General features: G+C 44.8%; 1 protein-coding gene across 1 annotated transcript; it reads right to left on the bottom strand.

Annotated features, from left to right (window-relative positions):
- Positions 1-50,267: 50,267 nt before the first annotated feature.
- On the bottom strand, positions 50,268-105,852 carry LOC140482728 (histamine H2 receptor-like). Its single transcript, XM_072580291.1, has 4 exons — positions 105,786-105,852; positions 104,826-105,113; positions 54,137-54,313; positions 50,268-51,634 (listed from the first exon to the last, which is right to left on the bottom strand). The coding sequence occupies exons 2-4, from the start codon at positions 105,095-105,097 to the stop codon at positions 50,953-50,955; spliced, it is 1,131 nt and encodes a 376-aa protein (XP_072436392.1). The 5' UTR covers positions 105,098-105,113; positions 105,786-105,852; the 3' UTR covers positions 50,268-50,952.
- Positions 105,853-144,179: the final 38,327 nt, after the last annotated feature.

Below are 144,179 nucleotides of genomic sequence, written 5' to 3' on the forward strand. Positions count from 1 at the left end.
AAATGTTCTCCCACCACAAGATCTGACACTATCTACAACTCTGCCTACCTTGGTGTCATCCGCAAATTTACTGACCCATCCTTCTACGCCCACCTCACAATCATTTATAAAAATGACAAACAGCAGTTTCCCCAAAACAGATCCTTGCTCTGTGTTGGCACACCACTGGCAACTGAGCTCCAGGATGAACATTTCCCATCAACTACCACCTTCTGTCTTCTTTCAGCTAGCCAATTTCTGATCCAATTCACGAAATCACCTTCAATCATGAAACTCTGTGTTTTGTGCAATAGCCTACCGTGTGGAACCTTATCAAACGCCTTACTGAAATCCATACATACCACATCAACCCCTTTACCTTCATCCACCTGTTTTGTCACCTTCTCGAAGAACTCAGTAAGGTAGTTATGCACGACCTACTCTTCACAAAACCGTGTTGACTATCTCCAATCAAATTATTCCTTTCCAGTTGATTATAAATCCTGTCTCTCATAATCTTTTCCAACACCTTACCCACAACCGAAGTAAGGCCTGTAATTACCAGGGTTGTCCCCACTCCCCTTCTTAATCAAGGGAACAACATTTGCTATCCTACAGTCCTCTGGCACTACTCCTGTCGACAATGATGACATAAAGATCAAAGCCAAAGACTCTGCAATTTCCTCCTTGGCTTCACAGAGAATCCGAGGATAAATTCCATCTGGCCCAAGGGTCTTATCTATTTTCAGACTTTCCAAAGTTGCTAAAACCTCATCTTTGTTAACCACAATCCCATCTAATCTAGTAGCCGGTATCTCCATTTTCTCACTAACATTACCCTTTTCCAATGTGAATATTGAGAAAAAGTATTCATTAAGCACTTCCCCTATATCCTCAGATTCCACACCCAACTTTCCAGTACTATCTTTGATTGGCCATAATCTTACTCTAGTCATTCTTTTATTCCAGGTATACCTATAGAAGGCCTTAGGGGTTTCCTTGATCCTATCCACCAACAGCTTCTCATGTTCCTTCCCCCTCCTCACTTCCCCCCCCCCCCCCCCACCCCCACCCCCAGCTCTTCTTCGCCAGAAAAGATCTAAAGAGAGGGCTAACTTATAGCTTTCAACCTTCACACTGAGCCTTCACACCTCATCCTCACATAAGCCTTCTTCTTCCTCTTAACAAGACCTTCAACTTCTTTAGTAAACCATGGCTCCCTCTCTCGACAACTACTTCCCTGCCTGACAGGTATATACTTATCAAGGACCTGCAGTAGCTGTTCCTTGAATAAGCTCCACATTTCAAGTGTGTCCATCCCCTGCAGCTTCCTACATACTGTGTCAGAAAACCCTCCTACACACATTGAACAAAAACTGACCCATCTAAACTACTTGAACTATGGTATTCCCAGTCAATGTTGGGAAAGTTAAAGTTCCCCCGTAACAACTACCCTGTTACTCTCGCTCCAATTGAGAATCAACTTTGCTATCCTTTCCTCTACATCACTGGAACAATTCGGAGGCCTATAGAAAACTCCCAACAGAGTGACCTCTCCTGTTTCTAACCTCAGCCCAAACTACCTCAGTGGATGAGTCCTCACGTGTTATCTTAGCTGCTGTAATACTACCCTTGATTAACAATACCATACCGCCCCACTCCTTTTTACCATCTTCTCTGTTCTTACTGAAACATCGAATTCACAGAATCTGCAACAACCGTTCCTGTCTCTCAGAACTGATGGCAGCTCAGAAAATGTTGGTTTACGTGCAGAAGACAGGGTGGTGGAGGGGGTAAGGACTAAACAATAGGTAGGGATAGAGCCCAAAGAGAGAGACGAACATTTGGACAGACAAAGGAGTGGTTAATGATCTGGCTGGGAGGGTGAATAGCTGTTAATTGAGACTGTTAGCGGCTAACAAGAGGTAGTGTGCAATGGCAGATTATGTGATAACAACTCGTGAGAATCCTTGAAGGTAGATAGGGGATACAGGAGTTCATTAAATAAGGAAATCAGGAGGGTGAAAAGAGGGCATGAGATAGCTTTTGCTGAGGTAATTAGGGTGAATCCAAAGAAATATTAAGGAAAAAAAAAAGAATATTTCTCCTGTGTGTGTACCGTGGAGAAAGACAATGAAGACTTGGGACCTTGGGGAACTTAGTGGTGATATGATTTGGAGATGCCTGTTGGACTGGGAAGTACAAAGTTAAAAATTACACAACATCAGGTTATAGTCCAACAGGTTGAATTGGAAGCACTATCTTTCGAAGCGCTGCTCCTTCATCAGGTAGTTGTGGAGTAAAAGATCATAAGATACAGAATTTATAGCAAAAGTTTACAGTGTGATGTAACTTAAATGGTATATTGAAAAAGACCTGGATTGTTTGTGAAGTCTCTCACCTTTTAGAATGAACATGGTGGTTTCAATTCTTTCATATGTAAATCTCAGATGAAGGAGCGGTGCTCTGAAAGCGAGTGTTTTCAAATAAACCTGTTGGACTATAGCCTGGTGTTGTGTGATTTTTAATTTCGTGGTGATTATGAAAGTTAATTTGGCAATTATGTAGCTGACTTAGTGTTGTAATGATTTGGCGATGCCGGTGTTGGACTGGGGTGTACAAAGTTAAAAATCACACAACACCAGGTTATAATCCAACAAGTTTAATTGGAAGCACTAGTTTTTGGAGCGTTGCTCCTTCATCAGGTGGTTGTGGAATATAAGATTGTAAGACACAGAATTTATAGCAAATGTTTACAGTGTGATGTAACTGAAATAATATATTGAAAAGGACCTGGATTGTTTGTTAAGTCTCTCATCTATTAGAATGACCATGCTAGTTTCAGTTCATTTATATGAAAATGGAAAAACGTTTTTAAAACTTAGTGTTATAATGCATGCATAGGATCATATTACAGGGCTCCAGTAACAGATGAAGGTAGTGTACAGTGATAGACAAGTTAAATCATTGATAGATGAGCTAATACTGAAGGCGATAGTGTTATAATGTGATAGGTTAAGTGTAATATAGTGAACCAGTGAGGCGGAAGATGACTAGGTTAGGAAGACAAAGCAAGCCAGTATGATTGAGTATGCTAATGCTATCAGATAAGCGCGGGATACCAAGTCTGTATAAACTGCAGAGGAAGAAAAGTCTTGTGGGCAGACAGGGAAGACATTTTCTTGCTGTCACAGCTTTGATTTAGCAAGATTAAAGTTTATTTTTGTGAAGGATTTTCTGCGTCTCCTGGTAATGTTTTACAGAATTTGAGCAATTCTTCCATAACATGATAGTCCATATCACAGCAGAGGAGGTGTTGGACCTATTAGATTGTATGAAGGTGACTAAGTCTCCTGGTCTTGACCAAATATGTCCAAGAACTCTGCAAGAAGAAATTGAGAGGGCCCTGTCTGATATATTTGCATCATCATTAGCGACAGTTGAGGTCCAGGAAGACTGGAGGGTAGCGAATGTTGTGCCCTTATTCAAGAAGGGCTGCAAATAAAAACCTGAGAACTGTTGACCAGTAAGCTTAACATCTGTGGTAGGTAAGCTACTGCTACTTGAGAAGATTCTGAGGAATGAGATATTTATGCATTTGGAAAGACAGGAATAATCACCTTGGCTTTGTGAGTGGGAGATCATGCCTCACAAGTTTGTTAGAGTTCTTTGATGAAGTGATCAGGAAGCTTGATGATGGCAGGGCAGTAGACGTAATCCATATGGATTTCAGTAAGGCCTTTGATAAGGTTCCACATAGTAGGCTGCTCTGAAAGGTTAGATCTCATGGAATCTAGGGGGACCTGGCAAATTAAATACACAATTGACTTGAAGGTAGGAAGCATACGGTAATAGTGGAAGGATGCTTGTCGAACTGGAGGCTTGTGACTAGTGGTGTGCCTCAGGGATTGGTGCTGGGCCCATTGCTGTTTGTTATCTATATCAATGATGTGGATGAGAATGTACAAGGCATGATTAGTAAATTTGCAGATAGGGGGTATTATAGACAGTGAGGAAGGTTATCAGAAATTGCAGCAGGGCCTTAAACAGCTGGGGAAGTGGGCCGAGAAATGGCAAATGGAGTTTAATACAGATAAGTGTGAGGTCTTGCATTTTGGAAAGTCAAATTAAGGTAAGAGTTTCATGGTGAAAGGTTGAGCCTTACAGAGCTTGGTGAAACAGAGGGATCTTGGAGTTCAGGTTCACATTTTCTGAAAGTGGAGTCACAGGTAGACAGGGCAGTGAAGAAGGCTTTTGGCATGCTGGCGTTCGTCAGTTAGGGTATTGAGTACAGAAGTTGGGAAGTTATGTTGTAATTATACAGGACGTTGGTGAGGGTGCACTTGGAGTATTGTGTTCAGTTTTGGTCACCTTGCTATAGGAAGGATGTAATTAAACTGGAAAGAGTACAGAAAAAAATTACAAGGATGCTGCCAGGACTCACGGGACTGAGTTGGACAAGCTAGGATTTTTTCGTTAGAGCATAGGAGACTGAGGGACGATCTTATGCAAGTGGATAAGATTATGAGAGGCATGGATAGAGTGAATACATTTAATCTTTTTTTTAAGGTTGGTGAATTGAGGACTAGAGGGCATCAGTTTAAGGTGAGAGGGGATAGAATAAATGGGAACCTGAGTGACAACTTTTTTATGCAGAGGGGGTATGCATATGTAATGAGCTGCCAGCAGAAGTAGTTGAGGTGGGTACATTTACACCATTAAAAGGCATTTGGATAAATACATGGATAGGAAAGGATTAGAAGGAAATGGGCCAAGTGCAGGGAAATGGGGTTAGCATGGATGGACATTTTGGTTGGCATGGACCAGTTTGGTCCAAAGCGCCTGCTTCTGTGCTGTAAGACTCTATGACTCCAAAAGGCCTGGTGTGTGGGGGCTAGGACATGGGGAATTCAGACCCTAAAATTGAACTTGATATTGAGTCCAGAGGGCTGCAGTGTCCTCAAGTGGAAAATGAGGTGTTATTCTTCCAGCTTGCACTAAGCTTTGCTGGAATACTGCAGCAAGCCTGAGACGGAAATGTAGGCCAGGGAAAAGGATGGTGTATTAATGTGGCGGCAACTGGAAGTTCAGGATCTTTTTTGCAGACAGAACTTGGATGTTCTTCAGGGACCATTCTCTCCTGGACACATTGGTCCATTCATCCTTCACTCCTAACACCCCACCACAGCCTCATGGCACCTTCCTCTACAACCACTGAAGTTGTAATACCTGTCCATTTACTTCCTCTCTCCTCAGTATTCAAGGACCCAAACAGGTGGAGCAGCACTTTACCTGCACCTCACACAATCTAGTTTACTGCATTCACTGTTCATAATGTGGTCTCCTCTACATTGGGAAATGAAACATAGACTGTAGCTTCGCAGAACATCTACCTCCTGCCTGCAAACAAAGACCCTGAGCTTCCAGTTGCTGGCCACTTTAACACGCTATCCTTTTCCCTGGCCAACATCTCTGTCTCACGTTTGCTGCAGCGTTCCAGCAGAGCTCAGCGTAAGTTAGAGGAAAAACACACCTTATTTTCCGCTTGGGGACTCTGCTGTCCTCCAGACTCAATATGAGTTTGATAATTTTAGGGCCTGAACTCCCCCATATCCGAGACCCCCCACACATACACCAGGCCTTAGATTAGATTACTTACAGTGTGCAATCAGGCCCTTCGGCCCAACAAGGCCACACCGACCCGCCGAAGCACACCCAACCAGACCCATTCCCTATGTTTATATGGGGAGAACGTGCAAACTCCACACAGTCAGTTGCCTGAATTGAACCTGGGTCTCTGGTGCTGTGAAGCAGTAGTGCTACCTGCTGTGCCACCATGTTGCCGCCTTGTTATCACATTGTCTGCCATTGCACACTATCTATTATTAGCCCTGAACAGTCTCCATTAACAGCTATTCACTCTCCCAGCCAGATCATTATCCACTCTTTTATTTGTCCAACTGTTCTCTCTCTTTGGGCTCTATCCCCACCGATCATTTACTCCTTTTCCCCCTCCCCCCACCCTATCTACTGCATATAAACTGACATTTTCCTCACTACTATTAGTTCTGAAGAAGGGTCACCGGACCCAAAGCATTAACTTTGATTTCTCTTCACAGATGCTGCCAGATCTGCTGAGCTTTTCCAACAACTTCTGTTTTTGTTTCCGGGAAGCATTTTACCTGCATTTACCTTGTCTATGGTCTTAAGTAAATTGTAGGTTCCGATCAGATCAGCTGTCATTTTTCAAAACTCTAGGGCTACAGGCCCAGTTTGCCCAACCTCACTTCACAGTCCAGTCATCCCAAGGACAAGAGACTATATTTGTATTATAGAGTTAGTATTAAATTTATACTCAACAGGTTGCCATTTAAACTCCTGTTCCCAGTGCATTAACTACATATAACGAAAACAAAAGCAAAGTAGTCCAGCTGCTGGAGATCTGAAATCGAAACAAAGTTCTGAATAAACTCAGCAGGTCTGATGGCATTGAACATTGGAACGTGAGTGCTAAGAGCAAGAGTAGACAGTTCAGCCCCTCAAGATTGTCTACCATTCAAAAGATCTCATGTTGGCCTCAATTCCACTTTCCTGTCCACTCTTCATAACCTGTTGATCCATTACTAATTAAAAATCCATCCATCTTTTCCTTAATTGCTCAATGTCCTGGCATCCATCACCTGCTAGGGTATTGAATTCCACATCAGTGAAGAGAGAAGATGAATTAGTGCATCAAGTCCAAAATGATTCTTCTTCAGAGCTGAAGGGTGTTGGAAAATGATGGTTTTTATGTTGTTGACAAGGGTGGATGAAGCGAAAGTGAGGACTGCTGGTGCTGGAGATCAGAGTCATTTTTCTTCATCAGGAATGAGCTCTCATTCCTGATGAAGAGCTCCTGCCCAAAACGTTGATTTTCCTGCTCCTCGGATGCTGTCTGACTTGCTGTGCTTTTCCAGCACCACTGTAAGGATGGATGAGGACCAAGTGAATCAGAAGGTGATCAGAGCAAAAGATAAAGTAAGTGTTCTTGGTGGTAAAGGAATGATTGAGATGTAAAGTAGGTAGGGAATGCTACTAGTCAATAGCAGAAAATAGGTCAGCCTTTCTGAAAAGCAGTCCATTTAATGAGCCATGAGGATGTGTTGGCGTTGTAATCATGATGGAGGATTCTTCATGTTCAAAAGTTGTTGAACTCAATGTTGAGTTCTGAAGGCTGTAAAGTACCTAAGTTGAAAATGAGGTGGTGTTCATCTAGCTTGCATGAAGCTTCTTTGGAGCACTGCACCTATGGAACAAAATAGTATATTGAAATAGCAACCAACTGGAAGGTCAGGATCACTTCTATGGGCAGAGAGTTCCATGAAGTGATTTCATTGTCTGTGTTTGCTCACCCCACTGTACAGCATACTATAGCAGTGAATAGACTAGATTGAAAAAAACTAACAGTTAAGGTCTGCCTCACTTGGAAATTTTGTCTGGACCTTAGACATTGAGGAGGGAGGTAGTGAGAGGGCAAATGTTCTCCCTTCTGTGATTGCATGAGCATGTGAGAGGGCTAGAGTATCACAAGCAGAATAGTACATACTTTGTGCTGATTAGGGAGCGGAAGATGTATGTGCTGGTGGCATCTTACTGGGGTAGTATTGGTGGAAGATGACCCTTTGAATGCAGAGACTGATGGGGTGAAAGTGAGGACAAGGGGATCCCTAGATCAACGAGAGGAGAAGGAGTAGGGCAGAAATGCAAGAACTGGATCAGACACAGCTGAAGGTCCTGTCAATCATAGTGGTGGAGAGTCCTCAGTTGAGGGAAAAAGGAGGATATAGAGTCATACAGCATAGGAACAGGACCTCCAGCCCACCATGTCCTTGCCAACCAATAAACATCAAACTACACTAACCCCATTTAGAGGCATTTGGTCCACAGCTTACCGTGCTCTGGCTCAACTAGATGCCTCTTAATTGTTGTGAGATTTCCTTCCTCCACCACCCTCTCAGGCAGCACCTACCATATTTCTACCAATTTCTCGGTCAAATCATGTCCCTCTGAAAGAGGGGTGACCAGAACTGCACACAGTATTAAACCTGTGGTGTAACCAAACACAGACGAGATAATCACTTTATGGAACCCTCTGCCCATAGACGTGATACTGACCTTCCAGTTACTTGCCATTTCAATATACTATTTTGTTCCAGAGCTAACATTTCTGTCTTAGGCATATGCAGTGCTCCAAAGAAGTTTACCTTCCTTACTCCTGTGTTCTATGTTCCAGCTTATGAAGGCAAGCATTCTGCATGACGTCTTCAGCACCTGCTCAAACTGTGACACCTTTAGACATCTATAGACTTGTACACAAAGGTCATTTTGTTCCTCAGTACTCCCTGAGGACCGATCATACATTTTCAATATCCAAAATACATCACCTTGCACCTATTGGGATTAAATTGCATCTGCCATTGCTCTGCCCGGTTTACCAGCTGATCATTATCAGATTATAGCCTGAGACCATCCCCCTATCAACAACATCATCAATGTTTGTGTCATCTGTAAACTTGTTAATTATACCTTCTATACTCGCATCCAAGTCATGCACGGTGGCTCAGTGGTTAACACTGCTGCCTCATAGCACCAGGGTCCTGGTTTTGATTCCAGCTTTGGGTAGTTGTCTGTGTGACGTTTGCACACTTTCTCAGTGTCTGCATGGGTTTCCTCTGGGTGCTCCGGTTTCCCCCAGCAGTCCAAAGGTGTGCAGGTTAGGTGGATTTGCCATGGAGAAATACATGGAAAAGGTTTCTTTTTTATTCAGTCACAGGGTGTGGGTGCCATTGGTTGGGCCAGCATTTAATACCCATCACCAGTTGCTGAGAGTCAACCAAATTGCTGTCGATCTGGAGCCATAAGTAGGCCAGACTAGGTAAAGATGGCAGTTTCTTTCCCTAAAGGACATTGGTGAGCTGGTGGGTTTTTCTTTAACAGTTGACAATGGTTTCATGGTCATCATCAAACTTTTAATTCCAGTTTTTTAATTAATTGAACTCAAATTCCACCATCTACCATTCTGGAATTCAAACTGGGTTCCTGTAACATTACCAGGGTCAAGTGGTAATACCACTAGGCCATTGTCTCTCCCTTGTCTGGGTGGGATGCTTTTTGGAGGGTTGGGAGCTCAATGAGCTGGATGGCCTTCTTCCACGCTGGAGGAATTCTATGATTCTATTACCAGAAATAACGAACAGTAAGGGTCTGAACACCAAACCCTGCAGTACACCGCTGGTCACAGGCTTCAGTAGTTTTAGGCACAAACATGATACCTGCAAACCAGCTTGTTAAGGGTTAATTGGAACACGACAAGAAGCAGTTAAAGGAAAATACATGAAAAACAAGCTTAGTGGAAAGCAGGGAGAAAGTGAGGACTGCAGATCAGAGTCAAAAAGTGTGGAGCTGGAAAAGCACAGCCGGTCAGGCAGCCTCTGAGGAGCAGGAGAGTCGATGTTTCGAGCAGAAGCTCTTTATCAGGAAGGTGGTGGGTGGAGCCCAAGGCGGCTGAGAGATAAATGGGTGGGGGGGTGGGGTTGAGGAAGACAGCCTATTTTGGCTGGCAGCGACCTTGCTTTGTGTTGGGAACAGGTTGGTGTGGAGTGACACCTGGATTTGTTTGTGATGACCAAGCTTTGAGGAATATTTGAGACACTCAGAGATGGCAAAACATCAAATAACATCACATTCAGAATAGCTTTAACATTGGGGCATTTTCCAGCTCAGGTATCCGGGGCCGGGGACCTTTCCCCAACGAACTGGGGCTCACGGGACTGGGGACCTTTCCCCATCGGACTGAGGACCTTTCCCCATTTGACTGGGGCTCACGGAGTTGGGGACCTTGCCCCATCGGATTGGGGCACACGGAGTTGGGGACGTTTCCCCATCGGACTGGGGATCACGGATTCAGGGACCTCTCCACATTGGACTGGGGACCTCTCCCCATCGGATTGGGGTTCATGGGACCGGGGACCTTTCCGCAATGGATTGGGGCTCACGGAGTCGGGGACCTCTCCCCATTGGACTGGGGCTCACAGGACCGGGGACCTTTCCCCATTGGACTGGGGATCACGGGACTGGGGACCTTTCCCCTCGGCTTGGGGTTCACGGAGTCGGGGATCTTTACCCATCGAATTAGGGTTCACGGAGACGGGGACCTTTCCCCATCAGATTGGGGCTCATGGGACCGGGGACCTTTCCCCATTGGATTGGGGCTCACGGAGTCTGGGATCTCTCCCCATCAGATTGGGGCTCACGGAGTCGGGGACCTTTCCCCATTGGAGTGGGGCTCACGGGCTGGGGACCTTTCCCTATTGGACCGGGGATCACAGGGCAGGGGACCTTTCCCCATCAGACTGGGGATCACAGAGCAAGGGACCTTTCCCCATCGGATTGGGGCTCACGGGGCTGGGGACCTTTCCCTATTGGACCGGGATCACAGGGCAGGGGACCTTTCCCCATCAGACTGGGGATCACAGAGCAAGGGACCTTTCCCCATCGGATTGGGGCTCACGGAGTTGGGGACCTTTCCCCATCGGACTGGGGCTCACGGAGCCGGGGACGTTTCCCCATCGGATTAGGGCTCATGGGACCGGGGACCTCTCCCCAACGGATTGGGGCTCACGGTGTCGGGGACCTCTCCCCATCGCACTGGGGACCACGGGACGGGGGACCTCTCCCCATCGGATTGGCACTCATGGGACTGAGGATCTCTCCCCATCGGATTGGGGCTCACGGAGTCGGGGACCTTTCCCCATCGGAGTGGGGCTCACGGGGCTGGGGGCCTTTCCCTATCAGACCAGGGCTCACGCAGTTGAGAACCTCTCCCCATCGGATTAGGGCTCACGGAATCGGGGATGATTCCCCATCGGATTGGGGCTCACGGAGCCGGGGACCTTTCCCCATCAGATTGGGGCTCACGGAGTCGGGGATGATTCCCCATCGGATTGGGGCTCACGGAGCCGGGGACCTTTCCCCATCGGATTGGGGCTCACGGAGTCAGGGACCTATCCCCATCGGATTGGAGCTCACGGGACCGGGGACATTTCCACATCGGGTTGGGGCTCACGGAGTCGGGGACCTCTCCCCATCAGACTGTGCACCACGGGACTGGGGACCTCTCCCCATCTGATTGGGGCTCATTGGAACAGGGACTTTTCTGCATCAGATTGGGGCTCACGGTGTCGGAGACCTCTCCCAATCGGATTGGGGCTCACGGGACCAGAGAACTTTCCCCATCGGATTAGGGATCACGGAGTCAGGGACCTTTCCCCATCGGACTGGGGCTCACAGGGCTGGGGACCTTTCCCCATCGGACTGGGGATCATGGAGTCGGGGACCTTTTCCCATTGGATTGGGGCACACGGAGTCGGGGACCTTTCCCCATCGGATTGGGGCACTCGGGGTCGGGGATGTTTCCCCATCGGGTTGGGGCTCACGGAGTCGGGGACCTCTCCCCATCAGATTGGGGCTCACGGAGTCGGGGACCTCTCCCCATCAGATTGGGGCTCACGGAGTCGGGGACCTTTCCCCATCGGACTGGGACTCAAGGGACCGGGAGCCTTTCTCCTATCAGACTGGGGCTCACGGGGCCAAGGACCTTTCCCCATTGGATTGGGGCTCACGGGACCGTGAGACTTTCCTCATCGGATTGGGCATCACGGAGTCAGGGACCTTTCCCCATCGGATAGGGGCTCACGGAGTCGGGGACCTATCCCCATTGGACTAGGTCATGGGACCCGGGACCTTTCCCATCGGACTTGGGCTCATGGAGTCGGGGACCTCTCCCCATCGGATTGGGGCTCAAGGAGTCAGGGACATTTCCCCATCAGACCAGCGACCACAGGACCGGGGACCTTTCCCCATCGGACTGGGGATCATGGGGCTGAGGACCTTTCCCCATTGGACTGGGGCTCGCGGACCTTTCCCTAACGGACCGGGGCTCACGCAGTCAAGAACCTTTCCCCATCGGATTGGGGCTCACGGGGCCGGGGATCTTTCCCCATCGAACTGGGGACCATGGAGTCGGGGACCTTTCCCCATCAGATTGGGGCTCACGGGGCCGGGGATCTTTCCCCATCGAACTGGTGACCATGGAGTCGGGGACCTTTCCCCATCAGATTGGGGCTCACGGAGTCAGGGACCTTTCCCCATCGAACTGGGGACCATGGAGTCGGGGACCTTTCCCCATCAGATTGGGGCTCACGGAGTCAGGGACCTTTCCCCATCAAAATGGGGACCATGGAGTCGGGGACCTTTCCCCATCAGATTGGGGCTCACGGAGTCAGGGACCTTTCCCCATCGTACTGGGGCTCACGGGGCAAGGGCCCTTTTCCCATCGGATTGGGGCTCACAGGACCGGGGAACATTCCCCATCGGACTCGGGATCACAGGACTGGGGACCTTTCCCCATCGTACTGTGGACCACAGAGTCGGGGACCTTTCCCCATCGGATTGGGGATCATGGAATCAGGGACCTTTCCCTGTTGGACTGGGGCTCACGCGGCCAGGGACCTTTCCCCATTGGATTGGGGCTCACGGGGCCAGGGACCTTTCCCTGTTGGACTGGGGCTCACGGGGCCAGGGACCTTTCCCTGTTGGACTGGGGCTCACGGGGTCGGGGATCTTTCCCTATCGGACTGGGTCTCAAGGGACAGGGACCTTTCCCTATCGGACTGGGGCTCGTGGGGTGGTCCCTCTGGTCACAATATCTTATTGAAATCTGTAAGATTGATAGGATGCTTGACATTATAGATGATCAGAAGATTTTTGCTATTGATGAAGAGTTCAGTACTAGAGTCATAGAGCTGTCCATTGTGGAAAAAGATGCTTCGGTCCAACTTGTCCATGTCGACCAGAGATTCAAAATTAATCTAGTCCCCTTTGCCAGCATTTGCCCCATATCTCTCTAAACACTTCCTATTTATATACCCATTCAGATGCCTTTTAAACGTTGCAATTGTACCAGCCTCCACCACTTCGTCTGGCAGCTCATTCTATACACGTACCACCCTCTGTGTGAAAAAGTTGCCCCTTAGGTCCCCTTTGTATTTTTACCTTTTCATCTTAAACCTATACCCTCGACAGTAGGGGACATAAATTCAGAATTAAGAGGTCTCACATTTAAGACAGCGATGAGGATCAATTTCTTCTGTCACAGAGGGTTGTGAACATGTGGAATTCTTTGCCACAGAGGGATATAGAAGTTGGGTTATTAAGTAAATGGATATTTTGAAATGTGTTTCTGGGATGTGGGCATTGCTGGCTCAGCCACACATCACTGTAGGTCTAGTTTAGGACAGCAGCTTCCTTCCCTAAAGAGCACAAGTGAAGTCAGATGAGTTTTATTCCCTAACAATCAGCATCATGAACATATTTTACTTACTTACTTCTAGATGTTTATTGATTCCATGTGCCCCCCCCCCCCCCCCCCGCCTCTGTCATGACACAATTTGATTCCTGGTCCTTAAAACATTACCTGGATTAATAAAAACCAAAAGAACTGCGAATGGTGTAAATCAGGAACAAAAAAAAGAACATGCTGGAAAATTTGGGCAGGTCTGGCTGCACCTGTGGAGAGAAATCAGTGTTAATGTTTAGGGTCCAGTGACCCTTCCTCAGTTTTGTCCCTGGATTAATAGTCTGACATTTAATGCCACCAGGCCTCACCTCTCATCTTCAAGGCTGAGACAGACAGATTTTAAATTTGGAAGGGAATCAAGGGTAATAGGTAAAAGGCAGGAAAGTGGAGTTGAAGATAGCCAGATCCGTCATGATCTCATTGCGTGACAGAGCACCCTCAGTGGAGTTAATGGCCTATTTATTCTCCTGTGTCAAGTAGATCAAGTGAAGGTGCGAGAGGGATGGAAATTGAAAACCCTAGTCAGGTCACCTCCCACAACCCTTTCTCCAGCTCACCAATGTCACCATCAGTGATGCTTCTTTTTCTTGTCTGAAAAGTTAATCGAGTTTGCTTTCAATCTCCCATACATCACCCCATGTTTATGATTTACAATTGTTCCTGCTTCAACAAAGACTCCATTTTAACATTCTCATCCTTAACTTCAAATCTCTCCTTAGCCTTGCCCCTCTGTTTTTCTTTAATTTCCTCCAGCTCTACAACACTCCAAGATCTCTGTCCTCTCCAATTTTGGTCACTTACCTAGCCCCGATTTCCGAACCTCCACCTTTAGTAACTGTGCTTTAAGCTGTAACTGCCCTGAAGTCCAGAATTCCCTCTTTCAACTTCTTTCCTACTCAGTCTCTCTCTATTTGATTTGTTCCTTCAACTGAACTATTTGATTAAGTTTCTAGTCAGTTGTCTTCCTGTCTCACTTGTGTGGCTCATTGTCAAAATGTGCTTGATGAATTGGCTGTGAGGAAACTTAGGTTTGTTTCTGTGTTAAGGACATGGTGTCAATGCAAGTTGTTGTTGATTCTCTGTACTTAAATGAGGCCAGGGGTTGAAGCAAGTTGCCAAGGAAAAACCTAAGTCCAGTGACTGCATTTTGTAAAGTAAAAGTCCCTAGAGTCCCATAGAGCTGCTGTCGTTAGAGAGAGTAACTGGTTAACTTAAGGATTACCATACCGCAGGCAAGGGTGAGATTGTGATGGTGGAGCCTTCTTACCTCAGCCAATCCAGGAATTAAACCTACACCATTAACATTACAAATCAGCCATCCAGCCAACCTAACTAATGATGGCTGCACTTTGTACTGGTTCCGTGCCTGCCTGATTCTCACTCAGGTTAAAATAGACCCAGTAACTGAAGTCATCCTGACCATAACTCTTGAAAACTAACAAGCCCATTTTCTGCAGCATAATTCGTATGCTTCTCTTGCAAACTATTAGTGTGTGTAATACGGAGCTGCAAGGTTCTGTCACCTTCAGGGCTCAGGGAAATTGACATAGCATGTCCATGCCTTGTGTGCTGCAATTACAATTTTCAGCTTGCAAGATGAGATCTATTTTCTCTCCGGTATTCACAGGAATTATAAACCGTCTTATTAAGTGAGGTTCCATCCTAATACTTTTATTTTTCATTTGTCAATCATTATAAGGTCGGCCACAGATTTTTGCATTGAACATACAAACAAGGAATAAGGTGAGACCGCTCAGTCCTTCAATGCCTGCTCTGCCATACAATTAAATAACAGCTAATCTGATTTTAACTTCAACTGCACATTCTTGCATGCCCCTGATCATTTTCTACCTCCTTTGTCATCAAGAATTTACCAACCTTTGCATTTAAAATATTTAAAGATTCAGCATCCGCTGCCTTTCGAAGCAGGAGATTCCAAAGACTCTCAAACCTCTGCAGGGAGAAAGAAAGTTTCCTCATCTCTGTTTAGAGATGCCCATTATTTTTAAACTATGACCTCTTGTTCTAGATTCAAGTCCACCTGGTCAAGCCCCCCTTGGATCTTGGAGATTTCACTGGAGTTACCTCTGACTCTCTTGAACTCTTGAGAATTAGAACTGATTAAAAGCAACAAAGGAAGACAATCCTTTTTTAGAATCTGCTCTTAGTTTTGGGTAATTGCATGAAAAGCCCATCTGGCAAGCTGGTTTATTTTTGACTGCGTTCTCTAAAGAACTCCAAAGTGTTCAATTATTTTATTTTTGCATCACTTCACATAATTGAGCTTTACGTTTTTTTGTGTCCAAATTTTTAATTTGTGAAATTTTACAAGCTGTTTCTCTCAACTATTTTTTGTTCCTTCAAGGGATGTGGGCATCCTAATTGCTTTGGACTTAGTGACTTCCTACTGAGTTTCGGAGGGCAGTTCAGAGTCAAATGCATACGTCCACAGTCACATATGAAGGCCAGACTAAGGAATTGCCTACATGCTTAGGGAAACATCTACCACACAAACTATCAAAGAATTCCCAGCACCACAGGCTTGGAAATCTAGGGGATTGGCTGGACAAGCCTTGCTGAATTCTGAATTATTCTAACATGCTAACAATCCAAGGTTTTTTTTCTTTCTTTCTCTCTATTTCCAAAATCTCATCTCAGATAAAGAGCTAAACTTCACTGATACAAGAAATACCCCTGATTTACTTTGTTCCCCAATGTTACTACATGTCCCTCTTCAGGCCTGGAGTTAATGGGAATATATTTCTGACCATTTCCTTATCATTTTTACCCACTGACTGTTTCTAACTCTTAAAAACTGAAGTTGTTACTGTATGATTTGGGTAACCAAAGAAATCATAGTCCTAAATGTTTACTGTTTCTCCCTCCTCAGATGCTGCCAGAGCCACTGAGTTTCTCCAACCTTTGCTTTTATGCCACTAAATATTTTATTCTATTTGTCAGTTCTGTTAGAGGGTCACAGGAACATTAGGGGACGTGTTGCCCGAAAGGTCTTATTGGTAGACTGTTAATCCAAAGACCCAGGTAACATTCTGGGGACCTGGGTTCAAATCCTGCCACAGCAAATGGTGGAGTTTGAATTCAAAAATCTGGCACACACGGATAAGGATGTGGTCAAAGGCATGCATTTCTGAGGAACTTTGGGAGGTAAGCAAAAATAATTGGGGTGAACAGGAGATGAGGGTTCAGTGATTTAATGATATGTCATTGGTGGAGACATGGAAGGATTTATTTATTGTCACATGTATTTTGTTACAAAATACAGTGAAAAATGTTGTGTAATGTTCCCAATCTCCGGCACCAATTTAGAACACAGAAAAATAAACCAAAATATAGAATATTAAGGCAGAAAAATAAAGAGATAAAGAAAACGTGTTTATCTTTACAGTCTGTCTTGTTATGGGCCATGGGCCTGGTGGCCATACATGACATCTCTTCACTGTGCCACTGCTGCTGCTGGGATCAAAGTTGCCACTCGGTACCATTTGGCTTCCACTGATTCCCTCGCCACAATGAGTCCTCACTGGACCCTACCAACGCAGATGCCACTGATGTTCCCAGGTACCCCATCGGCTCAAACTTGATTCCACTGCTACCATGAGTCTGCTTCAGGCTCATCTCGCTGATGTAGCTGTTGCCAGTGCCACCGGGCCTCGGAGTGACCCCAAACTTGCCTCCACGGCTGCCTCCATGAAGGAGTAAGTTACAAGAGCCCCTTCTGCAGTTCTGAGTGTAAGGAGATGGGACAAAACAATGAAGAAAATTAAGCAAGAAGTTCAATGTGTTGAGTAATGGAAAGTCATTGTTACTTGTTGAGTGTAAAAGTGATGACACTAAATTCAGGTGACAGGGTTTGGAATGGTTTTTTATTTGTACACTTGAGGAAATAATCGTCATTCAATATTGAGGTAAACAATCCATTCAAACTGAGGTGGCGTAAATGGTTGTGTAACCAAGAGGAATGGATCTCTGCGGTCAGAAGTTCAATCTGGGGATATCGGTATGACTTGGATGGCCAGAGTCACAATTTGCGGTGCTCCTCATGATCCACTTGTTGAGAGGACAGCCACGTATTCCCTCGTTTGTCCTCAAACAGTTGAGGATGATCTTGATTTTTCCTGGAAGCTTGAAACCTGAGACTTGACCACTTGGTCACCAGATTGTGGTTGGTGATGTTTATATATGAGGCATTGCATTTTAGTAAAACAAAGGCAAAACTTACATGATTAAAAGCAGGGCTTTGAATAGTGTTGTAGAAAAGAGAGAGCTAGGGATTCAGCTACATAATTCTTTAAAATTTGCATCACATGTAGACAGGGTGATTAAGAAGGCATTTGGCACACTTGCGTTCATTGTTCTGACCTTTGAGTACAGGAGTTGGGACATTGTGTTGAGATTGTACAGGACAAGGGTGAGACCTCTCTGGAATACCGTGTTCAGTTCTGGTCACTCTGTTAAAGGAAGGATATTCTTGTAGAGGGAGGAAGAGAACTTCTTCAGGGCATCCTTGGAAGAGGTTTCGCAATAAAGTTAAAATCAACTAGGAATTCCTGATGAAGGGCTTTTGCCCGAAACATCGATTTTCCTGTTCCTCAGATGCTGCCTGACCTGCTGTGCTTTTCCAGCACCACCCTCTCGATTCTAATCTCCAGCATCTGCAGTACTCACTTTCGCCTATAGGAAGAATATTATTAAGCCAGAGATGATTCAGAAGAGATTTACCAGGTTGCTGGGAATGGATGGTTTGACTTATAAGGAGAGGCTGGATAGGCTGGGACTTTTTGTCTGGAGTGTAGGAGTTGAGAGGTGACCTTATCAAGGTTTATAAATTCATGAGGGGATAGATAAGGTGAATGGCAGGTGACTTCCCTAGAGTGACGAGGGGACACATTTTTAAGGTGAGAGGATTAGGCTTTAAAAAAGACATGAGGGGCAATATTTTTACACAGAGAGTAGTTTGTGATTGGAGTGAACTTCTGGAGGAAGTGGTGGATGCGGATACAGTTGCAACATTTAAAATACATTTAGATAAGTATGTTAATAAGAAGTGTGTGAAGGGATATGGGTAAGAGAGGATAGTTTAGTTTGAGATTATTTTCAACATGGACTTGTTCGACCAAAGATCTGTTTCTATGCCGTATGATTCTATGACTCTATAACTTAAGTCAACCGAGAGGTGAACCGAGAGCCAAGAGTTGGGGCTAGTGTCAGTCTGTGTGGTGTGGAGTGAGTGAGACTAAGTTTTCAGATGAGTTTATTTGAGACAATATCTGTGACAATTGAAATGTTTTGTTGACCATCGGCAGTGAAGCTCTTTGAGGTGGATGTTTCTCGTGTGATCATGGAGGTTCAATGCATGCTAGCACTGAAAGCCACCTTGAGCTAGGTCAGGAACAATATTTCAGAAATAATCCTAAAGCTTTTCTGGAGTTGGAAGTTCCAGAGCTGAAAGTTTTCGTTAGTATAGTGTAGAGTTCGGGATGACCTTACAGACTTCATACCAGAAGGTAACACTGGGAGGCACTGAGACAGATGCCGAACTTGAATTGGAGATATATAACTACTTTAATTCATCAAAGACTGAGAGGGAGGCCTTTCCATTCCTTTTTCTGGTGTATTAAATCACCTAAGGATGGTGTAAGGAGGAAAATGGATCTCTAAAGCTGCATCTTTCTCTCCTCTCTCCACAATTTTCTTCATACCTCTAAAATCCAAAAAAAGCAGCCACACAAGTGGAGGAATTTGTGGTATTCTTCTCTGTGGCAATTAGGAATGGCCAAGAAATTCTTGCACTCCATTAACAAAAAACAATGTTAAAAATAGTTGAACTGCTCTGGAAGGCTCAATTGCAGTTTGTAGCCTGTTATGCTTTCCTAGCCACAAATTCCACTGTGGCCATTGCAGCTGCAAACATTGATGGTCTGCTTCAGTGGCAAGGCCCTGGATTCAACCAGTTTGGGTCAGCGGCGGCTTCAGCAATGAGGTAGTTTCTGCCTGGCATCCTGCTGCCGGGATTCCTTGAGGTAGCTTCTGCAACGATTTCTGGCCCAGAATTGGCAACGAAGTGGACACTTGGGTCAGCTTCAGGATTCTGTGGAGTCTTCTGGCCCAGTATTCCAGCAGCCAGCATCTATGGCCTGTTCCGGCGATGACTTCTTCACCAGCTTTCTGCACTATGTTTTCCCGAACCCAGGAGCCACAAATTAAACTAAGATAGAATTTGTCTTAATAACGATTTGTTTTCTTCTCTATATCAATGTTATTAATGTAAGAGCCATGAAATGGCAACTTAAACACTTTTCGCTATTTCTTTTTGTAAAAAAATGCAAGTGATAGTAAATTACTGTTCTGTTCTATTCACTTTGTCGCCAGGTATTAATTTCAAATTCCATGGTCTCCAGAACGTATAATAAGGGCAATGTGTTTAAAATGCTGAAGGCAAATCAATTATGTTCTGACTGCAATCTAAGGAGACAGCCTGTATTATTATTAATAAACCTGACTCATTGTGTTTATAACCTCAATGTTATTAACCTGCCAGTCAGAGAGACCATGCGATGATAATGCATTTTATACTCGTAATGAAGAGCTTAGCAAATGTCCATTATTGGTAAAACCTTTTGAGATGTTTTGAGAGCGAGGATGATCCAGATTCGAATGCTTCTGATATTATTTCATCAACCAAAGAAGTGGGCATGAGTTTTCCTTGCCCATGTTTAACCTGCCAGCATGAGACTTCTTGCGGTTCTGAGTTAATGTTGAGGACTCCCAGGACAGTGCTCTCCTGACCATTTGGCACTGTGTTACTGCCTATAAATGGTGATTGAGTTGTCGGGACAGTGCAATTTACAATTCCACAATGTATTATGACAGACTGTTGCCTGACTAGCCTTGGGACAGTTCCTAGTTTTGGCACAGGCCTCACATATTAGTAAGGAGGCTTTGCAGGGTCAACAGAGCTGTTTTCAATTGTCATTTTCAGTGCCTTGGTCAGTGCCTGGTGGTCCGTTCAGTTTTGTTCCTTTCCTCAGACTTCATAGAGATTTGACACAACTGAATAGTTTTCCAGACATTTCAGAAGGGATTTTAAGATTCAATCACATTGCTGTGGGTCTGGAGTCACATATAGGTCAGATCAGGTAAGGATGGCAGGTTTCCTTCTATAAAGTAAATTAATGAACCAGATGGTCTTTTATTGCAGTCAGCAATGATTTTGTGGTCACCATTGGATTAGTTTTTCATTCTATATTTACTTTTGAATTAATGCTTGCGATGGGATTTGAACCATATTCCCAGAGTCGAAGAGTGAGGTGCTGGAAAAGCATAGCCAGTCAGGCAGAATCCGAGGAGCAGGAGAATCAACTGTTCAAGAATGAGCTGTTCATCAGGAATGAGGGGGTGGCCCAAGGAGGCTGAGATGAATGGGAGGGGGTGGGACAGGGGGGAAGGGAGCTGAGAATGAAATTGGTAGATGAAGTTGGGGGTGAAGGTGATAGGCGGATAGGTGGGAAGGAAGATGGATAGGTTGGACAGATCAAGAGGGTGGTGTTGAGTTAGAACATAGAACATTACAGCGCAGTACAGGCCCTTCGGCCCTAGATGTTGCCCCAACCTGTGGAACCCATCCAATCTGCATTATTCCATTCTCATCCATATGCCTATCCAATGACCATTTAAATGCCCTTAAAATTGTTGAATCCACTGCTGTGGCAGCAGTGCGTTCCACGACCTACTACTCTCTGAGTAAAGAAACTACCTCTGACATCTGTCTTATATCTATCACCCCTCAATTTAAAACCTGAGGAAAAAGGCACTCACTGTCCACCCTATCTAACCCTCTGATTATTTTATATGTCTCAATTAGGTCTCCTCTCAACCTTCTTTCCAACGAAAATGGCCTCAAGTCCCTTAGCCTTTCCTCGTAAGACCTTCCCTCCATACCAGGCAACATCTGATGAAATCTTCTCTGAACCCTTGCCAAAGCTTCCACATCCCTCCTATAATGTGGTGAGCAGTACTGTATGCAATACTCCAAATATGGCCGCACCAGAGTTTTATACAGCAGCAGCATGATCTCATTGTTCTGAAACTCAGTCCCTCTACCAATAAAAGATAACACACTATATACCTTCTTAACAACCCTATCAACCTGGTGGCAACTTTCAAGGATCTATGTACCTGGACACCGAGATCTCTCTGCTCATCGACACCCCCAAGAATTTTACCATCAGCCCAGTACTCTACATTCCTGTTATTCCTTCCAAAGTGAATAACCTCACATTTTTCCGCATTAAACTCCATTTGCCATCTCTTGGCCCAGCTCTGCATCTTATCTATGTTTCTATGTACATTGCTCATCTAAACTACCAAGAATCTTACCATTCGCCCAGTACTCTGCATTCCTGTTACTCCTTCCAAAGTGAATCACCTCGCATTTTTCCACATTAAACTCCATTTGCCCCCTCTCAGCCCAGCTCTACAGCTTATCTATGTCTCTCTGTAACTTACAACATTCTACGTCACTATCCACAACTCTACCAACCTTAGAGTCATTCGCAAATTTACTAACCCATCCTTCTATGCCCTAATCAGGTCATTTATATAAATGACAAACAACAGTTACTCCAAAACAGATCCTTGTGGTACACCACTCGTAAATGAACTCCAGGATGTATATTTCCCATCAACCACTATTCTTTGTCTTCTTGCAGCTAGCCAATTTCTGATCCAAACTGCTAAATCACCCTCAATCCCATGCCTCTGTATTTTGTGTAATAGCCTACCATTGGGAACCTTATCAAACACCCTCCTGAAATCCACGCACATCACATAAACCACTTTACTCTCATCCACCTGTTTGGTCACTTTCTCAAAGAACTCAATAAGGTTTGTGAGGCATGACCTACCCTGCACAAATCATGTTGACTATCCCTAATCAATTTATTCCCCTTTAGATAATTATAAATTCTATCTCCCTATAACCCTTTCCAACACATTACCCACAACTGAAGTAAGGCTCACTGGTTTATAATTTCCAGGATTGTCTCTACTTCCCTTGAGTAAGGGAGCAACATTTGCTATCTTCCAGTTTTCTGGCACTACTCCTGTAGACAATGACAGCATAAAGATCAAAGCCAAAGGCTCGGTAATCTCCTCCCTGGATTCCCAGAGAATTCTTGGAAAAATCCCATCTGGCAGGGGACTTAGCTATTTTTACACTTTCCAGAGTTGCTAACACCTTCTCGTTATGCACCTCAATCTTGTCTAGTCTAGTAGCCTGTATGTCAGTATTCTCCCCTACCACATTGTCTTTTAATAGAGGGAATACTGATGAAAAGCTCTTCCCTATCTCCTCTGACTCCATACACAACTTCCCACTACTATCCTTGATTGACCCTAATATATTCTAGTCATTATTTTATTCCTAATATACCTATAGAAAGCCTTAGGGTTTTTCTTGATCCTATCCTCCAATGACTTCCTGGCTCTTCTAAGCCCTCTCTTTCGATCTTTCCTGGCTAACTTGTAACTCTCAAGAGCCCTAGCTGAGCCATTACGTCTCATCCTAACATAAGCTGTCTTCTTCCTCTTGAAGAGAGACTCAGCTTCTTTAGTAAACCACAACTCCCTCGCTCGACAACTTCCTCCCTGTCTGACAGGTACATATTTATCAAGGATCCGCAGTAGCTGTTCCTTGAATAAGCTCCACATTTCAATTGTGCCCATCCCCTGCAGTTTCCTTCCCCACTTTATGCATCCTAAATTAATTACTTACAGTGTGGAAACAGGCCCTTTGGCCCAACTAGTCCACACCGACCCGCCGAAGCGGAACCCACCCATACCCCTACATTTACCCCTTACCTAACACTACGGGCAATTTAGCATGGCCAATTCACCTGACCTGCACATCTTTGGACTGTGGGAGGAAACCGGAGCACCCGGAGGAAACCCGCGCAGACACGGGGAGAACGTGCAAACTCCACACAGTCAGTCGCCTGAGGCGGGAATTGAACTCGGGTCTCTGGCGCTGTGAGGCAGCAGTGCTAATCACTGTGCCACCGTGCCGCCCAAATCTTGCCTAATTGCATCGTAATTGCCTTTCCCCCAGCTATAACTCTTACTCTACAGTGTACCTATTTCTTTCCATCGCTAAAGTAAACATAACCGAATTGTGGTCATTATCACCAAAGTGCTCACCTACCTCCAATTCTAACACCTGGCTGGGTTCATTACCCAGTACCAAATCTAATGTGGTCTCGCCCCTTGTTGGTCTAACTATATACTGTGTCAGGAAACCCTCCAGCGCACATTGGACAAAAACTGACCCATCTAAAGTACTTGAACTATAGTATTCCCAATCAATATTTGGAAAATTAAAGTCCCCCATAAATAACTACCCTGTCACTCTCGCTCCTTTCAAGGATCATCTTTGCTATCCTATCCTCTACATCTCTGGAACTGTTCGGACGCCTATAGAAAACTCCCAACAGGGTAACCTCTCCTTTCCTGTTTCTAATTTCAGCTCATACTACCTCAGTGGATGAGTCCTCAAACGTCCTTTCTGCAACTGTAATACTGTCCTTGACGAATAATGCCACACCTCCCCCTTTTTAACCATCTTCCCTGCACTTACTGAAACATCTAAACCCTGGAACCTGCAACAACTATTCCTGTCCCTGCTGTACCCATGTCTCTGAAATGGCCACAACCTCAAAATCTTAGGAACCGACCCATGCTGCAAATTCACCCACCTTATTCTGGATGCTCCTGGCATTGAAGTAGACACACTTCAAACCAACTTCTTGCCTGCTGGTGCCTTCTTGCAATCTTCAAGTCTTAGTTCTGACTTCACTACTCTCATCCTCCGTAAACTCTATTTCGGTTCCCATCCCCCTGCTGAATTAGTTTAAACGCACCAAAAGAGCATTAGCAAATTGGTGGTCCTGATGTGGTCTCCTCTACACTGGGGAGACAGGATGCCGACTTGTGGAACACTTCAGAGAACATCTCCAGGACACATACACACACGAAACAACCTCACCACCCTGTGGCTGAACACTTTAACTCCCCCCTCCCACTCTGTCAAGGACATACAGGTCCTGGGCCTTCTCCACCGCCAGACCCTCACCAACCAATGCCTGGAGGAAGAACGCCTCATCTTCTGCATCGGGACCCTCCAACCTCATGGCATCAATGTGGCTTTCACCAGTTTCCTCATTTCCCCACCCACCCCCCCACCTTATCCCAGATCCAAACTTCCAACTCAGCACCACCCTCTTGACCAGTCCTACCTGCCCACCTTCCTTCACACCTATCCACTCCACCATCCTCTCTGACCTATCACCATCACCCCCAACTTCATCCACCCCCAACATCATCCAACTTCTCAGTCACCTGTCCCCCTGCCCCACTGCCCCCCCCACCCCTCCCCCATTTATCTCTCAGCCCCTTTGGGCCAGACCCTCATTCCTAATGACGGGTTTATGCTCAAAACATTGATTCTCCTGCTCCTCGGATGCTGCCTGACCTGCTGTGCTTTTCCAGCACCACACTCCTCGACTCTGATCTCCAGCATGTCCAGTGTTCACTTCCTCCCATATTCCCAGAATGTCAGCCTGGGCCTCTGGATTGTCAATTCAATGCTATTAAGGCTGTGTCACTGCCTCTGAAATTAGGAGGCTACTGCTGGTCTTGTTGTTGCCGGGTTTGGACTTAGAACCCCTACATAGAACGTAGAACATGACAGCGCAGTACAGACTCTTTGGTTCTCGATGTTGGGCCTACCTGTGAAACCAATCTGAAGCCCATCTAACCGACACTATTCCATTTTGATCCCTATATCTATTCAATGACCATTTAAATGCCCTTAAAGTTGGCAAGTCTACTATTGTTGCAGGCAGGCTGTTCCCTTTGATTAAAAAAAATACCTCTGACATCTATCCTATATCTATCACCCCTCAAAGTAAAGCTACGTCCCCTCGTGCTAGCCATGACCATCTGAGGAAAAAGGCTCTCACTGTCCACCCTATCTAACCCTCTGATTATCTTATACGTCACAATTAAGTCACCTCTCAACCTTCTTCTCTCTAACGAAAGCAGCCTCAGTGCCCTCAGCCTTTCCTCATAAGATCTTCCTTCCATACCAGGCAACACCCTTGTAAATCTCCTCTGAACCCTTGCCAAAGCTTTCACATCTTTCCTATAATGTGGTGACCAGAACTGTACACAATACTCCAAGAGCAGCCGCACCAGAGTTTTGTTCAGCCGCACATGACCTCATGGCTCCAAAACTCAATCCGTCTACCAATGAAAGCTAACACACCGTATGCCTCCTTAACAACTCTATCAACCTGGGTGGCAACTTTCAGGGATCTATGTACCTGGGCATCGAGCTCTCTCTGCTCATCTACACTACCAAGAATCTTACCCCAGTATTCTTTATTGCTGTTGCTCCTTCCAAAGTGAATCACTTTGCACTTTTCTGCATTAAACCCCTTTTGTCACCTCTCAGCCCAGCTCTGCAGCTTACCTCTGTAACCTACAACTTCCTTCGGCACTATTCATAACTACCGACCTTAGTGTCATCCGCAAATTTACTAACCCATCCAGGTCATTTGTAAAAATGAGAAACAGCAATGGACCCAAAATAGATCCTTACGGTACACCACTAGTAACTGAACTCCAGGATGAATATTTCCCATCAATTACAACCCTCTGTCTTCTTTCAGCTACCCAACTTCTGATCCAATTTGCTAAATCACCCTCAATCCCATGTTTCTGTACAGAGGAACCCCGATTATCCAAATATCAATTATCCGAATATCGTATTATCCGAAGGTGATCTCAAGGTCCCGATAGAAACATTACATCAAAGAACTGTTTTAACCCTGATCGTGTCTTTTTATTAATGATTAAATGATGAAAAATTATTAAAAATGAACTCGGCTCACTGAAATGCCGCCGAGAACAGTCCCGGACAGTCCAGGCACCGTCTCTAAATGGGTAAAAACAAGGACTGCAGATGCTAGAAATCAGAGTCTGGATTAGAGTGGTGCTGGAAAAGCACAGCAGGTCAGGCAGCATCCGAGGAGCAGGAAAATCGACGTTTCGGGCAAAAGCCCTTCATCAGGAATAGAGGCAGGGTGCCTGCAGAGTGGAGAGATAAATGAGAGGAGGGTGGGGGTTGGGAGAAAGTAGCATAGAGTACAATAGGTGAATGGGGGTGGGGATGGAGGTGATAGGTCAGAGAGGAGGGTGTGGGAAGGTAGCAAAGAGTACAATGGGTGAATGGGGGTGGGGATGAAAGTGATAGGTCAGAGAGGAGGGTGGAGTGGAGAGGTGGGATGGAAGATAGGCAGGTAGGACAGGTCATGAGGGTGGTGCTGTGGTAGCGAGTTGTTTCAGGACATGGTTGAAGAGCTTCAGAGCAGAGGAGATGACCTGGGGGTTGCAGTGAGAGAGAGACTCACTGAGATTCTTGTACAGAGAGGAGGAAAGCTTCTTCAATGCAGGCATCCTTGCAAGAGGATTTGCAGTAGGATTAAAATCAACGAAGTAAAAACAAGGACTGCAGATGCTGGAAACCAGAGTTAGATTAAAGTGGTGCTGGAAAAGCACAGCAAGTCAGGCAGCATCCAACATTTCAGGTAAAAGCCATTGGCAGCCTCTTGTGTGGCACCTTATCAAAGGATTTCTGGTGTATCCTAAACTCCCTTCCCCAGATAATCTCTTCAACATTGTCCTATACAGGGCAGAGGTGGAACCTATCAAAAAGTTGTCCGTGTGTATGCATGGTATTTGGAGATTTATGCCACAAAGGCAGCAGCAGTCTTACTGTTGGTGTACAGTTCAGCTGCCCTGGAGGGGGTGCAGGGTTGGGGTGTGGGCAGACGGGGTTTGGCATGGGGTGGGGGCAGGCAGGGGTGGGAGCGGACGGGGGTGCGGCATCTTTCATGCGGTGTGCTGCTGCCTCGTCTCCTGAACGGGGAGCAGACATCACAGAAAACTCCAAGCCCCAGAAGAAATCAATTAAACAAATAATCAATTATCCGAGCAAAATAGTGCCCGCCCATCTCGTTTGGAAAATCGAGGTTCCTCTGTATTTTGTGCAATAGACTATAGTGGGGAACCATATCAGACACCTTACGGAAATCTATATAGACCACATCAAACGCTTTACCCTCATCCGCCTGGATGTTCACCTCATAGAGTCAAAAAGTCAGAGAGATGTGCAGCATGGAAACAGACCCTTCGGTCTAACCCGTCCATGCCGACCAGGTATCCCAACCCAATCTAGTCCACCTGTTTCAGCACCCGGCCCATATCCCTCCAAACCCTTCCTATTCATATACCCATCCAAATGCCTTTTAAATGTTGCACTTGTACCAGCCTCCACCACATCCTCTGGCAGCTCATTCCATATACATACCACCCTCTGCGTGAAAAAGTTGTCCTTCAGGTCTCTTTTATATCTTTCCCCTCTCACCCAAAACCTATGCCCTCTAGTTCTGGACTCCCTGACCCCAGGGAAAAGACTTTGCCTATTTACCCTATCCACTAACAAAAAAATGATAAAAAGTAGAGGACCGAGCACCGATCCTTGTGGCACTCCACTGGTCACAGGCCTCCAGTCTGAAAAACAACCCTCCACCATCACCCTCTGTCTTCTACCTTTGAGCAAGTTCTGGGTCCAAATGGCTAGTTCTCCCTGTATTCCATGAGATCTGACCTTGCTAATCAGTCTCCCATGGGGAATCTTGTCGAACGCCTTACTGAAGTCCATATAGATCACCTCTACCGCTCTGCCCTCATCAATCCTCTTTGCTAGTTCTTCAAAAAACTCAATCAAGTTTGTGAGACATGATTTCCCACGCACAAAGCCATGTTGACTATCCCTAATCAATCCTTGCCTTTCCAAATACAAGTACATCCTGTCCCTCAGGATTCCCTCCAACAACTTGCCCACCACCGATGTCAGGCTCACTAGTCTATAGTTCCCTGGCTTGTCCATACAGCCCTTCTTAAACAGTGGCACAATGTTTGCCAACCTCCAGTCTTCCGGCACCTCACCTGTGACTATTGATGATACAAATATCTCAGCAAGAGGCCCAGCAATCACTTCTCTAGCTTCCCACAGAGTTCTCAGGTACACCTGATCAGGTCCTGGGGATTTAACCACCTTTACCTGTTTCAAAATATCCAGCACTTCCTCCTCTGTAATATGGACATTTTGCAAGATGTCACCATCTATTTCCCTAGAGTCTATATCTTCCATATCCTTTTCCACAGTAAATGCTGATGCAAAATACTCATTTAGTATCTCCCCCATTTTCTGCGGCTCCACACAAAGGCCACCTTGCTGATCTTTGAGGGGCTCTATTCTCTCCCTAGTTACCATTTTGTCCTTAATAAATTTGTAACAACCCTTTGGATTCTCCTTAATTCTATTTGCCAAAGCTATCTCATATCCCCGTTTTGCCCTCCTGATTTCCCTCTTAAGTATACTCCTACTTCCTTTATACTCTTCTAAGGATTCACTCGATCTATCCTGTCTATACCTGACATATGCTTCCTTCTTTTTCTTAACCAAACCCTCAATTTTTTTAGTCTTCCAGCATTCCCTATACCTACCAGTCTTCCCTTTCACCCTGACAGAAATATACTTTTTCTGGATTCTCGTTATCTCATTTCTGAAGGCTTCCCATTTTCAAAGAACTCAGTAAGGTTTGTAACACATGACCTACCCTTCATAAAACCGAGTTGACTATCCGTAACCAACTTATTCCATTCTAGATGATAATAAATCCTAACTCTTATAACCCTTTCGAACACTTTACCCATAACCGAAGTAAGGCTCACTGGTGTATAATTACCAGGGTTGTCTCTACTCCCCTTCTTGAACAAGGGGACAACATTTGCTGTCTTTCAGTCTTCTGGCACTATTCCTGTAGACAATGATGACATTAAGATCAAAGCAAAGGCTCGGAAATGTCCTCCCTGGCTTCCCAGAGAATCCTAGGATGAATCCTATCTGGCCCAGGAGATTTATCTATTTTCACACTTTCCAGAATGGCTAACACCTTCTCCTTGTGCACCTCAATCCCATCTATTTTAGTAGCCTCTATCTTAGTATACTGCTTGGCAATGTTATCTTTTTCCAATGTGATTACTGACTCCATGCACAACTTCCCACTTATCCTTGATTGGCCCTATTCTTACTCTACTCATTCTTTTATTCCTGATATACCTATAGAAAGCCTTAGGGCTTTCCTTGATCCTATCTGCCAATTATTTCTCATGCCCCCTCCTGGCTCTTTAGGTCTTTCCTGGCTAACTTGTAACTCTCAAGTGCTTTAAATGAGCCTTCATGTCTCATCCTAACATAAGCCTTCTTCTTCCTCTTGACAAGATTCAACTTCTTTAGTAAACCCCACGGCTCCCTTGCTCAACAACTTCCTCCCTGCCTGACTAGTACATACTTATCAAGGGCACACAGTAGCTGTTCATTGAATAAGCTCCACATTTGAGTTGTGCCCTATTTAGAGATTGGTGTCCAGAAACCCATGAAGATATCCTGCCTGATTATAATGTTTCTCTCTTTAATATTCCCAGGCCAGTGATCCCTTTCATCTACCCTGAAGCTTGTCATTGACCATGACAGGTGGAATCAACTCGGTAAGAACGCCTCATCTTCCGCCTCGGAACACTTCAACCCCAGGGCATCAATGTGGACTTCAACAGTTTCCTCATTTCCCCTTCCTCCACCTCACCCTAGTTCTAAACTTCCAGCTCAGTAACTGTCCCCATGACTTGTCCGGACTTGTCCTACCTGCCTATCTCCTTTTCCACCTATCCACTCCACCCTCTCCTCCTTGACCTATCACCTTCATCCCCTCCCCCACTCACCCATTATACTCTATGCTACTCTCTCCCCACCCCCACCCTCCTCTAGCTTATCTCTCCACGCTTCAGGCTCACTGCCTTTATTCCTGATGAAGGGCTTTTGCCCGAAACGTCGATTTCGAAGCTACTTGGATGCTGCCTGAACTGCTGTGCTCTTCCAGCACCACTAATCCATGACAGACGGAAGCTGTACCATTAACATTAATAAGAAAACATTCAGCTCTCAGGGAGATTGCTGCACTGGAGAAATTACAGAAATGTTTAAAAGAACTGAGTAGTTTATACTTGTTAGGATTGATAAAACAAGGCAGGCATAGAACATAGAACATAGAACAATACAGCACAGAACAGGCCCTTCGGCCCACGATGTTGTGCCGAACTTCTAACCTAGATTAAGCACCCATCCATGTACCTATCCAAATGCCGCTTAAAGGTCGCCAATGATTCTGACTCTACCACTCCCACGGGCAGCGCATTCCATGCCCCCACCACCCTCTGGGTAAAGAACCCACCCCTGACATCTCCCCTATACCTTCCACCCTTCACCTTAAATTTATGTCCCCTTGTAACACTCTGTTGTACCCGGGGAAAAAGTTTCTGACTGTCTACTCTATCTATTCCTCTGATCATCTTATAAACCTCTATCAAGTCACCCCTCATCCTTCGCCGTTTCAACGAGAAAAGGCCGAGAACTCTCAACCTATCCTCGTACGACCTGCTCTCCATTCCAGGCAACATCCTGGTAAATCTTCTCTGCACCCTCTCCAAAGCTTCCACATCTTTCCTAAAGTAAGGCGACCAGAACTGCACACAGTACTCCAACTGTGGCCTAACCAAAGTCCTGTACAGCTGCAACATCACTTCACGACTCTTGAATTCAATCCCTCTGCTAATGAACGATAATACTCCATAGGCCTTCTTACAAACTCTATCCACCTGAGTGGCAACCTTCAAAGATCTATGTACATAGACCCCAAGATCCCTTTGTTCCTCCCCCTGACTAAGAACCCTACCATTAACCCTGTATTCCGCATTCTTATTTGTTCTTCCAAAATGGACAACCTCACACTTGGCAGGGTTGAACTCCATCTGCCACTCCTCAGCCCAGCTCTGCATCATATCTAAGTCCCTCTGCAGCCGACAACAGCCCTCCTCACTGTCCACAACTCCACCTATCTTCGTATCATCTGCAAATTTACTGACCCACCCTTCGACTCATCTAAGTCATTAATAAAAATTACAAACAGCAGAGGACAGAGAACTGAACCCTGCGGAACTCCACTTGTAACTGGGCTCCAGGCTGAATATTTACCATCTACCACCACTCTCTGCCTTCGACCGGTTAGCCAGTTTTCTATCCAATTGGCCAAATTTCCCTCTATCCCATGCCTCCTGACTTTCCGCATAAGCCTACCATGGGGAACCTTATCAAATGCCTTACTAAAATCCATGTACACTACATCCACTGCTCTACCCTCATCCACATGCTTGGTCACCTCCTCGAAGAATTCAATAAGACTTGTAAGGCAAGACCTACCCTTCACAAATCCGTGCTGGCTGTCCCTAATGAAGCAGTGTCTTTCCAGATACTCGTAAATCCTATCCCTCAGTACCCTTTCCATTATTTTGCCTACCACAGAAGTAAGACTAACTGGCCTGTAATTCCCGGGGTTATCCCTATTCCCTTTTTTGAACAGGGGCACAACATTCGCTACTCTCCAGTCCCCTGGTACCACCCCTGTTGCCAGTGAAGACGAGAAGATCATTGCCAACGGTACTGCAATTTCCTCTCTTGCTTCCCATATAATCCTAGGATATATCCCATCAGGCCCGGGGGACTTGTCTATCCTCAAGTTGTTCAAAATGTCCAACACATCTTCCTTCCTAACAGGTATCTCTTCTAGCTTAACAGTCCGTTTCACACTCTCCTCTTCAACAATACGGTCCCTCTTGTTCGTAAATACTGAAGAGAAGTACTTGTTCAAGACCTCTCCTATCTCTTCCGACTCAATACACAGTCTCCCACTACTGTCCTTGATCGGACCTACCCTCGTTCTCGTCATTCTCAGGTTTCTCACATACGCATAAAATGCCTTGGGGTTATCCTTGATCCTATCCGCCAAGGATTTTTCATGCCCTCTCTTAGCTCTCCTAATCCCTTTCTTCAGGTCGCTTCTGGCTATCCTGTATCCCTCCACTGCTCTGTCTGAACCCTGTTTCCTCAACCTTATGTAAGCCTCCTTCTTCCTCCTTACTAGACATTCAACCTCCCTCGTCAACCAAGGCTCCCTCACACGACCATTTCTTTCCTGCCTGATAGGTACATACATATCATGGACACGTTGTATCTGCTCTTTGAAAAAGTTCCACATTTCCACCACATCCTTCCCTGACAGCCTATGCTCCCAACGTATGCTCCTCAAATCCTGTCTTACAGCATCGTAATTTCCCTTCCCCCAATTGTAAAATCTACCTTGTTGTGCGCACCTATCTCTCTCCATAACCAAGGTGAAAGTCACAGAATTGTGGTCACCATCACCAAAATGTTCACCCACTAACAAGCCCGCCACTTGTCCCGGTTCATTACCGAGTACCAAATCCAATATGGCCTCCCCTCTGGTTGGACAATCTACATACTGAGTTAGAAAAGCTTCCTGGACACACTGCACAAACACCGCCCCATCCAATCTACTTGATCTAAAGAGCTTCCAATCAATATTTGGGAAGTTGAAGTCGCCCATGACTACGACCCTGTGGCTTCTGCACCTTTCCAAAATCTGTTTCCCAATCTGTTTCTCCACATCTCTGCTGCTATTGGGGGGCCTATAGTAAACACCCAACAAGGTGACTGCACCTTTCCTATTTCTGACTTCAGCCCATACTACCTCCAGAGGCAGATCCCCCTCAAACTTCCTTTCTGCAGCCGTTATACCATTTCTAATTAGCAATGCCATCCCCCCTCCTTTTTTACCACCCTCCCTAATCTTACTGAAACATCTGTAACCAGGAACCTCCAATAGCCATTCCTGTCCCTCATCTATCCATGTTTCCGTGATGGCCACAACATCGTAGTCCCAGGTACCGATCCACACCTTAAGTTCACCCACCTTATTTCTGATACTCCTTGCGTTGAAGTATACGCACTTGAGCCCATCTCTGTGTCCGCAAGTAGTCCCTGTCTGTGCTACCTTCTCCACAGCCTCCCTACAGTCTTGGGCATCCTGACACACAGCTAGCTTACTTGCTGGACTACAAGTCCGGATCCCATCCCCCTGCCAAATTAGTTTAAACCCCCCCGAAGAGTGCTAGCAAACCTACCCCCCAGGATATTGGTGCCCTTCTGGTTCAGGTGCAACCCGTCCTGTTTGTACAGGTCCCACCTTCCCCAGAATGCAGTCCAATTGTCCAAATATCTGAAGCCCTCCCTCCAACACCATCCTTGCAGCCACGTGTTCAACTGCACTCTCTCCCTATTCTTTCCCTCACTGTCACGTGGCACCGGCAACAACCCAGAGATGACGACTCTGTCTGTCCTAGCTTTTAGCTTCCAGCCTAACTCCTTGAGCTCTTGAATGACCTCCCCACCCCTCTTCCTACCTATGTCGTTGGTGCCAATGTGTACCATGACTTCTGGCTGCACACCCTCCCCCTTAAGGATTCTGAAGACACGGTCCGAGACGTCTTGGACCCTAGCACCCGGGAGGCAACAAACCATCCGAGAGTCTCGCCCATGTCCACAGAACCGCCTGTCCGTCCCTCTAACTAGAGAGTCCCCTATAACTAGTGCTCTCCTCCTCTCCCCCTTTCCCTTCTGAATCTCAGAGCCACAGACCCCTTCACTGCAGCTTACACCTGCAAGGCTGTCCCCCCCAACAGTTTCCAAAGCTGTATACTTGTTTTTTAGGGGAACGACCACAGGGGAACCCTGCACTGCCTGTTTCTTCCCCTTCCCACCTCTAACTGTTACCCAGCTACCTCTGTTCTCCGGCATAACTATGTCCCTGTAGCTTCTATCAATCACCCTCTCAGCCTCTCGAATAATCCTCAGTTCATCCAGCTCCAGTTCCAGTTCCCTAACTCGTTCGGTGAGGATCAGGATCTGACTGCACTTCGTCGGCAGGAGTATCGGTGGTCACCCCTACCTCAAACATCCTGCAGGAGGAACATTCCACCGCCTGCGCTGCCATGACTGTACACTTTGTCCCAAAAACAAGAACACTGAGTCAATAACACTGAGTCACTTACCTGTGGACTTTAAAGTTAGGTTAGAGGAGGAGGGTGGGAGGGAGGCCCTACGAAAGTAGGACCTGGGGTCTAGAACACACCCACTCAAATACTAATCACTTACCTTCCCGCCCAGCTATGCGCTCCAACCTCACTTCCGCTGTCTGCTACAGGTAAGTAATTTGAAACAAACTGTCTTACCTTAGCTGTCGTCTCCCGGGTTCGCTTTTACTCGGCCGCTGCTCCCACTCAAATGACCGTTGGTGATTAAAGGGTGAGTATTTATACTCACTGTTCTCCTTCCCGGCTGCCCCTCTGTTTGCTGTCACTTCCTCTGCTGCTCCCGCTCTTTTTGTGAAGAGAGAGGAAAAAAAAACACCGCTGCCCGCTACAGGTAAGTAATTTTGAAACAAACTGTCTTACCTTAGCTGTAGTCTCCCGGGTTCGCTTTTACTCGGCCGCTGCTCCCACTCAAAGAGAAGACTGAGGAGAGGCCTGATAGAGGTCTTTAAGGTGTTAAAAGTTCACATAAAGTAAATATTGGGAAGTAAATATTGGGAAGGTTCTTCCACTTGTGTTGGGAAGATTAAAACTAAGCACTGTAAATATGAGATAGTCACTTGTATATCCAGCAGAGAATGCAGCCAAGACACCATTAAACAGAAAGTATTCAGATCCGAAACTGGGGCCTTAACTCTGAGCAAATCAAGGTTGAATAGGTGAAGGCAGATTGGGAAACTTATATTGAGTTAGACAAAAAATGGCAAACATTTAATACAAATAATTTTCAATGTACATATGCTTCCTTTAGGAATAAAACGCAATACTAAAAGTGGCCAAGGCGAATTTGAGAAGGTAAAGATAATGTTAGACTAGATAATATTTGACTAATTACTAAAATTAGATCACATGGGAATTAGGCAGAGCTTACAATTGGATACAAAATTGCCTTGATGTTAGGAGACAGAGGATGATGATGAAGAGTTGTTTCTTGGAGTGGAGGCTTATGACTAGCAGGGTACCGCAGGGATCGGTGCTCGGTCCACTTTAGTTTGTCATTTATGGGAAGGATTTGAATGAAAGATTTGGAGGCATGTTTAGTAAATTTGAGGATGTTATCAAAATTGATGGTATAGTAGAGAAGCAAAGAAGGTTATCTAAGATTTCAAAGGTATCTTGATAGTTCGGCCAATGAGCTGAGGAGCGACAGATGAAGTTTAATTTGGATAAATGTGAGATATTGCATTTTGTTAGAACAAACAAGGGCAGGACTTCTACAGTTAATGGATGGCCCTGGGTAGTGTTGTCAAACAGACACACCTAGAGGGGTTCAAGTACATAGTTTTTTAAAGTACAGCCACATTCAGACAGGGTGGCTAAGAAGATATTTAACAAGCTTGCTTTCATTGCTCAGACCATTGTGTATTGGAGTTGGTATTTCATGTTGAAGTTGTACAGGATGTTGTTGAGACCACTTTTGGAGCACTGTGTACAATTCTGGTTGCCCTGATATAGGAAGGATATGATTAAATTGGAAGGGGTTCAGAAAAGATTTACCAGGATGTTGTCAACTGGAGGGTTTGAATTATAAGAAGAGGGTAGATAGACTGGGACCTTTTTCACTGGAGTGGCGGAGGTTGAGGAGTAAGGTTTATAACATCATGACGAGCATAGATAAGGTGAATAGCAAAGGTCTTTTCCCTAGGGTGGGGGCAGTTCAAAACTAAGGGAAATATATGTAGGTGACAGGAGAAACATTTTAAAAAGGACCCAAGTGGCAACTTTTTCACACAGAGGATGGTTCATATTTGGAATGAACTGCTAGAGGAAATGGTGGGTGCAGTTACAACGTTTAAAAGATGTTGGGATGGTTTATGAATAGGAAAGGTTAAGAGGCATATGGGCCAAATGCAGGCAAGTGGGACTGGTTTAGTTTTGGAAACATGGTCAGCATGGATGACTTGGACCGAAGGGTCTGTTTCTGTGCTGTATGACTCTTGGAAGAGAAATACAGTGTTGCCAAAAAAGAATTATAAGTCTGAACACTGGGAAGATTTTAGGGTTTAAAAATTAAATCGATAAACTGAGAAAAACTAGGGTATGAGAGTAAGTTGACAAGAGATGTAAAAGCAGCTGATAAAATCTTCAATGAGTTTCGAAAGATCAGTGAGACTGATCATTGATCCCCTCCTGGTAGAGAATGGATAAACGATAATGGGGACTAACGAAATAGCAGAGGGCTAAAGGGCTAGATCTTATGAGGGGGAGTGAGAAAACATGCAGTCCCCAGCCTGAAAATCGGTCCCCCATGAGCCGACTTTTAAAAAGCCTGTCTTTCTGTCGAGAGCAGGGGATTGTACCTTTACTTGATGTAGTTACTGAGCGTGAACAAAAGGCCATGATAACTTCAGGTCACAAGGAACTGCATCACATGACAGGAAGAATGTGAGTGCACTGGAAGGAATTTAGCCAATGAGAGCATGTAAAAGGATCTGGGTTATAATGGCATGAAATCCCACAGAACTAGAGCACAGGCTTGCAGACATGAACATGAACCAAAGGATATGGGATTGAGGATTGAGTTGCGATTGACAATTCTAAAATATGTCTCAACATCTGAAAATGTACAGAAGTATCGGATGACGACAAGCACAAAGTTGATGATATCAGTAAGTGCAGCAGAGAAAGCAGACTTAGACTTCACAGAAGAGGTGAAAGCCTTGTGTCAGAAGTCACAAAACATTTATTGGCTACAGAAAGATGATGAAGAAATCTGTAAGATGTGATGAGATGAAGAGCGTATGAAATTAAAAAAAATACTGTCTAGAGGGCTGGCCAGACTATAAACCTAGTTATGTACATTCCTGAAGAAGGGCTTATGCCTGAAACGTCGATTCTCCTGCTCCTTGGATGCTGCCTGACCTGCTGCGCTTTTCCAGCAACACATTTATCAGCTATAAACCTAGTAATGTCATATTCCAACAATATTTCAAGCATCCTGTACTTCTTAGTATTGTCAATGACTTGCTAAGAACAAATATCAAGAGAATTTAAACTTGAAATTCATCTGTGTTATGGACTGGCCCAGGCCCCCTTAAAATATTTTAAGGAAGCAGCCTAGACCCTAACCTTTTCTTATTTTAAAGATAGATGTGAAACGCTGTGTTCCAGACGTGATGTGACTGGTCAAACTACTCGATGTTAAGCAAAACACAATTTATTTAAACCTGTAGTTAAAATACAAACAAAAGAAAGAGGAGTTTAGAATAACTTAACTATGGGAAATCTTAACTGAATAACAACTTATTACTAATTAATTGTTCCAATATAGTAACATCCCATAACCACACTCCTTGGCAAAAAGGTAAATTCAGACACAGATTCTTACTTACAATTCTCCAATCCAGGTGGAAACAACATCAAGAGAGATTTCAGAGAATATAGCAGCTAGGAATCATTTTACTGAAGCTCCAACCCTCCTGGACCCAAACAGCTTCTGACTGCTACAGCTAAAAAAAGACTAGAAAGCCTGATCTGTGAGAACTGCCCTTGCCCACCCCCTTCCATTGTTACAACCATTTTTTTTTTAAAACCCAAAGGCCTCCTAAGTTATTGACTTAAGTTGTCACAAGTAGCCACTTCGGCATCTCTACCTTTACAACCTCACTTCAAAAAAACAGGACAATATAACTTTTATAAAGTGACAGCATCATCAGATCAGCATTCGTCAAGGTCTTGTAGGCATCACAAAATGCTGTGTAAGAGCATAACCGTCAGTGTGATAGCCAGGGTTTACAAGCCCTATACCAATTGTTACATTTTGTTTGTGGTGACCAGTCATTTTTTATGGCAAGACTGACATTTAATTCCTTGCTGAGTGGCTTTCTAGATTATGTCCAACCAGTCCACACCAACCCTCTGAAGAGTAACCTACCCAGACCCATTTCCCTCTGACTAATGCACTTCGCACTATGGGCAATTTAGCTTGGCCAATTCACTTGACCTGCACATCTTTGGACTGTGGGAGGAAACCGGAGCACACAGAGGAAACCCCCGCAGACACAGGGAGAATGTACAAACTCCACACAGACAGTTGCCTGAGGCTGAAATCGAAACTGGGACCCTGGTATTGTGAGGCAACAGTGCTAACCACTAAGCCACTGTGCCGCCCCCCATGTTCTGTGTCAGTTAAGAGTCAACCTTTGTTTAGGAGAAATGAAATGAATATTGAACTTTCAGGGAGTCCATCTGTGCTAAAATAAATGTTTTGCTTACTTTCTCTATCAGTGTAACTCTGTTTTGTGCAGCATTAGTTCGGTGATGTTTCAAGCCATTACTGCAGTTAACGTTTCACTGGACTCATCTAGTACTGTGGGATGCTTAATGTCACAAAATGAATCAATCTCCAGTGAATTCTTATGTATACTGAGTTGCCAATAATTGATCCAATGAAGGGAGGGATGAAAATTATTTGAAGTCGAGTAGTTTGTAATTTGTGCTTATCCTGAAAAACTGACCAAGTACTCTGAACAATTGCCAATGATAATATCCTACTTTAGAACAGAGAACATAGAACAGTCCAGAGTCGAAGAGTGTGGTGCTGGAAAAACACAGCCAGTCAGGCAGTATCTGAGGAGCAGGAACATAGAACATTACAGCACAGTACAGGCCCTTCGGCCCTCGTTGTTGTGCCGACCTTTTATCCAACACTAAGGTCAAATACTTTACTTGATACTCAGATCCAATCTCAAAATATTTAAGGTATAATTGATGATATCTGGGCAATAGTCATTGTATCTTAAGTCGCAAAATAGTTAAGCAAGGAGTATGGTCAGTGTGAGTGAGATTTTGACTAAATGGACAGAGGGCAAGCAAGTTTTTCTGGGATTTTGGTTCAAAATGGGAATTTAAATCGTCAAGCTTTTGCTTACTGATACCATGAGTGCCTTTGATTGATTGACATTTGCATGAGGTTGTAAGATATGCTTTCACAATTTGAAAAAAAAAGTTTATTTCCTTATGTTACAAATTTCAGAAGTATTTCAAAAACTTACCAGTCTTACCAATGGCTCTTTTGTTCTGTCCATTGTGTATACTGTTAGAGTAGGTATGGAGGATACATGGAGCATGAGAATAATGGAAGGGGTTGGGGGTATGGAGCAGACATAAAGGGTTAGAGAACAGGCGTGGGTTGCTTAGAGATGGCATAAGGAGACTTAGTGGGTTTAATGTTAATGTCACGGGACTAAGAATCCAGAGGACAAGACTCTGGGACATGCAATCAAATTCCACCAGGACAACGATTTGAATTCAAATTGTGTTAATAAAATCTTGAGTTGGAAGCTAGTTTAAAGTAATAATGACTGTGACAGTTATCATTAATTGTAATAAAACTCCATTTGGCTCACTGATCCTTGTTAGGCAAGAAAATCTGCTATTGTTACCTTGTCTGGCCTACATGTGACTCCAGACCACAGCAATATGTTGACTCTTAAACACACATACCAACAGATTCAAGAACAGCTTCTCCCCTGCTGTTATTAGAGTAATGAATGAATCTTCGCTGTACCTAGAGTTTTCACTGTACCTAGGCACATGATAATAAAAAATCAAATCATATCTTAACTGCCCTCTGAAATAATCACGCAAGGCACTGATTCAAGGGTAATTAGCAAATTCTCCCAATCCCTGATGAAAATCTGGCCTCTACAATAGTTTTAAGTGGGGAACTTGCGTTTAGTTGTTTTGGAATACAAAGATGATAGTTGAAAGTTTGGAAGATGTGAGTTGCAAACTGGAGGTAAGAGAACCTGCTGGAATGTCTCAATTAGAGAGGAGGGGACCGAATCTGGGCCAGATTAAGGTGCTTCTCAGAAGATGGAGCTAAAGTAACACACACTGCATTGACACACTCAAATCTTACCCCCTGTAGGATGAATAAAAGGGTCTGTACAGAAATGTACAGTTTAAATGTTGTTATTTGCTCTTGGAGCATAGGTTTCGCTGGCTGAGCCAGCATTTATTGCCCATCCCTAGTTACCTTGAGAAGGTGATCGTGAGCTGCCTTCTTGAACCACTGCAGTCCATTTGTTGTGGGTTGACCCACAATGCCCGGAGGGAGGGAATTTCAGGATTTTGACCCAGCAACAGTGAAGGAACAATGATATATTTCCTTGCCAGGACAGTGAGCTACTTGGAGGGGACCTTTCAGGTGGTGGTGTTCCCATGTATCTACTTCCCTTGTCCTTCCAGATGACAGAAGTTGTGGGTTTGGAAGGTGCTGTCTGAGGACTTTTGGTGAATTATTGCAGAGGATCTTGTAGACAGTACACACTGTTGCTACTGAATACTCCCCACTTGTGACCTTACGATGAAGGGAACAAAGGAAGGGGAGTAGGTCTTTCAGACTATCCCACCATTCAGTGTAACCCTGGCTGACCTGTATCTCAACCCTTATTTCCTTGTCTTCTTTTACTATCGAAATAAATTGTAGAGGAAAACAAAATAAGTTAAATACTCCCTGCTAGGAAAGTGTAACAAAAAGATCAAACTCTGAATGGAAATTTGTAAATGAAGAAACTTATCAAAATTAAATGAATATATCCTTTTCAGGGGTAATGTGTGATGCCAACCTATCACAGGAGGGTTCACTGCCTTAATTCTATACCCACTGGTGCCCTTAGCTGACAAAAATTCATTTATCTCCATTTGATAATACATTTTCAGCTGAATTATAGAAAGTACATTCACGTGGTGGGAAAGTGGCTGCAGTTTCTCTGCATTCAGTGTGCGTATAATAGTCTGCTATCCGTCCTGTTCATTAGATAATCTGAAGGAAAATTTCATTTGAATGAACTAATTACTGAAGTATAAATGAAAGATGTTTTATAGCTTAATTTCCTGACAATGTAAAAGCCTTTAATTTTTAATCAACATTAATGATCCTACATGGCAAAACAATTCATTACAACAGACCAAAGGATGGGTGTTGTGAAGCAAAGCAAAGGGTACATTTTAGGATCTGTGTTTTTTTTACCCTCCTTATGTTTGCTTACAGCATGTTGGCGGAGTGTATTCAAACATTTATCAATGCACAGTCCCATGAGAATATGAAAAATTTACACCTTATTTCTTTCATTATCAGTTACTTCAATGTGTTTTTTTTTAACTCAGGCAGAGGGTGAGAACAGTTTGAAGCAAATTAATGAGTGTTATTACAGCATAGGATGGCCAAGATATTTCAGTGGATATCTCTAGTTTCTTTTCAAGCCATTTAATCACTCATATAGTTATAATCATCCGACTTCGACTCCATGAACACATACTGTTAACAGGAGTAGACTATTTAGCCCCTCAAGCAAATAAAAACAAAGTCAAGAGATGAAATGAGGAGAAATATTTTTACTTTGTTATGATTTGAAATGCAGTAAAAAGACGCCGGCAGAAGATTCAATAGTAACTAAAAGGAAATGGATATATACTTTGAAAGTTTTCAGAAAAGATTTACAAGGATGTTGCTATAGGGAGAGGTTGAACAGGCTGGAGCTGGTTTTCCTGGAGCGTCGGAGGCTGAAGGGTGACCTTATAGAGGTTTACAAAATCATGAGGGGCATGGCTAGGATAAATAGACAAGGTCTCTTCCCTGGGGTGGGCGAGTCCAAAACTAGAGGGCATAGGTTTAGGGTGAGGGGGGCAAGATATAAAAGAGACCTGAGGGATAACTTTTTCATGCAGAGGGTGTATGGAATGAGCTGCCAGAGGAAGTGGTGGAGGCTGATACAATTGCAACATTTAACAGGCATCTGGATAGGTATATGAATAGAAAGGGTTTGGAGGGATATGGGCCGGTGCTGGCAGGTGGGACTAAATTGGGTTGGGATATCTGGTCGGCATGGACAGGTTGGACTGAAGGGTCTGTTTCTGTGCTGTACATCTCTATGACTCTATGACTTCAAAATGGGATTAATTTTACCAAACAGTGTGACGAAGGAAGAGCAGAAGAATGAGACGAATTGGCTTGATCTTTCACAAAGCCAGCACAGGCAGTGTGGGCAGAATGGCCTCTTTCAAATCTGATTCTCTTTGTGGGGGGTGGGGGAGATGTATAGACAACAGATTCATCTGACAATTCGTAGTCAATTGATTTTTCAACAGAGTCTGAGCAATGTGATCCTTATTATCCTGTTCTTTTTCATGTTGTCTGAAGAGCCAGCACTTAGATGGTTCATGCTGGGTGGCTACTTTACCCTGTCAGTCTTTGCACATCACAAACAGTATCTGATTTGAAACAAACTGAACTCCATGGCAACACAAGCATAGTCAGTCACTTTGTGTTTTTTGGTTAGGCGACAAAATACAGAATCCAGTCATGATGCATTTGAACCACCTCCTCTTTTCCAACTACATTAACCCCATCACACTTGCACTTCTCTATTCAGTTCTGAAGAGCCATACTGGGCTCAAAATGTGTGTTTCTCTCTCTCCACATGCTGCCAGGCCTGCTGTATTTGTTCAGAACTTTCTGCTTTCATTCCAGACAATTAAAACATTAAGGTAAAAACAATGACTGCAGATGCTGAAAACCAAATACTGGATTAGTGGTGCTGGAAGAGCACAGCAGTTCAGGCAGCATCCAACGAGCAGCGAAATCAACATTTCGGGCAAAAGCCCGAAACGTCGATTTCGCTGCTCGTTGGATGCTGCCTGAACTGCTGTGCTCTTCCAGCACCACTAATCCAGTAATTAAAACATTAGACTAAGTGGGATCACATTAAATTTATAGCACAAGGAAGAGTCCATTTACTCAACCACTCTATTTATGCTTTTCATCAGCCTCCTTCCAGTCTACTTCATCTCAACCCATCTCATCCCTCATGTGCTTATCTAGATTCCCTTTAAACACATCTTTACATGTAGGTTGTCAGAGTCATTCTTGTGGTACTATTCCTAAAAGTCAATTTCACGCCTGAATCTAATCCGTAATTGGATCAGTAATCACATCTTGGCTAGCTCTTTTACTCAGATCGCAACAGCAGTTCATCATAATTTTCTGAAGGAAACCATATAGATTTACTTCGAACACTGCATTTATAATAAGCTGAATAAATGGTCTGAGATTAAAGGTTTTTTTTAATCTCGACTCTAAAATGAAGTGAGCCAAGTATCGTGAGCATTTTACTTGGCATTTGGTACATGTGATAATGCCCATCTTTGTTCTACCAGCATCTGATACACAGCAATGGGATGAGTTGTCATTCAGTTTTGTCTGATTGCACCCCTTGGTATGATTTGTTATATTAAAGATGCTATAAAAACACAAATTGCTGTTTTGTCTAGTGTTGGATAAGTACATGAATCAGAAAGGTTTGGAGGGATATGGGCCAGGAGCAGGCTGGTGGGACGAGTTTGGGATTGGGATTATGTTTGGCATGGACTGGTTGAAGTGAAAGGTCTACTTCCGTACTGTATGATTGAATGACTTTATGCTCACTCATGGAGAAATATTGGTCAGGAATGGCAGCTATTCCATAACTCCAATTATCACACCTCTTCTTTGGCATTTAGTTCTTTCCTCCCATACTGAGACATCTGTTAGGATGGTGCTTGGCCAGTTTACATATATCTGGATTTTACAGAAAGAACACACCTGGACAACCTTAGTCACAACAGTGACGAACCAGCTTTCTTTCAGGAAGGCAAGGATTTTGAGTTTAAATGTTGCTTGTGTCAAGTGATGGCTGGAAGTGAGATCATTAGCATTGTAGTCTCAATATGACCAGGTGAATCTCTGACCTTTGCTTTCATAAGAAAACAACTACAGCATTTATCATTCTGCTCAATCACTCCCTCCACTCGTTTTCCTTCTACTCACTCTGCCCAACCTGCTCATTCTCCTTGACATGGCTCCCACTTTCATTCCTTTAAATCTTGTGAACAATTGTGGGACAGCACACCTTAGAAAGTACATATTGCCCATGAAACAGATTTTCTAGTTTCTGTGGAATCTTTGACTCTCAGTCATTGGTCAGCTTGGAGTCGGGAGAGGTACTTCATGAATGAGGCAGGGAAGCCTCGGCCTTCCCACCTTCACCAAGACTAATTTCAAGCTTCCTGCCCATTGACAAGTGAAGTCATCAATTGAAGTCCACTGAAGGCCCACATTGTGTTGCTGCTGGAATTAACCCTGGTGTGGGCACGGTGGAGAATAGATCCTACCATCAAAACCAATCAGTGCCCAAATGAGGGGCTGGGTAGTGAACTGCCACTGGAAGCCACCACCCCTTCCTCATGCTTCCAAGCTCCCATGCCTCCTTTGACTCTCTGTGACCCCCAATCTGGGAATCTGTCCACTCCATATTCTCTACTGCAGGGAGTACTCTCCCAGCAGCAGCCATGGGTTCCTCTGTGGAACTGCTGAATGTAAGAATCAGGTCTGATTGGGAGGGTATGAGTGTAACTTCCTCTGGGGATCTTAATTCCAGGGGAAGGCCCACAAATAGTCTCGTCGTGGCATGTGGTTCTGTTCACCAAGGCTGGAAGAGGCAGTGAGTGGGTGCTTCACTGGCCTATCAACTGAATCCAAGACTTGAAGATGCCCGAAGAAGGTTCTGCCCATGGACTCCAATGACTAAAATACAAGGAGAGACTGCATAATCTCAGTTTGAATTCTCAAATGTAAATTGGGTAATTTTGTTAAAGTTATAAAGATATTATGGGGAGTAGATAGAAAATGTTTTTTTCTATTGAGCTCTAGGGAGCATAATATAACAATTAGAATCTCATTTCAGAAATGACATTTGGAAATTTTTCTTCCTTCAAAGGTTGATATAAGTTTGGAACTCATTTCCAAAATTGGCAATAACTGCTCAATCAATTGTTCATTTTAAATCTAAGATTAATAGATTTTTATTAACCATAAGTATTAAGGGATATGAGGGAAGGATGGGTATATGAAGTTACGTCAGTGTTTGGTCTCAACCTCATTGAATGGCAGAACAGACTCATAGAGTCATAGACACCAACAGCATAGACTGGATTAGTGGTGCTGGAAGAGCACAGCAGTTCAGGCAGCATCCAACGAGCAGCTCATTGGATGCTGCCTGAACTGCTGTGCTCTTCCAGCACCACTAATCCAGTATTTGGTTTTCAGCATCTGCAGTCATTGTTTTTACCTACAACATAGAGACATGCCCTTTGGCCCAAACTGGTCTATGCCGACCAAAATGTCCATCCACTCTAACACCATTTCCCTGCACTTGGCCCATATCCTTCTGAACCTTTCCTATCCATGTATTTGTCCAAATGCCTTTTAAATGTTGTTAATGTACCCACCTCAACCACTTTGAGAGTGGCATGGTGGCTCAGTAGTTAACACTGCTGCCTCACAGCACGAGGGACCCTGGTTCGATTCCCGCCTCGGGCAATTGTCTATGTGGAGTTTGCACATTCTCCCCGTGTCTGCGTGGATTTGCTCCGGGTGCTCCGGTTTCCTCCCACAATCTGAAGATGTGCTGGTCAGGTGAATTGGCCATGCTAAATTGCCCCAGTGTTAGGTGCATTAGTCAGGGGTAAATATAGGGGAATGGATCTGGGTGGGTTACTCTTTGGAGGGTTGGTGTGAACTTGTTGGGCCGAAGGGCCTGTTTCTGTGCTATAGGGAACCTAAATCCAATCTAATCACTTTCGTTGGCAGCTTACTCCATATATGTACCACCCTCTATGTAAAATCGTGGCCCCTCAGATTCCCTTTTATTCTTTCCCCTAAAACCATAAACTGATGCCCTCTCATCCTTGATTCCCCAACCCTGAGAAAAAGATTGAGTGCATTCACTCTATCCATGCCTCTCATGATCTTATATACCTCTATAGCACAATATAGCGCAGAACAGGCCCTTTGGGGCGATCAAAACTGTACACAATATTCCAAGTGCGGCCACACTAGCGTTTTGTATAGTTGTAGCATGACATTATAGCTCTGGAACACAATTCCTCTACCAATAAAACCGTATGCCTTCTTAACAGCACTATCAACCTGGGTGGCAACTTTCAGGGATCTGTATACATGGACTCCAAGACTCCTCTGCACATCCACACTACCAAGAATTGACCCAGTATTCTGTCTCCCTGTTATTCTTCCCAAAATGAATCACCTCACATTTATCTGCATTGAACTCCATTTGCCACCTCTCAGTCCAATTCTGCAGTTTATCCAAGTCCCCCTGCAACCTGTAACATTCTTCCACACTGTCCACTACTCCACTGACCTTAGTGTCATCTGCAAATTTACTAATCCACTCACCAATGCCTGCATCTAAGTCATTTATAAAAATGATAAACAGCAGTGTTCCCAAAACATACCCTTGTGGCACACCACTAGTAACCAGACTCCAGGCTGAATATTTTCCATCAACCAACACTTGCTCCCTTCTTACAGAAAGCCAGTTTCTAATCCAAACTGCTAAATCACCCTCAATCCCATGCCTCTGCATTTTCTCCAACAGCCTACCATGTGGAACCTTATCAAAGGCTACTCTGAAGTCCATGTACACCACATCAACTGCCCTACCTTCATCTACATGCTTGGTCACCTTCTCAAAAAACTCAATGAGGTTTGTGAGACATGACCTGTCCTTGACGAAACCATCTTGACTATCTGAAATCAAATTGTTACTTGCTAGATGATTATAAATCCTATCTCTTATAATTCTTTCCAAACCTTTTCCTACAATAATCGTAAGGCTTACTGGTCTATAATTACCTGAATCATCTCTACTGCCCTTCTTGAACAAGGGCACAACATTTGCAATCCTCCAGTCATCTGGTACTAAATCTGTAGACAATGACGACTCAAAGATCGAGGCTAAAGGCTCCAACACCTCCGCCCTAGCTTCCCGGAGAATCCCATCCAGCCCAGGGGATTTGTCTACTTTCACTCCTTCTAGAATTTATAACACCTCTTCCTTACTAACCTCCATCCTTTCTAGTCTAATATCCCATTTCTCATTCTTCGCCTCTACAATATTCTCCTTTTCCTGAGTAAAAACAGATGAGAAATATTTGTTTAGCACCTCTCCGATCTCCACAGGGTCCACACACAGCTTCCCACTGAAGTCTTTGACTGGCCCTATTCCTCACCTAGTTGTCCTTTTATTCCTCACATAGTTCTGAACCAGATTGGGTGTCAGTCACATGTACTCCACCAGATGTACATTTAACTGGCTATCTGATGAAATGACTAGGACACAATACCAGACTGGTTCATTGGAAATTAATCATCATGGGATTAACCCTTGACCTTAAAGCATAAGTAACCTAAATTAATAACAGATACAAACTGACAGAAACGAACCTCCAACGGAGTGATCATAAAAGGTAATGTAATTATTATTATTTGTGCAAAATATATTTATTTAATCTGACAGATTAACATACAGTTAAACCAGAAACATCACTTTTACACTGCAACAAAACAAGAATTTCACTGCTACTTTCATAAACATGAGGGAGGGAGTTGCATGGTGCAGAGGTCTCAACAGGGAACACGTACAGTGACCAAGAAAACAGATTCGGAACAACAAAAACTGTCTACTTGAGGCATTAGCGATGCTCTAGCCATTTAAATAAAGGAAGATAAAGGATTACTGGCACAAAGGATACCTTGTCATCTGTCTAGCCCTGGGTGGGGAGGGAATGAGGAATAAGTGCTTGGAAGAAATGGGTCTGATATCTGCATCTATCCCTCAGACTGCAGTGATAGAGAGGGACAGGTGTTGAATGAAGTTTAGACTCTCAGGACTCTTCTGTTGTGCTGCTATAGGTCTCTCATAGGGAGGTAGACCGACCATAAATGTGATTGTCTTTATACCAAGACTGTCCCAGCTAAAGTTTATATAAACTGAGCCTGTTACGCTAATCTAGGTGAATATAGAAGGGAAAATCTCTATTAAAAGTCACATTTTGATGTATTCAGTGTAGATAAATGAAACCTTTGTACACATCAACATCTTGAAGGCAGATGACACAATCTACTGCTATGGTTTGCCTTTTAATTGGGTAAAGATTTCCAACCCACTTGCTGTATTTGTTGGCAATCAAACAAGATCTGCACTGGCTAGTGATTCAACATGATCCTTTTCTATCTGTTCTATATGGCTTAGTTCTACACTAAACTTACCTGTTACCACAATAAGACAGCACGCTACGGCATTCTTATGTCAACCTGAAAATTAAACCCTACAGCAAGCACCACTCTGATGAGGGAAGATGAGCAAACTTTCTAGGTTTACTGAGAAGAATGGTGATCAAGCAGACAAAACTACCTGGGAACACGTTAGGCAGATAACATCAGCAGATTCAACAGAGAATTGGATGGACAGTTGCCCATGGAAAGAATTGCAGAATGTGAGAAATAGAGCAAAGTGGAAGTGGGCAGAGGGACATGGGACTTCCCAGTCTATCTTCTTTTGTACAATCTCCCTCTGGTTATTTGACTCCCATTATCAGGTAACTCTTGTCAGACAATAATGCATAACAGCACGAGGAGCTAACACAAGGTTATTTTCACATCATGTTGCCAAGCTGCTTAGAGTCTTATGTGAATTGTACTTTAGTCCATGGAATCACTATTCTAATAAGAGAGTGTATAACATTTAACACACCATCACATGTAATATCCAGAAGTCATAATATTTGATTTTACAACAGACTGTACATAATTATATTCAGAATGTTTTTCTACCCTCCACGCCCACATCCCACTAAGATATCTTTATTGGAGGAGCCTAGGTTCATGGTGTTGGACACCACAAGACTCAACAAAGCAGCAGAGAATACGAATGAAATCAGTGACAGCAATTTGGGGTTTCAGGAATAATAGCCTGCAGAAAGATGGAAAGGCTTAGGAAGCAGAGAACCCACACTTCTGAGGATCTAGGAGAATAATGTGGAGCAAGAAGCACACCAAATAATTGCATTACAACACAATGAGAAAGGAAGTAGATAGTGTAGACATTTGGAACTTACAAGGAACAAGGGAGAAATGCCAAGGAGTAAAATGGTCACAGTAATATCAATCAAATAGTGGAAAACAGGATATGGTGTAGTCGGACTGATGGTACAGCTTTTGGAGTTCATATATTTGCAGTTGGAGACGGAAGCTGAAAAGTTGCTCTTGGACCCAGTTCCTGTGCTGGGTCAGCTGTTCGATTCCCTGCAAATGTAAATGTTCTGAGTACTGGATTTAAGGTAATCTTCCACTTTTACGCTATTAGTCCCAATGTAAAAGCTCTTGGAACTGATACAGCTGCTTTAAATGAAGAGTAACTGGATTTCCAATAGCCTATTTTATTCAGAATTATTTCTGAATAACCTCTCTGTCACTAATAGTATCACTTGCAGATGTGTGGAATCTCAATTATTTTCAATATGAAAAGAAATTAAACAAAATTAATTTTTAAAGATTGTTTTGGTGTTGAAATTTATGATTAGATTAGATTACTTACAGTGTGGAAACAGGCCCTTCAGCCCAACACCGACCCGCCAAAGCACAACCCACCCACACATTTACCCCTTTGCCTAACACTATAGGCAATTCACCTAACCTGCACATTTTTGGACTGTGGGAGGAAACCCACACAGACACGGGGAGAATGTGCAAACTCCACACAGTCAGTCACCTGAAGTGGGAATTGAACCCAGGTCTCATGGTGCTGTGAGGCAGCAGTGCTAACCACTGTGCCACCGTGCCACCCAAAAAGCTGCTAGGTTTTTGAAATATACATTTGGTAGGAGAGTAGTCTGAATTGGGTTGTGAGATTCCTTACCTCATCCCACACATTAAGCTCACCCAGCAGCCTTTCCCATTCCAGGCAGTAACTGCATCCACAGTGCTGGGCCTACTTCTCCTGCTCTCTGTTACTGCCTGGTAACTTCCTCACCTGCATCAGGTAACACCCTGCAAGGGTGGTGATTGGCTCTTATCTTAGACATTCCCCAAGCTATTGGCAGGGGAGTGATGAACACTCTGGATGTGACCTCTACTGTGGACTTCCCACCACACTGATTTTTCAGCTTCTACTTTAATCCATTGTGTTGAGCCCAATCTCTATTTTGCCATCTATAACATTATTAAACATGAAAAATATTCTGTGGTTTTTATTTCCTGTTTTGCTGTCTATGAGAATTCTTCAATGCGATCGGCTGCTTGGTCTCCTTGAAGACATTGCTGCTGCTGAATGCTGGAGATCCTCTTGAGCTGAAGGCAGGATGATAGCAAAAGGTGAAACTGACGGCCACAGAGATCCTATGGACAAAGTTCTTCGAAGCTAATGGCAAATGACAGGCCATGTTATGTATAGTGCAGAAACAAAAAATTTGGTCTAACTGGTTCAGGTCAGTGTTTACACATCACAGGAGCCTTCTCCACCTGACCTCACCTATTGCTTGGATTTGCTTTTGTTTCCATTGGGAATGTTGGTCACCTTAGTATTGTACTCAGCATCCTGGGCTGTCTTAGAGAAGGTTACAATGGATACCATGTCCTCACCAATGTCCACCTGTGTCCTCCAGCGCCGGCAGATGAGCAGCTTCTTCAGTGCCCGCTGGAAGTCACGGTTGAGGAAGGCATAAAGCATGGGGTTGATGGTGGAATTGCAGTAGCCCAACCATGTTATGACTTTAAAGACATGGGTGATAACATCGCTGGTCGACTCGGCACCATGGACTGCTAGCCAGACATTAAAGACAAAGTAAGGGAGCCAGCACATGACAAAAACCGAAATGATGATGCTCATTGTCCGCGTGGCTTTGTTTTCCAGCTGTAGGTTATTTGGCCGCTTGCTATTGGGGTGGTAGTGGAGGTCCAGAGTCTGTGCCATAATCCGGCTGGATTTCAGGCGGGATGCCCGGTAGATGAAGAAGTACATGCTGCACATGATCAGGAAGGGGATGTAGAATGCCAAGGCAGATGCCACGATAGCGAACGCCCAGTTGGTCACAAAGACGCATTCTGTCCCTGCATCAAAATTGACGCCTGGTATCTCGTTCCATCCTTGCATCACGGGTAGAAACGATATTAATGAAGAGTAGACCCAAATTGTCACTGCCATTATGATGCATCTGCAAAAATGATAAAACATTTCTCTTAGCAGCAGGAATATGCTATTAAACTTGACAAGGCAGCTGGACATCACTGAGGCACTTGGGAAAGTTTGAGCATTGGGCAGTGGGAGAAATGGTAGAAGGGCATGGGCAGGATCGCGAGAATGCTCTTTTCTGTAGTTACCCACTGTTTGACCTGAAGAGGATTGCAGAGTTTTTCTTTTCTAATAAATCAACATTTAAGCAGAAAGGTCTGTTGATAGTGTGGGAAGGTTTCAGAAAATTCAGTTGTTTTCAATCCTGCCACCAGCTGCCCACATCCCTCAATCTAATCCTCATTCAGAGGCATCTAATTATTAGATTTCCTAAAGTGTGGAAACAGGCCCTTTGGCCCAACAAGTCCACACTGACCCTCCGAAGAGTAACCCACCCAGACCCATTTCCCTCTGACTAATGCACCTAATACTATGGGCAATTTAGAATGGCCAATTCATCTTTGGACCGTGGGAGGAAAACCAGAGCACCCGGAGGAAACCCACGCACTCACGGGGAGAATGTGCAAACTCCACACAGACGGTCACCCCAGGCTGGGAATTGAACCTGGGTCCCTGGTGCTGTGAGGCAGCAGTGCTAACCACTGAGCCACCATATCTTCTGAATCCCTCAGATTCAAATCCAGGATTGTAAGGAAAATGCAGACAAGTGGATTTGAGGTTGATCAGATTAGCTATGATCTCAATGAATGGCAGAACAGACTGATTGGGCTGAATGGCCTTCCTATGCCCCTCCCTCATAAATGCTTTCATAACTCCCCTTCTGTCTAAGGAAAAGCTCTAGTTCTTTACTTACTTTTAATATTTACACATCCCAGCATTTAAACCTGGCCTGTATTAAATTAGTAAGATGGCTGTCTGTGTTTGTACCCATGAATTTAAAAAACCAGGTCGAATCTTTGAGTCATTACATGCAGCTAAGCATCACAACAACTACTGATATTTAGATAACAGCTTTACTTAAATTCCTCATAAGGAGGGATGTAGTTGTATTGGAGCTGTATTGTTCAGGGTAGGTTCACAAAATTGATTCCAGAGATGTATGGTTTGTTTTACGAAGATAGATTGAGCGGTTTAGGCCTATCCTCTGTGGAGTGTAGACGAATAAGAGATCTTATTTAAAGGTAGAAGATTCTTAGGAGACTTAACAGGATAGAGACAGAAAGGTTGTTTCCCCTTGTGAGACAGTCCAAGACAAGAGGATATAATCTCGGAATAAAGGTCGCACATATAATCAAAGACGAAGAGCAATTTCTTTACTCGGGAAGTACTGAATCTATGGAATTCTTTACCACAGAAGGCTGGTATGTGTGGGCCATGAAGTACATTCAGGGCTGAGAAAGACAGAGTTTTAGTCAATAAGGGAATCAAAGGTTATAGGGAAAAGGCAGGAAAGTGAAGTTGAGGATCGTGATCTCATTGAACAGCACAGCAGACTCAATGGCCTGGATGGCCTACTTCTGCTCCCATGTCTTATGGTCTTTTGATTTTGATTTGATTGTGACTTGTTGTCACATGAACTGAGACACAGTGACACATTGCAGCCATATTTGCCTCCTGAGGCCTGAGCCTGCTCTCTGTGCAGCATGACACTTAGCAAAGGGATCAGTGGATGAACTTCAGTAATTGAGGAGAATTGGCTGTTGAGAATTTACACACATAACTCGCGGCTAAGATTCTGTTGTCTTTTTGACAAAATCTTTTGTTCCCCTCCTGATTACCCTTCACCCTAACAGCTATGCTTGTCAGTTCAGGGATGAGGCCAAAAGCATAGATTTTGTAAGGGATGTGATCAGAAAGGGACGAAGCGATTTAGGATTTATCCCGGGCTTCCCTGCACAAGGATGCTGAGCCTGTCGACGGCAACAACAACATCAAAGAGTTGTGATGAATTTGCATCTTTGAAATTGTAAAACAACCCCAAGTGATTCACAGGAGGGTTATCAAATCGAATTTGCCACCAGACCATACAAAGGGATAGCAGGACCTCTGACCACAAGTGTAGCCAAAGAATTACATTCTAAAGAGCATCCTAAATGAGCAGAGACGGGGAGGCAGAAGTCTCAGAAGCAAATTCTGGACCTTAAGGATCTAAAATCTGCCAGATCTCAATACGTTCAGTGATTTCGACTCTCTTTCTACAACCCTGGGAGCGAGGACCGTCTCACTCCACCCCTGCTTCATATTTACAAAAACAGCAACTGCTCCATATTGATGCCAATAGTTAAAAGTAACTGCAATTTCTACATCCTCTTTGACAGAGCAGTGTCTAACAAAGGCACCAGGTCTTTGACAATACACATCAAAACCACGATATTCTACAAGTAATTGGAAGGCACCATCAGCACTTATGAAACATGATGATTACTATCATTACAGAGAAAGGATTTGAATGATCAAAAATACCAAATGCACCGATAATTTTCTCACTGAAAGCCTGAGCAGGGAGTGAAAGAGTTTCACTGACCTTTTGCGGGACATCCTCTTCGGGTAGTGGTAAGGAGTGACGACTGAGCAGTACCGGTCCAAGCTGATGAAACACAGAGTGACGATGGACGCCGTGCAGAACATGACATCGAAGGAGATCCAGACTTTGCAGAACTGTCTACCAAACATCCACACTCCAGTTACTTCATAAATAATACTGGAAAAGGAGGGACACATAGGTTTGACAGTGATACAGTGTGGCACTTGAGTACAAGTATCTAAAAGAACTCTGCCTCCATAATATTTCATTTTGATTTTTCTTGACTGAACTACATTTAAAATAGTAAAAGTCTGAAAATGGCTCTTTTTTTCCTGATGGGATTGAATAAAGTAGATGCAGTCGAAGTGTTTGTATCAAAATCCAAAACTAAGGGCAATAAATGGAAGAGTCACTAATAAATGGAATAAGGAATTTGGAAGATATTTCTTTAATCAGCAATGTTTGAAATGTGGAATTTTCAGATATAGGGAGTCATTTAAGCATTCAAAGGTCCATTTAAAGGGAAATAAGATAAGCAAATGTGCAAAGGATGAGAAGGGGATTTTGATATATTTAGGCAGAGCGTGAGGACGCTTGTACAGTATATGAATGCTGCTTTAGACCAGTTGGGCAGACTGGCTTGCTTCTCTGATTAATGCAATTCCACTGAGAAATGCAAACTGATTCCATAAATTACAGAATTATCACAGGATTGCATGTACCATTGTTCTATTTCAGCCACTAATATGTTTGGTCCTTGTTCGGACAGGTTATGACACACCTCATGGGCAGGAGGACTTGAACCTAGAACTCCTAGCCCAAAGGTAGGGGCACTAGCACTGCACTATAAGACCTTTCTTATATGTTCTGTATAGCTGATTAGATTTGCACTCGATTGTGTGATAAATGATGGAAACTGATAGAGCCATAGAATCCCTACTGTGTGGAAACAGGTCCTTCGGCCCAACAAGACCACTTCAATGCTCTGAAGAGTAACCCAACCATTCCCCCTACCCCATATTTACCCCTGACTAATGCAAGAGAAAGTGAGGACTGCAGATGCTGGAGATCAGAGTCAAGAGTGTGGTGCTAGAAAAGCACAGCAGGTCAGGCAGCATCCGAGGAGCAGGAAAATCGACGTTTCGGGCATAAGCCCTTCATCAGGAATTCCTGATGAAGGGCTTATGCCTGAAATGTCGATTCTCCTGCTCATCGGATGCTGCCTGACTTGCTGTGCTTTTCCAGCACCACACTCTTGACCCTGACTAATGCAACTAACCTACACATTCCTGAACACAGCCAATTCACCTAACCTGCACATCTTTGGATTGATGGAGGAAACCGGAGCACCTGGAGGAAACCTGTGCAGACACGGGGAGAATGTGCAAACTTCACACATCGCCCGAGGCTGGAATCGAATCCGAGTCCCTAATGCTGTGAGGCAGCAGTGCTAACCACTAAGTCACCGTGCCGCCCTAATGGGGTTCTAAATGGGAGATTATCAGATGGGGACATTGGCACCAGTTTCTGTGCTCTTATACATTTGTTGAGGTTCTTTCACTGGCTATGACACCAAAGCAAAATCATTCAGTCCTGTGATCCTTACTGCCTATTCTATGCCTGTCAATCAAGCTTCTTTTCCAATAGTTAATTGGATCCAAATCAGATGCCTTCACTACCTGATGGACAGTCAGGTTCAGAGGTTGGCACAACTGTCTGGAGGATATCCTGAAAGGTACCCCAGCTCCCCTGTCATGTTGGAAGTTTTGGATGCTTATTAATGCTCAGTTTGGGCCCATCATCACCTTCATGTTCAACCTGGAGGCCTGACGGTGCCTCAGAGAGAAGACATCGGGCTTCAAACGAACTTAAGGTCAGTGACCTGAAGTGTTTGTTAACCCCACTCCTCTCTCAGCAGGTGGTGTCTGCCACCAGCTCATGCATCACCCAAAACTCTTGACACTCTTTGAGCCTCTGTCTCCAAACCTCTACCATTCCCTCAGTTCAGCTCTACCTATGTGCATCTTTGTTGCAGTAACCCTCAGATGTGCTGTCAAAACCTGGAATCTACCTCCAGCAATTAGGAAGAAAACAGCAGGAAGGACGGTATTGGAACTGCAGGAACCCCAGAGAGGATGGTGTGTGTGTGTGTGTGAGATCTTGGCTCCTGACGTGCATTGACACACCATTGTTCCAGAAAATCTATTAAATATCATATCGTTTTCAAGAATCCATGTCACCTATTGAATTCAAAACACATGCAATTTTTCTACTTCTCCCACTATTAAGCTTTCAGAATGGCTCATTTGTAGCCTCAGTGACGATTTTCTGTCCCTTGCAAGAATCGTTGAAAATATATACATAATATGAGCGAGAAATGCCCAACTGATATACAGAAACAAATAAACGATGGAAATCCCCAATAGAGCAGCCACAATCTGCAGAGAGAAACAGAGTTAACGTTTTAGGTCAAGGTGACCGTTGGTTATGAATTGGCACTTTTTGCTTTTATTTCACACTTCCACACATCTGTTGTCTTTTTCCATTGATAGACAGAATGGAAGTCACTCTATTATCTGAGACTTTCCTGGCAGGTCTTTGAGGGAGCTGATGGAATTTGTTTTTATGCATGGACTAAAGATTCTGCTGAAACGGCTGATTATTCTGCCCAACTGGTCTAGATCAGCATTTATGTATCACACAACCCTTTTCTGCTTTATCTAAGTGCATCAACCTAACCTTCTATTCCTTCTCATTTGCTTATCTCGCTTTCCTTCCAGTGCACCAAAGCTTCAATGACTCTCTGTGTCAGCATCATTTGGATAAACACCTCCCCACCCCAATCTCAAGGCAAGTTCCAGTGTTCTGGATTTAAATTCCCAACCCATTTGCATCTTTAGCTTTTAGCTTTGTCCAAGTGTATGGATACGTTAAACAAATAGTAGACTGGAGGCATTCCACCTCTGGCCCAGAAGTGTGTCAGGAAGATTTGATCTGCCAGGTATTTATTAGAATCTATCAACACATTTCACTGCTCACCCACGCTGTTCACAACTTAATGCTTGCATTATTCAAACACCAGCCATGATGTGAAGAATGTACATTTGTAGAGGATGCTGAAAGAACAAGACAGCAATACAGAATTTTAATTTTTTTAATAATCTGTTCCCAGAATACAGGTGGCAATAGCTTGCCTGTTGTTATTCACCATCCCTAGCTACCCTGACAACCAACTAGTTTGCTTGGCAACTTCAGAGGTTGCTTCAAATCCACAGACAAGGACAAACATAAAAATATGTAGAAAACATGAGCAGGAGTAAGCGATTTGGTGCTTTGAACCTCTTCTACTAATCTGTTAACATGGCTGAGCATCCAACTGAAAGCAATTAGCACAGCTGCCTCACAGCGCCAGGGATTTGTTTCCAGCCTCGGGCAACTGTCCTGAGGAGTTTGTATATTCTCCCCGTGCCTGCGTGGGTTTCCTCCACGTGCTCCAGTTTCCTCCCACAGTCCAAAGATGTTCTATGTGCAGGTCAGGTAGATTGGCCATGCTAAATTGTCCTATAGTGTCCAGGGATACGCAGGCTAAGTGGATTAGCCGTGGGAAATGTGAGGTCATAGAGCTTTGCAGCACAGAAATCGATGCTTTGGTCCAGGCCAGCCAGGTCTCCCAAACTAAACTAGTCCCACTTGGCTGCATTTGGCCCATATCCTTCCTAACCTTTCCTTTTCATGAACCGGTCTACATGACATTTAAATTAGATTACTTTCAGCGTGGAAACAGGCCCTTCGGGCCAACAAGTCCACACCGCCCCGCCGAAGCGCAAACCACCCATACCCCTACATCTACCCCTTACCTAACACTACGGGCAATTTAGCATGGCCAATTCACCTGACCTGCACATCTTTGGAGTGTGGGAGGAAACCGGAGCACCCGGAGGAAACCCACGCAGACACGGGGAGAATGTGCAAACTCCACACAGTCAGTCGCCTGAGGTGGGAATTGAACCCAGGCGTCTGGCGCTGTGAGGCAGCAGTGCTAACCACTGTGCCACCGTGCCGCCACAGTGTTGTAACTGTAACTGCATCTGCCACCTTCACACACGAACCATCCTCCAGATAAAAGCATCGTCCCTCAGGTCCCTTTTAAATCTTTATCTTCACACCTTAAAAAAAACATACCCTCTAGTTTTGAACTCTCCTTGCCTGGGGAAAACATCTTTGCTATTCTCCTTATCTATGCTGCTCATGATTTTATAAACCTCTATACGGTCACCTCTCAACCTCCCAGGCTCCGGTGGAAAAAAGTCCCAGCTTATCCAGCCTCTCCCTGTAACTCAAACCCTTCAGCCCCAGTAACGTCCTTGTTAATATTTTCTGCATCCTCTTCAATTTAATAATATTCTTCCTACACTACTCCGAAGGGTGGAGAGGGGTGGGTCTGGATGGGGTGGGTTGGTGCAGACTTGATGAGCGAAATGGCCTCTATCTGTTCCTGCTTTCTCCCTTTGGGGAGGATTGTATGATTCTGTTCCTGTTTTCTCCCTATATCGTTTATCCATCCTTCTTGTAAACGTTCAATGTTTTGGCCTCAACCACTTCCTGCTGGAGAGAACTCCAGAGTATTGGATGGGAGGTCCTTGATCCACAACAGGAATGAGTCAATTTTAATGGTTCTTAAATTTTCTTACAAAGATGCCAGACCACAAATGTACCAATTTATTGAGTTCAGTTCCCTCGTGGGACTCATGAGCTGGGACCCCAACTGTTTATGATATATATTACAAATATGCTACACGTATGCCTCGGTACACGTGACAATAAATTCAGTTCAATTCAATTTGATATATATTAGTGAACTGGAGGAAGGAATGAATTTGCAGACAACAGTAAATTAGGTGGAAATGCAAGAAGGAGGTGAACAATTTACAGTGAGATATTGATGGGTTAAGTAAATGTGCATAAAGTTGGCAAATGGAGTTTAATGTGGAAAAATGTGAAAAGTTGGAAGGCAGTACAAAAGAACAAAATATTATTTAAATGGTGAAAAACTGCAGAAAACTATAGGAGAAAGGGACTTGGAGGGGCTTCTGCACGAAACACAGAAAGCTAGCATTCAGGCGCAGCAGGTAACCAGGAAGGCTAATGGAATGTTGGCCCTTATTTCAAGGGAGTTGGAGTGTAAGAGTAGGGACGTCTTACTGCAACTCTACAAGGTGCTGGTGAGACACATCAGGAGTATTGTGTGTAGTTGTGGGCGAAGTTCAGAGAAGATTCACTGTGCTGATCCCCCTGTTTGGAGGGACTGTCTTATGAACAAAGGCTAAACAGATTGGGACCCTACTCACCAGAAGTTAGAAGAATGAGAGATTATCTAATTGAAACAGATAGGATACTTAAGGGTTATGACAGGGCTAATGCTGAGAGGATGTTTCCGTTCGTGGGAGAGTCCATGACCAGAGGGCACTGTCTCAGAATAAAGGGCTGCCAATTTAAGACTGAGATGAGGAGGAATTTCTTCCCTCAAAGGGTTGTGAGTCTTTGACTTCCTTGCCACAGAAAGCTGGGGGTGGAGGGGGAGGCAGAGTCTTTTTATGTATATGTGTATGTATATATAAGGGGAGTTAAGGGTTAAGGGGAAAGGGCAAAAACTTAAACATAAGGAATTTTGGAGTAGCCATGATCATACTGAATGGCGGAATAGGCTCGATGGATCGAGCAGCCTACTCCCGTTCCCATTTTCTATGATCTTGTGGACAGAATTACTCCCTGATGCCCATTGCTACAGGGCAGCTGCTTGGTTTACCAAGTGCGGGAGTGTGCAGGAATTACTGCACCATGAGGAAGGGTCAGTGGTCAGTAGGACCTCTTTTGCATGGCTAGATAAGTGCAGAGAAAACCCAAGCAAATGCAGATTGCTGGCCTCACAGTTAGTAAGGTGAGTTTGTCAGCATTGTAAGTGCACTGAACTCAGCGCATCATTGTGTTCACACCTCAGAATCACTCCGACTGCAATACAGAGATAATTTGTGCCCCTTGTTCCATTTGCTGGCAAAACTGCTCTTAGCACAAACCAATTTCCGAACACTTCACATTCTATCCGTGCAGTAGAATGCTCGAAACCAGCTGACATAGCTGAGAGGCTCTTCAGGGATGGTTCAATTAGTTGCAAAATGCTCTCGGCATGAATTTCCAAAAGACATAAGACAGGATCACAAGTACATTAGCTCCACTTTTAAAGGTCTGTTTGATTTGTGACCATGCTGAATAAAGTACGTTCATTTCATAACTGAATTTATTGATTGCAACACTTCAAAATTCCACACGATACACTGGATACTGCCAACAAAATCCTCAGAGCTAAATCTAGAAAACATAAATGGGTTTAAGTTAATCCAGGAGATGATTGAGTTTCTGATATTTATTTCTGATCCTAAGTCTCCCTAAAATGGTGGTACTGTCCCTAATTCTTCAGCTGCTGAAGTCTACATGGAAAAAGTACATACCGTGAACCCATTTTTATGGAGTCACTTTTATCATTTTAAGTATATTCAGATGTATAATGTTAGTTTTAAGAAGGATTTCCACAACTTTACCTATGATGGATGTCAAACTCATTGAACTGCCATTATTATTTCACTAACATTCCAAGAATGACATCTGCTTGAATTTCTCTGCAACATTGAATATTTTATGAATGGTCTATGTTATTATTCCTGCAATTTTTCCCTCTTGCCCTTTCTTAATGCTCAGGGCCATCTTTCAGGGCTCTGAGATTTCGTCACTCTGAATCTTCACCATTGTTTGGCCACCATGCTAATGGTCACATGAGTAGTGCCATAACTTGTAAGAGGGCTTTCAAGAAGGTTCAGAGGTTTACCAGGAGATTTTGAAGGATGGAAGATTTCGGATGTTAAGGGGAGTTGGAAAAATTAGAATCCTGACAAAATAGACTCCTCTCTTGCGTAGGCACTGGGTGGTTAGCCTTATCTATAGGGGATTTTAGGCATCTCTGCCTATTAGAGAGAGAGAATGATTTGGACCCCTGATCTTGACAACCCCACACAGTCATTTGACACGTCTAAGCCTCTGGACTGAGATTGGATACAGCCCTCGACATACTGTTATCCTGTTGTGCTGGATTCCTATTGGAACAGGGAACAGAAATCTGTTTACCCTCTTGATTGATCACTGCTGATAACCATGACATGCTTTTTGCGCACACCAAGGAGTAGAGTAAGACAGAACTGTCAATCTTTAAGTACTTGAGAGTGTGACGCTAGAAAAGCACAGCAGGCCAGGCAGCATCCGAGGAGCAAGAAAATCAACATTACGGGCAAGAGCTCTTCATTCCTGATGCCTCCTGACCTACTGTGGTTTTGCAGCGCCACACTCTTGACTCTGATCTCCAGCATCTGCAGTCCTTACTTTCTCCTTACCTTTAAGTACTGACTGAGGCGGTAAAGCACAAATGAAGGAAGGCAGAGATGCTGTGAGCATTCAAGTAGATGCAAGGTAAGTAACAAGCAAGTGAGATTTCCTGAGATGCACCATGGTCCAATCCATGAGGTGCTTGTCCCTAAACACAGTACAAATAAAAGCAGCCCATCTATTCCAAAGTGGAGAACTGTATTGTAAGTGAATTAGATATGTGCCCGAATGGTGCAGTGAGGCTGGTACATGTCCGATGCCAACATTTGGATGGGATTGTATGCAATCTCAGCCCTTGGAGTGTACCCTGCAATGTTGTGGCTCCCCAAAATGGAGAGCTGGAGGAGCAAGTGGTGAACTGGAGCCACCAGATACCTGCACTGACATTCATGTTGGAAATTGTCTCTGTCTTGTTTGAATCTGTGCATGGGTGAAAGGAAATATTAATGAGGCAAGATTAGATAATAATGGCATGCAAATACCCATTCACCACAAACTAGCAAGATTGTCATTTCACCATTCCAAACTTGGTCGCAGACTCCTTTTTTTGATTGCCAAGAATCTCATTTTTCTGATTTTGCCATATTTTTCCAATTGGCTTGCCATTACCCTTGTTTATTCAGGCACTGAATCATTCCCCCTCTGTCTTATATTAGTCCTTGTATTCTCACATACTAAAACTACGGAATTTTTCAGGTTTGCACATAGCCCTTGTTCACAGTTACTTCAAAATTCACACATGTTCTGCCTGTACCAGACAATTCTATTGCATAGCAACCCAACATTTACCTTGTTTACTGGCTGCTCTTCTCTGACCGATAATATTTGTTAATGTTCCTTTATACTCCTATATTTCAGCTTGCAGTTTAATGTGACTTAACTATCATTCACGCTGAGGTTTTTAATTTGTTCACATTATGGTCAAAGCCAACATCTCATCCTCATTCCTAAATGTTCCTGAGATGATGGTGCACAGCCATTGCAGTCGGTATGCTGTGGATACATTCATAGCATTGACAGATTACATTATTCAGAATTCCAGCTTTCACATTGTGTTACTTTTGCACTAAAGTTCATGTTGTGAAGGATGTTTAAATTAGGTTTATCTCTTCAAATTTCATCTGTATTTTATTTTTCTCTTAGTGTAATTAAAAACACCTTGTTGTTAATCCTCACCCACTTTGCCACTTATGTTTTCTAATGACTTGAGGCTGATAAGTCAAAGGAAGGGCCTAAGTGCACTTTGTAAGTTCAAGAGGTTAAATTCGGAAAGCTAAAATCTGGGGAAACAGTTTCAGCCACGTTTTTCTGTCCTAAACACCTCACCCTGTTATCTCCTCACTCACCTTTGCGCAATCACATGACAGCATTTTCTTGCTTATCAACTTTATCTTCTGCCCTGTCACTTTATGTTATTAATTACCCCCAAAACATATTCACCTGAATTTTCCAACAACCTGACAATCATTATCCCAGTAATAATTGGAGGTGGGATTGATGCTCCTGCAGAATCCCCGTCACAACACAATCTGAAGGATTTTCCCAAGAATTCAAACTGCCTCCTGATTGCCTCCTCCTCTATGTATGCAGCCTCCAATTAATTTGTAGAAATGGATGGTTCTGATGAAACTAAGCAAATAGTTACTCAGAAAAAATGAGATTATTGAATATATAGTCTCGCTAGTCTTATTCAGTTTCTATGTAACTTGCTGGCTTTCCCTCAGTTTATTGTTTCCCTTATTATTTTTTGTTCATTTTTGTTCGTTTTTAAGTCTTGCAGAGTCCTAATTTATCACTAAACTTTGATACTATTTTTGTGAGTTTAGCGCAATTGTTTCCATCCTTAGTTTCCTATTCTCAAAACTTAAATGCTGAATTCTACCATGTTATGGTCACTGCTCCCTAAAGGATCTTGTATTCTGAGATCATTTATTAAACCTGCCTAATTACATGATTGCTAGATCCAAATAACCTGCGGTTGGATCCACAGCATCCTATTTCAGGGAACTGTCCCCCAGACACACGATGAATCCTTCCTCATGGCTATCTTTGCCAATTTGAATTTTCCAGTCAATATTGACATTAAAGTCAAACTGGAGATCCAAACACAAACTGAAGACCTTATTTTCTCTTTGAAAACAACCAGCTGCTTTGTTGAGAAAGCAAATATCAACCAAACCCTCTAACCAATGGACTCCTTGAGATGCCTTAACTTTCTTGAGTCATCCCTTCACTCTGGGTATTTTGTAGTCAACCTGTTGTAATAATAAAGATTTGGAGATGCTAGTTTTGGACTAGGGTGGACAATGTCAGAAGTCACATGACAGCAGGTTATAGTCAGGTGATGAAGGAGCAGTGCCCTGAAAGCTTGTGATTTAAAATAAACCTATTGGACTCTAACCTGGAATAGTAAAGATGTTATTGCACACCTTGGAAGCAGTTGGGACTTTAACCAGACCTCTTGGCACAGAGGTAGGGATAATACCTCTGCATCAGAAGGATCTCTAAACTCCTGCACTCTATTGTACTTAGGCGCTCTATTTCTTGGAGTTAAGTACTTATACTTGTTCCACATGAAGAGCCTACCTCACTCAATAACAACAGGTTCCAGTTTCAGCCAGTTCTTAATGAGGCTGCTCTCTCAATGCAGCTCTTGAAAATGAGCCGGCCTCAAGGCTCGCAACCATAGAATTTAAAAGCTGTCTCTTTCCCTTTGAGCAAACTATAAATATATATTAGGTTGGCACAGATTGAAGAGTTAGACACTTTCTTACCCCAGTCAATGCACAAACCTGGTTTGAAGTTGTATTGGGAATTTATGTGTTCCCAACATGAAGGCTCACTCAGAAATAAGGTTCCAGTTTCAGCCAGTTCTTAATTAGGCTGTTCTCTCAATGCATAAAAGTAACTTTAACTGTCCATGCTTATCCTCACAGCTCTTGATTCTATTTCCACTGGACTATTGCCTCAGCATTCTTTTTTTAAAAAGGTATTAAATGATGTATTATTAAGCACATGACCGAGTATTAATTCTATGCAGGAACTTGGGTGCTTTTAATCTTACATTTTGCCTTCCTGTGGTTAAAATTGCCTTATTCTGTGCTAACATTTCACAATGAAAGGACTTCTTTCATCCATTTTTCACAGTTCCATGTTTCATAACAGCATCATTTGAAATTATAAATGCTCTGTAATAACAAGGTTGAGAAGTACTGAAACAAAAGAACTATTTTCCACTGCGGTTAGCTGGTCTGAAAAAGGGATAAGGTCGAGAGGGCATAGGTTTAAAGTGATGTGCTAAAAGAAGCAATGCTGAAGTAAGGAAAAACTTTTTCACACAGTGAGTAGTTGGCATCTGGAATGTACTGCTTGGAAATGTAGTGGAGGCAGCTTCAATTGGGGCATGTAAGAAGACATTGGATGATTATTTGGATTGAAATAATGTACAATGGTATGGGGGAAAAGCAGCAGATTGGCATCAGCTGATGACACTCCTTTGAAGAGCTAGTGCAGACACAATGAGTTGAATGACCTCCCTCTGCAGTAACAATTCTATTATTCTGTGAACTTGGATCTGCATTTTCCCCATTGGCCTATATTCTGTTAAGTAGACTGGAAAATAGTGTGCTGATTTAATGGAGGTCTTTAAAATGATGAAATCATTTGATGGACTGGATGGAGAGAAGCTATGCCTGCTGTGAGGGTGGGGGAGGATTTCAGGACAGTAGACAACACCTTAAAATGAGTGCTGGGCCGTTTAGCAGTGCAATCAGGAGGCACTTCTTCACATGTTAATGGAATATGTAACTGAATATTTTAGGACCCACATCAATAACTTTTTGCTACCTTGGAGTTATCAACAGATATGGAGCAGTGATAAAGTAAAAGGAATTAAGGTACAGAATAATCACACTCTGCAAATGTAATTATAAATCAATGTTTGAAAAAGCTGTAGGGTGTAGAAAATATGCTCCTGTTCCCAAAGAACAAAACTGTTCTCCTTCACTCCTGGAGGGTGACTTCTGCATTGACTTCTCTCTTCCACGCTGTTAGTCCAAACAAACTGGCTACCTATACAAGCGAGAAAGTTAAGGGCAATAGATACCAGGGAGAACCACCACCCGCAGGCTCCCCTCCAAACTACACATCATTACATTGCATTCCTTCACAATCGCTGGGTCAAAATCCTGGGATTCCCTTCCTATCGGCACTGCAGGTGTACATGCACCAAAATAATGGAGCTCCCTTTCTATCGGCACGGCGGATGTACATGCACCAAAATCCTGGGGCTCCCTTCCTATCTGCATTGCGGATGTACATGCACCAAAATCCTGGGACTCCTTTCCTATCGGCACTGCGGATGTACAAGCACCAAAATCCTGTGACCCCCTTCCTATCGGCACTGCGGATGTACATGCAGTAAAATCCTGGGGCTCCCTTCCTATCGGCAACGTGGATGTACATGCACCAACGTCCTGGGTCTCCCTTCCGATCGGCATTGCGGACGTACTTGCACCAAAATCCTGGGACTCCCCTCCTATTGGCACTGCAGGTGAACATGCACCAATACCCTAGGGCTCTCCTCCTATCGGCACTGAGGATGTACATGCACCAAAATCCTGGTACTCACCTCCTATCGGCACTGCAGGTGAACATGCACCAAAATCCTGGGACTCCTTGCCATTAAGCATTGCGGATGTACATGCACCAAAATCCTTGGGCTCCCTTCCTATTGGCACTGCGGATATATATGCATCAATATCCTGGGACCCTCTTCCTATTGGCACTGCGGATGAACATGTACCAAAATCCTGGGACTCCCTTTCTATCGGCACTGCGGATGTATGTGCACCAAAATCCTGGGACTCCCATCCTATCAGCACTGCGGATGTATGTGCACCAAAATCCTGGGACTCCCATCCTATCAGCACTGCGGATGTACATGCATCAAAATCCTGCAACTCTATTCCTATCGGCTCTCCGGGTATATAGGCACCAAAGTCCTGGGGCTCCCTTCCTATCGGCACTGCGGTTTAACATGCACCAAAATCCTGCAGCTCACCTCCTATCGGCATTGCGGTTTAACATGCACCAAAATCCTGCGGCTCACTTCCTATCGGCATTGCAGATGTACATGGAGCAAAATCCTGGGAAACCCTTCCTATCGGCATTGCGGATGTACATGCACCAATATCCTGGGACTCCCTTCCTATCGGCATTGCAGATGTACATGGAGCAAAATCCTGGGAAACCCTTCCTATCGGCATTGCGGATGTACATGCACCAATATCCTGGGATTCCCTTCCTATCGGCACTACGGATGTACATGCACCATAATCCTGGGACTCCCTTCCTATCGGCATTGCGGATGTACATGCACCAATATCCTGGGACTCCCTTCCTATCCGCACTACGGATGTACATGCACCATAATCCTGGGACTCCCTTCCTATCGGCACTACGGATGTACATGCACCATAATCCTGGGACTCCCTTCTTATCGGCATTGCATTTGTACATGCATCAAAATTCTAGGTCTCCCTGCCTATCGACACTGCAGGTGAACATGCACCTAAATCTTGGGACTCACTTCCGATCAGCACTGCGGATGTACATGCACCAAAATCCTGGGACTCCCTTCCCATCGGCACTGCAGGTGAAAATGCAACAAATTCCTGGGGAACCCTTCCTATCGGTACTGCAGCTGAACGTGTACCAAAATCCTGGTACTCCCCTCCTATCGGCACTGCAGGTGAACATGCACCAATATCCTGGGGCTCCCTTCCTATCGGCACTGCAGGTGAACATGCACCAAAATCCTGGGACTCCTTGCCATTAAGCATTGCGGATGTACATGCACCAAAATCCTTGGGCTCCCTTCCTATTGGCACTGCGGATATATATGCATCAATATCCTGGGACCCTCTTCCTATTGGCACTGCGGATGAACATGTACCAAAATCCTGGGACTCCCTTTCTATCGGCACTGCGGATGTATGTGCACCAAAATCCTGGGACTCCCATCCTATCAGCACTGCGGATGTACATGCATCAAAATCCTGCAACTCTATTCCTATCGGCTCTCCGGGTATATAGGCACCAAAGTCCTGGGGCTCCCTTCCTATCGGCACTGCGGTTTAACATGCACCAAAATCCTGCAGCTCACCTCCTATTGGCATTGCGGTTTAACATGCACCAAAATCCTGCGGCTCACTTCCTATCGGCATTGCAGATGTACATGCACCAATATCCTGGGACTCCCTTCCTTTTGGCACTGCGGATGTACATGCACCAAAATCCTGGGACCCCTTCCTATCGGCACTGCGGATGTACATGCACGAAAATCCTGGGACCCCCTTCCAATTGGCACTGCAGGTGTACATGCACGAAAATAATGGAGCTCCCTTCCTATCGGATTTGCAGGTGAACATGCACCAAAATCCTGGGGCTCCCTTCCTATCGGCATTGCGGATATACATTCATCAAAATCCTGTGACCACCTTCAGCATTGAGGATGTACACGCACCAAACTCTTGGGGCTCCCTTCCTATCGGCACTGCAGGTGACAGGATTACGGTGTCCCAGGATTATGGTGCATGTACATCCACAGTGCCGATAGGAAGGGAGTCCCAGGATTTTGGTGCATGTTCACCTGTAGTGCCGATAGGAAGAGGGTCCCAGGATTATGGTGCATGTACATCCGCAGTGCCGATAGGAAGGGAGTCCCAGGATTTTGGTGCATGTACACCTGCAGTGCCGATAGGAAGGGAGTCCCAGGATTTTGGTGCATGTTCACCGGCTGTGCTGACAGGAAGGGAGTCCCAGGATTTTGGTGCATGTTCACCTGCAGTGCCAACAGAGAGGAAGTCCCAGAATTTTGGTGCATGTTCACCTGCAGTTCCGATAAGAAGGGACTCCCAGGATTTTCGTGCACGTTCACCTGCAGTACCGATAGGAAGGGAGCCCCAGGATTTTGTTGCATGTTCACTTGCAGTGCCGATAGGAAGAGATTCCCAGGATTTTGGAGCACGTATATCCGCAGTGCCGATAGGAAGGGAGTTCCAGGATTCGGCTGCATGTACATCCGCAGTGCCGACAGGAAGGGAGCCCCAGGATTTTAGCGCATGTACATCTGCAGTGACGGTAGGAAGGGAGTCCCAAGATTTAGGTGCATGTTAACCTGCAGTGCCGATATGAATGGAGTCCCAGGAATTTGGTGCATGGACATCCGTAGTGCAGATAGGAAGGGAATCCCAGGACTTTGGTGCATGTTCAGCTGCAGTGCCGATAGGAAGGTAGCCCCAGGAATTTGGTGCATGTACATCTGGAATGCCGACAGGAAGGGTGCCGCAGCATTTTGGTGCATGTACATCTGGAATGCCGACAGGAAGGGCGCCGCAGCATTTTGGTGCATGTACATCCGGAGTGCCGATACGAAGAGTGCCCCAGCATTTTGGTGCATGTACATCAGCAATGCCGATAGGAAGGGAGTCCCAGGATTTTGGTGCATGTACATCCACAATGCCGATAGGAAGGGAGTCCCTGGATTTTGGTGCATGTATATCTGCAGTGCTGATAGTAAGGGAGTCCCTGGATTATGGTGCATGTACATCCGCAGTGCCGATAGGAAGGGAGTCCCAGGACTTTGGTGCATGTAAAGCTGCAGTGCCGATAGGAAGGGTGTGCTAGGATTTTGGTGCATGTACACCTGCAGTGCCGATAGGAAGGGAGTCCCAGGACTTTGGTGCATGTAAAGCTGCAGTGCCGATAGGAAGGGTGTGCTAGGATTTTGGTGCATGTACACCTGCAGTGCCGATAGGAAGGGAATCCCAGGATTTTGGTGCATGTTCCTGCAGTGCCGATAGGAAGGGAGTCCCAGGATTTTGGTTCATGTTCACCTGCAGTGCTGACAGGGAGGGAGTCCCAGGATTTTGGTGCATGTTCACCTGTAGTTCAGATAGGAAGGGACTCCTAGGATTTTGGTGCATGTTCACCTGCAGAACCGATAGGAAGGGAGCTCCAGGATTTTGGTGCATGGTCACCTGCAGTGCCAATAGGAAGGGACTCCCAGGATTTTGGAGCATGTATATCCGCAGTGCCAATTGGAAGGGAGTTCCAGGATCAGGTGCATGTACATCCGTAGTGCCGATAGGAAGGGAGCCCCAGGATATTGGTGCATGTACGCCTGCAGTGCCGATAGGAAGGGAGCCACAGGATTTTGGTGCATGTACATCCACAATGCCGATAGGATGGGAGTTCCAGGTTCGGGTGCATGTACATCCGCAGTGCCGATAGGAAGGGAGCCCCAGGATTTTGTGCATGTTCATCAGCAGTGCCGATACGATGGGAGCCCCAGGGTTTTGGTGCATGTTCACCTGCAGTGCCGATAGGAAGGGAGCCCCAGGATTTTGGTGCATGTACATTCGCAGTGCCGATATGAAGGGAGCCCCAGGGTTTTGGTGCATGTTCACCTGCAATGCCGATAGGAAGGGAGCTCCAGGATTTTGGTGCATGTACATCCGCAGTGCCGATAGGAAGGGGGTCCCAGGATTTTGGTGCATGTACACCTGCAGTGCCGGTAGGAAGGGAGTCCCAGTATTTAGGTGCATGTTCGCCTGCAGTGCCGACAGAAAGGGAGCCCCAGGATTTTGGTGCATGTACGCCTGCAGTGCCGATAGGAAGTGTGTCCCAGGATTTTGGTGCATGTACACTTGCAGTGCCGATAGGAAGGGTGTCCCAGGATTCGGGTGCATGTTTGCCTGTAGTGCCGACAGGAAGGGAGTCCTATTATTTTGGTGCATGAACACCTGCAGTGCCGATATCAAGGGAGTCCCAGGTTTTGGTGCATGTACATCCGCAATGCTGATAGGAAGGGAGTCCAAGGATTTTGGTGCATGTACATCCGCAGTGCCGATAGGAAGGGATTCCCAGGACTTTGCTGTATTTTCACCTGCAGTGCCGGCAGGAAGAGAGTCCCAGGATTTTGGTGCATGTACATCAGCAATGCCGATACGAAGGCAGCCCCAGGGTTTTGATGCATGTTCACCTGCAGTGCCGTTAAGAAGGGACTCCCAGGATTTTGGTGCACGTTCACCTGCAGTACCGATAGGAAGGGAGCCCCAGGACTTTGCTGTATGTTCACCTGCAGTGCCGACAGGAAGAGAGTCCCAGGATTTTGGTGCATGGACATCCGCAATGCTGATAGGAAGGGTGCCCCAGCATTTTGGTGCATGTACATCCGCAGTGCCGATAGGAAGGGGGTCCCAGGATTTTAGTGCATGTATATCCGCAGTGCCGATAGGATGGGAGTTCCAGGTTCGGGTGCATTTACATCCGCAGTGCCGATAGGAAGGGAGCCCCAGGAATTTGGTGCATGTTCACCTGCAGTACCGATAGGAAGGGAGCCCCAGGATTTTGATGCATGTTCACCTGCAGTTCCTATAGGAAAGGAGTCCCAGGATTTATGTGCACGTTCACCTGCAGTACCGATAGGAAGGGACTCCCAGGATTTTAGAGCATGTATATCCGCAGTGCCGATAGGAAGGGAGTCCCAGTATTTAGGTGCATGTTCGCCTGCAGTGCCGACAGAAAGGGAGCCCCAGGATTTTGGTGCATGTACGCCTGCAGTGCCGATAGGAAGTGTGTCCCAGGATTTTGGTGCATGTACACTTGCCGATAGGAAGGGTGTCCCAGGATTCGGGTGCATGTTTGCCTGTAGTGCCGACAGGAAGGGAGTCCTATTATTTTAGTGCATGAACACCTGCAGTGCCGATATCAAGGGAGTCCCAGGTTTTGGTGCATGTACATCCGCAATGCTGATAGGAAGGGAGTCCCAGGATTTTGGTGCATGTACATCCGCAGTGCCGATAGGAAGGGATTCCCAGGACTTTGCTGTATTTTCACCTGCAGTGCCGGCAGGAAGAGAGTCCCAGGATTTTGGTGCAGGTACATCAGCAATGCTGATACGAAGGCAGCCCCAGGATTTTGATGCATGTTCACCTGCAGTGCCGTTAAGAAGGGACTCCCAGGATTTTGGTGCACGTTCACCTGCAGTACCGATAGGAAGGGAGCCCCAGGATTTAGGTGCATGTTCACCTGCAGTACCGATAGGAAGGGAGCCCCAGGATTTTAGTGCATGTACATCCGCAGTGCCGATAGGATGGGAGTTCCAGGTTCGGGTGCATTTACATCCGCAGTGCCGATAGGAAGGGAGCCCCAGGAATTTGGTGCATGTTCACCTGCAGTACCGATAGGAAGGGAGCCCCAGGATTTAGGTGCATGTTCACCTGCAGTACCGATAGGAAGGGAGCCCCAGGAGTTTGGTGCATGCACATCCGCAGTGCCGATAGGAAGGGGGTCCCAGGATTTTAGTGCATGTATATCCGCAGTGCCGATAGGATGGGAGTTCCAGGTTCGGGTGCATTTACATCCGCAGTGCCGATAGGAAGGGAGTCCCAGGATTTTGGTGCATGTACACTTGCAGTGGCGATAGGAAGGGTGTCCCAGGATTCGGGTGCATGTTCGCCTGTAGTGCCGACAGGAAGGGAGTCCTATTATTTTGGTGCATGTACACCTGCAGTGCCGATAGCAAGGGAGTCCCAGGTTTTGGTGCATGGACATCCGCAATGCTGATAGGAAGGGTGCCCCAGCATTTTGGTGCATGTACATCCGCAGTGTTGATAGGAAGGGAGTCCCAGGATTTTGGTGCATGTACATCCGCAGTGCCGATAGGAAGGGAGTCCCAGGACTTTAATGCATGTATATCCGCAGAGCCGATAGGATGGGAGTTCCAGGTTCGGGTGCATGTACATCCGCAGTGCCGATAGGAAGGGAGCCCCAGGAATTTGGTGCATGTACACCTGCAGTGCCGGTAGGAAGGGAGTCCCAGGATTTAGGTGCATGTTCACCTGCAGTACCGATAGGAAGGGAGCCCCAGGATTTTGGTGCATGTACACTTGCAGTGCCGATAGGAAGGGTGTCCCAGGATTCGGGTGCATGTTTGCCTGTAGTGCCGACAGGAAGGGAGTCCTATTATTTTGGTGCATGTACACTTGCAGTGCCGATAGCAAGGGAGTCTCAGGTTTTGGTGCATGTACATCCGCAGTGCCAATCGGAAGGGACTCCCAGGATTTTGGAGCATGTATATCCGCAGTGCCAATAGGAAGGGTCCCAGGATTTTGGTGCACGTTCACCTGCAGTACCGATAGGAAGGGAGCCCCAGGACTTTGCTGTATGTTCACCTGCAGTGCCGACAGGAAGAGAGTCCCAGGATTTTGGTGCATGTTCACCTGCAGTGCCGATAGGAAGGGAATCCCAAGATTTTGGTGCATGCACATCCGCAATGCTGATAGGAAGGGAGTCCCAGGATTTTGGTGCATGTACATCAGCAATGCCTATCCGAAGGGAGCCCCAGGATTTTGGCGCATGTTCACCTGCAGTGCCGATAGGAAGGGGGTCCCAGGATTTTGATGTACCAAAATCCTGGGACTCCCTTCCTGTTAGCATTGCAGGTGAACATGCACCAAAATCCTGGGATCCCTTTCCTCTGGGCACTGCGGTTGTACATGCACCATAATCCTGGGACTCGCCTCCAATACCCTTCGTATCGGCACTGCAGCTGAACATGCACCAAAATCCTGGGAGTCCCTTCCTATCGGCACTGCAGGTGAACATACAGCAAAGTCCTGGGCTCCCTTCATATAGGCATTGCGGATGTGCATGCACTAAAATCCTGGGACACCCTTCCTATCGGCACTGTTGATGTATATGCACCAAAATGCTTTGGCACCCTTACTGTCAGCATTGCAGATGTACATGCACCAAATTCCTGGGACACCCTTCCTATCGGCACTGCAGGTGTACATGCACCAAAAGCCTGGGACTCCCTTCCTATCGGCACTGCAGGGTGTACATGTGCCACAATCCTGGGACTCCCTTCCTATCAGCACACCAGGTATATATGCACAAAAATCCTGGGACTCCCTTCCTATCGGCACTACAGGTGAACATGCACCAAAATACTGGGACTCTCTTCCTATCGGCACTGCAGGTGAACAGGCACCAAAATCCTGGGGCTCCCTTCCTATCGTCATTGCGGATGTAAATGAACCAAAATCCTGGGACTCCCCTCCTATTGGCACTGCAGGTGAACATGCACCAAAATCCTGGTACGCTCCTCCTATCGGCACTGCAGGTGAACATGCAGGAAAAACCTGGGGGTCCCTTCCTATCGGCACTGTGGATATACATGCACCAAAATCCTGGGACTCCCTTCCTATCGGCACTGTGGCTTTACATGCACCAAAGTGCTGGGACTCCCTTCCTATCGGCACTGTGGATGTACATGCACCAAAATCCTGGGACTCCCTTCCTATCGTCACTGCAGATGTACATGCACCAAAATCCTGGGATTCCTTTCCTTTCAGCACTGCGGCTTTACATGCACCAAAGTCCTGGGTTTCCCATTCTATCGGCACTGTGGAGGTACATGCACCAAAATCCTGGGGCTCTCTTCCTATCGGTACTGCAGGTGAACATGCACCTAAATCCTGGGACCCGCTTCTTATCGGCACTGCAGGTGAACGTGCACCAAACCCCAGGGACTCCCGTCCTATCGGCACTGCAGATGTACATGCACCAAAATGCTGGGGCTACCTTCCTATCGGCATTGCACATGCACATGCACCAAATCCTAGGGGTCCCTTCCTATCGGCACTGCAGGTAAACATGCACCAAAATCCTGCGGCTCCCTTCCTATTCGCACTGTAGATGTACATGCACCAAAATGCTGGGGCTCCCTTCCTATCGGCACTGCTGATATACATGCATCAAAATCCTGAGACCCCCTTCCTATCAGCACTGCGGATGTACATGCACCAAAGTACTGCGACTCCCTTCCTATCGGCACTGCAGGGTGTACATGTGCCACAATCCTGGGACTCCCTTCCTATCAGCACACTAGGTAAATATTCACCAAAATCCTGGGACTCCCTTCCTATCGGCACACCAGGTATATATGCACAAAAATCCTGGGACTCCCTTCCTATTGGCACTACAGGTGAACATGCACCAAAATCCTGGGGCTCCCATCCTATCGTCATTGTGGATGTAAATGCACCAAAATCCTGAGACTCCCCTCCTATTGGCACTGCAGGTGAACATGCACCAATATCCTAGGGCTCTCTTCCTATCGGCACTGAGGATGTACATGTACCAATATCGTGAGACTCTCTTCCTGTCAGCGCTGCAGGTGTACATGCACCAAAATCCTGGGGCTCCCTTCCTATCGGCACTGCAGGTGAACATGCACCAAAATCCTGTGGCTCCCTTCCTATCGGCACTGCAGGTGAACATGCACCAAAATCCTGGGGCTCCCTTCCTATCGGCACTGCAGGTGTACATGCACCAAAATCCTGGGGCTTCCTTCCTATCGGCACTGCAGGTGAACATGCACCAAAATCCTTGGACACCTTTCCTATTGGCACTGCAGGTTTACATGCACCAAAATCCTGGACCTCACATACTATCAGCATTGCGGATTTACATGCACCAAAATCCTGGTACGCCCTTCCTATCGGCACTGCAGGTGAACATGCAGGAAAAACCTGGGGTTACCTTCCTATTGGCACTGAGGATGTACATGTGCCAATATCGTGAGACTCTCTTCCTGTCAGCGCTGCAGGTATACATGTACCAATATCCTGGGACTCCCTTCCTATCAGCACACCAGGTATATATGCACCAAAATCCTGGGACTCCCTTCCTATCAGCACCCCAGGCATATATGCAACAAAATCCTGGGACTCCCTTCCTATCGGCACTACAGGTGAACATGCACCAAAATACTGGGGCTCCCTTCCTATCGGCACTGCAGGTGAACATGCACCAAAATCCTGGGGCTCCCTTCCTATCGTCATTGCGGATGTAAATGCACCAAAATCCTGGGTCTCCCCTCCTATTGGCACTGCAGGTGAACATGCACCAATATCCTAGGGCTCTCCTCCTATCGGCACTGAGGATGTACGTGCACCAAAATCCGGGGGCTCCCTTCCTTTCGGCACTGCGGCTTTACATGCACCAAAGTCCTGGGTTTCCCGTTCTATCGGCACTGTGGAGGTACATGCACCAAAATCCTGGGACTCCCTTCCTATCGGCACTGCAGCTGGACATGCACCAAAATCCAGGGACCCCCTTCCTATTGGCACTGCAGGTGAACATGCACCAAAATCCTGGGGCTCCCTTCCTATCGGCACTGCAAGTGAACATGCACCAAAATCTTGGTACGCCCCTCCTATCGGCACTGCAGGTGAACATGCAGGAAAAACCTGGGGTTCCCTTCCTATCGGCACTGTGGATATATATGCACCAAAATCCTGGGACTCCGTTCCTATCGGCACGGTGGCTTTACATGCACAAAAGGGCTGGCACTCCCTTCCCATCAGCATTGTGGATGTACATGCACCAAATTCCTGGAACTCCCTTCCTATCGTCACTGTAGATGTACATGCACCAAAATCCTGGGGCTCCCTTCCTGTCAGCACTGCAGGTGTACATGCACTAAAATCCTGGGATTCCTTTCCTATCGGCACTGTGGATGTACATGCACCAAAATGCTGGGGCACCCTTCCTGTCAACATTGCAGATGTACATGCACCAAAACCCTGGACTCTCTTCTTATCGGCACTGTCGATGTACATGCACCAAAATGCTGGGACTCCCTTCCTGTTGTCACTGAAGGTGTACATGCAGCAAAATCTTGGGGCTCTCTTCCTATCGGCATTGCGGATGTACATGCACCATAATCCTGGGACTCCATTCTTATCAGTACTGCAGGTGAACGTGCACCAAAATCCTGGGACTCCCTTCCTATCAGCATTGCGGATGTACATGCACCAAAATCCTGGGGCTCCCTTCCTATGTGCATTGCGCATGTACATGCACCAAAATGCTGGGACTCCATTCTTCTCAGCACTGTTGATGTACATGCACCAAAATGCTGGGGCACCCTTCCTACCAGCACTGCAGGCATACACGCACCAAAATCCTGGGATGTACATGCACACGAATCCAGGAACTCCCTTCCTATCGGCACTGTAGATGTACATGCACCAAAATGCTGGGGCACCCTTCCTATTGGCACTGCAGGCATACATGCACCAAAATCCTGGGACTCCCTTCCTATTGGCACTGCAGATGTACATGCACCAAAATCCTGGGGCTCCCTTCCTATCGGCACTGCAGGTGAACATGCACCTAAATCTTGGGGCTCCCATCCTATCGGCACTGTAGATGTACATGCACCAAAATCCTGGGGCTCCCTTCCTATCGGCATTGCGCATGTACATGCACCAAAATCCTGGGACTCCCTTCCTATCGGCACTGTAGATGTACATGCACCAAAGTCCTGGGGCTCCCTTCCTATCGGCATTGCGGATGTACATGCACCAAAATCCTGGGACTCCCTTCCTAACGGCAATGCACGTGTACATGTACCAATATCCTGGGACTCCCTTCCTATCAGCACACCAGGTATATATGCACCAAAATCCTGGGACTCCCTTCCTATCGGCACTACAGGTGAACATGCACCAAAATACTGGGGCTCCCTTCCTATCGGCACTGCAGGTGAACATGCACCAAAATCCTGGGGCTCCCTTCCTATCGACACTGCAGGTGAACATGCATCAAAATCCTGGGACTCCCTTCCTATCGACACTGCAGATTACATGCACCAAAACCCTGGACTCTCTTCTTATCGGCACTGTGGATGTACATGCACCAAAATGCTGGGACTCCATTCTTATCAGTACTGCAGGTGAACGTGCACCAAAATCCTGGAACTCCCATCCTATTGGCACTGCAGGTGTACATGCACAAAAATAATGGAGCTCCCTTCCTATCGTCATTGCGCATGTACATGCATCAAAATCCTGGGGCTCCCTTCCTATGTGCATTGCGCATGTACATGCACCAAAATGCTGGGACTCCATTCTTCTCAGCACTGTTGATGTACATGCACCAAAATGCTGGGGCACCCTTCCTACCGGCACTGCAGGCATACACGCACCAAAATCCTGGGATGTACATGCACACGAATCCAGGAACTCCCTTCCTATCGGCACTGTAGATGTACATGCACCAAAATGCTGGGGCACCCTTCCTATTGGCACTGCAGGAGTACATGCACCAAAATCCTGGGACTCCCTTCCTACCGGCACTGCAGGCATACATGCACCAAAATCCTGGGACTCCCTTCCTATCGGCACTGCAGGTGAACATGCACCAAAATCCTGGGGCTCCCTTCCTATCGGCACTGCAGGTGAACATGCACCAAAATCCTGGGGCTCCCTTCCTATCGGCACTGCAGGTGAACATGCACCTAAATCTTGGGACTTCCTTCCTACTGGCACTGCAGGTGTACATGCACCAAAATCCTGGGGCTCCCTTCCTATCGACACTGTGGATGTACATGCACCTGAATCCAGGAACTCCCATCCTATCGCCACTGCAGATGTACATGTACCAATATCCTGGGACTCCCTTCCTATCGGCACTGTAGATGTACATGCACCAAAATCGTGGGACTCCCTTCCTATAGGCATTGTAGATGTACATGCACCAATATCTTGGGATTCCCTTCCTATCAGCACTGTGAATGTACATGCACCAAAATCCTGAGACCCCCTTCCTATTGGCATTGCGGATGTACATGCACCAAAATCCTGGGACTCCCTTCCTAACGGCAATGCAGGTGTACATGTACCAATATCCTGGGACTCCCTTCCTATCAGCACACCAGGTATATATGCACCAAAATCCTGGGACTCCCTTCCTATCAGCACACCAGGTATATATGCAACAAAATCCTGGGACTCCCTTCCTATCAGCACTACAGGTGAACATGCACCAAAATACTGGGGCTCCCTTCCTATCGGCACTGCAGGTGAACATGCACCAAAATCCTGGGGCTCCCTTCCTATCGTCATTGCGGATGTAAATGCACCAAAATCCTGGGTCTCCCCTCCTATTGGCACTGCAGGTGAACATGCACCAATATCCTAGGGCTCTCCTCCTATCGGCACTGAGGATGTACGTGCACCAAAAACCTGGGGCTCCCTTCCTTTCGGCACTGCGGCTTTACATGCACCAAAGTCCTGGGTTTCCCGTTCTATCGGCACTGTGGAGGTACATGCACCAAAATCCTGGGACTCCCTTCCTATCGGCACTGCAGATGGACATGCACCAAAATCCAGGGACCCCCTTCCTATTGGCACTGCAGGTGAACATGCACCAAAATCCTGGGGCTCCCATCCTATCGGCACTGCAAGTGAACATGCACCAAAATCCTGGGACACCCTTCCTATCGGCACTGCAGGTGAACATGCACCAAAATCCTGGACCTCACTTACTATCAGCATTGAGAATTTACATGCACCAAAATCCTGGTACGCCCCTCCTATCGGCACTGCAGGTGAACATGCAGGAAAAACCTGGGGTTCCCTTCCTATCGGCACTGTGGATATATATGCACCAAAATCCTGGGACTCCGTTCCTATCGGCACGGTGGCTTTACATGCACAAAAGGGCTGGCACTCCCTTCCCATCAGCATTGTAGATGTACATGCACCAAAATCCTGGGGCTCCCTTCCTGTCAGCACTGCAGGTGTACATGCACTAAAATCCTGGGATTCCTTTCCTATCGGCACTGCGGATGTACATGCACCAAAATCCTGGGACACCCATCCTATCAGCACTGTGGATGTACATGCACCAAAATGCGGGGCACCCTTCCTGTCAACATTGCAGATGTACATGCACCAAAACCCTGGACTCTCTTCTTATCGGCACTGTGGATGTACATGCACCAAAATACTGGGACTCCCTTCCTGTTGTCACTGCAGGTGTACATGCACCAAAATCCTGGGGCTCCCTTCCTATCGGCACTGCGGATCTACATGCACCCGAATCCTGGAACTCCCTTCCTATCGGCACTGCAGGTGAACATGCACCAAAATCCTGGGACTTCCTTCCTATCGGCACTGCGGATATACATGCTCCAAAATCCTGGGAATCCGTTCCTATTGGCACTGCAGGTAAACATGCACCAAAATCCTGCGGCTCCCTTCCTATCGACACTGCAGGTGAACATGCATCAATATCCTGGGACTCCCTTCCTATCGGCATTGCGGATGTACATGCACCATAATCCTGGGACTCCATTCTTATCAGTACTGCAGGTGAACGTGCACCAAAATCCTGGAACTCCCATCCTATTGGCACTGCAGGTGTACATGCACAAAAATAATGGAGCTCCCTTCCTATCGTCATTGCGCATGTACATGCACCAAAATCCTGGGACTCCCTTCCTATCGGCACTGCAGATGTACATGCACCAAAATGCTGGGGCACCCTTCCTATTGGCATTGCGCATGTACATGCACCAAAATCCTGGGACTCCCTTCCTATCGGCACTGCAGATGTACATGCACCAAAATGCTGGGGCACCCTTCCTATCAGCATTGCGTATGTACATGCACCAAAATCCTGGGGCTCCCTTCCTATGTGCATTGCGCATGTACATGCACCAAAATCCTGGGACTCCATTCTTCTCAGCACTGTTGATGTACATGCACCAAAATGCTGGGGCACCCTTCCTACCAGCACTGCAGGCATACACGCACCAAAATCCTGGGATGTACATGCACACGAATCCAGGAACTCCCTTCCTATCGGCACTGTAGATGTACATGCACCAAAATGCTGGGGCACCCTTCCTATTGGCACTGCAGGAGTACATGCACCAAAATCCTGGGACTCCCTTCCTACCGGCACTGCAGGCATACATGCGCCAAAATCGTGGGACTCCCTTCCTATCGGCACTGCGGATATACATGCTCCAAAATCCTGGGAATCAGTTCCTATCGGTACTGCAGGTAAACATGCACCAAAATCCTGCGGCTCCCTTCCTATCGACACTGCAGGTGAACATGCATCAAAATCCTGGGACTCCCTTCCTATCGGCATTGCGGATGTACATGCACCATAATCCTGGGACTCCAGTCTTATCAGTACTGCAGGTGAACGTGCACCAAAATCCTGGAACTCCCATCCTATTGGCACTGCAGGTGTACATGCACAAAAATAATGGAGCTCCCTTCCTATCGGCATTGCGCATGTACATGCACCAAAATCCTGGGACTCCCTTCCTATCGGCACTGCGGATGTACATGCACCAAAATCCTGGGGCTCCCTTCCTATCGGCATTGCGCATGTACATGCACCAAAATGCTGGGACTCCATTCTTCTCAGCACTGTTGATGTACATGCACCAAAATGCTGGGGCACCCTTCCTACCAGCACTGCAGGCATACACGCACCAAAATCCTGGGATGTACATGCAAACGAATCCAGGAACTCCCTTCCTATCGGCACTGTAGATGTACATGCACCAAAATCCTGGGACTCCCTTCCTACCGGCACTGCAGGCGTACATGCACCAAAATCGTGGGACTCCCTTCCTATCGGCACTGCAGATGTACATGCACCAAAATCCTGGGTCTCCCCTCCTATTGGCACTGCAGGTGAACATACGTGTTTGATGTGGCAAGTCAACGACTCTGGTGTGTCTGGCTCGTATATGTGTGGAAAGTGTGCGCACATTCAGCAATTGACCGAGCATATTGCAGCACTGATGAAAGAACTCGAAGACCTTAGGCTCATCCGAGAGAACGAGATCTTTCTGGACAAGACCTTCAGTGATGTTATTACACCAATCATGCCAGAAGAGAGCAGAAGAGTGCAGACGATGAGGAAGGCAGAGAGGAGACAGGTGCAAGAGACGCCGGGAGAAGTACCTGTCAGGAACAAGTTGAAGCTTTTGGAAACAGTAGAGTCTGATGACACTACCAGTTCGCAAGGCGGCCATGTTTGTCAATCAAAAGTTGCCGCAGAAGCAGAGCGGAAGAGTCGGACTTCGCATAGAGCCGTGGTAATAGGGGACTCCATCGTGAGAGGAACTGACCGGGGTTTTTGTGGCAGCAGACGGGATTTAAGGATGGTGTGTTGCTTTCCTGGTGCTAGAGTGAAAGACATCGCGGACAGAGTGCAGGACATCCTCAAGGACGAGGGTGAAGAGCCCGAGGTGGTGGTACACGTCGGCACAAATGATGTCGGGAAGAAGAGGAGGAACATACTACAGCGAGACTTCGCAGAACTAGGAAGAAGGCTAAAAAGCAGGACGTCCAAGGTGGTTATCTCCAGTTTGCTTCCAGTTCCTCGGGCTAGTGTGGCCAGAAACCAGGAGATAATGGACTTGAACGTGTGGTTGGGGAACTGGTGCAGGAAGCAAGGTTTCAAGTTCTTGGATCGCTGGGGTATATTTTATGGTAACCATAAATTCTACAAGAGAGACGGCTTGCACCTTAATAGATCAGGGATCGGCATTCTGGCAGGCAGGTTTTCTGCTGCAACACCGCTACATTTAAACTAAGTAGCGGGGGGGAGGGGACAAGCTGGATGTTTAAAAAGGAAATTGAAGGGGTAGTTAGAACAAGAGAAGTCAAGAAAGACAACTGTATCAAGGAGGCAGAAAACTGGAAAAGGCATCATGCTGTAAAGTTGAGTGAAATAAGGGTTGAGGGGAAGGGTGAGAGCAGTAACAAATTAAAAATTCTATATATGAATGCACGAAGCATTAGACACAAGGTGGATGAGCTTGAGGCTCTTTTGGAAATTGGCAGATACGATATTGTGGGGATAACTGAGATGTGGCTTCATGGGGACAGGGCCTGGGAAATGAATATTCAAGGCTACACGTGCTATCATAAGGACAGACTGACGGGCAGAGGGGGTGGGGTGGCCTTGTTGGTAAGGGAGGATATTCAGTCCCTTGCGCGGGGGGACCTAGAGTCAGGGGATGTAGAGTCAGTGTGGATAGAGCTTCGAAACACTAAGGGTAAAAAGACCCTCATGGGAGTCATCTACAGGCCCCCAAACAGTAGTCTGGATGTTGGAGGTAAGTTGAATCAGGAGCTGAAATTGGCTTGTCGCAAAGATGTTACTACAGTTGTTATGGGGGATTTTAACATGCAGGTAGACTGGGAGAATCAGGATGGTATCGGGCCTCAAGAAAGAGACTTTGTGGAGTGCCTCAGAGATGGATTTTTAGAGCAGCTGGTGCTGGAGCCGACCAGGGATAAGGCGATTCTGGATCTGGTATTGTGTAACGAACCAGAATTGGTCAGTGACCTCGAAGTGAAGGAGCCATTGGGAAGTAGTGACCATAATACAATAAGCTTCAATCTGCAATTTGAGAGGGAGTGGGTACAATCTGAAGTGACAATATTTCAGTTGAATAAAGGGAAATATGGAGCTATGAGGGAGCAACTGGCCAAAGTTCAATGGTTCAATACCTTAACAGGGAAGACCGTGGAGGAACAATGGCGGATATTTCTGTGTATAATGCAGAAGTTGCAGGATCAGTTCATTCCTAAAAGGAAGAAAGATCCCAGGAGGAGACATGGGCGGCCGTGGCTGACAAGGGAAGTAAAGAAACATATAAAGTTAAAAGAGAATAAGTATAACTTAGCGAAGATAAGTGGGAAAACGGAGGACTGGGAAGCTTTTAAAGAACAACAGAGGATTAGTAAGAAGGAAATACGCAGAGAAAAAATGAGGTACGAAGGTAAACTGGCCAAGAATATAAAGGAGGATAGTAAAAGCTTTTTTAGGTATGTCCAAGGCAAAAAAATGGTTAGGACAAAAATTGGGCCCTTGAAGACAGAAGCAGGGGAATATATTACTGGGAATGAAGAAATGGCAGAGGAATTAAATGGGTACTTCAGATCTGTGTTCACTGGGGAAGACACAAGCAATCTCCCTGAGGTAACAGTGGCTGAAGGACCTGAACTTAAGGGAATTTCTATTTGCCAGGATTTGGTGTTGGAGAGACTGTTAGGTCTGAAGGTTGATAAGTCTCCGGGACCTGATGGCCTGCATCCCAGGGTACTGAAGGAGGTGGCTCGGGAAATCGTGGATGCGCTGGTGATTATTTTCCAGAGTTCAATAGAATCGGGGTCGGTTCCTGAGGATTGGAGGGTGGCTAATGTTGTGCCACTTTTTAAGAAGGGTGGGCGGGAGAAAGCAGGAAATTATAGACCAGTTAGTCTAACCTCAGTGGTGGGAAAGATGCTGGAGTCTATTATAAAGGATGAAATTACGGCACATCTGGATAATAGTAACAGGATAGGACAGAGTCAGCATGGATTTATGAAGGGGAAATCATGCTTGACTAATCTTCTTGAATTTTTTGAGGATGTAACTTGGAAGATGGACGAGGGAGATCCAGTGGATGTAGTGTACCTGGACTTTCAGAAAGCTTTTGATAAAGTCCCACACAAGAGGTTAGTGAGTAAAATTAGGGCGCACGGGATTGGGGGCAAAGTACTAGATTGGATAGAGAATTGATTGGCTAATAGGAAACAAAGGGTAGTGATTAACGGCTCCATTTCGGAATGGCAGGCAGTGACCAGTGGGGTACCGCAGGGATCCGTGCTGGGACCGCAGCTTTTTACAATATATGTAAATGATATAGAAGATGGTATCAGCAATAACATTAGCAAATTTGCTGATGACACAAAGCTAGGTGGTAGGGTGAAATGTGATGAGGATGTTAGGAGATTACAGGGTGACCTGGACAAGTTAGGTGAGTGGGCAGATGCATGGCAGATGCAGTTTAATGTGGATAAATGTTTGGATATCCACTTTGGTGGCAAGAACAGGAAGGCAGATTCCTACCTCAATGGTATCAAATTAGGTAAAGGGGCTGTTCAGAGAGATCTGGGTGTTCTTGTCCACCAGTCAATGAAGGCAAGCATGCAGGTACAGCAGGTCGTGAAGAAGGCTAAAAGCATGCTGGCCTTCATAACAAGAGGGATTGAGTATAGAAGCAAAGAGGTGCTTCTGCAGCTGTACAGGGCCCTGGTGAGACCACACCTGGAGTACTGTGTACAGTTCTGGTCTCCAAATTTGAGGAAAGACATTCTGGCTATTGAGGGAGTGCAGCGTAGGTTCACGAGGTCAATTCCTGGAATGGCAGGATTGCCTTACACGGAAAGACTGAAGCGACTGGGCTTGTATACCCTTGAGTTTAGAAGACTGAGAGGGGATCTGATTGAAACGTATAGGATTATGAAAGGACTGGACACTCTGGCAGGAGGGAACATATTTCCGTTGATGGGGGAGTGCCGAACCAGAGGACACAACTTAAAAATACGGGGTAGACCATTTAGGACAGAGATGAGGAGAAACTACTTCACCCAGAGAGTGGTGGCTGTGTGGAATGCTCTGCCCCAGAGGGCAGTGGAGGCCCAGTCTCTGGATTCATTTAAGAAAGAATTGGATAGAGCTCTTAAAGATAGTGGAGTCAAGGGGTATGGAGATAAGGCTGGAACAGGATACTGATTAGGAATGATCAGCCATGATCATATTGAATGGCGGTGCAGGCTCGAAGGGCAGAATGGCTTACTCCTGCATCTGTTGTCTATTGTCTATTGTCTCTTGTCTAACATGCACCAATATCCTAGGGCTCTCCTCCTATCGGCACTGAGGATGTACGTGCACCAAAATCCTGGGGCTCCCTTCCTGTCGGCACTGCGGCTTTACATGCACCAAAGTCCTGGGTTTCCCGTTCTATCGGCACTGTGGAGGTACATGCACCACAATCCTGGGACTCCCTTCCTATCGGCACTGCAGATGGACATGCACCAAAATCCAGGGACCCCCTTCCTATTGGCACTGCAGGTGAACATGCACCAAAATCCTGGGGCTCCCTTCCTATCGGCACTGCAGGTGAACATGCACCAAAATCCTGGACCTCACTTACTATCAGCATTGAGGATTTACATGCACCAAAATCCTGGTACGCCCCTCCTATCGGCACTGCAGGTGAACATGCAGGAAAAACCTGGGGTTCCCTTCCTATCGGCACTGTGGATATATATGCACCAAAATCCTGGGACTCCGTTCCTATCGGCACGGTGGCTTTACATGCACAAAAGGGCTGGCACTCCCTTCCCATCAGCATTGTGGATGTACATGCACCAAATTCCTGGGGCTCCCTTCCTATCGTCACTGTAGATGTACATGCATCAAAATCCTGGGGCTCCCTTCCTGTCAGCACTGCAGGTGTACATGCACCAAAATCCTGGAATTCCTTTCCTATTGGCACTGCGGATGTACATGCACCAAAATCCTGGGACTCCCTTCCTATCGGCACTGCAGGTGTACATGTACCAAATTCCCGGGAAACCCTTCCTATCAGCATTGCTGATGTACATGCACCAAAATCCTGGGACCCCCTTCCTATTGGCACAGTGGATGTACATGCACCAAACTCCTGGTGCTCCCTTCCTATCGACACTGCAGGTGAACATGCACCAAAGTCCTGGGATTCCCTTCCTATCGGCACTACGGATGTCCATGCACTAAAATGCTGGGGCACCCTTCGTATCGGCATTGCGGATGTACATGCACCAAAGTCCTGGGGCTCCCTCCCTATCAGCACAGTGGAAGTACATGCACCAAAGTCCTGGGGCTCCCTTCCTATCGGCACTGTGGATGTACATGCACCAAATGAGCTATCACAGTTCCAGCTTGTGTTGAGCTTCACTGGAACAGAAAATGAGGGATTTCATCATTGGCCAGCTCCATATGGAACTACTGTCAGACTCAAAACTGCCTTCCAGTGAGTAAAGGTCAAGTCAATCCTGTAAGGAGAATTGTCACACATGTACACCTTGGGACCCAGCTAGCTGCAAGCCCCTCAGCAGATGTCTCCCACAGAGCCAGAACCTTGGTTACCTATCTGAGAGCTGAATAATATTTAAATGGAGAGAAACTGCAGAATGCTACAGCAGTGGGGTCTTGGAAGTCCTCCTATGAATGACAAATAGGCAGCATCAAAGTTTAGGGTTTAATAGGGAAGGCCTCTTTAAAAGGGAATGGAGGATAAAGATAGGCAGGTTTTGCTACAACCGTGCAGACACTTAGAGAGTCATAGAGTCACAGAGATGTACAGCACAGAAACAGCCCCTTTGGACAACTCATCCATGCCAACCCAGATATCCTAAATTAATCTAGTCCCATTTGCCAGCATTTGGCCCATATCCCTCCAAACTCTTCCTATCCATATACCCATTCAGATGTCTTTTAAATGCTGTAATTGTACCAGCCTCAACCACTTCATCTGGCTGCTCATTCCATACATGAACCATTCTCTATGTGAAAAGCTTGCCCCTTCGGTCCCTTTTATATCTTTTCCCTCTCACCTTGAACCGATGCCCTCTAGTCTTGGACTCCACCACTCCAGGGAAAAGACCTTGGCTACTCACCTTATCCATGCCTGTCATGATTTTATAAACCTCTATAAGGTCACCCCTCAGCCTCTGACACTCCAGGGATAATTGCCCCAGCCTATTCAGTGTCTCCCTATAGCTCAGCCCCTCGCAACATCCTTGTAAATCTTTTTTGCACCCTTTCAAATTTAACGACATTGTTCCTACAGCAGGGAGACCAGAATTGAACATAGTATTAAGATTACTGTGAATAATTTTGGGCCCCTGACCCTAGGGAAGCTATACTGGTATAGAAGGCATTCAGGAAAGGTTCACCAGGCTGATATCAGATATTCAAAGAGAAAATGCTAGAAAATCTCAGAAGGTCTGGCAGCATCTGTAAGGAGAGAAAAGAGCTGACGTTTCGAGTCTAACTGACCCTTTGTCAAAGCTAAAAAAAAGGGAGAAATAGCAATAAACCTTATTGCTCCCTTTGCTTCTGGAGCCATGACTCACCTTCTCTCAGCCGAGTATAAATACCTCCCTATTTCTCCCTTTTTCTAGCTTTGACAAAGGGTCAGTTAGACTCGAAACGTCAGCTCTTTTCTCTCCTTACAGATGCTGCCAGACCTGCTGAGATTTTCCAGCATTTTCTCTTTTGGTTTCAGATTCCAGCATCCGCAGTAATTTGCTTTTATCCAGTGATATCAGATATTGCTGGGGGAAGGAATTGTCTTATGAGGACTCAGAGAGTCATCGAGTTTACAGCATGGATACAGACCCTTCGGTCTATGCTGAACAGATATCCTAAATAAATTTAATTAATCTTGTCCCGTTTGCCACACTTGGTCCATATCCCTCTAAACCCTTCCTATTCATGTAGCCATCCAGATGTCTTTTAAATGTACCAGCCTCCACCACTTCCTCTGGCAGCTCATTCCATACACCCTCTGCCTGAATAGGCTGCCCCTCAGGTCTCTTTTATATCTTTCCCCTCTCATCCCAAACCTGTGCCCTCTAGTTCTGGACTCCCCGACCCCAGGGAAAGGCCTTTGTCTATTTATCCTACTCCCCAGCCTCCGACGCTCCAGGGAAAACAGCCTCAGCCTATTCAGCCTCTCCCTATAGCTCAAATCCTCCAACCCTGGTAACATCCTTGGAAATCTTTTCTGAACCCTTTCAAGTTTCACAATATCTTTCTGCTAGGAAGGAGACCAGAATTGCAAGCAATATTCTAAAATGTCTTACCAGCATTCTGTACAGCCGCAACTTGACCTCTCAGCCCCTGTACTCAATACTCTGACCAATTAAAGAAAGCATACCAAACGCCTTCGTCACTATCCTATCTATCTCCGACTCCACTTTCAAAGAGCTATGAACCTGCACTCCAAGGTCTCTTTGTTCAGCAACACTCCCTATGACCTTACCATTATGTGTAAATGTCCCAAAGTGCAACACCTCGCATTTATCTGAATCAAAGTCCATCTGCCACTTCTCAGCCCATTGGCCCATCTGGTCCAGATCCTGTTGTAATCTGAGGTAACCCTCTTCGCTGTCCACTACACCTCCAATTTTGGTGTTATTTATATAAATGATGAAAAGTAATGGACCCAGCACTGAACCTTGTGGCACTCCACTGGTCACAGGCCTCTGGTCTGAAAAACAACCCACCACCACTACCCTCTGTCTTATACCTTTGAGCCAGTTCTGGATCCAAATGGCTAGTTCTCCCTGTAGTCCGTGAGATATAACCTTGCTAACCAGTCTCTCATGGGGAACCTTGTCGAACGCCTTACTGTAGTCCATATAGATCACATCTACTGCTCTTCCCTCATCAATCTTCTTTGTTACATCTTCAAAAAACTCAATCAAGTTTGTGAGACATGATTTCCCACACACAAAGCCATGTTGACTATCCCTAATCAGTCCTTGCCTTTCCAAATACATGTACATCCTGTCCCTCAGGATTCCCTCCAATAACTTGCTCACCACTGATATCAGGCTCACCGGTCTATAGTTCCCTGGCTTGTCCTTACCACCTCTGTTAAACAATGGCACCACATTAGCCAACCTCCAGTCTTCCAGCACCTCACCTGTGATGATTAATGATACAATTATCTCAGCAAGGAGCCCAGCAATCACTTCCCTAGCTTCCCACAGAGCTCTAGGGTACACCTGATCAGTCCTGGGGATTTATCCAAGACGTCCAGCTTTTCCTCCTCTGTAATATGGACATTTTTCAAGATGTCACCATTTATTTCCCTGCATTCTATATCTTCCATGTCCTTTTCTACAGTAAATACTGATGCAAAATATTCGTTTAGTATGTCCCCCATCTCCTGTGGCTCCACCCAAAGGCCGCCTTGCTGATTTTTGAGGGGCTCTATTCTCTCTCTAGTTACCCTTTAGTCCTTAACGTGTTCGTAAAAACCTTTTGGATTCTCCTTAATTCTACTTGCCAAAGCTATCTCATGTCCCCGTTTTGCCCTCCTGATTCCCGTCTTAAGTATACCCCTACTGTCTTTATACTCTTGCACGGATTCACTCGATCGATCCTGTCTATACCTGACATATGCTTTCTTCTTTTTCTTAACCAACCCTCAATTTCTTTAGTCATCCAGCATTCCCTATACCTACCAGCCTTTCCTTTCACCCTAACAGGAATATACTCTCTCTGGACTCTCATTATCTCATTTCTGAAGGCTTCCCATTTTCCAGCCATCCCCTTACCTGTGAACATCTGCCCCCAATCAGCTTTTGAAAGTTCTTGCCTAATACATCAAAATTGGCCTTTCTCCAATTTAGAATCTCAACTTTTAGATCTGGTCTATCCTTTTCCATTAGTATTTTAAAACTAAAATTATGGTTCCTGGCCCCAAAGTGCTCTCCTACTGACATCTCAGTCACCTGCCCTGCCTTATTTCCCAAGAGTAGGTCAGGTTTTGCACCTTCTCTGGTAGGTACATCCACATACTGAATCAGAAAATTTTATTGTACACACTTAACAAATTCCTCTCCAACTAAACCCTTAACACTATGGCAGTCCCAGTCTATGTTTGGAAAGTTAAAATCCCCTACATAACTACCCTATTATTCTTACAGATAGCTGAGATCTCCTTACAAGTTTGTTTCTCAATTTCCCTCTGACTATTAGGGGGTCTATAATACAATTCCAATGAGGTGATCATCCCTTTCATATTTTTCAGTTCCACCCAAATAACTTCCCTGGATGTAATTCTGGGAATATCCTCCCTCAGCACAGCTATAATGCTATTCCTTATCAAAAATGCCACTGCCCCTCCTCTCTTGCCTCCCTTTCTGTTCTTCCTGTAGCATTTGTATCCTGGAACATTAAGCTGCCAGTCCTGTCCATCCCTGAGTCACGTTTCTGTAATTGCTATGATACCTCAGTCCCATGTCCCTCACCATGCCCTGAGTTCATCTTCATTCCCTGTTAAGCCTCTTGCATTGAAATAAATCCATATTAATTTATCAGTCCTCCCTTGTTCTCTGTTTAGTTCCTGCTGGTTTGACCTGCTTCGTTTCTCAACTGTACCAGTCTCAGATTGATCTTTTTCCTCACTATCTCCCTGGGTCCCACTCAACCTCCTTACCCACTTAAATTCTCCTAGGCAGCTCCAGCAAATCTCCCTGCCAGTATATTAGTCCCCTTCCAATTCAGGTGCAATTTGTCCTTCTTTTACAGGTCACTTCTACCCCAGAAGAGATTCCAATGATCCAAAAATGTGAATCTTTCTCCCAAATCCCAGCTCCTCAGCCATGCATCCTCTTATTCCCACCCTCACTAGCTCGCAGCACTGGGAGTAATCCAGATATTAGTACTCTTGAAGACCTCCTTTTTAAATTTCTGCCTAACATTGTGTATTCTCCCTTCAGAATCTCATCCTTTTCCCTTACAATGTCATTGGTTCCAATTGCACAATGACCTCCATCTGGACCCTTTTCCCCCTTGAGAACATTCTGCACCCTCTCTGAGACATTCTTGATCCTGGCACCAGGGAGGCAACACACTGTTCTGATTTTTCGCTGCTGGCCACAAGAATGTCTGTCTGTGATTTGAACTAGAGTTCCCTAACATACTCGATCTCTTGGAACCTGACATACCTCTCACTGCATCTCGATACCTGAAACTTGGCTGTTCATGCTACATTCCCTTGAGAATCCATCATCCCCTATATTTTCCAAAACAGCATACTTGTTTGAAATGGGCATAGCCACAGAAGACTCCTGCCCTACCTGCCTACCTTTCTTACCTTTCCTGGAGTTAATACATCTATGTGACTGTATCTGTGACTTTTCTCCCTTCCTATAACTGCCATCCATCACATCCCTTTGCTCTTGTAAATTACTCATTGCCTCTAACTGTCGCTCCAACTGATCCATTTGATCAGATAGGATTCGCAACCAACGGCATTTATTGCAGATATAATCCTCAGTAATCCGTAAACTCTCCCTCAACTCCTACATTCGACAAGAAGACCCCCAGCCTGGGGAAAAGGCCTTGTGTATTTACCCTGTCGATGCCCCTCTTGATTTTTTAAACCTCTATAAAGTTACTCCTCAGCCTCGAGCTCAAGCCTTCCAATCCTAGCAACATCCTTTGCTGAACTCTTTCAGGAGAAGTCAAGTAGATGGAACCTGGAGTCATTGAAATATAGAAGAATGAGAGGTGACCTTGTTGAAACATACAGGATATCTTCGAGGATAAACATAAAGAACTGCAGATGCTGGAAATCTGAAACAAAAGCAGAGTGTGCTGGAGGAACACAGCCAATCTCACTGCACTTGCTGAGAGAGAAACAAAGTTAATGTTTCTAGTCCAGTGACCCTTCGTCAGAACTGGACAGTCATCAGAAACTGTTTGTGTGGATAATAGAAAACAGACACCGTGTTTACCTGGCAGAACCCAGATTGCAATAATGTACATTTAGTCACGCCCATTTCTGATACAGCCTTAATCTGTCGGACACTGAGACTCAGAGGGAGCAACGAAGGAAGGACTCTGTATAAAATTCACCAGCAGGTGGAGAATTGGACTAGTCTTTACCTGCCAATTTGAGAACAAAGTCATTGTTTGTCAGGGATGTTGAACTGATCTCGACTGGACTGAAGCCAGAAATCTGACGCTAAAAGCAGGAAGCGTCTGACATCAGAAACTTCCAATATTGAATTCTTCAGTGAATCAAAAGGGAATCAGCAGGGCTTTCAAGCTTTCTTCTCGAATATAACAGTAAAGTTTTTCGACTTAAAACCTACATGCATGCTTATCTTGTAATCACCTTTTATTCTGCATGTATACTAGCGTGTGTGGGTGCTAGTGAGAATACAGTTGAATGTTGAGCAATAAATATTCACCTTCTATTTTTTATAATTACAAAAAAACCTGTATTTTGTCTGTCGCTGAGGTACAGCACTAAATGAGCTGAAGCACGTCTGGCTCCATTCATTCTCATTACATATCTGTGATCAGAATTGAAAAATAATTATTTGGCTGTGAAATATTTGGGGATAAACCAAGGAGGTAATAATAATTGGAACAAGAATAAACTGTTTATTCTTGCAAACAGTGTTAGTTATTTAATTAGATCATAGGTGATCAGTAACTAAACTTCATTTATCCTACCTTTAGTTCTATAACTCTCAATCTCATTATCTAATAAAATCCATTAATACTAATTTTGAAATTTTCAATTGGTGCCCAGCCTCAATAATGTTTTGACAAAGTGAGTTCCAAATTTCTACCATTCTTTTTGATGCAGTGTACTGCTCCTGAATTATATTTTAAGGTAGTAACCCTTACTCTGTGTTGTCCGACCAGAAGAAATAGACTCGCTCTATGTTTAGAGTATCAAATCCTTTAGTTACCTTAAATACTTCAGTTGGATCACCTCTTCAGTACTCACAGAATGTATGCCAAACCTATACAGACTTTCATACCTACAGTACTCTATAAAATCCATTTTTATCAACTCCTAGGCCGATATATCCTCCCTAAATTGAGGTGCCCAGATTGGAGTGCAGTATTCCATGAAAGTGCTAGCTAGAGAGCAGCACGGTGGCACAGTGGTTAGCAGCGCCAGAGACCTGGGTTCAATTCCCGCCTCAGGCAACTGTCTGTGTGGAGTTTGCACATTCTCCCCGTGTCTGTGTGGGTTTCTTCCGGGTGCTCCAGCTTCCTCCCACACTCCAAAAACGTGCAGGTTAGGTGAATTGGCCATGCTAAATTGCCCTTCGTGTTAGGTGAAGGGGTAAAATGTAGGGGAATGGGTCTGGGTGGGTTGCTCTTTGGAGGGTCGGTGTGGATTTGTTGGGCCAAAGGGCCTGTTTCCACGCTGTAAGTAATCTAAGCTATAATATGACTTCCAGTCATTTGCATGCCAATTCTTGAGGAGGTGGTAATATCACAAAGCTAGTAATCTAAAGTTACAGACAATGTCCTGGGGATATGAGTTCAAATCTTACCATAGCATATCATGAAGCTTTTATTCAATTAATAAAGCTGGTCTACTGGCATCCATATAACCATTGTCAAAATGTGTGGCGCTGGAAAAGCACAGCAGGTCAGGCAGCATCCGAGGATCAAGAGAATCAATGTTTTGGGCATAAGCTCTTCATCAGGAATGTGGAGGCTCAAGGGGCTGAGAGATAAATGGAAGGGGGTAGGGCTGGGGGGAAGGTAGCTTGGAAGGCGATACGTAGATGAAGGTGGGGAGTGATGGTGATAGGTTGGAGTGGAGGGTGAAGCGAATGGGTGGGAAGGAAGATGGGTAGGAGAGTTCAAGAAGGCGGTGCCAAGTTGGAGGGTTGGATCTAGGATAAGGTGGGGGGAGGGGAGATGAGGAAACTGGTGAAATCGACTTTGATGTCATGTGGTTGGAAGGTCCCAAGGCAGAAGATGAGGTGTTTAGAGGTGCAGGAAAATCTCTGCCAGATGTTGAAGGATCGTTTGGGGCCTTGGATGGAGGTGAGGGGGGAAATGTGAGTGCAGGTTTTACACCTCTTGTGGTGGCAAGGGAAGGTGCTGGGAGGGGAGGGTGTGTTGGTGGGGTGCATGGACCTAACGAGGGAATCGTGGAAGGAGTAGTCTCTGCAGAATGCTGAAAGGGTTGGTGAGGGAAATATGTTTCTGGTGGTGGGGTCATTGAGCTCCCCCCACATTCCTGATGGAGGCCTTATGCCCGAAACATCAACTCTCCTGCTCCTTGGATGTTGCCTGACCTGCTGTGTTTTTCCAGATCCACACCTTTTGACTCTGATCTCAGGCATCTGTGGTCCTCACTTTCTCTATATAACCATTGTTGAGGATAGAATTCTGCTACCCTGGCCAGGCAGGGGTAAGTTCAAACAGGCTGTGCCTGCTTGCCCCCCTCCCCCACAACAACCCTGCACCTTCTCGTCAAACCACAGTGATGTGATTGACTCCAACCTGTCTTCTGAAATGATCCAGGCAAGCCACTCAGTCCAAGGTCAATAGAGGATGGTCAACAAATGCTGGCTTTGGAAGGGTTGTCCACATTCCAGGAGCAACGATTTTTAAAAAATAAATCTTCAGGAAAATGCTGTTCACATTATGAACTTTAGCCTAAATATAACATAACTTTAACATTGCAGACAATTGTAGAATAATATAGCTCTAATGGGCCACCTTTAATGGAAAAACAAGTTATTGGACCAAATATATTTGCTGCATGTTCCTCTTCAACTATTGTTTTAAACTGTCTCACAATGTGCCAGCCAATTCAGCATTTTTTTCCTTGAGTTTTTAATCAAAGACTTTTGATTTTTCAATTCAATGGGAGAGTTACAAGATAGTCGTTCTATAAAATTGATAAAATGTTTGAAAATTGAAATTTCAAGATGCTGCATTCAGATGATAAGATCCATCAGGGTTTCAGGTAGAGATACAATTGTTTTAAGTTTAATTAATTGACCTTTTTGCTGCACATCCCAGTCAATTTTGATTCTTCATGTTGCTTTGTCATTGTATCTGATAACTTCACCACAATTACCCGTTGAGCTACTTCTGTAAATTAATGGAAGCCGCACTATACTAACAATGTGGTGGGTCACGGACAGAACACATATCAGTCTGGACACGAGATGTTACACACCAACGTTGAAAATCTAAAGGGATAGTATTGTTTAAATTGTGATATATAGGGAAATGTAGAAGTAGCAAGAGATCCAGGTACCTTGTGCAACCGTCAATGAAACTAGTCAGGCAGATGTAGCAAATAATTAAGAAGGCAAAGATATGTTGGCCTTCCTTACAAGATGATGTGATTTAGAGATGTCTTGATACAGTTATATGGGCACTTGGTGAAACTGCACCTGGAGTACTGCATGTAGTGTTGACCTCCCTACTTAAGGAAGTATATACTTGCCATAGAGGGAATGCAGTGGACAGACACTAATATTGAGGATGACAGGAATATCCTATTGTTCAACTGGGTCTGTATTCATGAGATTTTACAAGGATGAGAGGGCATCTAATTGAAACCTCAAATCTAACAGGGCTGGACAGACTAGACGCATGAAGCATGTTTCCCTTGGTTAGGGAATCTAGAACCAGGGGTCATACTCTCAGAATATGGAGTAGAATTGAGGACTGAAGTAAGGAAACATTCCTTCACTCAAAAGTTGGTCAACCTGTAGAATTCACAACCACAGAAGGCTGTAGAGTCTGTGTCACTGAGTATATTTCAAGAAAGAAATTGATGCATTTTTAGATTTCAAAAGCATCAAGGAGTATGGAGAAAAAAACAAGAACTGGCATTGAGATAAGAGGATCAGCCATGATCATACTGAATGGGAGAGCAGGCTTGAAGGACCGACTGGCCTACTCATGCTCCAGATACCTATGTTTAGGAAACAGAAATATAAGTAAATCATTGCTGGGGCTGGAAATGTATTTCAGTCCAACTATCTTCAGCTGCTTCATTAATGGTCAATCCTCTGACATTAGACTGAAAATGAGGATATTCACTGTTCAAAGTGTTCAGTTCCACTTGAAATCTCTCAGAAAAAGGTGTGATCACCTCCCTTTTGCAGCAAGATCTGGCTTCTATCCAGGCCTGGGTTGATGAGTAGGTGAAAGTGAGGTCTGCAGATGCTGGAGATTCGAGTCAAGAGTGTGGTGCTGGAAAAGCACAGCAGGTCAGGCAGCATCCAAGGAGCAGGACAATTGACATTTCGGGCAAAAGCCCTTCATTGGGTTGATGAGTGACAAGTAACATTTGCAGTACAGAAATACCAGGCATTGACCATCTTCATAGGAGTTCCTTGGACAATCAACAGCAATATCATCATGAGCCCCTCATGAGCCCCTCATGAGGCCACAATTAGCCAGAAACTGGATCAGACAAGGAGTTACCATGTTTACAGAAATTGATTGGCTCATCTCCTAAATTCCTAAAATATCTCTACTTCCTCCAAATAACAGATCGTGTGTATGATGGGATATTCTCTATTCGGCTGGATGAGTGCAGATCCAACAATGACTCAAGAACTCAACTCTATCTCGGTCAAAGCAGTCCATCTGATTCATATCTAAATTAGCATCTTACATATCTACTATTGGGGCACCATGTCTTCACTGTGTACCACTATGAACCAACTATAGGGGACATCACAGTACCTCAAACCCACTAATTTATTTTTATTTATTTTTGGCATGTGGGTATCAGCTAGCATTAGTTTCTCATTCTGAATTGGCCTTGAGAAATTGGCATTAATAGAGTCATAAAGTTGTACAACTTGTCTATGCCGACCAGATATCTGAAACTGATATAGTTCTGGATTCTAAGTTTGCTCACTGAGCTGGTTGATTTATTCTCAGACATTTCGTCATCATGCTAGGTAATGTCATCAGTGAGCCTCCGATGAAGTGCTGGTATTCTGTCCTGTTTGCTATTTATGTGCCTTGGTCTGTTGTGGTGGGTGATATCACTTCCAGTTCTTTTGCTGAGAGGCTGGTAAATGGGTTCCAAATCAATGTGTTTGTTGATGGAGTTCTAGTTTAAATGCTGGACCTCCAGGAATTCCCATGCGTGTCTTTGTTTAGCCTGTCCCAGGATGAATGTATTGTCCCAGTCGAACTGGTGTCCCTCTTCATCTGTATGTATGGATACCAGTGATAGTCGATCATGTCTTTTGGTGGCTAGTTGGTGTTCATGTATCCTGGTGGCTAGTTTTCTGCCTGTCTGTCCAATATAATGCTTGTTACAGTCCCTGCAGGGTATTTTGTATATGACATTCATTCTGCTGGTTGTTGGTACAGGGTCCTTTAAATTCATCAGGAGCTGTTTCAGTGTGGTGGGAGGTTTGTGAGCTACCATGATGCCGAAGGGTCGTGGTAGTCTGGTCGTCATCTCTGAGATATCCTTAATCTATAGCAGGGTGGCTAGAGTCTCTGGGCATGTTGTGTCTTCTTGTTTAGGTCTGCTGTGTAGGAGTCAGTGGAATACGCTTGTCGGGTAACCATTGTTCATGAATATGTTGTGCAGGTGTTTTTCCTCGGCTTTTTGTAGTTCCTGGGTGCTGCAGTGTGTTATAGCTCATTTAAATAATGTCTTGATGCAGCTCCATTTGTAGGTGTTGGGATGATTGCTCCTGTAGTCGAGTATCTGGTCTGTGAGTGATCTCGTTCCATTTGCCAGCATTTATCCCATATCCCTCTAAACCCTTCCTATTTATATAGCTATCCAGATACCTTTTAAATATTGTAATTGGATGCACCTTCACCAACTCCTCTGGCAGCTTATTCTATAAACACACCGCCTTCTTTGTAAAAACGTTGCCCCTTAGATCTCTTTTAAACCTCTCTCCTTTAACCTTAAACCTATGCCCTCTAGTTTTGGATTCCTCTACCCTGGGAAAAAGACAGTAGCTATTCATCTTAACTATGCTCCTCACGACTTTATAAATCTCTATAAGGTCAGCATGCAGCCTCCGACGGTCCAGGGAACATAGCCCCAGCCTGTTCAGCCTCTCCCTACAGCTCAAATCCATCAACCTTGATAACATCCTTGTAACTCTATTTTGGACTCTTTCAAGTTTCACAACATCTTTCCTATAGCAGGGAGACAAGAATTGAACACAGTATTCTAAAAGTGGCCTAACCAATGTCCTGTACAGACAATAGGTGCAGGAGTAGGCCATTCTGCCCTTCGAGGCTACACCAACATTCAATATGATCATGGCTGATCATCCTTAATCAGTATCCTGTTCCAGCCTTATCTCCATAAACCTTGATTCCACAATCCTTGAGAGCCCTATCTAACTCTTTCTTAAATTAATCCAGAGACTGGGCCTCCACTGCCCTCTGGGGCAGAGCATTCCACACAGCCACCACTCTCTGGGTGAAGAAGTTTCTCCTCATCTCTGTCCTAAATGGAATACCCCGTATTTTTAAGCTGTGTCCTCTGGTTCGGCACTCATCCATCAGCGGAAACATGTTTCCTGTCTCCAGAGTGTCCAATCCTTTAATAATCTTATATGTCTCAATCATATCCCCTCTCAGTCTTCTAAACTCAAGGGTATACAAGCCCAGTTGCTCCAGTCTTTCAGTGTAAGATAATCCCGCCATTCCAGGAATTGACCTCGTGAACCTACGCTGTACTCCCTCAATAGCCAGAATGTGTTTCCTCAAATTTGGAGACCAAAACTGCACACAGTACTCCAGGTGTGGTCACACCAGGGCCCTGTACAGCTGCAGAAGAACCTCTTTGCTTCTATACTCAATCCCTCTTGTTATGAAGGCCAGCCTTCTTCACTATCTGCTGTACCTGCATGCTTACCTTCATTGACTGGTGTACAAGAACAGTTTCCAGCATCTGCAGTCATTGTTTTTACCTCGGTGTACAAGAACACCCAGTTCTCTCTGTACTGCCCCCTTACCTAAATTGATTCCATTGAGGTAGTAATCTGCCTTCCTGTCCTTGCCACCAAAGTTTATCCACCATACATTTATCCACATTAAACTGCATCTGCCATGCATCTGACCACTCACCTAACTTGTCCAGGTCACCCTGTAATCTCCTAACATCCTCATCACATTTAACCCTGCCACCCAGCTTAGTATCATCAGCAAATTTGCTAATGTTATTACTAATACCATCTTCTATATCATTAACATATATTGTAAAAAGCTGCGGTCCCGGTACTGATCCCTGCGGCACCCCACTGGTCACTGCCTGCCATTCCGAAATTGTTTCCTATCAGCCAACCAACTTTCAATCCAAGTTAATACTTTGCCCCCAATACCAATGACATCCCAATTCCTATACTCAATTCACTGACCAATAAAGGCAAGTGTGCCAAATGCATTCTTCACCACCCTGTCTACCTGCGACTCCAAAGAACAAAGGAAATTTACAGCATAGGAACAGGCCCTTTGGCCCTCTGAGCTTGAGCCGATCCAAATGTACTGTCAAAACCTGTTGGTCAATTCCTAAGCATCTGTATCCCTCTGCTCCCCACCTACTCATGCATTTATCCAGATGCATCTTAAATGAATCTACCATGTCTGCCTCTACCACCTCTGCTGACAATGCGTTCCAGATGCCCACCACCCTCTGTGTGAAGTACTTGCTGTGTGCATCCCCCTTAAACTTTCCACCTCTCACCTTGAAAGCGTGACCTCTCCTTATTGAATCCTTCACCCTGGGAAAACGCTTGTCTCTATCCACCCTGTCTATACCCTTCATGATTTTGTAAACCCCAATCAGGTCCCCCCTCAATCTCCTTTTTTTCTAATGAAAATAAACCTAACCTACTCAACCTCTCTTCATAGCTAGCACCTTTCATACCAGGCAACATCCTCATAAACCTTCGCTGCACCCTCTCCAATTTGGTAATGTGGCGACCAGAACTGTACACAGTATTCCAAATGAGGCTGAACCAATGTCCTGTACAACTTTAACATGACTTGCCAGCTCTTAATACCCCGTCCAATGAAGGCAAGCATACTATATGCCTTCTTGACCACTCTATCCACCTGTGCAGCAACCTTCAGGGTACAATGGACCTGCACTCCCAGATCTCTCTGCCCATCAATTTTTCCCAAGGCTCTTCCATTCATTGTATAATTCGCACTAGAATTAGACTTGCCTAAATGTATCACCTCACATTTGTTTGGATTGAAAGCCATCTGCCACCTTTCTGCCCAACTCTCCAGTCTATCTATATCCTCCTGTATTCTCTGACAGTCCCTTATGCTTTCTGCTACTCCACCAATCTTTGTGTCATCTGCAAACTTGCTGATCATAACAACAGTGCCCTCTTCTAGATCATTTGTGCATATCACAGACAACAGCGGCCCCTACACTGACCCCTGCGGAACACCACTGGTCACCTTTCTCCATTTCGAGAAACTCCCTTCAATTACTACTCTCTGCCTCCTGTTGCTCAACCAACTCTTTATCCACCTAGTGAGAATACCCTGCACACCATGTGACTTCACTTTCTCCATTAGTTTACCATGGGGAGCCTTATCAAACGCCTTACTAAAGTCCATGTATATGATATCAACAGCCCTTCCTTCATCTATCAACTTGGTCACTTCCTCGAAGAACTCTATTAAGTCGGTAAGGCATGATCGCCCCCACACAAAACCATGTTGCCTATCACAGAGAAGCCCATTCTTTTCTAAATATAGAACATAGAACACAGAACATAGAACGTAGAACAGTACAGCACAGAACAGACCCTTCAGCCCACGATGTTGTGCCAACCACTGATCCTCATGTATGCACCCTTACATTTCTGTGACCATATGCATGTCCAGGAGTCTCTTAACTGTCCCCAATGACCCTGCCTCCACAACTGCTGCTGGCAACGCATTCCATGCTCTCACAACTCTCTGTGTAAAGAACCCGCCTCTGAAACTCCTCTATACTTTCCTCCAACCAGCTTAAAACTATGACCCCTCATGTTTGTCATTTCTGCCCTGGGAAATAGTCTCTGGCTATCGACTCTATCTATGCCTCTCATTATCTTGTATACCTCATTTAGGTCCCCTCTTATCCTTTTCTCCAATGAAAAATGTCCAAGCTCAGTCAACCTCTCCTCATAAGATAAGCCCTCCAGTCCAGGCAGCATCCTGGTAAACCTCCTCTGAACCCCCTCCAAAGCATCCACATCTTTCCTGTAATAGGGCGATCAGAACTGGACGCAGTATTCCAAGTGTGGTCTAACCAAAGTTTTATAGAGCTGCAACAAGATCTCACGACTCTTAAACTCAATACCCCTGTTAATGAAAGCCAAAACGCCATATGCTTTCTTAACAACCCTGTCCACTTGGGTGGCCATTTTAAGGGATCTATGTACCTGCACCCCAAGATCCCTCTGTTCCTCCACACTGCCAAGAATCCTATCCTTAATCCTGTACTCAGCTTTCAATAGATCCTATCCCTAGGTACCCTCCCCAGCAACTTTCCCACCATAATGTCAGGCTCACTGGTCTGTAGTTACCTGGAAAATCCCTACTACTCTTCTTGTACGGGGGGGGCAACTTTCAAGGAACTATGCACCTACATACCTAGGTCTCTTTGTTCGGCAACTCCCTAGGATCTTTTGTCATCTAGGAGGACAAGACCTTTTGAAGACCACAGCACTATTTTAGGATGACAATTCCAAGAGATAGAGAACAACATTTTATGAGCCATTTCAATTAGTTTTTGTACTTATGCATTGGCTACTTTTAAAATTTGGACTAGAATGATTCTAGAAGGCGGTTCACCACCAGCTTCTCAAGAGCAATTATGAATCACAATAAGTAGACAAACAGCTAGTGTAACCCACATCTCAAAATGAATAAAATATAAAGGATCATGGGGTGACCCCCACCTCCACCCCTCCACCCCCACTTCTGATACATGGATCAGATGGATGACTGAAGATAGAAAATCACATAGGTTAGTTGGACAATCATAGATAGAGAGAAACATGTAATAGATGGATAACCAGAGATTGACAGATACATTGATCAGATGGATATTAGGATTGAGATGAGGAGAGATTTCTCCAACCCGAGAGTGGTGAGCCTATGAAATTCACTGCCACAGAAAGCTGTTGAGACCAAAACATTAAATGTTTTCAAGAAGGACTTAGTTCTTCAGACTAAAGGGTTCAAAGAGTATAGGGAAACAATGGAAACAATGAGTTGGAAGATCAACCATGATCATATTGAATAATGAAGCAGACTCGAATTGCTGGATGGCCTGAGGCTTCAATTTTTAATACTTCTATAAGAGAGTGCACAGCAAACGCTTCTTTCTTTGCACCTCCATTAGGGTGATTTTAAATGATGGGCTGCGATTGTCACTAGAAGCAGCAAGCTTCTCATAGGAGCACAAGATTAGAAGCGAGAATCCACTAAATAGTCCATTGAGCCCATTCATTATGGTTTACCTTTAACTCCACTTGCCCACCTGCATTCCTTGAATCCCTGACAGACCCAAAAACTATCCACCTTAACATAATCAACAATTGAGCATCCATAATGCTCTGGAGCAACAGAATTCCAAAGATTCACAACTTCTTGAGTGAAATAATTTCTCATTATCCCAGTCCTAAATCGTCGTGAGATTATGATGAGATAACCCCCACGTGTTTTAGACTCCTCAGCTAGAGAAACAATCTCTCAGTGTTTACCCTATCAAGCCCCTTCGGAGTACTAGATACTTCATTGAATGTTGTGCATTGGACATTCACTTAATGCCACTCTGTAAGAAGCATTTCAAGAGCAACTTTTGTTTTCAAGTAAAAGACTAGAGGACCTCAGAAAGTAATTAGAGGAACGTGGAGGGGCCCTGTTGGTGTAGATCTAAGTTCTATCCAACTGGTTTGAATGGGGTGTCACAATTACTCTTACTTACTGCCTTTGTTTAGACAGAATTCTGAGAGACATAGTTCTGAAACATCAAGGAACAGCATGGATGTCATTAGGTCAGTCCTGAGACTCCGCAAGACTCTCTTCTCTGAAAGCTCTCATGCTGCAAAGGGTTTGACAACTGTCACACGAGCATTCAAAGATAGAGAAAGCATGACAGGAGCAGGTTTAAAAGAAGCACATTCACACGGAAGGTGAGAACAGACTAAGCCATCATGTTAAGTATATTATACGTGATGCATATTAGTGCACGCAGTCATCGCTCTACCACAGAACCACTGCATTAACACTGCCAAGTCCAACTAGAAGATAAATTCATCAATATTCATCAACAAAACCTTTTTAAAAATTCATTCGCATCATTGGCCAGGTCAGTATTTATTGGCCATCCCTAAATGTCCAGAGAGCAATTGAGGGTCAATCTCATTGCTGTGGGTCTGGAGTTACATCTAAGCCAGACCAGATAAGGAAGGCAAATTACCTTCCTTTAGGAACATTAGCAAACCAGATAGATTTTTTCTGACAATCAGCAATTGCTTCACAACTATCATCAGACTTATATTTCCCAGATTTTCATTGAATTATAACTACATTTGCCATGGCAGCATTTGAATCAGGGTTCCCAAGACATTACCTAGGTCATAGAGTCATAGAGATATACAGCATGGAAACAAACCCTTCAGTCCAACCCATCCATGCCGACCAGATATCCCAACCCAATCTAGCCATGGGAATTACTAGAGTCTAAAAGTACGGTACTGAAAAAGCACAGCAGGTCAGCAGCATCCGAGGAGCAGGAGAGTCAACATTTCAGACATAAGCCCTCCATCAGGAATATAGGAATTCCTAGTCCATTACCTCCCATTCAAAGTAGTGTTAGCACCCAATACAAAAGCGTGTTAGAAAGAAAGAATGCTGGAAATCACAGCAGTCAGGCAGCATCTGTGGAGAGAGAGCAAGGTAACATTTTGAGTCTAGACCCTCCTGATGAAGGGCTTTTGCCTGAAACGTCGATTTTCCTGCTCCTCGAATGCTGCCTGACCTGCTGTGCTTTTCCAGCACCACTCTAATCTTGATTCTAATCTCCAGCATCTGGAGTACCCACGTCTGCCACTCTTCATCAGAGCTTATCAACTCTGGAGAGTCATCTCAACTCGAAACATTAGTTTGCTCTGTCTCTATGGATGCTGTCTGACCCGCTGTGACACCAGTATTTTTTTTTGTTTTCAGTACAGATTCCAGCATCTGCGGTAATTTGCTCCTACAACATTGCGCTCATAATCTGCTGTTGCTGCTGGCTGCCTGAGACTATGAGCTATCTCATTGAGTCCCTGTCAAGGTTGGAGATCCCAGAAGCTTTCCATGCTGACACCATTCATTTATAACATGATCAAGCAGGGCAGATAGTGGTATCGTGGTATTGTGATGGTCCTAGTAATCCAGAGGCCACTGAGAAATGTAATACAAGACTCTGAAAAAGCAGAAGCAACCTTCCTGGTTTAAAATTTAACAAAGCCTAGCTGTCAACTGTTAATCAGCATTAATGGATGCATTGTCTATGGCAATGCCGCTACCAAGCAGAACCCACTTCCAACCAATCAATAACCTCCTCTCATGCAGTTTCAATGTTGATTTCCTCTTGAATCTGTTTTCTAGTGAAATAGCTTGATCGGTGTGAGATGAGAAAGCTTTGGCAAAACACGTCTTCTTTTTCCCAGCGATATTGAAGAATAAGTATTACTACTACAACTTGCATTTATATAGCACCCTAATACAGCAAAACGCCCGCACGGTGCCTCGGCAGTGCAACTGCACATTATGACTGACACCAGATCAGAATATGATAGGTGGCCAGATGTCTAGCGAGAGAGGTAGGTTTGAAGGCAGAACACCCCGCGACTACAATAAGTTGAGATTGAACTGAAGTTGTCAAAAGCATGTTAAAAACGCATATTCCCCCCTAACCATCCATTGTAACTCTTTAACAAAGACTAAACTGTGTCCAAACTCCTACCTGAAGGGCATAACAAGACAAGCAAGGAGTAAATCAGCCATGGCCAATGACATGATGAACATATAAGTGACGGTCCTGAGTCTTTTCTCCAAAGCCGGGCAGATGAACACCACAGTGTTGCCCACGAAGGTGACCAGGTCAATAGCAGTGAGCAATACCCCGACCATCACATCCTGGGGAGATAACCGGACGCTGCTGTTCCCCTCTCTCCCCGCCAGGCTGCAGAGCAGCGAATGGTTGGACTCCAGTGAGAGGTTTCTCTCCGGCCACATCTTCAGCACGGCAGCCCTGCAGTGGGGGCCGGCAGAGAAAAAGAAAATGGTCAGAGATTACAACTCAACGCTGGAAACCAAAGGTTGTCATCCAGCTCCTTCTGTCTCGATGATGAGATGGCTGACTTTCATTTGAACTCTGTCCACCTGCGTTGGTTCCCTAACCCCCTAACGCAGGGACCTAGCTGCAAGCACGTTTTTTTTAACCGATATCTCACCCATCCCCTTCCAAACCAACTCTGAGGGGAGACAGTTCCAGATTTCCACTCAACTCGTCCCCACTGGCCCTCCCTCCTTCAGTCTCTCTTCCCAAACTTGTGCAAGACAGATGCCAATTCCACCATCGAAAGCAAACTCTTCATAAAAGGTGCCTGACTTGTGAATCGTTTGTTACATTTAAGTTTCTCCCTGTGCAGATACAGATCGATACTTCTGATATCACAACCCCGACAGACAGCGAATCCAAAACGAATTAGGAGCTGAACAAAACAATTATTTAAGAAGAAATACAGGCGACCTCTTTTAAACAAGCAGGAAAGAGCCCTCTTCGCAGTTTCATCCGATAAAATGTTTTGTGCCTGTGATGCTGAATGATGTGAACCCTGGGAGGAATTTGACACACAGCCGAAAATAAAACACCTACTACCCCAGAGAGGGAAGGGAATGTGCGAACAGAGGGATTACCTACCGTTAGGCTAAACGAGGTGTCTCTAGCGGACTGCGGGAGACAAAATAAAAGGGCTAGCCTACTCTCATCCCTGCGCACTCTAACAGCCGTTTCTTCCTGCAGCCCCTAATATACTCATCAGAAGGCAGTGCAGACTCCTGAGCCTGGAGAGGAGGAGTTCATCAACTACAGTACTCTCTCTCCCCCCCTCCTCTCTCTCTCTCTCTCTCTTCCAGGCATGTCACCCACCACATGCGGCGCTGCGCGACCCACCTTCTGGCTGGGAGAGAGAGGGAGAGAAACAGCTCTCATCTTTCTGGTTCACAGTTTAACCTTCGCTGCAGCGCGCCATAGCCCGGAGAAATCCCTCTCGGAATTATTCTTCTTAAATTTCCCCTTTCACTGAGAAGGAAACAGATGCAACCAAAGCCTGTGTGTGACAGGTGAGCACACCAACACTGCGGGGCGGGGGGAAGTCATGGGAAGTGCTGCCAGAGGACTGAGAGGGATATGTGGAAGGGGAGATTAGCCAACATGGAATGCATCAGAGAATCTCGCAACTGTATAACTTCCCGGGGGATGCAGCCGAACGCTTTGTAGCCAGTGTGAAATTGTAGTTACAAAGACAGAAATCGCTGGAAAAGCTCAGCGGACCTGGCAGCATCTGTGGAGAGAGATCAGAACGTTCTGAACAAGGGTCATTAGAGCCGATACGTTAGCTCATGACGAGCAGCCTCAGGCCGCTTGCCCAGCCTTGTTTTAGTCATAGTCATAGAGTCATAGAGATGGACAGCATGGATACAGACCCTTCGGTCCAACCCGTCCATGCCGCCCAGATATCCCAACCCAATCTAGTCCCACCTGCCAGCACCCGGCCCATATCCCTCCAAACCCTTCCTATTGATATATACATCCAGATGCCTTTTAAATGTTGCAATTGTACCAGCCTCCACCACATCCTCTGACAGCTCATTCCATACACGTACCACCCTCTGTGTGAAAACGTTGCCCCATAGGTCTCTTTTATATCTTTCCCCAAAACCTATGCCCTCTAGTTCTGGACGCCCCAACCCCAGGGAAAAGACTTTGCCTATTTACCCTATCCATGCCCCTCATGATTTTGTAAACCTCTATAAGGTCACCCCTCAGCCTGCGACACTCCAGGGAGAACAGCCCCAGCCTGTTCAGCCTCTCCCAATAGCTCAAATCCTCCAACCCTGGCAACATCCTTGTAAATCTTTTCTGAACCCTTTCAAGTTTCACAACATCTTTCTGATAGGAAGGTGACTAAAATTGCACGCAATATTCCAACAGTGGCCTAACCAATGTCCTGTACAGCTGCAACATGACCTCCCAACTCCTGTACTCAATACTCTGACCAATAAAGGAAAGCATACCAAACGCCTTCTTCACTATCCTATCTACCTGCGACTCATAGAACATAGAACATAGAACATAGAACAATACAGCACAGAACAGGCCCTTCGGCCCACGATGTTGTGCCGAACTTCTATCCTAGATTAAGCACCCATCCATGTACCTATCCAAATGCCGCTTAAAGGTCGCCAATGAATCTGACTCTACCACTCCCACGGGCAGCGCATTCCATGCCCCCACCACTCTCTGGGTAAAGAACCCACCCCTGACATCTCCCCTATACCTTCCACCCTTCACCTTAAATTTATGTCCCCTTGTAACACTCTGTTGTACCCGGGGAAAAAGTTTCTGACTGTCTACTCTATCTATTCCTCTGATCATCTTATAAACCTCTATCAAGTCACCCCTCATCCTTCGCCGTTCCAACGAGAAAAGGCCGAGAACTCTCAACCTATCCTCGTACGACCTACTCTCCATTCCAGGCAACATCCTGGTAAATCTTCTCTGCACTCTCTCCAAAGCTTCCACATCTTTCCTAAAGTGAGGCGACCAGAACTGCACACAGTACTCCAAATGTGGCCTAACCAAAGTCCTGTACAGCTGCAACATCACCTCACGACTCTTGAATTCAATCCCTCTGCTAATGAACGATAATACTCCATAGGCCTTCTTACAAACTCTATCCACCTGAGTGGCAACCTTCAAAGATCTATGTACATAGACCCCAAGATCCCTCTGTTCCTCCACCTGACCAAGAACCCTACCATTAACCCTGTATTCCGCATTCTTATTTGTCCTTCCAAAATGGACAACCTCACACTTGGCAGGGTTGAACTCCATCTGCCACTCCTCAGCCCAGCTCTGCATCATATCTAAGTCCCTCTGCAGCCGATAACAGCCCTCCTCACTGTCCACAACACCACCTATCTTTGTATCATCTGCAAATTTACTGACCCACCCTTCGACTCCCTCATCTAAGTCATTAATAAAAATTACAAACAGCAGAGGACCCAGAACTGATCCCTGCGGAACTCCACTTGTAACTGGACTCCATGCTGAATATTTACCATCTACCACCACTCTCTGACTTCGACCGGTTAGCCAGTTTTCTATCCAATTGGCCAAATTTCCCTCTATCCCATGCCTCCTGACTTTCCGCATAAGCCTACCATGGGGAACCTTATCAAATGCCTTACTAAAATCCATGTACACTACATCCACTGCTCTACCCTCATCCACATGCTTGGTCACCTCCTCGAAGAATTCAATAAGACTTGTAAGGCAAGACCTACCCTTCACAAATCCATGCTGGCTGTCCCTAATCAAGCAGTGTCTTTCCAGATACTCATAAATCCTATCCCTCAGTACCCTTTCCATTACTTTGCCTACCACAGAAGTAAGACTAACTGGCCTGTAATTCCCGGGGTTATCCCTATTCCCTTTTTTGAACAGGGGCACAACATTCGCTACTCTCCAGTCCCCTGGTACCACCCCCGTTGCCAGTGAAGACGAGAAGATCATTGCCAACGGTACTGCAATTTCCTCTCTTGCTTCCCACATAATCCTAGGATATATCCCGTCAGGCCCGGGGGACTTGTCTATCCTCAAGTTGTTCAAAATGTCCAACACATCTTCCTTCCTAACAGGTATCTCTTCTAGCTTATCAGTCCGTTTCACACTCTCCTCTTCAACAATACGGTCCCTCTCGTTCGTAAATACTGAAGAGAAGTACTTGTTCAAGACCTCTCCTATCTCTTCCGACTCAATACACAGTCTCCCACCACTGTCCTTGATCGGACCTACCCTCGTTCTCGTCATTCTCAGGTTTCTCACATACGCATAGAATGCCTTGGGGTTATCCTTGATCCTATCCGCCAGGGATTTTTCATGCCCTCTCTTAGCTCTCCTAATCCCTTTCTTCAGGTCCCTTCTGGCTATCCTGTATCCCTCCACTGCTCTGTCTGAACCTTGTTTCCTCAACCTTATGTAAGCATCCTTCTTCCTCTTTACTAGACATTCAACCTCCCTCGTCAACCAAGGCTCCCTCACACGGCCATTTCTTTCCTGCCTGATCGGTACATACATATCAAGGACACGTCGTATCTGCTCCTTGAAAAAGTTCCACATTTCCACCACATCCTTCCCTGACAGCCTATGCTCCCAACGTATGCTCCTCAAATCCTGTCTTACAGCATCGTAATTTCCCTTCCCCCAATTGTAAAAACTTCCTTGTTGTGCGCACCTATCTCTCTCCATAACCAAGGTGAAAGTCACAGAATTGTGGTCGCCATCACCAAAATGTTCACCCACTAACAAGCCCACCACTTGTCCCGGTTCATTACCGAGTACCAAATCCAATATGGCCTCCCCTCTGGTTGGACAATCTACATACTGCGTTAGAAAAGTTTCCTGGACACACTGCACAAACACCGCCCCATCCAATCTACTTGATCTAAAGAGCTTCCAATCAATATTTGGGAAGTTGAAGTCGCCCATGACTACGACCCTGTGGCTTCTGCACCTTTCCAAAATCTGTTTCCCAATCTGTTTCTCCACATCTCTGCTGCTATTGGGGGGCCTATAATAAACACCCAACAAGGTGACTGCACCTTTCCTATTTCTGACTTCAGCCCATACTACCTCCAGAGGCAGATCCCCCTCAAACTTCCTTTCTGCAGCCGTTATACCATTTCTAATTAGCAATGCCACCCCCCCTCCTTTTTTACCACCCTCCCTAATCTTACTGAAACATCTGTAACCAGGAACCTCCAGTAGCCATTCCTGTCCCTCATCTATCCATGTTTCCGTGATGGCCACAACTCCACTTTCAAGGAGCTATGAACCTGCACTCGAAGGTCTCTTTGTTTAGCAACACTCCCTAGGACCTTGCCATTGAGTGTATAAGTCCTGCTAAGATTTGCTTTCCCAAAATGCAGCACCTCGCATTTATCTGAATTAAACTCCATCTGCCACTTCTCAGCCCATTGGCCCATCTGGTCCAGATCCTGTTGTAATCTGAGGTAACCCTCTTCGCTGTCAACTACACCTCCAAATTTGATGTCATCTGCAAACTTACTAACTGTACCTCTTGTGGTCGCATCCAAATCATTTATGTAAATGACAAAAAAGTAGAGGACTCAGCACCGATCCTTGTGGCACTCCACTGGTCACAGGCCTCCAGTCTGAAAAACAACCCTCCACCACCACCCTCTGTCTTCTACCTTTGAGCCAGTTCTGTATCCAAATGGCCAGTTCTCCCTGTATTCCATGAGATCTAACCTTCCTCACCAGTCTCCCATGGGGAACCTTGTCGAACGCCTTACTGAAGTCCATATAGATCACATCTACCGCTCTGCCCTTATCAATCCTCTTTGTTACTTCTTCAAAAAACTCAATCAAGTTTGTGAGCCATGATTTCCCATGCACAAAGCCATGTTGACTATCCCGAATCAGTCCTCGCCTTTCCAAATACATGTACATCCTGATCCTCAGGGTTCCCTCCAACAACTTGCCCACCACCGAGGTCAGGCTCACTGGTCTATAGTGCCCTGGCTTGTCCTTACCACTCTTCTTAAACAGTGGCATCAGATTTGCCAACTTCCAGCCTTCCGGCACATCACCTGTGATTATCGATGATACAAATAATCAGCAAGAGGCCCAGCAATCACTTCTCTAGCTCCCCACAGAGTTCTCGGGTACACCTGATCAGGTCCTGGGGGTTTAGCCACCTTTACTCATTTCAAGACATCTAGCACTTCCTCCCCTGTAATCTGGCCATTTTGCAAGATGTCACTATCTATTTCCCTAGAGTCTATATCTTCCATATCCTTTTCCACAGTAAATACTGATGCAAAATACTCATTTAGTATCTCCCCCATTTTCTGCAACTCCACACAAAGGCCACATTGCTGATCTTTGAGGGGCTCTATTCTCTCCCTCGTTACTCTTTTGTCCTTAATGTATTTGTAAAAACCCTTTGGATTCTCCTTAATTCTATTTGCCAAAACTATCTCATGTCCCCTTTTTGCCTTCCTGATTTCCCTCTTAAGTATACTCCTACTTCCTTTATACTCTTCTAAGGAGTCACTCGATCTATCCTGTTTATACCTGACGTATGCTTCCTTCTTATTCTTAACTAAATCCTCAATTTCTTTAGTCATCCAGCATTCCTTATACCTACCAGCCTTCCCTTTCACCCTGACAGGAATATACTTTCTCTGGATTCTTGTTATCTCTTTTCTGAAGGCTTCCCATTTTCTAGCCGTCCCTTTACCTGCGAACATCTGCCTCCAATCAGCTTTCAAAAGTTCTTGCCTAATACCATCAAAATTGGCCTTTCTCCAATTTAGAACTTCAACTTTTAGATCTGGTCTATCCTTTTCCATCATTATTATAAATCTAATAGAATTTTGGTTGCTGGCCCCAAAGTGCTCCCCCACTGACACCTCAGTCACCTGCCTTGCCTTATTTCCCAAGAGTAGGTCAAGTTTTGCACCTTCTCTAGTAGGTACATCCACATACTGAATCAGGAAATTGTCTTGTACGCACTTAACAAATTCTTCTTCATCTAAACCTTTAACACTATGGCAGTCCCAGTCTATGTTTGGAAAGTTAAAATCCCCAACCATAACTACCCTATTATTCTTACAGATAGCTGAGATCTCCTTACAAGTTTGTTTCTTAATTTCCCTGTAACTATTAAGGGGTCTATAATACAATCACAATAAGGTGATCATCCCTTTCTTATTTCTCAGTTCCACCCAAATAATTTCCCTGGATGTATTTCCGGGAATATCCTTCCTCAGCACAGCAGTAATGCTAACCCTTATCAAAAATGCCACTCCCTGTTTTCTTTGCTTACTTACAATTTCATGGCATCACTGGCAAGGCCTGCATTTCTCATCCACTCACTCTATCAGGTGGTGCTCTGCCTTCTCCAACTGCTGCAGTTCATGTGGTGAAGGGCCACCCACTGCTTTTTGGGAGGCCCTTCCATGACTTTGACCCACACGTGGTATTGCAATGGCTGTGAAGGCTCTGGAATTCCCTTCCCCTATCCTCTCTTACTTTTCCTGTTCCCTCGTTTAAGACAACCCCATTGATCAAACTTTTGACCACCTTCCAAAATCTCTCTGTAGCTCAGTGAACCTCGTTGACTGATATTATGCTTGTGGCACTTCACTGTATTCAAGATTAAATGTAAAAGAAATGCAAGCTGTCATTTTACAGTTTGATATTGGCCATCAAATTCAGACAAGAAGAGTAATGGGAGCAAAATATATCAAATAAACCTTGTTTTCACTTGGTTTTAAGGGGCTCCTCTTTTCATTCTCATGAATTTGTTTATTAGGTGCTGCATTCAAGTACTAATACCTTCAGTGTTTGTGTTGATGCATGGGGTGTTTGATGAAAATTAGAAGAATTCATAATCTTTAATAATTAGCCACTCTTCATTATGATTTTAAAGGCATAATCTGCAAACAGGTAAGGCCACAGCAAATGTTTTTAAATTGCATTTAACCAAAGGTCGAGCATTTTAATCAAAGATTTGATATGCGTTTGACTGCATCTCAGATCTTAGTCTCAGATTTAAATTCCATAATTGGCGTAATGTTCATTAAAACAGAAATCCACTGCATGTTTCCCCTGGTGTAGCTCCTAATCTTATTCTACTTTAACTTTAACTAGAAATTCCACATTCATGTACAAAAACTCATTACCTCAATGTTGTCAAGTTTTCCTGGCTCCCAGCTGGTGACAATTTTCTTTGTTGACAAGCTCAAAACTGCCGTTACTCCCTCATAGTCCAGTGGTATTATCACTGGACTGTTAATCCAGAGACCCAGGTAATGTTTTGGGTTCTCAGATGGCAGATGGTGGAATTTGAATACAATCCAGAGTTAAAATTCTAATGATGTCCAGTTTTGATTGTCAGAGGAAAAAAACACATCTGGTTTGCTAAATGTCCTTCAGGGAAGGAAATCACCATCTTTACTTGGTCTGGCTTACATGTGACTCCAGACCCACAGCAGTGTAGTTAATTCTTAATAGTCCTCTGTGCCAGAGATGCCGTCAGCCCAGGAATGAATAAGAAGACTTTTTTTAGCTTTTTGCTCCCTTCTTCCAATCCTCCACAAACTTCTTGCAGTGTCTCACTCTCTCATCCCTCTTTCATCTGCTCCTCTCCCCACCTCTCTTGTAGCCTCCTCTTCCTCCATTGGCAGATGTCTGCCGCCCAAACCTCCTGCCTCCTGTGTATGGCACTGCCCAGAACCCAGAGCAAAAGGTATCTCCAACTCCCGTTGTGACTTCCTCACCACCAGCACTGATTTTCCAAACTGCTTGCTCCGCCTCCAATCATGGTTTGCTTCCCTCCTCCATTTGCTATTGTTCGGCTCGATAGTGAACCTATCCGCTATGAGCATGGAAAAATCTGCCTTCAGATTGGCGGAACAATCTCTCAACAATTCTGTCATTTCTGTCATGGGATGGAGGGGATTTCTGATTTTCATGCTCCATCGCAACTTTCCAGTGGCTTCTGGGAGAAATTCTCTCCTAATAACCCCCCTCCACTATGCACCACCTCCAACCTATACATACCAACACATACCCTGCCTATTTTGAACCCGAGACAAAACTACAGCTGAGTTATAACAAGCACTTTGCAGCAGTATTTTGTTTTAATGACAGTGGTTGTGCGGTGATCATTCTGCTAGAGCTGGATGTGGAGCAGCTGGTCAAGACAATAGAAGAAATAAATTCTGAATGAAAACTGATGGAATGTAAAACACAGGGTCCAATGATTTAAGATAAAATTGGGTGAGCGTTCAGAAATCCATGGAGAAATCGGGGAAAATGCGGGTAAGTGGAGCTGAAATGCCCATCAGCCATGATGAAATGGCGGAGTGGACTCGATGGGCCGAATGGCCTTACTTCCACTCCTATGTCTTATGGTCTTAAATGGATTTGATAAAAGCATGTGGCAAATTTAATATCTTTTTCTTGTGAAGACGTGAACCATTGGATACACGTGAAGTATCCTATAAGAAGTATAGGATGTCTCTTTTCAGAAGGCAAGTATGGGGTCTTGCAAGAAGTTTCACGGAAATATCAAGCATCCAAAGAGAAATTGTCTCCCCAAGGATGTAAGCATATTTTGATAGAAACCAAAGAAGGGTGTTACTTGGAGTGGCAAAGGATGGTGTGGTTAACCCCCAGGGAGCAGTGTACTCATGTTCTTATATATTTAAATATAGATAGGGAGCAAAATGGGCTGGGCCACCAAGTCGAGGGAGTTATCAGACAAGGAGGAGAACAGGGGAATCATTTCGAAAGCATCTGACAAGTCAGCAGAAAGGAAGGGCAAGGTGTGCCGATATGAGTTAACGTTGGTAAATAAAAGAATTCTGTAGAAGTAACTTGGTATGGCTGTATAGATTCATGAAGCGTTGCCCAAGGGGATGGTTAATCAGAGATGCTCCCACTGTGTGGGCAAAGCTGACAAAGCTGGATTTGTTGCCTTTTCCTAATTGCCATGTATCAAAAACAATAAGCGAGAAAATTGCGAGGAAGGATATTTGTTCACAAGCTATCAGTAAGTGCACCAATGTTTCTATGTAGTAGGATCAACCTTACTGGCCAGTGATTAGCAACAAGAACTCTATTCTTGTTCTTTACAGTTCTAATTCCAATTACAATAGCCTTCACTACCTTGCTGCAAAAATGACTTCTAATATGATTGATATTTCTATGAAGCCTCTTACATAACATTTTATCAAACATTTTGCCTTTCATTACACTGTGTGGACAATTGCCATACGTTACGTGATGCAGTGTATTCCCTAAAATAACAACAGCTACTGCACTTTGGAGTATTCTGATGCATGAGAAGAATTTTGGGATGTTCCTGGGAGGTGAAATGATGTAAAATTATGATGTACAGAAGGCACTCATTGTGTTTTTGCTGAAGTTTTAAAAAGGCTATGAATTAGTGCTCTTTACCAAAAGCTCTGAACATCCTTCCTACATATTCAATTCTATTTGACAATTATTATTGTAGCTGTTTTCACGATCCTTTCAGGTAGTGCTTTCCAGATCATAACAACTGACTAGGTGAATAAAGTTCTTATCTCCCACATCCTCTTGATTGTTTTGCTATGTTTCTTAAATCTCCGGGTGGAAATAGATTTTCCTCATTTATTCTATCAAATTATTTTACTCACCTGTCTTGAAGATCCTTGAGCCTTCCCTAAAAAGAACAATTCCAACTTTTGTAGTCTTTTGAGACAACTGAAGTCCCTCATTCCATTCTGGTCAATCATTTCTGCACCATCTCCAAAGCCTTGAGATCTTGTCTAAAGTGAATGGCCCAAGATTGGACACAATTGTCAAGTTGAGGTTTGATCAGTGGTTTTAAAGTTGAAGTGTAGCTTTCTCACTCTATGCTTCTATTTACAATGCCAGCAATTCTTGTTTCACAGGATTTTCAATTCTCCCTCCTCCTTCCAAGTGTTACCTAAAATGCAAATATTTCTTTTAGCATAGTAATGACAAACAGTTATGTCAGGCAGGGAGGAAGCTGTAGAGCGCGGGAGCCGTGGTTTACGAAGGAAGTGGAATCTCTGGTCAAGGGGAAGAAGAAGGCTTTATGTTAGGAAGAGATGTGAAGGCTCAGTTAGGGCGATTGAGGGTTACAAGGTAGCCAGGAAAGACCTAAAGAGAGAGTTCAGAAGAGCCAGGAAGAGGCATGAGAAGTTGTTGGTGGATAGGATCAGGGTAAACCCGAAGGCTTTCTACAGGTATTTAAGGAATAAAAGAATGACGAGAGTAAGATTAGGGCCAATCAAGGATAGTAGTGGGAAGTTGTGTGTGGAGTCAGAGGAAAATGTTTTGACAGTATTCACTCTAGAAAATGACAATGTTGTCAAGGAAAATACTGAGATACAGGCTACTAGACGAGGTGTGATTGAGGTTCACAAGGAAGAGGTATTATAAATCCTGCAGAGTGTGAAAATAGATAAGTCCCCTGGGCCGGATGGGATTTATCCTAGTATCCTCTGGAAAGCCAGGGAGGAGATTGCCGAGCCTTTGGCTTGATCTTTAAATTGTCATTGTCTACAGGAATAGTGCCAGAAGACTGGAGGATAGCAAATGTGGTTCCCTTGTTCAAGAAGGGGAGTAGAGACAATCCTGGTAATTATAGACCAGTGAGCCTTACTTCAGTTGTTGGTAAAGTGTTGGAAAAGGTTATAAGAGAATGGATTTATGATCATCGAGAAAAGAATAATTTGATTAGGGATAGTTAGCATGGTTTTGTGAAGGGTAGGTCGTGCCTCACAAACCTTATTGAGTTCTTTGAGAAGGTGACCAAACAGGTCGATGAGAATAAACCAGTTGATGTGGTGTATATGGATTTCAGCAAGGCGTTCGATAAGGTTCCCCACAGTAGGCTATTATACAAAATGCGGAGGAATGGGATTGTGGGAGATATAACAGTTTGGATCAGTAATTGGCTTGCTGAAAGAAGACAGAGGGTGATGGTTGATGGGAAATGATCATCTTGGAGTCCAGTTACCAGTGGTATACTGCAAGGGTTGGTGTTGGGTCCACTGGCTGTTCGTCATTTTTATAAACGACCTGGATGAGGGTGTAGAAGGGGGTGTTAGTAAATTTGCAGACGACACTAAGGTCGGTGGAGTTGTGGATAGTGCCGAAGGATGTTGTAGGTTACAGAGAGACATAGATAAGCTGCAGAGCTGGGCTGAGAGGTGGCAAATGGAGTTTAATGTGGACAAGTGAGAGGTGATTCACTTTGGTCAGAATGCAAAGTACTGGGCTAATGGTAAGATTCTTGGTAGTGTAGATGAGCAGAGAGATCTCGGTGTCCAGGTACACAGATCCTTGAAAGTTGCCACCCAGGTTGACAGGGTTGTTAAGAAGGCATACAGTGTTTTGGCCTTTATTAATAGAGGGATCGAGTTCTGGAACCATGAGGTTATGCTACAGCTGTACAAAGCTCTGATGCGGCCGGACTTGGAGTATTGTGTACAGTTCTGGTCACCGCATTATAGGAAGGATGTGGAAGCTTTGGAAAGGGTGCAGAGGAGATTTACTAGGATGTTGCCTGGTATGGAGGGACAGTGTTACGAGGAAAGGCTGAGGGACTTGAGGCTGTTTTTGTTGGAGAGAAGAAGGTTGAGAGGTGACTTAATAGAGACATATAAGATAATCAGAGGGTTAGATAGGGTGGAAGGGAGACCCTTTCTCCAAGTATGGTGACTGCGAGCACAAGGGGGCAGAGCTTTAACTTGAGGGGTGATAGATACAGGACAGATGTCAGAGGTAGTTTCTTTACTCAGAGGGTAGTAAGGGTATGGAATGCTTTGCTTGCAACAGTAGTAGATTCGCCAACTTTAAGTACATTGAAGTCGTCATTGGATAAGCATATGGACGTACATGGAATAGTGTAGGTCAGATGGACTTCAGATTGATATGACAGGTCGGCGCAACATTGAGGGCCGAAGGGCCTGTAATATTCTATGTTCTAACTTTCTATGTTCTACAATAGCTCAATGATTTCTTCTTCATCCTATTAAGAATATTATTTGCATCAAGAATGAATGTAGACATATTCCTGTAATTAAAGGTGATTTGCATATGTTAGGTAAGAGATATAGACTCTCCTTTATCATCCAAATTCAACTGCAATGGGAATACGTATTTATATTTATGGACTATGTGAAAAAACGGATAATATGGAATTGTCTGGGCACTTTCTGGATTGAAAAAGATTTTCATGAAATGGTTTCTTTGAAATGAAGTTAACCATTTAATAAAGACAGCATGTATTGGAGTAGCTCAATAGGTTTGGCAGCTTTTGCGCTGCTGTCTCATATCAGCTGAATGTTAGACTCAAACGTTAACTCTGTCTCTCTCTGTCCACGGATGCCACCAGAACTGCTGAGTTTCTCAAGCACTTTCTATTTTTATTTCAAATTTCTCAAATTCACAGTTGTTTGCATTTAGCAGCAGTTTAATGTGTGCTGTTGCTTACAGAAAATCAAGTGACTTTGGAGAAAAGATAAGCAAAGCTTTTCGGGAGATAAAAGAAAAAGATTCTGGGTAATCCAAAGTGGAGAACAGGAAAAATTTCTGGCTGTAACAGCTGCTCCTTTGCTGAGGTATTTTAGGTGCTGGAGGTGATTTCTTTGAATTCCAGGAGCAGCAATTACTGTTTTATATGCAGTTGCATTGTTTTGGAACTTTGGGGAAAAAAAGTCAAAACAACAGCAGTTTTAAAAGGGGGAAAAGCAGACATGGGTGGCATGGTGGCACAGTGGTTAGCACTGCTGCCTCACAGCGCCAGAGACCCAGGTTCAATTCCCGCATCAGGCAACTGTTTGTGTGGAGTTTGAACATTGTCTGCGTGGGTTTCCTCCGGGTGCTCTGGTTTCCACAGTCCAAAAATATGCAGGTTAGGTGAATTGGCTATGCTAAATTGTTTGTAGTGTTAGGTGAAGGGGTAAATGTAGGGGAATGGGTTGTGCTTCGGTGGGCCAAAGGGCCTGTTTCCACACTTTAAGGAAGCATGTAGTGAGGTCAGTGCAGGACAGAGATAGAAAGAAACTGACAGAGCAGTAAACCTGCACAGTTACTGCCTTTGCTGTTTGAATGCATGCATCGCTGGGCATTGGAGTGCGTCTGGGAAAATTAAAAACAGTGAAATTCACACCTGATCTTGGAGGAACCTATTTAGACAGGTCACAGCACAGAAGCAGATAAGTGGATTTTAAGCGCGGCCTTAAAATAAGTCTGCAGTAGTGAGTAGAGTGGGTTCTTTCTTGATTATATGTTTTATTGAGCTATGTTTCTTGATTAAACTTAAAATATAAGCCATAAGTATTATTTTAACCTGGAGCAGTGTTTTGTATAGGAATAACATAGTGCTATTTTCTGGGTTTGTAGATTGAAAGAAGCAAAAATGGCCGTTAGTAGAGTGATATGCTCTTCTTGTTAGATGTGGGAGTTTAGGGAGTGTTTAGGGGGTTACTGAAGATTATTTCTGCAATAAGTGCTGTTGGTTGTGAATCCTATCAGATCGAGTGGATCGATTGGAGAGGCAGATAGAGGCAATGAGGAATTTACAAGAGCAAGGGGATGTGATGGATGGCAGTTACAGGAAGGGGGAAAGTCTCAGATACAGGAAAGGTAAGAGAGATAGGCAGGTAGTGCAGGACTCTTCTGTGTCTATTCCCATTTCAAACAATTATGGTGTTTTGGAAAATGTAGGGGGTGATGGACACTCAGGGGTGCAAAGCACAAGCAGACAAGTTTCTGGTATTGAGAGTGGCTTTAATGTAATGAGAGGTACGTGGGTTCCAAGCAATCAATTATGTTAGGGGACTCTCTAGTCCAATGTACAGACAGACATTTCTGTGGCCAGCAGCGAAAAATCAGAATGGTGTGTTGATTCCCTGGTGCCAGGAGCAAGGATGTCTCAGAGAGGGTGCAGAATGTTCTCAAGGGGGAGAGGGACCAGCAGGAGGTCATTGTAGACATTGGAACCAATGACATAGGAAGGGAAAAGGTTGAAACTCTGAAGGGAGATTTCAGAGAGTTAGGCAGAAATTTAAAAATGAGATCCTCAAGAGTAGTAATACCTGGATTACTGCCGGTGCTATGAGCTAGTGAGGGCAGGAATCGGAGGATAGAGCCCATGAATGCATGACTGAGGAGCTGGTGTTCGGGAGAAGGATTCACATTTTTGGATCATTGGAATCTCTTTTGTGGTAGAAGTGGCCTGTGCAAGAAGGACAGATTGCACCTAAATTAGAAGGGGATGAATAAACTGGCAGAGAGATTTGCTAGAACTGCTCAGAAGGATTTAAACTAATAAGGTGGAGGGGTGGGTCTCAGGGAGATAGTGAGGAAAGAAATCAATCTGAGGCTGGTACAATTGAGATCCAAGGCAAGTAAAACAGTCAGGGGAGGCAGGGACAAAGCAGAGAACAGGGGCAGACTGATAAATTAAACTGCATTTATTTCAACGCAAGAGGCCTAACAGGGAAGGCAGATGAACTCAGGGCATGGTTAGGGACATGGGACTGGGATATCATAGCAATTACAGAAACATGGCTCAGGGATGGGCAGGACTGGCAGCTTAATGTTCAAGGATACAAATGCTACAGGAAGGACAGAAAGGGAGGCAAGAGAGGAGGGGGAGTGGCATTTTTGATAAGGGTTAGCATTACTGCTGTGCTGAAGGAGGATATTCCCAGAAATACATCGAGGGAAATTATTTGGGTGGAACTGAGAAATACGAAAGGGATGCTCACCTTATTGGGATTGCATTATAGACCCCCTAATAGTCAGAGGGAAATTAAGAAACAAATTTGTAAGGAGATCTCAGCTATCTGTAAGAAAATTAGGGTAGTTATGGAAGGGGATTTTAACTTTCCAAACATAAACTGGGACTGCCATAGTGTTAAAGGTTTAGATGGAGAGGAATTTGTTAAGTGTGTACAATAAAATTTTCTGATTCAGTATGTGGATGTACCTACTAGAGAAGGTGCAAAACCTGACCTACTCTTGGGAAATAAGGCAGAGCAGGTGACTGAGGTGTCAGTGGGGGAGCACTTTGGGGCCAGCGACCAAAATTCTGTCAGTTTTAAAATAGTGATGGAAAAGGATAGACTGGATCTAAAAGTTGAAGTTCTAAATTGGAGAAAGGCCAATTTTGATGGTATTGGGCAAGAACTTTCAAAAGCTGATTGGGCGCAGATGTTTGCAGGTAAAGGGACGGCTGGAAAATGGGAAGCCTTCAGAAATGAGATAACAAGAATCCAGAGAAAGTATATTCCTGTCAGGGTGAAAGGGAAGGCTGGTAGGTATAGGGAATGCTGGATGACTAAAAAAATTGAGGGTTTGGTTAAGAAAAGGAAGGAAGCATATGTCAGGTATAGACAGGATAGATCGAGTGAATCCGTGCAAGAGTATAAAGGCAGTAGCAGTATACCTACGAGGGAAATCAGGAAGGCAAAAAGGGGACATGAGGTAGCTTTGGCAAATAGGGTTAAGGAGAATCCAAAGGGTTTTTGCAAATACATTAAGGACAAAAGAGTAACGAGGGAGAGAATAGGGCCCCTCAAAGATCAGCAAGGTGGCCTTTGTATGGAGCTGCAGGAGATGGGGCCAATACTAAGCGAGTATTTTGCATCAGTATTTACTGTAGAAAAGGACATGGGAGATATAGAATGTAGGGAAATAGATGGTGACATCTTGAAAATTGTCCATATTGCAGAAGAGGAAGTTTTGGATGTCTTGAAACACATAAAAGTGGATAAATCCCCAGGACCTGATCAGGTGTACCCTAGAACATGGAACATTAGAACATAGAACATTACAGCGCAGTACAGGCCCTTCGGCCCTCAGTGTTGCGCCGACCTGTCATACCAATCTGAAGCCCATTTAACCTACACTATTCCACTAACCTACATTAGAACTCTGTGGGAAGCTAGAGATATGATTGCTGGGTCTCTTGCTGAGATATTTGTATCATCGATAGTCACAGGTGAGGTGCCAGAAGACTTGAGATGGCTAATGTGGTGCCACTATTTAAGAAAGGTGGTAAGGACAAGTCAGGGAACTATAGACCAGTGAGCCTGATGTCGATGGTAGGCAAGTTGTTGGAGGGAATCCTGAGGGACAGGATGTACATGTATTTGGAAAGGTAAGGACTGATTAGGAATAGTCAACATGGCTTTATACATGGGAAATCATGTCTCACAAACTTGATTGAGTTTTTTGAAGAAGTAACAAAGAAGATTGATGAGGACAGAGCAGTAGATGCCATCTATATGGACTTCAGTAAGGCGATCGACAAGGTTCCCCATGGGAGACTGATGAGCAAGGTTAGATCTCAGGGAATACAGGGAGCACTAGCCATGTGGATACAGAACTGGCTCAAAGGTAGAAGACAGAGGGTGGTGGTGGAGGGTTGTTTCTCAGACTGGAGGCCTGTGACCAATGGAGTACCACAAGGATCGGCGCTGGGTCCACTCCTTTTCATCATTTATATAAATGATTTCAATGTGAGCATAAGAGGTACAGTTAGTAAGTTTGCAGATGGCACCAAAATTGGAGGTGTGGTGGGCAGCGAAGAAGGTTACCTCAGATTACAACTGGATCTTGATCAGATGGACTAATGGGCTGAGATGTGGCAGATGGAGTTTAATTCAGATAAATGCAAGGTGCTGCATTTTGGGAAAACAAATTTTAGCAGGACTTATGCACTTAATGGTAAGGTCCTAGGGAGTGTTGCTGAACAAAGAGACCTTGGAGTGCAGGTTCATAGCTCCTTGAAAATGGAGTCGCAGGTAGATAGGATAGTGAAGGCGGCGTTTGGTATGCTTTCCTTTATTGGTCAGAGTATTGAGTACAGGAGTTGGGAGGTCACATTGAAGCTATACGGGACATTGGTTAGGCCACTGTTGGAATATTGCGTGCAATTCTGGTCTCCTTCCTATCGGAAAGATGTTATGAAACTTGAAAGGGTTCAAAAAAGATTTACAGGGATGTTGCCAGGGTTAGAGGATTTGAGCTATCGGGAGAGGCTGAACAGGGTGGGGCTGTTTTCCCTGGAGCATCGGAGGCTGAGGGGTGACCTTATAGAGGTTTATAAAATCATGAGGGGCATGGATAGGGTAAATATACAAAGCCTTTTCCCTGGGGTGGGGGAGTTCAGAACTAGAGGGCATAGTTTTAGCGTTAGAGGTGAAAGATATAAAAGAGACCTAAGAGGCAACTTTTTCCACTCATAGGGTGATATGTGTAAGGAATAAGCTGCCAGAGGAAGTGGTGGAGGCTAGTACAATTGCAACATTTAAAAGGCATCTGGATGGGTATATGAATAGGAAGGGCTTGGAGGGATATGGGCTGCGTGCTGGCAGGTGGGACTAGATTGGGTTGAGATATATGGTCGGCATGGATGAGTTGGACCGAAGGGTCTGTTTCTGTGCTGTACATCTCTAAGACTCTATATAGTTTGTGACCCTGAATTGCTGATAAAACCTGTCTTTGAAAAGTCTATGAGGGCCTCTGTGCTGGTGGTTGCTCAACAATGTTTTGAGGGCTAAGTTTTCTGTTTTCCAGACCATGAAAGAATCCCCAGGTTTTGCAAATCTCTTGCCCTCTTTCAGCAGAACCTGATAATATTTCTAAACATTAGTATTTCTAATTAATATTATAAAATCTAAAATCCTGAACTGTAGCCACATTCTGAAGACCCAGATCCAACTTGATTTTACTATGAACTAAAGATCTTCTATCATTCTGAGACCATCGATAATTTGATTTTAATGGTAAGAACCCTAATGGCCTGTGAGAAGACATCAGTTTCTATCTTCTATCTTTAGACCTTTCGCCAACAGACTTTCCCTTTTTCCCTTTCTTAAAAAAATACCTCTCCAGAAATTGTTGTCTTTTGTATGTTGTGTGAGTGCATCTATGTTTGAGATTAAGGAGGTAGATTTCTAACTCAGGTTACATCTTGGATGTCAACCAACCTTTCGCACTTGTTTTAAGAATAGATTTTGTGTTCTAATAAATGGGTTATTTTGTATTCATTAAAGAAACTTAGTGAAAGTCTTCTTTTTTATTCTGGACAATAGTGCATGGGGAGAATCAATTGGTACTTTTGGTGATGGGAATCAAAACATTGACTGGTGAAGTATTGCAGTGTGTTCCCCCCAACAATGCTTTCAAAGAGTTAGATACAGTCCTTAGGGCTAAAGGGATCACAGATTTTGTGGGGAAACTGGGAATGGGTAATGATATTCAATGGCGAAGCATGCTCGGAAAGCTTACTGTTGATCCTGTTTTCTCTGTTTTCATGTTTTGATATTCTCGTAGCTGGAAAAAAGCTTTGAGGAAGTGGGGGAACTCTTCCCCTTGACTAACGGAGGTACCAATGACATGGGTACGCCTAGGGTTTTGTTTCAGCTAGAGAGGGTCAGCACGGTGGCTCAGGCATTAGCACAGCTGCCTCACAGCGCCATGGAATTCCACCCTCGGGTGACTGTGTGGACTTTGCACGTTTTCCCTGTGTCTTTGTGTGTTCCTGCTGCATACTCTGGTTTCCTCCACAGTCCAATGGTGTGCAGGTTAGGTGGATTGGCCATCGGTGATGCAGTGTTAGAAAGATAGGGTTGGGGGATAAATCTGGGTGGGATGCTCTTTGGAGGATCGATGTGACTCGATGGGTTGAGTGACTTGTTTCCACACTGGTATTCAATGGAGTTTAAGGAGCAACAGTCAATAATACAATGCAACCTCCCAGGAATAATCTCTGTTTCCTGAGTCATGTGAAAATCGGCAGATGGATTAGAAGATTAAATGTGTGGCTGCTGGAGGGTTGTTCAGACAGGGTTTTTGATTCATGTGGCACGGGCACCATTCCTGGGGATGGAATGATTTTACTTTATGTGATCTCTGTCACTAATGGGAAAAACCCTCTTAAAAAGTCCTACCTGACCATTGTCCTTCCCACCTACCTACTTCACCGTCCTCTCTGACCTATCACCATTACCCCCACCTTCATCTACCTATCGCATTCCCAGCTATTTCCCACAGCCCCACCCCTTTCCATTTATCTCTCAGCCCCCTTGACCCACAAGCCTCATCCCTGATGAAGAATGTATGCCTGAAATCTCGATTTTCCTGCTCCTTGGATGCTGCCTGACCAGCTGTAGGTTTCCAGCATCACCCTCTTCATCTCTGTCACTAATGTCTTCATAGTTCCATTCAGATTTCCACTCTTTCATGACTCACTCTGTTAAATGTTGACTTAAATTGCTGCTGAGTAGTACATACTTGACTTTTTTCTTCTTGCTTTTGAATTGATTGTTTCCTGAATTCTGTCCTCCCTCTCCTCAAAAATTCCATTCATTCATATGCGATAAACGTGCAGGAAAGGTGCAACTTTTGATGATGGGAATCAAAACATTTATATTCATGGTGTGACTGGTGAAGTAGTGTGACTTGAGGACAAGTGCATTCCGCCCAGCAGTACTTTCAAAGAGTCAGACACAGTCTTAGGTTATGGGGAGAAAGCAGGACCAGGTACTGAGTTTGATGATCAGATATGATCTTATTGAATGGTGGAGCAGGGTCAAAGGGCTCACTGTTAATGCTGTTTTCACTGTAATTATGTTTTAATATACTCAAAACTTTTGAGAAAGTGGGAGATCTCTTCCTCTTGATTAATGGAGGAAACAATAACACAGGTAGCCCTAGGGTTTGGAAAACGAGAACAGCATGGAAAGGTTAGTTGGAGGTTCTCTCTGCAGCAGAGAGAATACCCTGATCGGAGGTTGCTTGTGGGCTCTGCGGTGTACTGGGACCCAGCCCCAGTACTGAGAGAATCCGAGGCAGTAGCATCGTCAAGCCCTCAGCAATTTCCCGAGACTCTAGGCCATGGCCTGGCCAGATGCCTTCATGGAGATAAGATTTAAATAAGCCTTCAATCTGGATGGTTTTCATTCCTTTTGGTTGTTTTATTTCTGTCATTTTTAAAAAAAATTCCGGTTTTGTAATCAAGTATGGAACCAAGATGACCGGAGAATGGTGACTTTGCATTTTTTCACAGTACTCCTGTATTCATGTACTCAGTACACATGACAATACGTCTAATTCTAATTCTAATTCTAACTTTAAATCTAATTCTACTTCACATTCATAGTTGTAGCACTGTCTTGTGATATGAACACAATAAATAGTCTGCAGGATGCTGTACTTGATGCACTTTTTTGAATGTCTCAGACTGTCTCAGATGGTCGGGCTGTAGAGTTATTAGAAATCCTGCAGAGGGTGAAAAAGAAAAGTCCCCTGGGCCGGATGGGATTTATTCTAGGATCCTCTGGGAAGCCAGGGAGGAGATTGCCGAGCCTTTGGCATTGATCTTTAAATCGTCATTGTCTACACGAATAGTGCCAGAAGTCTGGAGGACAGCAAATGTGGTTCCCCTGTTCAAGAAGGGGAGTAGAGACAATCCTGGTAATTACAGACCAGTGAGCCTTACTTCAATTGTTGGTAAAGTGTTGGAAAAGGTTATAAGAGATAGGATTTACAATCATCTAGAAAAGAATAATTTGATTAGGGATAGTCAGCACGGTTTTGTGAAGGGTAGATCATGCCTCACAAACATTATTGAGTTCTTTGAGTAGGTGACCAAACAGGTCGATGAGAGTAAACCGGTTGATGTGGTGTATATGGATTTCAGCAAGGCGTTTGATAAGGTTCCTCATAGTAGGCTATTGTACAAAATGCAGAGGAATGGGATTGTGGGAGATATAACAGGTTGGATCAGTAATTGGCTTGCTGAAAGAAGACAGAGGGTGGTGGTTGGTGGGAAATGTTCATCCTGGAGTCCAGTTACCATTGGTGTACCACAAGGGTCGGTGTTGGGTCCACTGCTGTTCATCATTTTTATAAACGACCTGGATGAGGGCGTAGAAGGGTGGGTTCGTAAATTTGCAGCTGAAACTAAGGTCGGTGGAGTTGTGGATAGTGCTGAAGGATGATGTAGGTTATAGAGAGACAAAGATAAACTGCAGAGTTGGGCTGAGAGGTGGCAAATGGAGTTTAATGTGGACAAGTGTGAGGTGATTCACTTTGGTCGGAGTAACCGGAATGCAAAGTACTGGGCTAATGGTAAGATTCTTGGTAGTGTAGATAGGTAGAGAGATCTCAGTGTTCAGGTACACAGATCCTTGAAAGTTGCCACCCAGGTTGACAGGGTTGTTAAGAAGGCATACAGTGTTTTAGTTTTTATTAATAGAGGGATCAAGTTCCGGAACCATGAGGTTATGCTACAGCTGTACAAAACTCTGGTGCGGCCGCACTTGGAGTATTGTGTACAGTTCTGGTCACCGCATTATAAGAAGGATGTGGAAGCGTTGGAAAGGGTGCAGAGGAGATTTACTAGGATGTTGCCTGGTATGGAGGGAAGGTCTTATGAGGAAAGGCTGAGGGACTTGAGGCTGTTTTTGTTGGAGAGCAGAAGGTTGAGAGGTGACTTAATAGAGACATATAAGATAATCAGAGAGTTAGATAGGGTGGACAGGGAGAGCCTTTTTCCAAGTATGGTGACAGCGAGCACGAGGGGGCATAGCTTTAAATTGAGGGGTGATAGATATAGGACAGATGTCTGGGGTAGTTTCTTTACTCAGAAAGTAGTAAGGGTATGGAATGCTTTGCCTGCAATGGTAGTAGATTCACCAACTTTAAATACATTTAAGTCATCATTGGACAAGCATATGGACGTACATGGAATAGTGTAGGTCAGATGGGCTTCAGATTGGTATGACAGGTCAGCACAACATTGAGGGCTGAAGGGCCTGTACTGCACTGTAATGTTCTATGTTCTATGTAAATGAAGATGTGTGAGAGAAAATAGTGACCTTTGAAATGAGGACACTAAGATGGATGCTGAAAATTCCACAGATCATAAGCCAATGAAGAGATATTTGAAATTGCAAGAGCGAAGAAGAACTCCCAGAAGGTGACATCGAGATGACACCCAGAAAAGAAAATGTTAGCATTTTGGCAGTTTGGTCAGGGTAACCACCCATCTCCCCACATGGTGCCAGCACAGCCTTTAATGTGGGCTCCTTTGAATTGAGTTCTGTTGACAGTATCCAGCTAATTTCTGGCAATATCGCTGTGATTATCAATTCAAGCCACTACAAACATGTCATTAGAGAGAAAAAAACATAATTGACATAAAATTCTTTACATAACCTTAAAAAGCACTATAATAACTTTGTCGATTATGTTCAGCATTCTTTCTAAATTCATTTCCATATAATGTGGAAACATCAGTATCTTCTCTAATCAGTGTACTACTCAAAGAAGGAAAGTGGGTGCTGTTTCACCTTGAGTGTTATGTCATTTCAAACTAAGTGCTCTTATCCTTGTTAAGGAAGGATGTAGACGCATTGCAAGCAGTTCAGAGATGGTTTTCTAAACTGTTACCTGGAATAGGCATTCAGAAGGTTAAGTCTAGAAAACCTGTTACCTGGCTTGGAGCACTGCAGACCAAGTGGATTTCATTTGGAGCTGAAGTCAACAAGTGGATGATGGTGGGATAGTGTAGGGGGATGGGCTTAGAATAGTTCATAGGTCAGTGCAACATTGAGGGCCGATGCACTGTATTGTTGTATGTTCGATGTTCTATGTTCGAACTGTTTTTTTCACAGAGGGTTGTGGAAGTCTATCTCCTTGAAAGATGTGCCTTTTGTGTCCATTATATTTTTCTGGGGTTTTATTAGGGAGTTTTGTTGCCCAACTTGTTTGCTGGCAGCACTCAGGAGATCATGAAATGTCCCTTTCATGGGAATGTTACTTCTTTTATGTGCTGTCACCCCAAACATAGCTGCTGATGCAATGGATCAGCTTGCTGTCATCACTCCAATTATAATGGCTGAGTGTTATTACTTTGTCTGCAATGCAAACAGGCAGCTCCCATAACATTGCTTTTCTTCTCTTTGAAGAACAAGACAGCTGAGGAAAATAGAGGGAGAACTTCAGCTGGTAGTAAATCCTCAAAACATTGAACTCACACTTGGTATAAGTTGGAAATGATCCAGACAGATTAAAAAGTGGTTGGATATCATGAAAAAAAAACAAAATATAGAGTCATAGAGTTGTAGAGATGTACAGCATGGAAACAGACCCTTCGGTCCAATCCGTCCATGCCAACTAGATATCCCAACCCAATCTAGTCCCACATGCCAGCACCCGGTCCATATTCCTCCAAACCCTTCCTATTCATATACCCATCCAAATGCCTCTTAAATGTTGCAATTGTACCAGCCTCCACCACTTCCTCTGGCAGCTCCTTCCATGCATGTACCACTCTCTGTGTGAAAAGGTTGCCCCTTAGGTCTCTTTTATATCTTTCCCCTCTCACCCTAAACCTATGCCCTCTAGTTCTGGACTCCCCGACCCCAGGGAAAATACTTTGTCTATTTATTCTATCCATGCCCTTCATGATTTTATAAACCTCTATAAGGTTACCCCTCAGCCTCCGACGCTCCAGGGAAAACAACCCCAGCCTGTTCAGCCTTTCCCTATAGCTCAGATCCTCCAACCCTGGCAACATCCTTGTAAATCTTTTCTGAACCCTTTCAAGTTTCACAAAATCTTTCCGATAGGAAGGAGACCAGAATTGCACGCAATATTCCAACAGTGGCCTAACCAATGTCCTGTACAGCCACAACATTACCTCCCAACTCCTGTACTCAATACTCTGACCAAGAAAAGAAAGTATACCAAATGCCTTCTTCACTATCCTATCTACCTGCGACTCCACTTTCAAGGAACTATGAACCTGCACTCCAAGGTCTCTTTGTTCAGTAACGCTCCCTAGGACCTTACCATTAAGTGTATAAGTCCTGCTAAGATTTGTTTTCCCAAAATGCAGCACCTTACATTTATCTAAAGTAAACTGCATCTCCCACTTCTCAGCCCATTGATCCATCTGATCACAGAAACAAACACTTCTGTCCAACTCATCCATGCTGACCAGATATCCTAATCTAATCCAGTCCCATTTGCCAGCATGTGGCCCATGTCCTTCTAAACCCTTCCTACTCATATACTCATTCAGATGCTTTTTACATGTTGTAATTGTATCACATCCTCTGGCAGCTAATCCCATAAACGCACCACCCTCTGCATGAAAATGTTGCCCCTTGGGTCGGTTTTAAATTTTCCCCTCTCACATTAAACCTATGCCCTCTAGTTCTGGATTCCCCCACCCCAAGGGAAAAAAGATTTTCTATTCACCCTATTCATGTCCCTCATGATTTTCTAAACCTCTATGAGGTCACCCCTCAGCCTCCAACACTCCAGGGAAAAAGCCCCAGCCTATTCAGCCTTCCCTATAGCTCAAATCCTCCAACTCTGGCAACATCCTTGTAAATCTTTTCTGAACCCTTTCAAATTTGACAGCATCCTTCCTAGAGGAGGGAAGACCAGAATTGCTCACGATATTTCTTGGATGAGTAAGTATAGATGCTTTAACTAAATACTTCATTTTGAATGCTTTAAATTCCCTTGATATGTGAAGTGCCTTTGACCAGCCTCTGTGCAGAAACCGAACAGAGCATTATTTCTTAGAGTGAGTGATTTTTAAAATCTCTCAACAACCACTTAGGGCCACTCAGTTCATTCAGCTCTGAGCATGCTACTCTTAATCTCAGTGTAATTGAAAGCAGTTACTGATGGAATCATTAAATAATCATAATAATTAGAGGTTTAAATACTCTATCTTGTGTCTACTCTCATATGAACATGTAAACAAGGAAGAAGCCTAGTCTTCTTCTTGGGCGGCACGGTGGCACAGTGGTTAGCACTGCTGCCTCACAGCACCAGAGACCCGGGTTCAATTCCCATCTCAGGTGACTCTCTGTGTGGAGTTTGCACGTTCTCCCCGTGTCTGCGTGGGTTTCCTCCGGGTGCTCCGGTTTCCTCCCACAGTCCAAAGATGTGCAGGTCAGGTGAATTGGCCATGCTAAATTGCCCGTAGTGTTAGGTAAAGGGTAGATGTATGGGTGGGTTGCGCTTCGGCGGGTCGGTGTGGACTTGTTGGGCCGAAGGGCCTGTTTCCACACTGTAAGTAATCTAAAACTCCACTTGGCCCTTCGAACCTGTTCATCTTTCAATAAGATCACGGCTGATCTGTTTTTGACCTCAACTCTAGGTTCCTTCATGTCCCTGATAATTGTTCATCCCCTTGGCTATCAAGAATCTATCTACCTCAGCTTTAAAATATTTAAAGATTCTGCATCCATTGCCTTTGAGAAAGGAAATTCCAAACACTCACAACCCTTCCAGAGAAAAAAAATGTTTCCTCATTTTTAACTTAAATGTGTGTCCCTCATTTTTAAACTATGTCCACCCCCCTCCCCACGCCACCCCCCCCCCCCCCACCCCCACTGTATTCTGAATTTTGCTATTAGTGGAAACATCCTTTCAACATCCCACCCAGTCAAGTCCCCCCAGGATATTTTATGTTTTAATTAAGTTACCGCTGACTTTTATAATCTCCAGAGGATTCAGGGCTAGTCTCACTAGCCTTCCCTCATAAGGCAGTCCTCACATTTCAGGTGTTAGTCTAGTATACTAAGAATGAATAAACTAAAGCTGTCCACAATACCCTCACCAATGCCATTGAGACTCAATCCATCACAGATAAAGGTCTCTTAAAATTACCACTGAAGTAAGTGAATTATTTATAGCCTGAAAACTAGTTGTCATATTCAAGATACACAAGATTCAACAAACTGAAATGCGATAGGACAACAGAAGTTGAATTTAGTCTTCTGGACTGTCCCTGTCAATGAGGAACAGCGATGGATCGATTCTTGTTTGCTAAGCAGATGAGTATCTGCCTGGACAGAGCTCTGTCCCACAGCAATGAGTTAGACAGACAATTAGTCTTCACTGCAAAGAGATTAGAGTACCAAATAAGAAAGCCTTCCTGGAACTGGATTAGGCTTTAATGAGACCACACCCTGGAGTACTGTGTGCAGATTGTGTAAGGATGTACTTACATTGGAGGTAGCACAGATTGGTTTCTGAGGTGCAAGGATTGTCCTATGATGATAAGCTGAGTGAATTGGGTCTACGCTCTCTGATGTTTTGATGAATGATGGATGGTTTCATTGTAGCATATAAAGTTCTGAAGGAACTTTACAGGGTAGACACTGAGAGGTTATTTTCTCAAAGCCAGAGGATCTTAGAATATGAGCCAAAGTGTCAGAATAAGGAGCTGATTACTTAGGATAAGGAATAATTCCTTCACTTCAATCATTGGAATTCTCCATCTCAGTGAATTCTGGGTGCCGTATCGATTAAAATATTTCAGGTTGACATTGACAGATCTCTCAGGGAATCAAGCAAGAAAGTGCAGTGGAGAACAAGTATCAACTATGTGCCATGTGGTTATCCATTTCTCCAATTCATATTCTCTTATGTTGCAGTCAGATCCTGTAATAGCCATAAGGTTTTATTGTCAAGGAGCTGGCAGAGTTGCCTGAGACCCAAAGAAGCAAAGAAATTGGCAATATTTATGGAAACTTAGAACATCGGAGCCAGAGCAGGCCGTGTAGCTCTTTGAGCCCGCTCTGCCACTCAATGTGACCATGGTTCATCATAGAATTCCACACCCTGTTCCCACTTTCTCTCCTAAGAACTTGACCTAGCTTCTCTTTGACAACAATCAATACTGTATTTTGGCTTCAGTCACTTTCTGTGGCAGAGGATTCCACAGGATGACCACTCTGGATGAAGAAATTTCTCCTCTCAGTCTTAAATGGCCTATCCAGTTGTGACCTCTGACTCTGGACTCCCCAGCTTTTGGGAACATCCTTCCTGTGAAGCCAAAATATTGATTATTTTCAAGGAGGAGTTTGGTTGTGTTCTTAGAGGTAAAGAAAGCTGGAACAAGGTACTGAGTTGCATGATGAGCCATGGTAGTTTGGATTAGTGACACAGACATTGAGAAGATTTTTTTTTGTGTTTATTCTGTCTAGTCATATTGAAGTTAATATTTTTCTCTGGGATCCCCCCACCCCCATTCTTCTAAGCTGTAGTGAATGTATCCTAACCAATCCAGTCTGTCTTCATATTTCGACCCATCATCCCAGGAATCAGTCTGGTGAAACTTTCTTGCACTCTCTCTATAACCAGGACATCTTTGCTCAGATAAGGGGACCAAAACTGCAAGCAATGCTCCAGCTTTAGTCTCACTGAGGTCCCGTAAAATTGGAGCAATACTTGTGCGCTCCTGTACTCAAATCCTTTCACTATGAAGGCTACTACCAGTTGCCTTCTTGACTTGCTGCTGCACCATCATGCTTACTTTCAGCGACTGGTGTACAAGGACACCCAGGTTTCATTGCACCCCTCTCTTTCTCAAAGTATCACCATACAGATAATAATCTGTCTTTCTGTTTTTGCTACCAAAGTAAATAACCTAATATTTATCCAAACATACTTCATCTGCCATGCATATGTCCACTCAGTTAACTTGTCCAAATCACACTGAAGGATTCTGCATCCCCCACCCATCTAACTTTTGTTATCTGCAAACCTGAAGATATTACATTTAGTTCTCTCATCTAAATCATTGAAATGTATTAAGAAATGACTAGGATCCAAGTACTGAGCAAAAGTGAGGACTGCAGATGCTGGAAACCAGTGGTTAGATTAGAGTGGTGCTAGAAAAGCACAGCAGGTCAGGCAGCATCCGAGGAGCAGGAACTTCACCAGTTTCCTCATTTCCCCTCCCCCCACCTTGCCCCAGTTCCAACCTTCCAGCTCAGCACTGTCTTCATGACCTGTCCTACCTGCTAATCTCCCTTCCCACCTATCCACTTCACCCTCCTCTCTGACCTATCACCTCCATCCCCACCCCCATTCACCTATTGTACTCTTTGCTACCTTCTGCACAGCCCCAACCCCCTCCCCCAACCCCCATCACTTATCTCTTCATCCTGGAAGCTCCCTGCCTCCATTCTTGGTGAAGGGCTTTTGCCTGAAACATTGATTTTCCTGCTCCTTGGATGCTGCCTGACCTGCTGTGCTTTTCCAGCACCAACTCTGGTCTAAACTCCAAGTACTGATCCTTGGAATACCCCACTAGTCACTGGCTACCATACAGACGGTCTGCATCACAAATCAGCCAACTGAGCTAACTGTCCCCTAACACACTTCCAGTTGAAAGTGTGTTGCCTAATAAGTTTTGAGAAGATTTGTAGCTCAGGTTGAGGTTCTGGATATACGTTTGCTCGCTGAGCTGGAAGGTTTGGTTTCAGATGTTTCGTCACCATGCTAGATAACATCATCTGTGGGACTACAATGAAGCACTGCCCACTTTCTATTTATGTGTTTGGGTTTCCTTGGGTTGCTTATATTATTTCCCCTGGTGACATCACTTCCAGTGGTGGTGTCATTTCCTGTTCTTTTTCTCAGACAAGCAAACAAGCAGACAAAACATGTCCAGAAGCCCTAGCCACTCTCCCTTAGATTAAAGATATCTTGGAAATGACTGCCAGACTACTCAGACCCCTTGGCATCATGGTAGCCTACAAACCCACCAACACATTAAAATAGCAGCTAATGAACTTGAAAGACCTTATACATACAAGCAAAACTAATGTCATTTGCAAAATACCTTGTAAGGACTGTAACAAATACTGCATTGGACTAACACTCAGAAAACTAGCCACCAGGATACATGAACATCAATTAACCACAAAAAGACATGACCCACTCTCACTAGTACCCTTACATATGGATGAGGAAGGACACCACTTCAACTGGAATAACACATCCGTCTCCAGCAAAGCCAAACAATGACATGTATGTGAATTCCTAGAAGCCAGGTATTCCAACTGGAACTCTATCAACAAACACATTGACTTGGATCCTATTTATCACTCCCTGAGAAAAAGAACAGAAAATGCAACCACTATAGGAAATGATGTTACCAGAGGAAATGACGTCACCACCAGTGCTTCATTCGGAGGCTCACTAAAAATGTTATCTAGTATGTTGATAAAACTTCTGAAACAAACCTTCCAACTCAGTAGGCAAACCTACATCTAGTGTGTTGCCTTTTTTAGTCCTTCACCAACTTACATCACAAACAATGTTTCTCACATACAGGAAAATGTTTCAGAGTACTTTCCAGAGTAGAATATAAAATGGAGGTTGAGCAACTCAAGTTGAAGGAAGTATGATGTGACAATGCTGACCCTTTAACAAGGCTATGTTGTCCTTGTTTTTTTCAAGAGGGGTCATAAAGGTAGAGGTGCTGATTTGTCTGGAGTTGCTTTCTTTGGACAATGGCAGGGGTATGGCCAATTCTCCCAATTCAGGTTTTTTTTTCCAGTTTGGTTTGTTTTAGCAAGCAGTCAGAAAACTGCTGGGGACCTGGAGAAGCAGTCACAGTGAAAAGAGGTCCCATGCTTTAACAAATGTTTCTTGCCTGAACTTTCTCTCTGAAATCTCTCCTGCCTATTAGAAACAGTGTTTGAATTTACCTTTTTCCGAGGAGTGTGTTTATGGATGTTGAAGGGATTGGAACAGCTTCGTTAACTTGCGATAGAATTGGATGAGTTATCAAATAAGTTAATCTAAACTCTGTTTCCTTTTATTCACATTTCAACCATAGTGTGTAAATAAATTCTGTTTAGTTTAAAGCTGAGTGGCTTGACCAGCTGCATTATTCCAGGAATGTTCACTTTACATCTGCCTTTACAAAAAAATAACAAATTGGGGTCTGCGCTACCTTCTTAAAATGTTTTGAGGTGGCCTGGCCTGGTCCATAACAGTTAGCATTAAGGGTGTCATCAAACTGAATAGGTGTACAGGAGATTTTGCAAAATGGAAAGGAAGAGACGAGACAAAGAAACTCCAGAAGGGAATTCCTGAGGGCAGGGAATGTGTTGTATTAATCAATTCCAGCTCTAGTAGAGTGAAGGGAATAGGCTTTGAAGGAGAACTGGAAGCTTGTTGGCTGAAGCTGGGAAAGAGTAAAGGAATTTGAAGATGAAGACAAAGACCAGATAGTTGATTCATTGCTTATGACAGGCTAGTGGAGCTTATCAAGAGCAGAAACAATGTGAACGTGGGCTTTTCTTCATCAGATAACACAATACAGATAGAACACAGAGCATAGTGTTGTAGTTTCTGGACTGTATAAAAGCAGGAGGCTTATTTTTACAGAAATTCACTTCTGAATTCAAAATACTCAGAACTGATCCGTTCAGGAATTACGGAATCACAGAATTATTATGGTGCAGAAGGAGGCCATTTGACCCATTGTGCCTGTACTGGCTCTATCACCTACTGCTAATCTCCTACCTTTTCCCCACGTCCCCACACACCTTACTATCCAAAAGCAGTCCAATACCCTTTCTTTTGATTCTATCGTAAGTTTTTAGACAAGTCAGAACTGGGTTGTTTCCACAGTCTGGTGTACCTTACACACAAATGGGGTTGGCATGCCAACAATTCTGTGGACTCATTAGTGCCATTCTGTGATTCGCAAGATGTTTTGTGAAAGGGCTTTCTAAGAACCATTGGGATCGATGAGCAATATCAGTAATAAAAAAACATTAATAGAGATTGAATCAATCAGGGAACTCCTCATCAAGTTTGCTGCTTAAATCATGCAGTTTCCCCTTTAGTAAAATATGGTATGGTCTGAATGTAGGAAAATGGCCAACTACACTGTCCAACTTCACTTCATAGATTTAATAATTGTATTTTGAATGTCTCTCCAGGAGGCTTTCTGAGATGTAGTGAATTAATGGGCTGAAGGTGTACATGAGGTGACTGACAAATTGTATGTTACTTTGATCAACAGTCACGTTCTAAGATTACACAGATCTGAATGTACTACTCAGCCATACAGTTAGTCATTAGCAGCATCGAAGAAAGATATTCAGTCCATCAAATCCATGCCAGCTTCCCATGGAGCACTGCAATCAGTCCCACCTCCCCCCATACCCCAGTCTCCATTGCTTTGCAATGTCCTTTTGAAATCTTTTATTGCTCTAGCTTCACAGGCAGCAAATTCCAAATCATTGCCACTTGCTGCTTAACTAAGTTCTTTCTTGCAGATTTTTTTGTCTACCTCATCTCAACTTGGAATAATCTAGTACACCTTAATCAAATTTCTTCTGAGTTACCCCTGCTCTAAAGAGAACACCTCCTACATTTCCAAATCAACCTTGCAATTAAAACCTGGAACCATTTTCTGATAATACTGTCCCCATCCTTCCAAAGCCCCCAAAATCCCTTCCCATGCATGGCAAACAGAAGTGAATATAACACTCCAACTGGAACCAGAGCAGAGCCTTAGACAGGTTCAGCACAACTTCCCCCAAAGTCTCGACTGGTGAAGTCCAATATCTCCCATATCTTCTTAATTACTTTCTCACATGAATCCAAAGGTTTATCACACCCTCTTCCTGAGTCCTTGTCCCCCCGCCCTCTTTTTAGAGCTGTGCCTTTAAGTCTATTTGGCCTTGCCTCATATTCTCTCCCAAAGTGCATCATGTCAACCTGCTCTGCATTAACTTCCCTCTCCCACTGGTCTGCCCATTCTGCCAGCCCATTCGTGTTTTGTTATGGACGATTCATATCATCTTCATTGTTTGTCATGCACTCAATTTTGCCTTTATTGGCAAAGCCTGAAATTTTACTCTGGACTACAAGGTATGTTGGTATCTCTGCGAATTGGATGAGGATTCATGTGAACATTGTCTGAATATAATTCGCTGACTTTAGACAAGCTTTAAACAGGTGAAAGGTAACATCTCCTGCAGAACATCACCTCTTCAATACCTCTGTCTGCGGTTTGCACCCATGAACCACCAACTTTCTGACCTGGAGATAAGCCTGCTACATATGGTTGACATCAGAAGCTGGACTTCGGAAGTTAAGTCATAAAGAGAGATTATACAAATTAGGCCCGTTTTCTCTAGCATTTGGAAGATTAAGGGGTGAACTGATGAAAGACTTCAAGGGTCATTGGTTAGCACTGCTGTCTCATAGTGTCAGGGACAGTTTGATTCCAGCCCGGGTGACTGGCTGTGTGGGGATTGCACATTTTCCCAGCATTTGTGTGGGTTTCTGCCAGGTGCTCTGGTTTCCTCCCACAGCCCAAAGACATGCTGATTAGGTGAACTGGCCAAGCTAAATTGTCCTGTAGTGTCCTGGATGTGCAGGCTAGGTGGATTAACTATGGTAAATGTTGGGTTACAGGAATAGGTTGGGGGACTGTGTCTGGGTGGGATGTTTTTCAGAGGTTTGATGAGACTTGATGGGCTGAATGGCCTCTTTCCACACTGTAAGGATTCTATGATTCAATTAACCAGAAAAGACTGGGTAGATAAAGATAAACAATTTCCACTGGTTGGAGATTCTAGAACGAGGGGGCGTAGTCTAATAATTAGGGCCAGACTGCTCAGGAAAGATATTAGGAAGCATTTCTACACACAAAGGGTTGTAGATGTTTGGAATTCTTTTTCACAAATAGCAAACAATGTTGTTAATTTTAAATCTGAAGTAGATTTTATTTTATTAAGTAAAGGTGTTAATGGATATAGGTCAAAAGCAGGTATATGGGGTGGCACGGTGGCGCAGTGGTTAGCACTACTGCCTCACAGCGCCAGGGACCCGGGTTTGAGTTCCACCTCGGGTGACTGTCTGTGTGGAATTTGCACGTTCTTCCTGTGTCTGTGTTGGTTTCCTCCCACAATCTAAAGGTGTGTAGTTTAGGTGAATTGGCCATGCTAAGTTGCCCATAGTTTTAGGTGCGTTAGTCAGGGTAAATGTAGGGTAGGGGAATTGGTCTGGGTGGGTTACTCTTCGCAGGGTTGGTGTGGACTTGTTGAACCAAAGAGCCTGTTTCCATGCTGTAGGAAATCTAATCTAATCTCATTATCATATGGAGTTAGGCCACAGATTAACCATGACCTCATAAAATAGGGGACAGACTTAAGGGGATGAATGATCAAGTCCTGTTCCTATATTTCTATTGCACATAAAAATGCCTTCAAAAGACATTATTGTGTCACAACAAGAATGTGGTTTTTAAGATCAAATTTTAATGGCAATTTTAATGGCCTTTAATTTATTCTATTGTGATATTCGGGCGTTGTTGGATGTGTTCTGGGTGACCCTGTGATAAGGTAATTGTCTCTTAGCCAGATATATCAGTAAATTGACTCATCAAAACTGCTATTATAAGAAAACATACAGTCAAACATTAATCTGCAGCTGAAACTCTTATTTAACCAGCTGCACATAGTTACACTGTGTTTGAAGAATACATTATTGTTAAAAAAGTAAACACAAAAAGCAAATGTTTATTATTGTCACTGTTTAATATGTGGTATTAAGTAAGCATTTGACCATGGAGAATTATCGTTGCCAGTACAAACTATAATTAAGTAACAAATGAATTTCACTGTTGACAAATGGAAGCTTCTGTTGAACAGTAACTATTTCTTGGTGTAAACTAATGGGGCTACATTACTTCAAAGCAACGCAAGACTTTAGTCTTTCAAAGGGTGTTTAGTTCATTACCATTACAGATTAGGATAGTCATTCCCACCATTAAAACTTACAACTCCACATCACAAGATCAAGGTCATATTGGATTCAGAAGGTCAACAGGTTCTTATCCATCCAGGGTGACCCTTTGGGCAGGGTATTGCTTAGTCATGGAGTATTATGACCATTACCTATTCTGAGGTCTCCAAGTTATTATAGTTCCGAAGGGATACCCCAAATTATCCAGCAGCCAGGTGTCGGGGAATGAACTAGCTCCCCTTCATTATTTACCCACCCACTAGGTTGGTTGGTTGCAACAAGGTTAATTTACAAAGGATACAATGACTTGCATATTTGCATACACCATTCCCCCACATCAAATTAATTTACATTTTAAAAGAGACAATTTAACCATTCTTTCTCGAGTTAACAAAAACGAGTGAGTTTATTAATTACTAAATGTGAGAAGAAATAACAATGTGACACACACAGATTAGAAATGAGAGGCGAGTCCACAAAAATATAAAAGTTATATGTTTCAGTTTCTAGATTGTTTATGAATAGATGGTAAAATATTGACAGTTGAGCTGTCGATTTCAGGATACATGGCTTTGCAGTTTAGTTGAAATTAGAATAGATTAGATTAGATTACTTACAGTGTGGAAACAGGCCCTTCGGCCCAACAAGTCCACACCGCTCCACCGAAGCGCAACCCACCCATACCCCTACATCTACCCCTTACCTAACACTACGGGCAATTTAGCATGGCCAATTCACCTGACCTGCACATCTTTGGACTGTGGGAGGAAACCGGAGCACCCTGAGGAAATCCACGCAGACACAGGGAGAATGTGCAAACTCCACACAGAGAGTCACCTGAGTCAGGAATTGAACCTGGGTCTCTGGCGCTGTGAGGCAGCAGTGCTAACCACTGTGTCACCGTGCCGCCCACGATGTCACAATGATGTTCTGATTTGTAAAAATAAATAATTCTGAGGATATGTGCATCAGCAGAAAGTTGCACGTTCCTAGTTACTTTTAAGCATCGTCTCGATTCTCTGTTCTTTCATTATGTTCCTTTTTGTTTGGCTTGCTGGCAACACAGGGGTGACTATGGGCCAGGTCTTCTGCTGTGACCTTCAGAACACACCAGAACTCAAATTCAAATTTGTACACATCAGTATCTCAGTTCACTAGCAGGTCTCCTTCCACTAGTACACTTGGTACCAGGGCTTTTAACCTGCAGTCTTGCAAAAAGAAAACACATCATGTCTCTAGCCCAGACTGTTCTCTTACAGTTCAGTTTAGAATACATCCCTTCATTGTAAGGCCAATCTTGTGAAGCTTTCTTGAGACCTTGTTAGATATGACATACCAGAGTCTAAATAGGATTCTGCTAGACAGTCATTGAATTTACACCCACAGTTGGTCATTTTTTCTGTCTGTAGCAATCCACTTTTTAAAAATAAACACATATTCAATATGTCCATTGCTGATCTGGGATTATGAGTTGCATGTTGTGGGTAAATCACCACAACTTACCTTTGATTCAGCTATTTATTAAGGAATCTCACAGGCAACCAAGTACTGAAACAACAATGGAAATTTAATTGTAAGTAGCCACCAAATATTAGACCCCTCAAGTAAGCAAATGTAAGCCTGTGACCCAACTACCCGATTAATGGTGAAATCTGAGAATGACTTCAACCATCTGTCTCTGTAATGTTCCAGGGTTCGATCCTTCTGCAGTATTGTTCTGTGAAGTTCTGCCATTGAGATGTTCTCGTGTTCGATTCTTATACAGATTTTCGACCTTTGGTCTCTGAGGTGATACGCTGATGATTTTTTAATAAGTCCTTTTATTAAAATTACTGCTAGTCTGCTGCTTGCCTTCTCATCAAAAGTCATTTCTTTGTTTCTTATTACATTTGGCTTTAACTGTCTGTTTGAAGAAAGTTTTCCTGTAGTTAACTCCTTAAATTCTTCTGCAGGTCAATAAGTTGTCCTTGTGGAGTTAAGCATCCAGTTTATCAAGGAGATGGCACAGCAGTTTTGTCTGTATAGTTTCCACTGCCAGACATGGCTAATTGCTTTGAATTAGAGTCATACAGCATGGAAACAGACCCTTTGGTCCAACCCGTCCATGCCGACCAGATATCCCAACCCAATCTAGTCCCACCTGCCAGCAATCAATCTAAACATCATGGCATAGACAGAGAACACAGGGGGCCAACACCTTCAACATATTGTCTAGCTATCACCATTGTTAGCAGCTAACCCGAGAGTGCAACTTTAAAAAAAAGGTTTTGTGATTTACGCATGAAAGAAGTGAAACTATCACTGTATTCTAACAGATGAACGGTTTAATTTCAGGTATATCACACTGTAAAATGTTTGCTATAAATTCTGTGTTACAATTGAGCCCTCCACTATCACCTGATGAAGGAGCGTCGCTCCGAAAGCTAGTGTGCTTCCAATTAAACCTGTTGGACTATAACCCTGTGTTGTGTGATTTTTATTTTGCTTTAGTAATTCAGCATTTTATTGACTTTGCTGATCGCTGCTCTGCATTGATTAGATGTCTTCAGCCTTGAGTCTAATAAAACTCCCCAATGTTTTTATCTTTATTCACAGGCATTTTAACACCAATCTAGGGATAGGTAAGATGTTGCTTCACATTTGGTGCTTTAAATCTCATCTCCCATTGTTCTCAAAGATTATATTTATTTCTATGTATGCAACAGGTTTCATACATGCTATAAAATGTCTGCTCCATGCTTCAACTTTGGCTTCCAGTTCTTCACCACACCTAACCCTGCCCCCACACTGATCTCCGTCACCACGCCTAACCCCGCCTCCACGCCAATCTCCGTCCCCGCCCCGATTCCCGCCCCCACGCCGATCTCCGTTCGCACGCCTAACCCCACCCCCGCCCCGCTCTCCATTCCCGCCCCGACGCCTAACCCCGCCCCCACTCCCAGCTCCAGCCCCACACCAGGTCCTAGCTCCCAGCCCTGCCGTGTTTTCACCATCCTTCCAGAACTACCCCTCTCTGAGGATGAATGATCAGTCCTCAGCAGAGGCCTCACCTTCATTCCCCTACGCTCCCGGATTAACGAGTTCAACACGCGGTGAGACATCGAACAATTCTTCCGCCGGCTTTGCCTCCGCGCCTACCTCTTCAACCAGGATTCTCACCCACCCTCTGACGACCCCTTCTCCCACCTCAAACACACCCCATCCACCTGGACACCCCGTGCTGGCCTCTTACCCGCCCTCGATCTCTTCATAGCCAACTGCCACCGCGACATTAACCGCCTCAATCTCTTCACCCCTCTCACCCACTCCAACCTCTCACCCTCGGAACATGCAGCCCTCCACTCCCTCCGTTCCAACCCCAACCTCACTATCAAACAGGCAGACAAGGGAGGCGCGGTAGTAGTTTGGCGCACCGACCTTTACACCGCTGAGGCTAAACGCCAGCTTGCGGACACCTCCTCCTACTGCCCCCTTGACCATGACCCCACCTCCCACCACCATACCATCATCTTCCAGACCATCCATAACCTCATCACCTCAGGGGATCTCCCATCCACCGCCTCCAACCTCATAGTCCCACAACCCACCACCGCCCGTTTCTACATCCTGCCCAAAATCCACAAACCTGACTGCCCCAGCCAACCCATTATCTCTGCCTGCTCCTGCCCCACTGAACTCATCTCTGCATACCTCGACACGGTCCTGTCCCCTTTAGTCCAAGAACTCCCCACCTACGTTTGGGACACCACCCACGCCCTCCACCTCCTCCATGATTTTCACTTTCCCGGTCCCCAACACCTTATCTTCACCATGGACATCCAGTCCCTGTACACTTCCATCCCCCATCACAAAGGACTCAAGGCCCTCTGCTTCTTCCTTTCCCACCGAACCAACCAGTACCCATCCACCGACACCCTCCTTCGACTGACTGAACTGGTCCTCACCCTGAACAACTTCTCTTTCCAATCCTCCCACTTCCTCCAAACCAAAGGAGTAGCCATGGGCACCCGCATGGGTCCCAGCTATGCCTGCCTCTTCGTAGGATATGTGGAACAGTCCATCTTCCACAGCTACACGGGTACCACCCCCCACCTTTTCCTCTGCTACATTGATGACTGTATCGGCGCTGCCTCGTGCTCCCACGAGGAGGTTGAACAGTTCATCCACTTTACCAACACCTTGCACCCCGACCTCAAATTTACCTGGACCGTCTCAGACTCCTCCCTCCCCTTCCTAGACCTCTCCATTTCTATCTCGGGCAACCAAATCAACACGGACATTTACTATAAACCGACCGACTCCCACAGCTATCTAGACTACACCTCCTCCCACCCTGCCCCCTGTAAAAACGCCATCCCATATTCCCAATTCCTTCGTCTCCGCCGCATCTGCTCCCAGGAGGACCAGTTCCAGTACAACCCAGATGGCCTCCTTCTTCAAAGACCGCAATTTCCCCCCAGACGTGATCAACAATGCTCTCCATCGCATCTCCTCCACTTCCTGTTCCTCTGCCCTTGAGCCCCACCCCTCCAATCGCCACCAGGACAGAACTCCACTGGCCCTCACCTACCACCCCACCAACCTCCATATACATTGTATCAACTGTTGTCATTTCTGCCACCACCAAACGGACCCCACTACCAGGGATATATTTCCCTCCCCTCCCCTATCAGCGTTCCGAAAAGACCACTCCCTCCGTGACTCCCTCATCAGGTCCACACCCCCCACCAACCCAACTCCACTCCTGGCTCCTTCCCCTGCAACCGCAAGAAATGCAAAACTTGCGCCCATACCTCCGCCCTTACTTCCCTCCAAGGCCCCAAGGGATCCTTCCATATCTGCCACAAATTCACCTGTACCTCCACA

The sequence above is a fragment of the Chiloscyllium punctatum genome, chromosome 1, assembly GCF_047496795.1.
Source record: "Chiloscyllium punctatum isolate Juve2018m chromosome 1, sChiPun1.3, whole genome shotgun sequence".
Taxonomy (NCBI): Eukaryota; Metazoa; Chordata; class Chondrichthyes; order Orectolobiformes; family Hemiscylliidae; genus Chiloscyllium; species Chiloscyllium punctatum.

What these genes read in the sequence shown, in the direction of transcription:
- LOC140482728 (XM_072580291.1), bottom strand. Translation starts at nt 105,097, where the DNA reads ATGTGGCCGGAGAGAAACCTCTCACTGGAGTCCAACCATTCGCTGCTC. An exon ending in TGTCTTGTTATGCCCTTCAG is followed by an intron (nt 54,314 to 104,825) that starts GTAGGAGTTTGG and finishes CTCCTTTTCCAG; the next exon opens with TATTATTTATGAAGTAACTG. An exon ending in AAGAGGATGTCCCGCAAAAG is followed by an intron (nt 51,635 to 54,136) that starts GTCAGTGAAACT and finishes TCATTTTTGCAG; the next exon opens with ATGCATCATAATGGCAGTGA.